Source organism: Anolis sagrei, chromosome 3, assembly GCF_037176765.1.
Source record: "Anolis sagrei isolate rAnoSag1 chromosome 3, rAnoSag1.mat, whole genome shotgun sequence".
NCBI lineage: Eukaryota > Metazoa > Chordata > Lepidosauria > Squamata > Dactyloidae > Anolis > Anolis sagrei.
The window spans coordinates 242971526-243093421 of NC_090023.1; the positions used below are offsets into that span (position 1 = coordinate 242971526).

The window sequence follows — 121896 nt, forward strand, 5'->3', positions numbered from 1 at the left end:
GGGCAGCCACCAAAAAGACCCTTTCCTGTCCCATCAAATTTGCTCTATCGGGTGGTGGGACAAAGAGAAGGCCCTCCCCAGTTGATCATAGATATCTACCAGAATAATAGGAAGACATATAGTCCTTCAGATAACCTGGGCTGCAGCCATAAATGTTTTGAATATGTTTTTTGTTTTTAACTGAATTGTTTTAAATACTAATGATATTTAATTCTATTTTAATATTTTAATATTTTAATATTTTAATATCGTATTGAAATACTTTTAATGTAAGCCACTTTGAGTCTCCTTAAAGAGGGAAAAAGTAGGTAATAATAATAATAATAATAATAATAATAATAATAATACGCTTTGTGGGTCAAACCCAGCACTTTCTTTGGCTTTTGCTTAATTGTGTCTTTTTTTCCATTTTATGTTTCAATTTTGATGCTGATATGATGAACCAGGACAAGACTATTCTTTGTTGGACCATTTTGTTTAAGACTGCACTGATTCTTTTTTTTTTTTTGTGAGTTGCCATAAAGGATTATTTTGTCATAGTATGGAATGTGAATGCAATAAACAAATATTAGCATTATGACAGACTGTTCTGCAACATATTGTTTTCAATTGCATCAAATATTATTTAACAACTGCAGTTTATGGCACCATGAAAAAGCTCCCAATAGTAGGGCTTTGTTTTTGGTTTTTTGTTGTTTTTATTTGCATTATGTTGAAACTACCTTCCTGAAAATGAATAATTTTCTTGTTATGCTACCTTTAGCAAATTTTACATAATAAACATTGCCAGAATGTAAAGAGAAAAAAGTAAAACTTTATCTCTACTTTCTGGTAATGGGAAACAGTCAAATCTTGCAGAAACAGTCAAATCCTGCAAAACTTCTTAAGGTCTGGAACTTCCCATTTCTACCCAAGATCTCTGCCAATGCTGATGTACAAGAGTTGGAACTTTAATAGTGGCAAATATTTATTTACATATAATACAAAAGTGATGCATGCCCCTCAATATAGTTGCCAGCATTGTGTACAACCCATTTCCAATGATGTGGAAGCTGTAGGACACCTGTTGCAGTGCCTCTTCTGTTGATAGTTCGAATGGAGCGGAACAGTTCTGAAGCAAATGCCATGAAGTAGTTCCTTTATCTAAGGAATTAAGTCAAAGTCACAAGGGCTTAAGTCTGGGAAGTATGGTGGATGGTACAGCACTTCCCAGCCCCATCGATCGAGCAAATCAGCCACAGCTTGCGCTGCATGTGGCCGAGCATTGTCATGCAAAATGATAGGGGCCTGCTGCAGAAAGTGTCACCATTTTTTTCTCAAAGCTGGTCTGAGATGGTGTTCCAAAAATAAGCAGTAACACTGTGCATTGACGGTCTGATGTGGGGGAATGGCATGCGTTAGGATGACACCATCCTAACACATACACGAGAATCACCATAACTTTCACATTGCTGGGGTTCTGACCAAATTTCAAACTTTGTGGTGACCCATAATGATGCCATTCATTCGATTGGCATTTCAGTTCTGCCTGATACGATCTGGCCCAAGTCTCATCCAGTGTAATGATATGGAATAAGAAAGCCTCTCCTTCACGCTCAAGTGGGTATGATCAGCATCATATTGTAGCCATTTCTGCATTTCCATCAAATGATGTGGAACCCATCATGAAGCAATTGTTCTCATGCCCAGGCACTCCTTCAGAATGTGGAGCACAGTCATATATGCAAATCCTGTGTTTTGGGCCAGCTCACAAATCGTATGGCGTCGATCACTGTCTAAGAGTGCAGCAACAGCATTCACTTCCACTTCGCGGACACTAGGACAACCTGGCCGATGCATGTCTGCTACATTTTGGTATCCTTTGTTGAAGGCTTTTATCCACCTTGCCAATGTTCTGTAAGGTAATGCAGATTCCCTGCAAGCCTCTTGAAGACCTTGATGGCACATTCAATCTTTATCCAACTCCATTGTTCTTGTTTTGAAAACATTGTGACAACACTTACTTTAGACTACAAACTAATACGAGGCTCAGTTCTTCGTGTCACTCCGCATGTGCATGACATAGGAAGGGTGAGTCTTTTTGCTCAGAGGTAAGTTAGGTATGTAGCTAACGTGTGGTATACACAACATTCTTTGGTTTCATTGCGTGGCATCTTTACAGCAGTGTTGCCACTATTAAAGTTCCAACCCTCATATGTTTCAAATAATTCAAGAACTGGTCTCTACTTTTCCTGTCTGAAAAACATCTTCAGTCAGGAGCACATGCTGGAGCCCCCGGTGGCGCAGTGGGTTAAAGCACTGTGTTGGCAGTACTGAAGACCAACAGGTCGCAGGTTCGAATCCCGGGAGAGGCGGATGAGCTCCCTCTATTGGCTCCAGCTCCTCATGCGGGGACATGAGAGAAGCCTCCCACAAAAGGATGATAAAACATCAGAAATCATCCAGGCGTCCCCTGGGCAACGTCCTTGCAGACGGCCAATTCTCTCACAACAGGAGCGGTTGCTCCTGACACGAAAAAAAAGGAGCACATGCTTCAGTGCCCTTGAACTAAATGATAGAAAAGCTTGACTATCACCCATCCTAGCTAAAAGCAAAGTTGGGATTCTCAGTTTTTCTCTCTCTTTGGTGGGTCAAATAAATTTGGACATGCTGGACTTGTCATCTATTTTTATCTCACAATTTTTTAAAAAATGCCTCAAGTCTTGGAGCTATCTTGCATTTCTCTGTCCACTCTTGCACTGGCTTTTCTTTCTTCTATCTCCTTTTATAAGCCCTGACTCATTTCAATCGCTTTGTGTGTTCTCTCTTGGCATCTCCTCAAGCAAGTGCCTGCCAACTCCTAGCAAATCCCCATGTCTGTTTTTTCCACTCGGTATGCTTTTTTGGCTGCCAGACAATTCTCAGCCTTTAACAATTTCCAGTCCCTCTTTTCAATAAGGATTTCTTTCTTTCTTTCTTTCTTTCTTTCTTTCTTTCTTTCTTGCAGCTGGATGTTTAATACACAATGTTGAGGCAGCCCTATTTATTTCAGTGGAACTCCCTTTCAAGACACTGAACTTTGGGTCCCATCTTATTCTTCACCCACCCACACCAATCTACACTTTTTTAATACCTTGGGAAGCATAAAAAAAGACCAATGAAATGTGAAAGGAAGTTTTAAAGATTTACTCTTAATAATATTCTGGCTATGTCCACACCATTCAGTTCAAGAAATTTGACACCACTTCAGCTATTATGGCATAGAAACCCGGGGTTTGTAAGGTGAGGGACTGCAAATTCTCTCTTAGAAAACTCTAGTGCTGCAGTTCAGAGGAGTTGGACTACAGCCTGGAACAGTGAATTTGAAATATTTCACTGAATTACAAATCCCTGGATTTTGTAGTATTATGAAGTCATGATAGTTTAAATGGTATCAGTGTGATATTGTAGATGCAGACTGAGATTTAAACTATAAAACAAACCACCTTAAAACATATATTATGCTAACTTTTAAAAAGCTAATCGATAGTTAACGCTATAGTGTATAGATCAAAGTCAAGACTCAGTTCTCTTTCTTTCTTTCTTTCTCTTTCTTTCTTTCATTCTTTCTTTCTTGGAAGACATATTTGTATTTGACTTCCTAAAAAGAACCATGTAATAATTTTCTGCTCCTATTTCTTTAGACTAAGTGATTGAGAATCCTTTGTCATTTGTAAACTAATCTACACTCTGCCTGGGATCCTTTTCTCCTCTTCTAGCACCTATGCAATCTAAGCAGCAGAGTTAACATCAGCACTCCACTTTAGTATTCTTAAGTGTTGGAATCTCGGGATATTTATATGGGAAAATGAGTATGCTCTTTGGTAATCCTTTAGGCTATTTATTATGTGCAATCATAGATATCCAAATATATCCCCTTGCAGAAAAATACAGACATGTCATTGTTTGGGTGTTTTGCTTTTGTAAGATTACATTATCTTGCAAGCCCTATGAGGAGCGGCTTAAGGAGCTGGACATGTTTAGCTTGAAGAAGAGAAGGCTGAGAGGAGATATAATAGCCATGTATAAATATGTGAGAGGAAGTCACAGGGAGGAGGGAGCAAGCTTGTTTTCTACTTCCCTAGAGACTAGGATGCGTAACAATGGCTTCAAACTACAAGAAAGGACATTCTATCTGAACATGAGGAAGAACTTCCTGACTGTGAGAGCTGTTCAGCAGTGGAACTCTCTGCGCTGGAGTGTGGTGGAGGCTCCTTCTTTGGAAGCTTTTAAACAGAGGCTGGATGGCCATCTTTCAGGGGTGCTTTGAATGCAATATTCCTGCTTCTTGGCAGGTGGTTGGACTGGATAGCCCATGAGGTCTCTTCCAACTATGATTCTATGATTCTATGAACTATATGTAGGCCATCATATATTCATTACATTACAATATAGAATCATAGAATCATAGAATCAAAGAGTTGGAAGAGACCTCATGGGCCATCCAGTCCAACCTCCTGCCAAGAAGCAGGAATATTGCATTCAAATCACCCCTGACAGATGGCCATCTAGCCTCTATAAATGCCAATATTGCAATGTTATCCGATGTTATCCTTTCATAAGGACGTCATCTCCACCTCCTTATCTCTTTTTGTTCAGTGTTATGGGCACTGCTGACTTGGATGCCTGGTTTTACAAAGATAGCGCTTCCATGCTGCACATGTGGTTTTTCTGCTACTAAGATCATTCCTGGAACTTTTGGTCATTTCTGTTGTTTATTCCTATGTGTTTCTTAGACACACAGCAAGTCACATTTCTTATCTCCGCACATTTCATAGAGCAGTTGTTCTTTGGCATCTGACATGCCTTTGATGTTGGTTCAGTTTATTGTCATAGTTGGTCCTGAAAAGTTTGGTTGGTTGGTTTGGTTTGATTGATTACATGCTGCAAGTCGCTTCTGTTCACTTCTGGAGTAAGAGAATCAGCCGTCTACAAAGATGTTGCCCAGGGGACAACCGGATGTGTTATAATCCTGCAAAGAGGCTTCTCTCATGTACTCGCAGGAACACTCCAGCAAGCGAGAGTCCAAAAGTAGCAGGCTAAAATCCAGCACCTCAATCCATGGCTGATACCAAATGAGAGAGTCCCTCCTGGGCACACAGAAGACTGGGCATCTTGGAAGTTGCTGAACAGTCTGCACTCTGGCACCACGAGATGTAGAACCAACCTTAAGAAATGGTGCCACAAAGTGGAGTCCACATAATGTGAGTGTGGACAAGAACAAACCACAGACTACATACTACAATGCAACCTGAGCCCTGCGACATGCACAATGGAGGACCTCCTTATAGCAACACAAGAGGCACTCCAAGTGGCCATTGACTGGTCAAAGGACATTTAGTATAATACCGTGTCTTTAAACTTTGTATTTTCTCAACTACATCACAACTGTACCCTTGGTTCACTCCTAATACAATTAATTAATAAAATAAATCTCTTTTTAAAAACAGATTTCTTAATAATAATTCTTAATAAGAGAAATGTCACCAGCTTAAATCAAATGTCTCAGCCATTTATCCATTTACCCGTTCTGCTCTGTTGAGAACTATGCAGGCATCTGTGAACATACAGGCATTCAAATATTAACCTCTTCCAGCATTGATTAATCCAATAATATCAGTTATAAACATTGTATAGTCATGGCGGGAGATATATATATATATATATATATATATATATATATATATATATATACACACACACACACACACACACACACACACACACACACACACACATATACATACATACATATATACACACACATGCCATTAGTTTCTCTTACCAGCAGTATTTATCAGCAATATATTAGAAACAGTGTGGATTAAAAGCTATGTTGTAGTCCTACTTTCATATGTTGCAGACTGTAGAGTAGTGTGATTGCTATCTCCTCTTGGTACCTTTTATTCTCTTCTTATCCACTGCCTAGATTGTCAGCTGTTCTATCTGATTCAATCAAAACAAAGGCACTGACAGTGCCCCATTTATGTCAAGAATCCTCTACAATCAGATAATAATATCAATGAACCATACAGAGCTGGATCTTGGCTTTTCACTTCCTTCTATCAGGTTGCATCAGCCATTGTACCTACTACTTAGTAATAGTCCAATTTATATCTCAATGTTGAGAGAAATGTAGTTGGAAAAAATCACACTTGGAAAAAATATTAGTAAAGATTGGAGCTGGTATTTGGAACAATCAACTGCCTTCTATAAAAAGAGAATTCTATTAAATGGCACACTTTAGCGCATTCTCAATCTGTGAGTCCCCAGATGTTTTGGCCTTCAACTCCCAGAAATCCTAACAGCTGATAAACTGGTTAGATTTCTAGGAGTTGTAGGCCAAAACACCTGGAGACCCACAAGTTGAGAACCACTGCTTTAGTGGAAGAAAATTTGGAATTTACCACTTCTTACTATGGGATTAAGAGAGAATAAAGATACAGGAGAAGATGTGGACCAAATCTAAGGGTGTCAGTTTACAAAATGAAAAGAAACAGAGCAGAACGGGTAAAGAGAAAATATAAATGCCAATAATTTCTAATGGTTTCAGCAGAAATGAGACAAAATAGACAGGTTATTGGAGTAGACAGCTATAACAAGAATGTGGAAAAAAAACCCATATGGAGTCTTGAAAAGCACAATCGTGTTGCATATGCAAGGGAGAGGGGGGCACCAGCATTGTTTTATATGAGACACAGTGGAGGGCCTCATCTAAGACAGTGGTGTTTGGTGATTCTAATGTCCTTTAAAAGAACTATCTGAGGTGCTAAATCTACCATATGTGTGGGGTAGGGTTCAATACCTTGGGATTTTTTGTCTAAAAGTAATATTTTGAGAAATAACAGGAACACACACATGCAAGCCAGTATTTATTTATTTATTTATTTATGGCATTTATATGCCACCCTTCTCACTCCAAAGGGGAGTCAGAGTGGCTTACCAGCAATATGTAAATACAATATATTATATTATTACCATAGCACAATATTAGTATTATACATTACTATATTGTACTATACCATTATACTGTAATATTATTAGTAATACTATTTGTAGTATAAAATTATAATTATAATATCATATTATTAGCAGTATTGCACTATAATATCATCAATATTATATTATATACAATATATTATATTGTATTATTATATTATATTTTATTATTATATTATTAGCACAATTCAGGAGACAAGGTGGAACTGTCTTCCTGGCCCCCTCTCTTCACTCTGGTCCCAGAGCAGTAGTTGGTGCTGGGGGGAGGGGCTCCCAACTGATGACACAGGAGACAAGATGGAACTGTCTTCCTGGACCCTCTCTTCATTACTGTTGTATACAGGCCCGTAGCCAGGATTTTGTTACGGGGGGGGGGGCTGAGTGTGGTTCGGGGGGGCTGAGTCTGAGTGAAAGAGGGTCTACCCTAGCAAACCTTTCGTATCGTTACCCCAATACCCCCATGCATATGAGATATATTGAGCATGGTGATCAGATCATGATATGAATAAACATAACAGTTTAAATAATGTACCAGTAAGGCCTTCTCGCGGACCACCATCAGAATTTCGGGGGGGGGGCTGAAGCCCCCCAAGCCCGCCCCCCCCTTCAGCTACATGCCTGGTTGTATACCAATTTTAGCAGCACAGTTTTTATGATACAGCAAAGATAGATCAATATATTTGTTATTGCACCAGAACATATTGAGAAATAAATGTTCTTTAATCAGAGAACTGTTTCCTTTGAAAAAACCATCACTGATAGAGGCCATAAGAACATTTTGTGTTCATCCCACATTTCTTTCTTGCTGGCCAGTGTCTGGCATGACATTTGTGCAGTTGAAAAACCTAGGGGTCAACCAAAATCACATGCCTTGACCTGTGCAAAAGGAAATGTTTTTTTCCTAGCTTGAGGGCACCACTGGGTGGCATAAGAACTCTATACATATAATTATCTCCATAATGGTTTACGTCATACATCATTCCATTGAGAGACTTGTTTAATCATGTAGTTGCAAGTTGGTAATGTATGTGTATGGCATAAGACTGTGCTGTTTTGTTTGTTAAAAATACACAAAACAAAATACCAAAATAATTTGGATAGAGAACATGTGTGTTGGTTCAGAACTATGGCTGGTTCCAAAGAATTTGCTCTGAAATGGGGCAATTCCTTTCGTCTCTGAACAACACCTGAAAATATAGTGAAGAAGAAAATATAGAACTGTCTTGCTTTACTTATTTTTCTGAATTCTGACCAACTTTAGAAGGCTTGTAAACAGATGTCCAGGTGCATTCCCAAAGGCTTCTGTGAATCTAGAGATTTTTCCATTGCGTTTTATCTTCAGCTTCTGCCCTTGATAACCTCAGTGACAGCTATGAAGGCATGTCATTCATACCAGAGTAGAAAGTGTAAGCTGAGAATCTCTGGTAGGTGAAATGATTAGGGATTTGGTCTGCTTTGAAGTTTTGGCAGAAGATAGGTTTCATATTCAGCCCCAGGTAAAAAGTTGACTGGAAAACAAAATTAATAAGATAGAAAAAAGAACAAAGTTTCATTTTTCTGGCACTGAAGTTTGATTTTAGCATAAGCTCAAGGAGTTGTTCTGCAGTCTTGAGCTAATTGCACTCCTCATAGTTGTTGTTGCCTTCAAGTAATTTTCAACTTAACAGTAGCCACAAAAAGAGCCTATTTCCAAGCATTTTTTGCAAGTTTCATTCAGAAAGCAAAAATAAAAGTTTATTTCAAACTTTTTCAGATGTTTTGATTTGTAAATTCCATCATTCTTGAGGACTGCCCACATGGGTTGAGGTCCAAAACACCTGGAAACCTTCAGATTGCATAAAATCTATTTAAAATGTACCAACAGCTTTCCATTCTATTGAGTATTTGTGCCAACTTTGGTCCAGATCTATCATTGTTTTAGTCCACATGCTCTCTGGATGCAGCTGAACTACAACTCCAAAGCTCAAGGGCCCATCAGACCCTTCCAGTATTTTCAGTTGGTCATGGGAGTTCTGTGTGCCAAGTTTGGTTCAATTCCATCGTTGGTGGAGTTCAGAATGCTCTTTGATTTTAGGTGATCTATAAATCCCAGCAACTACAACTCCCAAATGAAAAATCCCCCGCCAACCCCACCAGCATTCAAATTTGAACATATCAAGTATTTGTGCCATGTTTGGTTCAGTGAATGAAAATACATCTTGTATGTCAGGTGTTTACATGACAATTCATAACAGTAGCAAAATTACATTTATGAAGTAGCAATGAAAATAATGTTATGGTTAGGGATCATCACAACATGAGAAACTGGCATGCCCCAACTTTGGCAGTCTTTAGGAGGAGCTTGAAAACGTGGTTGTTCCAGTGTGCCTTCCTAGAATAATAAACCCTTAGCATTATGTCTTCTAAAAGCACTTTATATTGATTTAGGATTGTTTGTACGTTTCCACTAACGCCCTACCTCCTCTATCTTGTTCATGCCGAGCATTATTTTTTAACTTTAATTACTTTTGGTCCAGCCATAGTTTTTAAATGTGTTTTGTGCTATTGTTCAATGTTTATGCTATTTATGTATGAGTTTTATTTTTAATTGCTTTGTATTAGTATTTATATTTTGCTTTGTATTGTGGTTGTTATTGCATGTATTGATGTATTGTGGGCTCCCTTAGGAGATGGTAGCAGGGTATAAATAAAGTTTTATTATTTATTATTATTATTATTATTATTATTAAACTGTATGAAGGGGTCACAGCATTAGGAAGGTTGGGAACCACTGGTGTAGATGCATCCATATTCTGCAGTAAAGTAAAATTCTGACATGGATTAAAATCCTTTTTCCTCTGCAGAAGGCAGACAGGAAGGCAGAAAGTAAGTAAGCAAGCAAGTAAGTCCTGGCATAAACTAAAGAGAAAATGAACTATGAAAGCTCCCTACTTTATACATGATGGTCTTAATACACATCAACAAGTGCATTTACTTCAAACAAAAATTGACACAAGCAAATTATGCCTTTAATATTTATTTATTTATTTACTTTATTTCTATACCGCTTTTCTCAGCCCTTAGGCGACTCAAAGCGGTTTACACAACAATGCAAAATATCACAAAACAGTATAATGCAATTAAAACAGATTATAACATCAACAATTAACAACAGTATAACAATCATAACGCCTCAACAATAAAATCAGAATCCAATGTGTAGTTTGACCCCCATTCTCTGAAATGAACAAAACTATATATTAAATATTCATGAAAATAGTTAGCATTTTCCCCTTTACGCATCAAGTGCATACTCTCTTGCCAGGGGATGGGGGTGGGAATCCAGGCTTAGAAATGTTACCTTTGAAAGATTCTTGTTGTAATCTAGTTATTTTATTACCTGAATCTACTCAAGGGCAGCAGTTAGTCAATGAAGTTTTTGTTAAAGAACTGCTGCTACTCTTCAATGGCAAAGAAAGATACAGATTTACAGAACTCATTTCATATATAACAGTATATTCTCACAGTAAATGTACAGTGATCAGGCATGTAGCCAGGGGGGGGGGGGGCTCGGGGGGCTTCAGCCCCCCCCCCCCCCCCCGAAATTCTCATGGTGGTTCGCGAAAAGGCCTTACTGGTGCATTATTTAAACTGTTATGCTTATTCATATCATGATCTGATCACCCTACTCAATATATCCCATATGCATGGGGGTAGTGAGGTAATGATACAAAAGGTTTGCTTGGCTAGACCCTCTTTCACTCAGACTCAGCCCCCCCCCCCCCCGAAACTCAGCCCCCCCCCCCCGAAACCCCCCCGAAAAATTTTTACCCCCCCCCCCCGAAACGAAATCCTGGCTACGGGCCTGACAGCGATGACTTGTGTCAAGGATTGAACTGAACATTCAGTGGTTTTAGAGGTAAATATTAAATTTTTAGGCAGCTATTTATAAGAACAAACAGGTAATATTGTTTCTACATGAAAACACAATAATCCATTCTATAACTGGTCTGTCTGGTATATGATACAAATCCATGTGCTTGATGTGTTATCTAACGGAATTAATATGAAGATAGTAGCGAGATTTGGACGTGATCCATCAAGTACTTTGGATACCTTTCAAATAAATTCTTTCATTTTTTCTGACTAATTTTCTTTTTTCTTGTCTTTTACATGATATTTAAATCCATATTTATTAGTGTGATTTTATATCCCACCTTTGTCCTGAGGCTCAAAGCTTGGGATTGACATACAACATTGCCATTTTGGAGCCCATTCTGTGGGTCATACAGGATTGTAGGCCCAATTAGTCAAGTTATTTTGAATGCAAACCATATCAGGCTCAATCCAGAAATGCTGTGCAAATTCTTTAATAATCACATAAAGTTGATTGGTTGTAAAAAAATCAGTCATCTACATTTGTGGACTTCATGTGACTATTCAATTAACAGAAATCCCTATGTCTTTTAGTGTGATTCTAAGGCCCGCTTCCACTAGAAGCAGACTATAGAGTCAAACTAGAGGGCCTAAAATTCATAGAGCAGTGTTCTCTCTAGTTAGTAATCACTTGGTCTTTCCATGCAACTTTATGATCAACTGGAAGTCTTCTCTCCCACTGCACCATTGTTGTAAATGCCAAATTTTGTGCTTAGGTTCTCAATAATTATCTGGAGTGGGGTAAAATAAAGGCAGGCTCACATTTAACCCAGAAAGCTCATCTGGATTTAAGCATTATACTGTTCTCGACATGTTTACATTCTCTTTGATGGATCTCTCTACAAGAAGATGGAAGATCTGGAAGGCAAGTTTTTTTTCTCTACGCATCTCCTGCCAGGAAGAGTTTCTCTACAAACGATATTTATATGACACTAATTGTACCCGCCACGTGTTGCTGTGGCCAACCTTCTCACCCTCTTTCTCTGCCAATGTTAGCATTTGTTGTCCACTGAAAACTTATTTCTTGTCCAGGTATTGTCTGAAGTATTAAAGTTTTCTCTAAAGTCCGGATGAGAGGTACAAGTACTTCTTTATGATCTTTCTTTTTCTTCTCCCATTCAAATTTTGGGCCATAATTAACCATCCCATGTGAAGAAGTGTTCTGAAGAATTCAAAAGATTAACATATTTTAGTAATCTTGTTTCTACACTTAGATTGAATGCCCTTTTCTTCTCCTATTTAAAAATTACTACTTGATTTTTAATTGTTTTTAATGAACGTTGTTTTTATTATGCTAAATAAACATAATAATAATAATAATAATAATAATAATACTTTATTTGTACCCCGCTACCATCTCCCCAAGAGACTCGGTGGGGCTTACATGAGGCCAAGCCCACAATACATCAGTAAAAACAATAACAACAGTAATACAAAACAATAAAATAAAACTCATAACAAAAAATAAGCAGTAAACATTAACAATAACAATAACACAACAACATTTAAAAACCTATGGCTGGGCCAAATGTAATAATTAAAATTTTAAAATAATGCTGAACATGACCAGGTTAAATATAACGAAGATAGAATTTTCGGAGAGGAATAGGTACTTCTTCTTACTGCAAACAACTGCACCGATTTCGTCTCTGCTCCCCCCAGTTTTTTTCCTTTGTTCTCAGCTTACATCAATTGCTGCAGAGTTCAAAGTGCAAAAGTGATTTGCACTCAATTGACTCAGCAGGTGGGAGGGAAGAGGAGGTGAAGTCTTTCCCTTCCTTGTAGACTGAGGTGAATGCAATTGCTTAGCTTTGGAACAGAACATTCTGTTCCTATGTAACTCCTAATTGCATCTTGTAGTAAGCAAAAAGAATACAAAACCCTTGTGAAAAGCAGGAGAATGGGAGAACCCTTTTATCTTTGGAGCTATTGAATGATAGCACACCAGGTGGTCACTCAGGGTCCTTCCAGACAGCCCCATATCCCAGAATATCAAGGCAGAAAATCCCACAATATCTGCTTTGAACTGGGTTATTTGAATCCACACTCAGATAACGTGGGGTTTCCTGTCTTGATACTCTGGGATATGGGGCTGTGTGGAAGGGTCCTCAGTCTCCCTTTCTTAGAAACACGTGGATTCTCACTCACACCTCTTTCCTTAAAATAGGATTCATAAACAGAAATCCATTCATATTTGAATATGTGTCTCTTTTGTTCAGTTTTTATTTTTGTTTGGTTTTGAGATCTAAACATATTTTACATTTTAAGGTTTAATTCTACTAATTTTCTTCCCTCTGCTCAGTTTCCTTTTCTAATCCTCTGTATGGGCCAGAGCTGCACCCTGACTTAGATAGGAATGTTCCATTTACATTAAGCTTAACAATGCAATCATATACATATCGATTCTGCAGTATGTCCCAATGGAATTCACTCCTAGATATTTATGTACAGGATTGTAGCCCTAGCCTTGGAATAAATGTACTTCATGATGACAGTCAGGTCTTCTTTATTTATATATTTCTTAACTAACTACATTTATCTCATAAAACTTTACAGATTGTACATTATTTTCCTTGCCCAATTATAATTCTAAGAGCACACACAGAATAAAGCATTGTCTAGTTTGTTTTCATCAAGATTTTTTATAACCAATATACAAAATTATTTTTAGAATAGTAATTTTGTGAGTTCTTTCTGATTAATAACTTTTGCCTGGATACATCATCTCATCTAATATTGCTCTCTACCACATATGTACTGGTTTGCATAAGTGAAAGGTTGGAACTATGCAAACTGAAAAATAATATAAACCCATTATAGATGCAATACTGGGGATAGAGAGAGAGAGCTATTTGGAGCTTGGCCAAAGCTCTCCAGAGTTATTACACGTCCAGTCCACACATCTGACAAGATTTAAAGTCACCATGTTCATTTTTATTGCTTTAGTTTTAGAAACTTGTACCATTGTTTTACTATTTCTTCTCCCTGCTAATAGCTTTTCAATTCTATGCTTTTCCTTTCCTTCTCTTGTCCCTTTCCATTCCTCATCATGGATCTAATTTTAAATATATTTGCTTTCTTTCTGCCAATCCATTCTAAATATCTTTTTTTTTTTTGTGATCTGGTTACACATTGTTATTTTAAAAACAGACTATTCAACTGGGGAAAAAATCAAATGAGCAGAATACAAAGCTTATGTTAGTAACATGATGGCTTACCAGTACTTTGTGGAGAGCAGTGTATTTATGTTTAAAAGAGATTTAAGGTCTTTCCATGTTGCTGTTGATCCGAAAGAGTCTCGCTTGTTTGGCTGGAAATGCAAACCCACAGCATAGCCTTTCTTAGCTTGGAAAAGAGCTTTTCATGACAATTTCATTTTTCATGAATTCAGCACTAAAAGACTACCATGCTGAGTTTTATTTTGCTGGAAATGAAGCTATTATGCGTGTTCAGCAGCTCCTATCTACTCAGTAGTTTACTGTTTAGCCTTTTAAATATGTTCTTTTCCAGAACATGAACAAAACTGGGAAATAAATCTTTACTATGATCTTCTGTTTCCAGATTAATTGATTATTATCAGCTTAATTATGTCATTCTTCCAGTGTAGGCATGCAGGCAGAATGGACTCCCATTGGTGTTTCTGCTCCTACTTTCAAACCCTGCTTTATCCTCAGTTAATTTGATACTCCATTGAGTATGGGTCTTCCTAAAAGACCTGGGTCAAATGGAGTATGGGCCCTGTGGGGACTTGTTGTTGTTGTTCATTCGTTCAGTCGTCTCCGACTCTTCGTGACCTCATGGACCAGCCTACGCCAGAGCTCCCTGTCGGCCGTTACCACCCCCAGCTCCCTCAAGGTCAGTCCAGTCACTTCAAGGATGCCATCCATCCATCTTGCCCTTGGTCGGCCCCTCTTCCTTTTGCCTTCCACTTTCCCCAGCATCATTGTCTTCTCTAGGCTTTCCTGTCTCCTCATAATGTGGCCAAAGTACTTCAGCTTTGTCTCTAGTATCTTTCCCTCCAGTGAGCAGTCGGGCTTTATTTCCTGGAGGATGGACTGGTTGGATCTTCTCGCAGTCCAAGGCACTCTCAGAACTTTCCTCCAACACCACAGATCAAAAGCATCGATCTTCCTTCGCTCAGCCTTCCCTAAGGTCCAGCTCTCACATCCGTAGGTGACTACAGGGAATACCATGGCTTTGACAAGGCGGATCTTTGTTGCAAGTCTGATGTCTCTACTCTTCACTATTTTATCGAGACTGGACATTGCTCTCCTCCCAAGAAGTAAGCGTCTTCTGATTTCCTGGCTACAGTCTGCATCTGCAGTAATCTTTGCACCTAGAAATACAAAGTCTGTCACGGCCTCCACGGTTTCTCCCTCTATTTTCCAGTTGTCAATCATTCTTGTTGCCATAATCTTGGTTTTTTTGACGTTTAGCTGCAACCCGGCTTTTGCGCTTTCTTCTTTCACCTTGATTAGAAGGCTCCTCAGCTCCTCCTCGCTTTCGGCCATCAGAGTGGTGTCATCTGCATATCTGAGGTTGTTAATGTTTCTTCCAGCAATTTTCACCCCAGCTTTGCATTCATCCAGCCCCGCACATCGCATGATGTGTTCTGCATACAAGTTAAAAAGGTTGGGTGAGAGTATGCAGCCTTGCCGTACGCCTTTCCCAATCTTGAACCAGTCTGTTGTTCCGTGGTCAGTTCTGACTGTTGCTACTTGGTCCTTGTACAGATTCCTCAGGAGAGAGACAAGGTGGCTTGGTATGCCCATCCCACCAAGGACTTGCCACAATTTATTATGATCCACACAGTCAAAGGCTTTAGAATAGTCAATGAAGCAGAAGTAGATGTTTTTCTGAAACTCCCTGCCTTTCTCCATTATCCAGCGGATATTGGCAATCTGGTCTCTCGTTCCTCTGCCTTTTCTAAACCCAGCTTGAACATCTGGCAACTCTCGCTCCATGTATTGCTGGAGTCTTCCTTGCAGGATCTTGAGCATTACCTTACTGGCATGAGAAATAAAGGCAACTGTACGGAAGTTTGAGCAGTCTTTCGCATTTCCCTTTTTTGGTATGAGGATATAAGTTGATTTTTTCCAGTCTGATGGCCATTCTTGTGTTTTCCATATTTGCTGGCAAATGGCATGCATCACCTTGACAGCATCATCTTTTAAGATTTTAAACAGTTCAGCTGGGATCCCATCATCTCCTGCTGCCTTGTTGTTAGCAATGCTTCTTAAGGCCCATTCAACCTCACTCCTCAGGATGTCTGGTTCTAATTCATTCACCACACCGTCAAAGCTATCCTCGATATTGTTATCCTTCCTATACAGATCTTCTGTATAGTCTCGCCAGATTCTCTTGATCTCTTCAGCTTCTGTTAGGTCCCTGCCATCTTTGTTTCTTATCATACCAATTTTTGCCTGAAATTTACCTCCAATGTTTCTAATTTTCTGGAAGAGGTCTCTTGTCCTTCCTATTCTGTTGTCTTCTTCCACTTCCATGCATTGCTTATTTAAAAATAGTTCCTTATCTCTTCTGGCTAACCTCTGGAATTGCGCATTTAACTGGGCATATCTCCCCTTTTCACTGTTTCCTTTTGCTTTCCTCCTTTCTTGGGCTACTTCCAGTGTCTCAGCAGACAACCATTTTGCCTTCTTCGTTTTCTTTTTCTTTGGAACGTACTTTGTTGCCGCCTCCTGAACAATGTCGCGGACTTCTGTCCATAGTTCTTCTGGGACTCTGTTTACTAAATCTAGTCCTTCAAATCTGTTCTTCACTTCCACTGTATATTCGCTAGGAATGTTAGTGAGATCATATCTAACTGGTCTGTGTATTTTCCCTGATCTCTTTAGTTTTATTCTAAATTGGGCAATAAGAAGTTCGTGATCTGAGCTACAGTCAGCCCCAGGTCTTGTTTTCACCGACTGGATGGATGTCCGCCACCTTTGGCTGCAAAGGATGTAGTCAATCTGATTTCGGTGTTGACCATCTGGTGAGGTCCATGTATAAAGCCGTCTTTTAGGTTGTTGGAAGAGAGTATTCGTTATACACAGCGAGTTTTCCTGGCAGAATTCTATCAGCCTGCGTCCCGCTTCATTTTGTTCTCCCAGACCATGCTTGCCTGTGATCCCAGCTGTCATTTGACTTCCCACCTTGGCATTCCAGTCTCCTGTAATGAAAATAATGTCTCTTTTTGGTGTATTATCCAGTCAGTCCTGCAGATCCTCATAGAACTGATCTACTTCTGCTTCTTCAGCAGCTGTGGTTGGGGCGTATATTTGGATCACTGTGATGTTGAAAGGCTTTCCTTGCACTCGAATTGAGATCATTCTGTCATTTTTTGGGTTGTATCCAAGCACCGCTTTAGCGAATTTCTTATTAATTATGAAGGCTACTCCATTTCTTCGATGTTCCTCTTGTCCGCAGTAGTAGATCTGGTGGTCATCTGATGTGAAGTGGCCCATTCCAGTCCATTTCAGTTCGCTGACCCCCAGAATGTCTATATTTAGTCTTGACATCTCACCAATAACAACATCCAATTTGCCCTGGCTCATAGATCTTACATTCCAGGTTCCTATGGTGTGTTGATCTTTAGAGCATCGGATTCGTCGTTCGCCTCCAGTACCGTCGGCCGCTAGCCTTCCTTTCGGCTTTGAGCTAGCTGCGTCATCACATCTGGGGCTAGTTGAACTTATCCTCTGCTCCTCCCCAGTAGCATTTTGGCCATCTTCCGACCTGGGAGTCCCATCTTCCAATGGCATACCGACATATCTCTGGTTGTACTGGTCCATTTAGTTTTCTTGGCAAGGATACTGGAGTGGTTTGCCATTGCCTTCCCCAGGGATCACGCTTGGTCTGACCTCTCTGCCACAACCGTCCCGTCTTGGGTGGCCCTTCACGGTTTCGCTCATGACATCATTGAGGTGCTCAAGCTCCAGCGCCCCGACAAGGCGGTGATCCTTTGCTGGAGCCTGTGGGGACTGACCCCTTGGAATTACCAAGGGGTCAGTAAGCACAGCCCAATTTGCTTCTTTGGGCCATGTGAGCCCAGAGAAGTGAAGAGAAAGCCCACCCCCTCTCAATTCCCCCCAAAACCTTTGAAACAAATGAAAAACTTCCTGGGCTGCCATTAGATCTTTTGGCATGCATTTTGGAATGTATCCTCCACTCCTCCCCTCTCTCTTAGTACTATATTGGTGCATTCCAAAAAGCATGCCAAAAGGCCTGGTAATTTCTTTTATTTTCAAGGTTTTTTTGGAGGGGGGGTGGGTTGTCCCCATTGTAGCGCAGTTTTTACCACACTACAATGGGGAGAATGCACAGGAAAGGCAACTTCTTTTGAGTGCTCATGCGGACAGCAATGCAAGAGAAAATGGGATACTTTAACCTGTTTTCTCTTGTCTGGAAGCAGCCTCCATGTAACCTTACAGGGCCTCATCTTCCTCCTAGTTATGTCCTTTCTATGGATGTTTCTAATTTTTGGCAAAATGGCCCCATTGTGTTTTGGTTCAGGGGGATTCTTGCAGATGGGCAATTTTACCAAATTTTTAGTACACCTGATCCAGTTTTTAACCAGAAGAGACCTTTTCTTTAAAAAAACCCCCAAGAGTTAATAATATTAATAATTAATAATATAGCAAATTAATAATATATATAATTTATATAATTATATATAATTATAATAATATATATAATATATATAATAATATATAGAATTAATAATATAGCAAATTTTGTTTCTTTTCTGTAGGTACTTCATGCGTATGTAACATTCTCCCTAAATTTATGAGTTAGTTTTTGATGATCTGACACAGGAATTTGCCAATTGCGTAGCTTATCATCTTTTGACAGCAGGAATGTAGATAAAGTCTCTTTAATTTATTATTTGTATCTTCTATGGATTCATTTATAATGACTTAACATTATAGCTATCAAGTACAACCCTGGAAAAAGCTGACATATTGGTTTGATATAAATATGAACTAATGCAGTAAGTAATATAGTAGTTACTAGAGGCACCTGGGTGTGGCAGTTTGAACATTGGACTAACTCCAGGAGACCAAGATTTGAAACCCATTGCTACCATGAAACCCACCTTGGCAAACTGTATTCTCTCAGCCTCAGATAAAGGCAATGGGAAATCCCCTTTTAATAAATCTTTATAAGAAATCGTCCCATACATTTGAAACAGCTTCAAGACTGACAATAACAACGAAGGACTCTTCTACCTGCCCTTTTGTTCTCCTTAATTGCTGTTGCTCCTTAATTACTGTTATTTCATTGTTCTGGTTTTTTTTCTGGAACAGCTGTTCCAGGAGCTCCAATTTTGTTTGCTTTGACTTAAATGTTGGATTGCAATCCCAGGCTTGGGATTTTGCAGCAGGGTGGCTTCCTGTTATAATTTGCATTCATAGGCCAAGCCACCTGTCAATAACAGTTAGGTTCCCTGGTCCCGCCCCTCTCTGGGTTTTTTGGAGGGAAGGGGCCATTTTTCAGTTAGTCTCAAAAAGGAAGTCAATGCAGAGGATGTACACAAACGTCCTCCTGTGCAAAGGCTTAGTCTCTTAAGACTTCCTGGGGGAGAACAGTTTTAAGAGCCTCTACAGATTCCCAAAAGGTTCCAGGGAAACGGCTTTACAGCCCTGAGGACTTCCGGAAGGAATAACAGCTCTGCTCATCAACCAGCTAAGTGACTACAGGCCTGTTGATATGTCTGCTAGGTTCTGAGATGCAGTTCAGCTGGTAGTAGACTCAAATCAGTCAGGTTTAGGTACACAGCAGCCTGGGAGGAGCTAAAAGGGGGGATTTTCCTTTTAACAAAGTTTTTGAAGATAGTGCCTGTTTCCTGTAAACAAGATTGCAAGAGCTAATAGTCTGTTAAGAAAACTTCATTAATAAAGAACTGTTATATTTAAGCTCAAGCCTCATAAAGACTGCTTAATAAGGGAAATTTTCCTAAAGGCTTCTTTTCGGGGGCCCTGGCTTCCCGCTGGATGCAAGCCTAACATCCTCTCTTCAAAGCACCTCATTTCGGCTCCAGCAGCAACAGAACAGGTTAATTTACTCCTAAGTTTAACATGTTTTCGTTTCTCCAGTTCTTAAGAAGCCTTCCATTGATTCATATTCTCTTTCTAGTAAAGGTAAAAGTTTTCCCCTGACATTAAGTCCAGTCGTGTCAGACTCTAGCGGTTGGTGCTCATCTCCATTTCTAAGCCGAAGAGCCGACATTGTCCGTAGGCACCTCCAAGATCATGTGGCCAGCATGACTGCATGGAGCACCAGTACCTTTCCATCAGAGCGGTACCTATTGATCTACTCACATTTGCATATTGTCAAACTGCTAGGTTGGCAGAAGCTGGAGCTAACAGCGGGAGCTCACATCACTCCCCGGATTCAAACCTGTGACCAGGGACGGCTCAACCATCATGCAAAATAAGCATTCGCAGTATAGTTGATTTAGCCCAGGGGCGCTCTTGAGGCGCTCTTGGGGGGAAATAGACCTTGACATATGCGAGTTGTAGTTACTGGGATGTATAGGTTCACCTAAAATCAAAGAGCATTCTGCACTCCACCAATGATGGAATTGAACCAAATATGGCACACAGGACTCCCACGACGAACAGAAAATATATATCAATGATTGGGGGGGGGGGGGGGGCAAAATACTGTTTGCTTACCATTGAAAATTACCTAGGGCCGCCTCTGACTGTGACCTTTCAGTCAGCAAGTTCAGCAGCTCAGCACTTTAACCATTGCACTATCGGGGGCTCACTGCACCACTGGGGACCCCTTCTCTTTCTAGTTATCACCTTATTTCACAGAGGAGCCCGAGGAGGAGGAGGAGGAGGAAGAGGAGGAGAGCGGCGGAGGGGGCACTGTACTCTCATGCGAGCACTTATGTGGGTGCTCCCTCTGGCACAAGCATGTACGGGTTGCTCGTACATTAAAATGACACTCAGAAGTTAATACGAAACTCAGGCTGAGTGACAGTTCGTAAATCAAAAAGTACACTCATAAGTCAAGATTCCATTGTATAAAGCCATATAGAGCTTTACAGATGACAACTAGCATTTTAAATTTTGCCCGGGGGGCGGGGGGGAACCAGTAGGAGCTGGGAGTTATATGTTACCTATAACTGGCCCCAGTTAACAATTAGTTTTTAAGGGGAGCTCCATGTATATTAAAGTAATGCTATATTCTGTCTGTCTGACTATCCATTTTACTATGTAAACACAGAGAGCATGCTGTGAAATGCAAAGAAAAACAGTGTTTTATAGACCTGCTGTCATTAGGAATATGCTTTCTCATTTCTTCCCACCACCTTTTCTCACTTGCACAGGAACTCTGTGTGCTCTCTGCATACAAAGAGAGACGGCAGCAGTAGGGGTGGGGAGACCAAGCCCAGAAAATGACATCCCTCAATGGCCAAAGAACCCTCAAGTTCACTCATTGTGTTGCCCACTTCCAAGCTTTCTTCAGTTTCCAATGGCAACCACAAACTCTCTCAGACTATGAAGCTGTGTTTCACAATCACCTTTTTACTTTGTTGTTTGTTTGTTCTGTGAACTTAGCAGTAAATTATATTAAACAAGAAGATTAACAGTAGCCTGTAACAAGTGAAAATACTTGTGCTGTTAATTTTTAAATATCCTCCAATCAGGCCCTGCTCTCAAACTACTCAATAACTTTGTGCAGATGGAAAATAGGGAGACATTTGTGCATGGGGTACAGTTTTACTGGGATGCTATGCATATTTACTCAACAGCAATACCCTAGCAACATTTGCCTAGGCCCCTTTCTTCTCAATCCCATGAAAGACCATGTCTGCTTGAAAAAAGAGGATTGATTACCATCCTTTACATTTTTTTTTTGGTCCCTTTGTTTCAGCCTGTTGCATTTCTGCGTGCACAATTTGCCAGACATGGCAACAATATCCATCCATCTGCACACACACATCCACACATATTTGTGGCACATGTTTTGTGGATATTTCTCCTGTTCCTCAATTTTGTTTTGCTTTGCTTTTTAATCTCATAGACACTGCCTGATTTACACAACTTTTAAAGCTTTTTCAGTGCCTTTTTACAGTATGAAATACAGTATGAAATACGCTCCAGCTTAGCACTCCGATGGTATTAAGTTGGATTTTGATCTCAAGGTTTCTTAAAACTAGAGACAGATGGAAACATGTTCCATAGTGTATTATACTATGGAAAATACCAGTAAAATTCTAACGAGCAATAATTGAATTTGTAAAACATGATAGATAGTTGAAGAATTCTGTTAGAAATTAAAGGGAGTCATGCAAAGCAAAACTGCTTTAGTGCTGATACAAAACAGATTTGAGATTGGAATGCTTAAGATTTAGAATCATTTGGCCTATATTTTCTGCAATAAGAATGCATTCTTATTAGGACAATGTGATGAGCTAAAAGGATGGCACAGAATTAAACAAGAAGTAATGCCAGCTAATTTAGAACATGGGACTTACACTTTTTTTTGATAGAAATGGCCAGATCCTAGGGTACAAAAGGGCATCAGAACTGAATGTTAAAGGGGATTCCAAATAGAGTGATGCATAAATACATTAAAAGTGTTGTAAAGTCGGGAGCTCTGGCGTGGGCTGGTCCATGAGGTCATGAAGAGTCAGAAATGACTGAATGAACAAACAACAACAACAACACGACACGAAACGAGAAATAATGCAGCACTCTGGGTTTGAGTCCAGGTGATGTCAGTCCCAGATTTTGTTTGAGGCATGAGTTAGGCAAGATGCCCTTCGAATAGTCATTGCTGCTACTGCCCATCTATACAATGTTGTAAAGGGAGATTGCAAAGTGAGTGATAGATGCCACATCACATCTTTATCCTTGTAATTCCTTGCACATTTTGATGGAGAATATGGAGAATTCAGACAGGAAAGGCACAGGATCAAGAAACTCCAAAGTCTTAGCAGATACCTCCTAAAACCTTATAACTGACCCTGCTGCTTGACCAAGCTAGATGCACTGAGGTACATGAGTTGAATGAGACTAGTTGTGCTTTTGCAAGCAATAATAATCTCAAAGTATTATTGAATCTTCAGATGTTACTATTGTTAGGTGAATTGGCTTCACAATTACAATAACAGAAACAACATGCCATGAACGCTGGAATCTAGATTGTTAATGGAGAAGAAAATGGAATAAATTGAAAGCAGGACAAAAATGCAAGCATATATTAACATACATTAAAAAACACACACACACACAGCCCTACTCTTAATGGTTAGGTTAAAAAAAAGTGGTGCACTCTGACTGTATTCAGTTATCTCCTATCCTTCTTTCCCTGAAAAGAAGTATGCTGCTGAAATAAATGTCAAAACAAAGCCTGATCCATATGTGTCTTTCAGCCCACAGTAGGATAGTGTCCAATCAATCTGGTAACTTGTAAGACTCTGGTTGTTGATTTTAGAGGAGAATGGAGAAAGTAAGTGATGTAATTCCAAGGTTGAAAACCAGCATTTACAAATATAAATGCAGACCTAACTGCCTATTTTGTTTCCAAGGGTTTTTTTGTTGGTAAAATAGCAGTATATGCTAGTACTTCTTTAAAGTAACAGTATATTACCCTAAAACTAAGATGACAAAATACACAAAAAAGCAAAAAGAAAATCTTTCACTTGCAATATTTTTAAAAGCCTTGGATTAACTCCAAGGACATAGCCAATCATTTCTTTTATAAGAGTATTCTAAACACAGCACTTGTGCTCATTAGTTTTTGAATTGGATTCAAAACAACTATTTATTCAATTTACTGTATTTAACATGGGTTCCTAACAAAGGTACTAACAGATTGTTGAGTTATCAACAATTTTCAACTTCTAATTGTGGGTATAGCATACTTGAAATCTCTGAGAATAACTCAGATATGTCCATACAATCTTAGAAAAGGATTGTGAAGGTCAGGACAATAGAGTATATGAGTAAGAGACAAAATGACAAGTGTGAGGGAAATAAAATTGTTAGTGATGAGCAGCCAGCAATAAATCACAAGTATGGGAGTGAATCACAAAGGGATGCGTGTGACCTGTTGAGAAACTGAGGATTCTGAGCATGTAAATTTCGTAAGGTGTATTTCAAGAGGAGGAAAAGCTGAAAGCGATGATGGTAGACATGGAAGAGGAGGTTTCTGTGTATTGAAGTCTATATATTGTTCTAGAGAAGTGGTTTAGGCACCATGCTGTTTTCCGTCTCCTCTGTTTTCTCCCCCTCCTCCTGAGTAATGCAGGGAAATTAAAGTTTGGAGCTTCCTAGACCCCCATCCTGCCCTGGCTCCATTGCTGCCCAGACACTTTTTCTCATCACCCAGAGCCTTCCCCCCATCTTCTTTGCTTCCAAAACCCTATTTCCCTCCCACCGCACAAGAGTTACTTTCATTGTGATTTTATTACACGGCAGAAGGGAGTTGAATTGGATGGCCCCTGGGATTTCTGCTATTTTTGTTGCTGTTGTTGCTGTTGTTGTTATTCTTATTACAAAGGCTGGATGACCATTTGTTGGGGGTGCTTTGATTGTGCTTTTCCTGCATGGCAGGGGTTGAGCTGGATGGCTTCTGGGGTCTTCCACTGAAATACTGATAAGTTTGTTTTGGTTAAATAGAATAATAGATCTGGAAGAAACCATCCAATCCCAAAGCACCACCAACAAATGACCATATGGCCTCTTTTTAAAAACCTCTAGAGGGGGAGGCTTCGCCACACTCCAAGGCATCATATTCCACTGTCCAATAGTTCTTACCATCAGATAGTTTTCTATAATGTTTAGGAGTAATCTCTTTCCCTGTAACTTGAATTCCATCTCCTATGACCTTCATCAGATGAAGGCAGAGAAGTGTCTTCTCCCCACTTCTCTGCATTGAGGAGTCCCCCTGAACCCATCATGTGACATAGGACTACTTCCAGTGGGGCTCCATGGAGCTCCATGCTGGCAGTGTTGTGGCAGCGCCCAAAGGGTTGGGTGTATACCTGACTCTTTATCCAAAAAAGGCAGATGAACCAAAGAGGAAACTGGGTGCAGTAGGGAAACATCATGGGGAGGCAGGGGACAGACCCTGATGGTAGGAAACACTGCCAGACAAGTTCTCTATGCTGCCCCATGATTTCCCCCGCTGTCTCCACTTTACAAAGAGCCATCTGATGAGGGCCCTAGTTTTGCTCCCTCCTCAAGAAGAAAACCTTTCAAATATGTAAACTTGTTTTCTCCAAGGTCCTCAAAGGTCTTAGCTTTCAGACCTTCTACCATTTTGGGCGCCCTTCTTGGGAAATGTTCCAGCTTGTCAATATCTTTCTTGAACTGTGGGACACAGTATTCCAGATAAACAGAATAGAGTGGCACTATTACTTTCTTGATCTAGAAACTATACTCCTATTGATGTAAACCTTGTTCAGCCCCAGCTATCAATGGAAATCAAGGACTCTTAACAATGGAAACTAGGTATTTCATGTTTTAATTAACAGATGTGAACTAAATTGACAGCTGAGTCTCACTTTGACAATAGTGATAGGACAAATTTCCTTAACTGCACCAGAGAAAGCAGCCTAAGGTGCAGTGAAAGGTACTTATCCTGTCATCATTCTCAAAATCATAAAGAACAGCCTAATTGTCAAAGTAATTGTCAAAGTACAGGATGTTTCAAAGTGAAGGACCCAGTTTCAAAGCAGTATATTTCATGATGGCAACATGTTATAATTACACAGAAAGTTACAGTTTAATGAGTTATCAGGTTATCAAGTTTTAATAATCATATTGAGCCAGGAAAAAAAATCTTTACAATAACTCCACAAGTGGAGACTATCTCATTAGGCCTTATATTACAAAGTTGCCATCTTGCGTATGACTGAGGCTGGGAGCTGTTTGTGCACCAGGAGAGGCATCAAGTGGAAATTATTTGAAACTCCATGTGCATTTCATATATACCCAAAATATTATATATATATATATATATATATATATATATATGCGCAAATACATGTTTTTCAAAATCCGGGGGGAAAGTCTGAAAGTCGAAGCATTTCTGGTCCCAAACATTTTGGATAAACGATACTCAATCTGTACCATTTATCATTTATATACTGAAATATGGGCAACCTCTGTGGTATATGATCTTTTGGGAGTTGATAGAAATATGAAATGAACATTACCAATAAGCTTGGCAGAATATCTATAAAAAAACCACTGCAACTTTGTAGATGAAAAGTGAATAGCTGAAGTTACTTCAAGTTGCATCTTCTTTCAGGTTCTTATAGGGCAGTGGTTCTCAACCTGTGGGTCCCCAGATATTTTGCCCTTCAACTCCCAGAAATCTTAACAGCTGGTAAACTGGCTGGGATTTCTGGGAGATGTAAGCCAAAACAACCTGGGGACCCAGGGATTGAGAACCACTGTTTTAGGGTGAAATGACCTAGAGCTAGAATTACCTGAACATCCAGTTTTCAGGGCTTCAGGAGAGGGCAGTGTGGCTGGTAACTACCATCTTCTTGCTCTGGTATTCAGATTCCCACCCACATGATTTTAATGGCTTCTGAAAAGTTAGCCAACTAACCAAGCTGGTGAGTGAAGTGGGGTGTGGAGAAGATTTTCTTCCAGAAAGAAGTGAAATTGTAATTCAACCCAGAGAGGATAAAGACAACCTCTTGACATTCATTTTCTTGGCAAGATTTCTTCAGAGTAGGTTTGCCTTTGTCTTCCTTTGAAGCTGAGAGCATGTGGCTTGCCCATGGTCACCCAGCAGGTTCCTATTGTTAATCAGGAATCCATGCCCTGGCCTCCAGATTCAGGGTCCAACATTCAAACCACTACACAGGGGTGGCTCAACCCATTACGCAAAGTAAGCATTTTCAGTATATTTGATTTTGCCCAGGGGCGCTCTTGAGGCGCTCTTGGGGGAAAATAGACCTTAACATATGTGAGTTGTAGTTACTGGGATGTATAGTTCACCTACAACCAAAGAGCATTCTGAACTCCACCAATGATGGAATTGAACCAAATATGGTACACAGAACTCCCACGACGAACAGAAAATATATATCAGTGATTGGTGTGTGTGTGTGTGTGTGTGTGTGTGTGTGTGTGCCTCTGCCACTAATCACACTATAGTAATTCCCATCTTAACACAATGTAGAACAATTTAACTTTGGTTTAACATGCATAAGATTTGGCAGTACATCTCTTATACAAATGTGAATTTGGTAAATTCTCATTCTGATAATCTTTCAATGCTAGTTTTAAATATTTCATTGTGACACTGGTACCAGACAAGACATTTCTGAGAAAAACAAATCTCAGATGTGTACACTTACGGCCAAAGATTGGTTCCTGACCAGAAAGTTCTTCATAGATCACTTCCCCGACCTGGTACTTTCTAGATATGCTGAACAACAACTCCTATTGCTCTCAGTCATTATGCTAATCAAGGATGATGGGAACTGTAGCCAAATACATTTTGAGGATAGTATTCTATGTATCTCTCTGTGTGGACTAAATTCAGAGTAAAAGAAAGGTTACCTCTTCACCCATTTACTTGAAAGCAAAGTGATCATTGCCTAGAAAACAGGAAATTGGCAGTAAGGATTGGGTAGCTTGAACTCTTTAGCTATTTCCTTTTAAGTTCAGTTTAAGAAACAATGACCTAAATATTTTAGAATGAATTTAGGTGGCAGGAAAGTTGAAGTGGCAAGCCAAGATTAAAAGCAATAAACAGAAGGCATGTACTACGCATTCCGAAGGAATGTTCCTTGCATGAAAGCTGAGAATGAGAATATAAATCAAATGCAAAGAAGATATAGTCTAGCATAATATAAACTGAGCACTTCTGGAGTTCAATAAAGGATCTGATAACAATTCTAACTTATTGGCTTCTGGATTTATTTTTTGTTTCCATTACAGTGGAACTTAACACATTACATTTCTTTAATGCTCTTAATGTAATATATTCATGTTACATAAGCATGTTTTCCAAGATATATATGATCTGCTAGAAAACTGCTAGAAGTGACAAGTGTTCTTTTCAGGCAAATGTTTACTCAGTGGCAAAACCACATTTGTCATTTCATAATGGTACCTGTTCAAGTCCAAAGACTGGTAGCTATAGGTGGCAAGAAGTTGCACACTTACTTGAGTGGCATTTGGAAGATGGAGCCTATTTTTCTCATCTTTTTATAATAAGCAAACTGCAGCAGGAGAAAAGAAATGCAGCAGAGGACCAGGTTAAGAGTCAAAGGTTGTCTGCTGTTCTGACAGTAACTTTTATGGAGTTATGTACAAGCATTGAACACTATGTCAATCACTCAAGTAAATAGCTGCTTGCGGGAACTGGTGCTTCCATGAGGATTTACTGTAGAGTCAGAATAGAGGACTTAGGAAAATGCTAGACAGGAATTCATTTTCTAGTTTCTCCAGGGTAACTCTATGGTTATTAATTTCTGTAGGGTTTAATATTATCAATTTCCATGGTTCGGGAATATACCTCCAACAGATATGGAGGTCGTACCGTATACATGGCTATTTGTAAGGAATCCAATTCCTGTCACTGGACAAAGCATGCTCTCTCAATTGTTATTGCTTTGTTTTTAATTGTATTCTGCCTTAGGCAGAATACAATTAAAAATACTACCAAATTTGGCAACGCCGAAGTAAGATTCCTATTTTCTTTACTAGGTCTTATGCTACTAGCAATTTCAAATTCAGACATTACGGATGGTAGTACTTATGCTTTCTACAGATCAAGGTTCCATTAAACGGGCAAGATGAAGCCAAGTCTGATAAACTGCCAACCCCAAGGACTTGACTGCTCATTTTAGTAACTGAAAGGACTTCTTGTTGTAAAACATCAGCTAACATGCTTCCTATTGCATAATGGACACATTTGTAGATGTCCACGTCTAACTGTATTACCATTTCTGTCATCTTTTGTAATTAGTTATGATAACTGAAGCTAGCATAAATCAAACTCCTACAACTTCTGGAAACTGCATGTCCTCCATCTCTTCTAACATTTTAACACCCTAAAATTAACCTATCACAGAGTCTTCTACCCCACCTACATCGTCCCAAGTCCCTTTGGGGAGATGGAGGTGGGGTAGAAAAATAAAGTTCTTCTTCTTCAGCCTCAGAGTGAGGAAATGCAAATTGATTTGAGCAAATCATCTCAAGAAAACCCCGTGATAGGTTAATTTTAGGGTCATCATCAGAAATGAGTTGAAGGCATATAATATGTGAGTACCATCATTCAGAAGAGATGGAGGACATGCAGTTTCCAGAAGTTGTAGGGATTTGATTTAGGTTAGCTTCAGTTATCATAACTAATTACAAAAGATGACAGAAATGGTAATCCAGTTAGACGTGGACATCTACGAATGTGTCCATTATGCAATAGGAAGCATGTTAGCTGGTGTTTTACAACAAGGAGTCCTTTCAGTTACTAAAATGAGCAGTCAAGTCCTTAGGGTTGGCAGTTTATCAGACTTGGCTTCATCTTGCCCGTTTAATGGAACCTTGATCTGTAGAAATCATAAGTACTACCATCTGTAATGTCTGAATTTGAAATTGCTAGAAGCATAGAAAGCATAAAGAAAATAGCAATCCTACTTTGGCGTTGCCAAATTTGGTAGTATTTTAATCACTTTAACATAGGTGTTATCTGCAGATATGCTACACTTATTTTTTTTTTTTAGCACAGAAATGCCCTTATGAGAGAAACAATCATCCCAATGGATTCTGGAAAGTACAAGAGAAAGCAGCTGGCAAATCTTATGCATGTGTTAATGACTACAATTGGCAAGTGAAAGGCTTTTGGGGAACATGTGTGGAACAGAAGGCTTGATCGTTGTTGTGTTTGTTACTTAGAATATGTTTTTCTTTTCATTGAAGTTACATTCTGTCCCAAAGATTATTAAAAATTGTGACATCCTTCAAGCTACAGTCTTATGTGCTTATATAATGGATAAAGTATTGCCAGTATTTTTTCTTGTTTATATCCTTTTGGCTTATGATTTAAGGCACATTCCTTCTTCAGCACGTGCCTTAAAGTTCATTTGGAATGCAGAGAAGCCAGAAGCAGCCAGACACGGAATAAGAGTGAGGACAATGGATTAAAATTATCACTGTGTACAGAAATATCATGGAAAGGTGAACAAATTCTTATTTTCCAGTTTCCCTGATGAACTCTTAGAGGAAAGGTATGTGTGAGAAGAATTATATATGACACCTTCCACACCTGAAAGTGGTTTCCTGCTTATCTCCTCTCAGGTGTTCTTGTTTCAATCACTCGATTTAAATTGCTACAGATAATACTGCATATGCATGTTTATTAGGTGGCCTCATGTACAAATTGAGGGCAAAATTATGAAGTTTTGGATAAGTTGAGGGTTAAACTTAGGGGCATATAACAAAGGATGTAAAGGATGAAGCAAAGGAAAACAATGCCAAAGATGTGTTGTGGAAAGCTTTCATGGCTGGAATCACTGAGTTGCTGTACGGCCATGTTCCAGAAGCATTCTCTCCTGACGTTTCATCCATATCTATGGCAACCATCCCCAGGGGTTGTGAGGTCTGTAGGAAACTAGGCAAGTGAGGTTTATATATCTGTGGAATGTCCAAGGTGGGAAAAAGAACTCTTGTCTGTTTGAGGCAAGTGTGAATGTTGGAATTGGCCACCTTAATTAGCATTGAATGATTTTGCAGCTCCAAAGACTAGCTACTTCCTGACTGGGGAAATCCTTTGTTGGGAGGTGTTAGCTGGCCTTGATTGTATTACAAAAACTCTAAAATCAGGACAGTAAATAAAGAGCAACACTCAAAAAAACAAGGGAACAATTAAGGCCAGCCAGCACCTCCCAACAAATGCTGCTACAATTTTCCCACCCAAGCATTCAAAAAGGGTAGAGAGTCTTGGTACTTCTTTTAGTTTTCCTGGGAATAATTAATCTCTTGTCTTTCACTACTTTAATCAGAGAACGGGATCGTTGCTTTTTAAATTAGAGCTAACATAAAAAAGTATAATGACCCAATCAAGTAGATTTTTTACTAGTTGTATACATTATATACAGTAGTACTCCCCATCCCTCTTGTATGAAAACTATTTGATCACACCTTATTGTGAGAAGCAAACAGTGCCAGTTTTAGCTGTAATTCCACTGGCAGCAACAATGGCTTCAGTAACACCAATGTCCTGTTGTGTGTTAGACATCTAAAGACCAGGCTGAAAAACAGCCAAATAAATGAAGACTTGCTTGGCATTTGTCCCTTTTTTTTTCAAAGACAGTGCCCTTCTGTCAGTCTGTTTTGTTGATTTTTGCTGATAATCAATACCAATTTAAATGTAAGACTGAACTGAATAGCATCTGCCAAAAAGCACATACTTCACATCTTGTAAAGTTTGTTTTTTGAACTATAGTTCCAAAAATCATTGTTAGGGGACTTACTTTAGAGGGGATGGAAGTGGACCTTTTTTCTTTTTTTCTTTTTTTGTGGAGGTCGACTAAACCAGCATTTAGCTTTGGAGGAAATGTTTGCTGCTTTTTGAATTTCACTTTCACAAAGTTAAAATGTATTATTTATTTATTTATTTTCCATATTTGTATCCTGCCCTTCTCACCCCTAAAGGACAGGTGAATTATTGGTGGATTTTTAATTTTTAAAAAGTAGTACAGATTTTAAGCATCAAGAGGGTTAACCCTATTCTATTATTTAAATCTCCAGTAGTAGTAGTTGTTGCATCATTTGGAAATATCATTTCTCTGTATCTAGCACTGATATCTCACCTGTAAAGCCATTCTGAACATGGCTTACCATGGAAAAGCAGCTGACAAATAAGCATGATGAAAAAATGATGGCTATTGCACAGTTAGCTAATTTTAGATGTGACAAAGAATTACAAATATTGTAGGCATTTATTTATTTACTTACCGTACTTTATTTTGATCTCACCTTTCTTCTACTACAGGATCTCAAGGTGGCTAACAGCAACATGGCACAAGCCAATTAAAAATAAGGCAAATGCATTCAAAACAAACATTAAAATTAATCAAACCTTCTGTGTTGTAAAGCACAAAAACAATGGCATACAATTAAAATACAATAAAAAATACCATTCCGAATGCCTGAATCTCTTGTAGCTGTTGAAGGCACAAGATTTGTGTGAAAAGCTAAAAGGGGTGATGACTGAGGAATTTCTTTCGCAAAACAAGGGTTGCAGTTTGTCCACTCTCTACATCTATCTATCTATCTATCTATCTATCTATCTATCTATCATAAAAGTTAAAATGTGTTTGTATGTTTTATCTGTGTTTTCATGTATGTACTATGCATCTATTTATGTTTGTATTAACCATGATGATCAACAGAAAATATTGGAGAGATTTGGGAAAAACTGACTCTGGGTGTTGGGAACTGTAGTTCATACACAATCAAAGAGCTTTCTGAACCCACTGACAATGGATCTGGACCAAACTTGGCACACATACAGCTATGACCAAATTTAAATACTGGCAGGGTTGCAGGAAATTGACCCAGGATGTTGGGAGTTGTAGTTCACCCACAATCAAGAGCACTCTGAACTCAACTGAGAATGGATTTTGACCAGACTTGGCACACATTTTAGTGCTTTAAATGCTGGTAGGGTTTCGGGGGAAAGGAATGGACCTGAAATGATGGGAGATGTAGTTCAACCATATCCAGAGAGCACTGTGAACTACACCAGTGGGAGATCTGGACCTAACTTGACACACATACCCATCATGATCTATTGGTGCAGTTTGGAGAAATGACAGATAGTGATGCGAGTTATATAGTTTACCCACATCCTTATGCATTCTCTACTGTGACCATTCATAAAATCCAAAACCAAATGATGACTAATTCTAACATTTATCATTACAAAAGACCTAACCTGAGCATTGCCAGGTGCCTAAGCAAGCTACCTATTAAATACCTATTCAATGTCTGAAAACATGAAATCTTTTATCTGTAAAGCAAATTAGAAAGAACTGCTTCTGAGTAGGAGAGTGGCAGAATGTATATGTGGTCAGTTTGTCTATGACCTAAATATTTGCATAATGAGCAAATAATTTGCATACTATGCAAACCCAGCTGCCTGGATGTGGAGACCTAGACTGTGAGAACCCCTGAGAGACAAAGACTAGCATGGAGGGAAAGATTAAATGAACACCTAGTGGATAACTTCAAAAGTTGTTGGATAAAAGGAATAACAATTAGACTGTTGGCAACATGAGCACCTGGCTGGAGGAGAACGCAGCTTGAAAAAAACGTTGGAGTGTAAGAAAGAACAAAAACGATTGGTCTAATGGACTAAAAGTAGATAACGTTGTCTGGACCAAATTAAAAGCAAATCAACTCATTAAGAATTCTTCATCTGAAGGGAAAATGTTGGTTGATTGTTGAAACTAGGCTTCATGGTTATAAACCTATCATGGATGTTTACACAGTAATTAAATCCTACTGAGTCAAGTAGAATGTACAAGAGCAAAGTTATTGATTACATTTAAATGATGATACCGCTTCTCCAGTAAGTTCAAGGCAATACATGGCTCTACTTCCACAGTTACATTTTATCCTTTTAACCAGTCTGTGCAAATGGTGAGGCTGAAGGAACATTCCAAGGTTACTCAGTGAGTGTTATGATTGAGGGAGAACTTGAACCTACATCTGCAAAGTCCCACTCCAGGTATGTGTGAGATGGCATTGCCCAAGCCTCAAGTCCCATTCATCTAGTTTTTAGGGACATTTCAGCTCAAGATCTCCTGATGCTTCAGGATCAGAGGCGGCCCTAGGTTATTTTAAATGGTAAGCAAACAGTATTTTGCCCCCCCCCCCCATCACTGATATATATTTTCTGTTCGTAGAGGGAGTTCCATCACTGGTGGAGTTCAGAATGCTCTTTGATTGAAGGTGAACTATACATCCCAGTAACTACAACTCACATATGTCAAGGTCTATTTTCCCCCAAGAGTACCTCAAGAGTGCCCCTGGACAAAATCAACTATACTGCAAATGCTTACTTTGCGTAATGGGTTGCACCACCCCTGTTCAGGATGCACTGTTGTCAAGTCCTGAGGCCTGTGAAGGAGGGAAGAGCATGAACTATTAGTCCTGGCCCCCACAAAGTAAAGATCCCCTTTTTAAGCTTCCCCTTTCATATTTTATTCTCTTTCCAGAGCCTTGGTTCCAAGTACGAGGCAGCAGCAGGTCCCTTCCCTGCTAAATTACATCTGCCAAAAACTCAGATTAGGAGGTGTACAGGGTTCAAACTACACTGCATGGTGCCCTGGGAGTGACACCAAATGACATAACATTTGTGTGTGATATCTCAGTAGAAATTTATTTGTTTATATAAAAATATGCTGGCAGTTAAATTTAAGCACAAAAAAACAGGTTTCATAAGTCCACCTTACCTGTACTGCATACTATATAAGTATATGTGAATACTTCATGCTAATTAACTTTTTGAACTCTTTAATCTAATGGGCACGTGCTCCAGACAGACTTGTTATTATCATCCTGTGACAACAAAACTTCAAATCATATGGTTTCATCTGCAAGCACCACAGGCATATTGTTGTTTTTGTTGCTGCTGTTTATTTTTTTTAACATATAATAATAATTACTTTATTCTGATATCCCACCACCAAACATTAAAATGAAGCACAATACAAAATACAATAAAATAAAACACATGCGCATATAAAAACATTAACTCACTGATTTTGCTAAATGTCCTATTATTTTAGCTACAATATTCTGGTTTGGTACAGTACCCTAAAGACACAAGATCCCATGCAAACTCGGAAGCTAAGTAGAGCCAGCCTGGTTAGTACTTGAATGGGAGATACCCAATGAAGGCCAGTTGCTGTATTTCAGACCACCTCTGAGTATCTGTTGACTATGACAACCTCATGAAATTCATGTGATCACCATAACTCAACAGATGACTTGCGACCTAATCACACTAGAGAATGAATCCACTTTAAATCCGGATATTGCCTCCTGAGAATTCTGGGGTTTGTAGTTTAGGGGGGAGCCTTTAACAGCCTCACTAAACTACAAACTTCAGAATTCTGCAGGAGGCAGAAACCGGATTTAAAGTGGATTCCTCCTCTAATCATGCAGTGGTTCTCAGCCTGGGGTCCCCAGATGTTTTTGGCCTACAATTCCTAGAAATCCCAGCCATTTTACCAGCTGTTAGGATTTCTGGGAGTTGAAGGCCAAAAACATCTGGGGCCCCCAGGTTGAGAACCACTAAGTGATGAAGTATTTGAAGGAACACATGAAATGATTCAGGAGATGGTTCAGGAGGATGACAACTTGCATTACTACACTGTGTGGCACCATTCCTGGTGGCGTCACAGTTAAGAACCATAAAACAAGGGTAGGGGGGAAATCAATGTGTTTCTCAATTTTCCTAATATTTTAGGTACAATGTTATAGGTACAAAAATATTTTAGGTACAATGTTAGGTACAAAGTACTCTAAAGGCACTACATTCTATCTAATCTTCAAAACTAAGTTGGTACTTGGACGGGAGGCCACCAACAAATACCAGGTGTTGTTGGTATAATTCAGAGGAAAAAAAGTGGCAAAGCCACCGCTTGAATATCCCTTGCTAAAGAAAATCCCATTAAATCAATGGGATTGCCATGACTTGAAGCCAGCAGAGGTCTATGTTGCTGACACCATGCGTAACAACGTAGAGTGGCACCAACCCTGTCAAGACCGATAAACCCAGGGAAGGGGGCCATCCTGTGTGTTCTATACAGGAAGTCCCCAAGTTACAAACATCCATCTTAAAAACAACACAGGGCTCTTCCACAGCCATATAACCCAGAATATAAAGGCAGACAATCCACAATATCTGCTTTGAACTGGATTATTTAAGTCCACACTGCCATATAATCCAGTTCAATGTGAATTTTATACAGCTGTGTGGAAGGGGCCACATTGGTGAGATACCAGGAAGTGAGAGAAATTTACTCCTCAGAAAGGGAAATTCACTCTTGAAATTTCCTGATATTTTAGGTACAATGTTATAATATGGTATAGAAATGCCAAAGTAACCAGATCCCATCTGATCTTCAAAACTAAGTTAGTACTTGGATGAGAGACCTCCAAAAAATACCAGGCACTGTGGGTATATTTCAGAGGGGAAAAAGTGGCAAGGCCACCTCTTGAAGATCCCTTGCCTAAGGAAAAGACTCCTGAGAGAGTTATCATGGAGAAAAGGTGCCCCAGTTGAAGCTTTCTTGCCAATCCTTGCTTCCACACATCATTTTTTTCAATATCCAATTCTTATAGGGGCAGAAAGTGAGGTGAAATCTTCTGAACAGGGGTACAGATCGCAAGAAAAACACCACAGGGGTGTTAATCCTTCCCTGTGCAATCCAAAGCTAGTTACACTTTAAAAATGTACCTGTTCTGGCTTACATACAAATCCAACTTAAGAACCTATATTGGGGACTGCCTGTACTTTTTGGCATCTATACCAGGCATGAGCCCCTGGTGGCACAATGGGTTAAACCGCTGAACTGCTGAATAATAATAATAATAACAACAACAACAACAATAAAACTTTATTTATACCTGCCACCATCCCCCCAAGGGGACTTGGGACGGTTTACATGAGGCCAAGCCCAACAACACATCAATAAAACAACAAAGCAGTAAGCAAATAAAACAATTCAATTAATATAACTCGAGTCACCTTTGGGCTGAGAGGGGCAGTATACAAATATAGTAAATAAATAAATAAATAAATAGGCAATAACACACAAAAATTTAAAACCTATGGCTGGGCCAGATTGAATAGATTAAAATTTTAAAATATACACTGGGTGTGAACAGAGGTTGGATGTATCTAAGCAGGAGGGTTTTAAAGGATAGTGTAGGGAGAGCAATCCAACGAGGAGTTAAAGTGCTTCTGAGGACTTGTTGATTGAAAGGTTACAGGTTCGAATCTGAGGAGTTGAATTTATGGACTTGGATAGACTTTCTTACCTACTGAAGGAACAGAGTAAGGAAAAGCAAATAAACTGGAACCAACTAAGAGAATACCTAGGAGAAAAAATCAAACTCAATATATAACATTTGGTACTATGAGTTAAATTGAACATAGAACGAAGGAGACCATAAGAAGACTTATACAATTTAATGATCGTACCTCTGTGGACTAAACTGGAAGTCATTAATATATACCCTTTTTGCTTTCTTTTTTCTCTCTCTCCTTAATTTTCTTTTTTACACTGGTGCTTTGATCCTCTCGATTTTGACTCCCCCAACCAAACCCCTTCCCCTTCCTCCATTACCCTATCTCTCTTCCAATTTCCTACTTTCCTGTCACCCTGACTGTTCCCCCTCTTTCATTGTTAAAGGAAAAACTCACAATAAATATTATGCAAAAAAAAAAAAAAAGAATCTGTGGAGTGGGCTGAGCTCCCACTGTTAGCCCCAGCTTCTGCCAACCTAGCAGTTTGAAACACGCAAATGTGAGTAGATCAGTGGGAAGGTAAGGGTGCTCCATGCAGTCGTGCAGGCCACATGACCTTGGAGGCGTCTATGGACAACGCCGGCTCTTCGGCATAGAAATGGAGATGAGCACCAAAACCCAGAGTTAACTTTATGTCAGGGGGAAACTCTTTTACCTTTAGCAGACCAGGCATGGGCCAACTTCGGCCCTCCCTCCAGGTGTTTTGGACTTCCAACTCCAACAATTCCTAACAGCCTGTAGGCTGTTAGGAATTGTGGGAGTTGGAAGTCCAAAACACCTGGAGGGAGGGCCGAAGTTGGCCCATGCCTGGTCTGCTAAAGCATGCCATTGCCTCACCAAACTACGACCCTGGAGCAGTGGAAGTGTTGTCAAGCTGCCTAAATTCCATAACCTGGGCATTGAAAGGGTCCAGGCCTGGCCCCTTCTCTTCGTCCGATGGGCAGGACTTCGAGGGAGGGGCTTGGCCTGCCTGGCTGGGAAGGCGGGGCTGGGGCACCAGGAGGGAGGCTGGCCCAGAGGAAGCGGGAGCGGCCGGCCGGTGCGTCCCGGAGCAGAAGCCGCCTTGGGAAAGACGGAAGGCCACTGCGACGCCCTCCTCGCCCGAAAGACCAAAGCTTGGCGAGGAGGGCGAGTGGGAGCTTTGGGCAAAGGGGAGGGGGTTCCTTCCGACTCCTTCCGACGCCTCCCGATTCCTCCCGGAGTGAAGCGGGCGCGCGCTTGAAATGAGGTGAGTTCGAGCTCTCTCTGCCAAAGACGGGAGAGAAGAAAGGTTGCCCGGGACAAAGTTCCCCTCTCTCTGGATGCTGCCCTCTCTTGCCCTCTCTGTTGGAAAGTTTTGTTACAAGTAGCAACAGTTCATCAAAGGGAGAAGGCGATGCAACGCAAGCCCTTTCTTTCCCACCCCAAACACCTTCTCCGCGGGAGGAGCCCTCAAGGTCTGAGGAGGGAGGCCGTGGTGTGGAAATGCTCAATAGGCAGGCGCAGGGAAAAGGCTTTGGATGCCGTTGGGAAAGAGCATGGGAATTGAGTCGTTGTAGAAGCATTCTCTCCAATTTTCCTAGTTTCCAACAGACCTAATATCCTCTGAGGATGGCTGCCATAGATGTAGGCAAAACGTCAGGAGACAATGCTTCTAGAACATGGCCATACAACCCGAAAACCTACAACAACCCAGTGACTCCTGCCATGAAGACCTTCGATAATACATTGAGCATGGGAATTGCTATGCAGCCAAGAGGCTATGTTGTTGTTACGTGATCCCTCGTAGCTCGAGGTTGGTGGTCCTCCAAGTGTAGTATCTTGGCGGTGGGTTCGTAGGTGGCTGTGGAGTCCTATTCTTGATGCGCATGTTCTTCTGCAGTAAGGACATCGGTTTCCACATGGAAGGTGGTCCTGGTCAGGGTTGGCTTGACGTCCCTTCCTCATGGCACGTTTCTCTCTTTCGCCCTCCATTCGTCCCTCTTTGAATTCTGCAGGACTGCTGGTCACAGCTGACCTCCAGTTAGAATGCTCAAGGGCCAGGGCTTCCCAGTTCTCAGTGTCTATGCCACAGTTTTTAAGGTTGGTTTTAAGCCCATCTTTAAATCTCCTTTAAAGGGGTGGCTAACATGAGGCCAAGCCCCAAAAATAATACAGCAAAGTTAGACACAAAACAACAGAAAAATTACATCACAACAAAATACATGAAATAACATAATAAAATCAAACACAAAGGCCGGGCCAAATGCACGAGATAAAATGTTAAAATCCTGGGTGAGATAGGAATAAAAAAGTGTATTAAAAAGTGTATTTGTGAGGGAAGAGCCCAAGAAGGAGGAGCAGTGGGGTTTGGCCTTTATTAAGGACAGGGGAAAGTGCATCATGAGGACAACTGTAGATGGAAACAAACAAAATGGGTTGTATGGTCACTCTCCGAAGGCACATTGGAAGAGCCAAGTTTTTAGATCTTTCTTAAAGGCTGCTAGGGTGGGGACTTGCCTAATTTCACAAGGCAGCGAGTTCTAGATCTGGGGGGGGGGGGGGGAGAGGGCACTGCGGAGATGGCTCTCTCCCTCGTTCCCACAAGTCGTGCATGTGATAGAGGAAGGGGTGAAAGGAGGGCCTCTCCAGAAGATCGAAGAGATCCTTTTCCTTCTTGAGTTCAGAGTTGCTTTGGGAGATGGTGATCAGGCATTCGGACAATGCGGCCAGTCCAGCGGAGTTGATGATGGAGAAGCATCACTTCAGTGCTGGTGGTCTTTGTTTCTTCCAGCATGCTGACATTTGTCCACCTGTCTTCCCAAGAGATTTGCAGGATTTTTCGGAGGCAGCGCTGATGGAAACATTCCAGGAGTTGCATATGATGTCTGTAGACAGTCCACATTTTGCAGGCATATAGCAGGGTTGGGAGGACAATGGCTTCATAAACAAGCACCTTGGTCGCCCATATGGATGTCCTGGTCCTCAAACACACTCTCCTTCATTCAGAAAAATGCTGCACTTGCAGAGCTCAGGTGGTGTTGTATTTCAGTGTCAATGTTGACTTTGGTGGAGAGGTGGCTGCCAAGATAGTGGAAATGGTAAACATTTTCTAATGTTACACCATTAAGCTGTATTTTTGGCATTGGAGAGGGATCGGCTGGTGACTGCTGGAAGAGCACTTTGGTTTTCTTGATGTTCAACAAGAGAGCCAAGAGGAGGATGGGCGCAGAAGGTAGCATTTTCCCCCTTTTAAAAAAATTGAGGTTGCCTGTTTCTTCTCCAAGGCTTCAGATCATAAACCCAGAGTGGAAAAGGACTCTGGTGTAAAATAAGCAATCACAATCCAATGTATTGTCAAAGGCTTTCATGGCCAGAATCACTGGGTTGCTGTGAGTTTTCCTGGCTTCATGACCATGTTCCAGAAGCATTCTCACTTGACGTTTTGCCCGCAACTATGGCAGGCATCCAGTGAGGTCTGGTGAAAAGGAAAGGGCATGAAGCTGTTAGGAATTGTGGGAGTTGAAGTCTGAAACACCTGGAGGGCCAAAGGTTTCCCATGCCTGGCATAGAGAATTGCTCATTGGATCCTCAGCAAGATCATCCAATATACCTTACAATACAAAGTCTATACAGCAGAGTTTTGAATTACGTAAAAGACTACCAAGATTTATTACAGTGTGTGCTCATGCACTGCAATAAAGCAAGGGTGTTTATATATCTGTGTAATGTCCATAATGGGAAAAAGAACTCTTGTCTGCCTGAGTCAAGTTTGAATGTTGCAATTGGCCACCTTGATTAGCATTGAATAGCCTCGTAGCTTCAAAAACTGGCTGCTCCCTGCCTGGGCAAATCCTTTTTTGGGAGGCGTAAGCTGACCCTGATTGATTCTTGCCTGGAATTTCCCTGCTTTTTGAGTGTTGCTGTCTATTTACTGTCCTGATTTTAGAGGTTTTTTTAAATACTGGTAGCCATATTTTGTTCATTTTCATGATTTCTTCCTTCCTGTTGAAATTGTCTACATGCTTGTGGATTTCAGTGGCTTACTTGTGTAATATGACATGGTGGTTATTAGACTGGTCCAGCATTTCTGTGTTCTCAAATAATATACTGTGTCCAGGTTGGTTCGTCAAGTGCTTTGTTATGGCTGGCTTCTCTGGCTGACGTAGTCTGCAGTGCCTTTCGGTACTAGGTTCAGTAAAGGGCAAGAGGGATCCTCCCACCTCTGCTGAAGTCTACCATATACTTTGCAGTTGTGGATAAGTCTACGCAGGGACAACGAAATGCAGCATTGCCCAAACATGAGTCAGGGAACATGAAAGGCACTGCAGACTAAATCAACCAGAAAAGTCAGCCATAGCAGGACACTTGATGAACCAACCTGGACACAGCATATTATTTGAGAACACAGAAATGCTGGACCACTCAAACAACTACAATGTCAGGCTATACAGAGAAGCCATTGAAATCCACAAGCATGTGTACAATTTCAACAGAAAGGAGGAAACCATGAAAATGAACACAATCTGGCTACCAGTATTTTAAAAACCCTTTAAAATCAAAACATAAAATAAAGAATCATAGAATCATAGAGTTGGAAGAGACCTCGTGGGCCTTCTAATCCAACCCCTTGCCAAGAAGCAGGAAAATCGTATTCAAAGCAACCCCAACAGATGGCCATCCAGCCTCTGCTTAAAACACTCAAAAACGGGAATTCCAGACAAGAAACAATCAGGGCTAGCTAATCACCTCACAACAAAAGTTTACCTCGCAGCACCCAGCCAGACCTTGAAACTACAAGGCAATTCAATGCTAATCAAGGTGACCAATTGCAACGTTCATACTTGCCTCAGGCAGACAAGACTTCTTTCTTTCTCCCACCCTGGACATTCCACAGATATATAAACCTCACTTTCCTAGTTTCCAAGAGACCTCACAACCTCTGAGGATGCCTGCCATAGATGTAGGCAAGTCATCAGGAGAGAATGCTTGTGGAACATGGAAATACAGCCCAGTCAACTCACAATAACCCAATCATTATCTGGTTAAAGGACTTAAAAATCAACAAGGGACTAAAACACGCTCTCCTCAAAGGGGCTTAAGGCCTTATTTGGGATAGCCTAGTAACACTGAGATTCTGCACATGCTTCTCACCTTGAAAAGAGCTTATTCTTGGACATAGGGGTTCAACATTAGAATTAATAGGACCCCTCCCCCAAGTAAGGCAAAAAGCAGTAATCCAAGTGCAGGTTGTTGTGGTCACATCATTTGAAGGAAGAGCTTACTTAAGAAGAAAACCTTGGCCTAAGTATGAAGGTGTCATTAAATAAAGTGGGATATAACCTGCTTTATTGCAGCACATGAGCACATGCTGTAATAAATTTTGTAGTCTTTTATGCAGTGCAAAACTTTACTGCATAGACTTTGTACTGTAGGGTATATTGGATGACCTTGCTGAGGATCCAATGAGCAATTCTCTACACCAGGAATGGGCAAACTTTAGCCCTCCAGGTGTTTTGGGCTTCAACTCCCGCAATTCCTAACAGCCTCAGGCCTTTTCATTTTCTCCCCCAGACGCTTAAGCAGCTGAGGGGGAAAAGGAAGGGGCCTGAGGCTGTTAGGAATTGTGGGAGTTGAAGTCCAAAACACCTGGAGGGCCGAAGTTTGCCCATGCCTGCTCTTTACAGTGTACCTTCAAGCCACACTTCAACTTATGGCAACCCAATGCATTTCATTGGGTCTTCTTAAGGAAAGAATATTCAAGAATCAAGAGGGGTTTGGGGCAGTTCTTTCCTCCTAAATATAGCCCGCAGCTCTTGGTATTCATTGGTAGTCTCTCATTGGTGACTTGCTCATAGGCTGATACCATTGACCTCTGGGGCTTCGACTTCTACTTCATTTGTGTTTCCTCATAGGGAAGTTGATAGAAAATGGTTGAAGCTCATTTTCTGCTCAAGACTGAGGTTGCTGATCTTGTGCTATCTTAACACTGCTTTTTGTAACATGTGGAAGTTCATTTGCGTTGAAATAGAGAGGAGTTTGGAAAAGATTTATGGTATATGTGATAAGGCACAGTTTTCATTTTTCTTAAAAAAAGTCGCATTGGCCACAAACTTCACTTGAGAGTAATGTCCCATTTTCTAATGTTATGTCCACATTTAATGTTCCCAATATCATCACAGCGCATCATATTGGATTCGCAATGAGGAAAGCTGATTTTTAAAATGTTGGAAGTGTGGTTGGTGGCAGGGATACTGAGTGCTGGAACCACTTTGGTTTCTTTTCATTTTTTATTAGGTGTCCCCCTTTCCAATGGTGCATTAAAGAGGATGGTAAGAAAGGGGGTGTAGTAGATTGTATCATTAGTGTAATTTCACTATGGTTTCTGGAACTCACTCATTTATATATATATATATATATATATATATATATATATATATGGTGAATTTATTGTTGTAGGAAAGCTAAAGCAATCTTTCTATACTAGTTAAAGCATCATTGTGCATGATACGCTTTGTCACACATAGAACTTGATCCAATGAAAACTACTGCTTTACCTGCTTTATTTCTTTACTGAAAACCACCATGACAGCAACCATTTATGCACCATTATTCTTGGCAAGCATTCTTGGTCTGTAAGTTAGTAGCCCGTTTTCTTAAACAATACCTTTTCATCTGCTTTGTTGTTCAACTATTAATTTGTGCGGGGTGGGGGGTTGTACAAAAAATCCACATTCTTCCAGATATATTGGCTTTCTATAATGTGTCCAGAGAAGGGCGACTAAAATGATCAAGGATCTGGAGATCAAGCCCTATGAGGAGTGGCTTAAAGAGCTGGGCATGTTTAATTTGCGGAAGAGAGGGCTGAGAGAAGACATGATGGCCATGTATCAAGATATGAAGGGAAGTCATAGGGAGAAGGGAACAAGCTTGTTTTCTGTTGCCCTGGAGACTAGGGCCCCTTCCACACAGCTGGTGTATATAGCAGTGTGGACTCAGATAACCCAGTTCAAAGCAGATATTGTGGGATTTTCTGCCTTGATATTCTGGGTTATATGTCTGTGTGGAAGGACCCTAGGACACAGAACAATGGCTTCAAACTACAGGAAAGGAGATTGGACCTGATCATTAGGAAGAACTTCCTGACTGTGGGAGGTGTTCAGCAGTGGAACTCTCTGCCCTGGAGTGTGGTGGAGACTCCTTCTTTGGAGGTTTTTAAACAGAGTCTGGATGGTCATCTGTTGGGGGTGCTTTTAATGCAATTTTCCTGCTTCTTGGCAGGGGGTTGGACTGGATGGCCCATAAGGTCTCTTCCAATTCTATGATTCTATAGATATAGTAATGTAACCGTCATTCCCCAGATCTGCTGACTACAGGGAATTAGCACTACAGGGAATCAACTCTATGATGCTATGATTCTATCTTTGGACTCCTCGGATGATGGTGATGGTGATGATGATGATGATGATTGCATTTCTTACTTGCCTCTCCTCTTGGCTCGAAGCAGGTCACAGAATAATTTAAGCACATAAACATTGTAAAAATACTATAAGTACACACATTAAAATGTATTTCTATAAAAGCAATATATTAAAACATATTTCTGTAAAACACATGTTAAAAGTATTTTAACATGTATGGTCCAGGATTAAGCCTGTCCCTAACCTTAGCCTACTTAATCCCTTGATTTTAGTGCAAGGCAGAAAATTTAGAAAAGAAAGGCTCTGTTGGTTTGTGTTTTACTTGTTCTTTTCTTGCTTAAAAGGACAGATTGCACTCCTGATGTCCAGTTGACTTTATCTATTGGAATGGATGGACAAAATGAAGTGGATTTTTCCAATAATAACATTGCACCACTGTGGAGGAGAAGATCTGCACACCAACTCCATTTGCATGCAAAGAACAAGCCTAGGCCCCAATCCTACCAGAGTTCCACCGGGGTCCTCTTCACTGATTTTCCTGTAGAAGACAGAGAGACATTCACTTTAACTCAGCGTGCAGAAACAATTACTTCTCCAGACAGCAAATCCATTCAAAGAAATCCTCAACGTTTTGGCTGCAGTTTTGATTCTTTGCCAAATGGCAAGGTTCAATTTTCAGAGTGTAAAACTGTCTCCCCAAGGCTTTCTGAACAGTCTCCTCAGGCGTTGAAAATAGGTCCAAACAAGTCTATAAATTTTACAGCTAATGGTTCAGCAGGCAGTAATCTGGTTAACCGAGGAAGGGTTTCCAATCAGACTGCACAGATTCCTGAGCTGGGTCAAACTGCTTGCATATCAGGTCTTGGATTATCACTTACAGAAGTCATGCATTCACCAAATAACAACACAACTGCTGCCTTTGTGTTACAACCCAGCCAACTTTCTAAAAACTCAGAGCAGACATCTGCCAGCCTATCTGCTTCCTTGGAGCAACAGCATCTGCCTCTCCAAAGAATACCATCAAATCAGAATGAAATTACAGAAACATCACCTGTGGTGCTGAGCACAAATAGTCCCGTTGCTTTAAAAGTGGGAAAGCAGCAGATCATCCCTAAGAGTTTAGCTTCTGAAATAAAAGTAACCAACAAAGCCAACAGTCAAAATGTGGAACCAAACAGAAGAGTTCTGAAGGTTCGTAGTATGGTGGAGACCCCTGGCATGCCTTTAGTAGCTGGTGGAGATGAAGCAACAGATGGTGACAAGGAAAGCCCAGGAATACTGAGACGTAGTTTGCGGTCTACTTCATATCGCCGTGCTGTTGTGAGTGGCGTTGATTTTGACAGCTCTGCCAACTTTAAGATAAAAAACAGGATGTCTCAACCAGTGCTGAAGGCAGTCCTGGAGGACAAGGAGAAATTTTCCAGCTTAGGAAGAATAAAGGTATGTAAATCCATTCAATTTTTATTGAAGATTTGCAGCGTGGCTTTTTATTTTAAAAACCATTATTTTTATGCTGCATGTGTAATCCATTCACCTTACAAGAAGTACAGAATAGTTCCGAACATCTCTCTTACATGGTTACTGATCGTGCTTTGCCATAAACCAGCTACTAAGCTTGTTCATCTGTGTTATGCCTGTTGTAGTAAATGCTATCTGATATAATGAAAATATGTATGACTGAAAACAGCTAATGATAGGGCAGTGATGCTTTGAACAAATGTACGGACAAGCCTCATCCTGAATTACACTAGGTCATCGGTGCAGTGGAAGAAAACCAGTACAGTTAACACCAGAGAAGTGAAGGAGTGAGAAGCCAAGTTGGCCCTCTGGATGAGAAAATTCTTCTCTCCACACATGAATAATGAATGGCTTAGGGCTATGTTGCAGTGGGTAATGCACATTTCATAGGTGGCATTATGGCATGTAGAAAAGAAGATGCCAACCACAGATACAGGTGAAATGTAAGGAGAAAATGCTGCAAGAACACGACCATACAATGCTCCCAATATAAAATAAAATTGGTAGTTTATAGGGCTGAAGAGAGAGAGATATGTTCTGCCTGAAGAGGACTCTGTTGTGTTGTGTGCCCATCTTCACAATACCAATAGAAAATAAGAGAGTGCTCATTTCCCTCTCTACAATAGACTTTCCTATCCATCACTTACATGATGTGCTGAAGGGTTGACTAAATGATCTCCTGAGATGTTGGATTACAGTGTCTGTTTTAACATGCTGGGCAGGGATGATACCAATTGTAGTCCAACCAGTCATGCATATCATTCCCAGGCTGAGAAAGACTTATCTAAGTACAGGTTGCTTAAAGGTGAAATGTCCTCATTATTGTTCACTGTTGAACCAAGGAGCTTGTACTGAAAGGATCTCCAAAAAGGGATTTTTGCTGCTATGTGACAAAAGTCTATTTGAAAGCTTTATTAAAAAGCAATATGTTATACTTTTCATTTGAAAAAATATATAGACATCTCAGATTCAAATTAAGAAGCAGTGCAGATGGCCCTATTCAAATTCTCCTAGGGAGTTGTTGAACACACAGATACGCACTCAATTTTTTATCTGATTTTAGTGGCCAACTTCCTTTTCCATTTCTTTTCCTCCCTGAAATCTGTCTTTGAAACTTGTAAGGCCAAGAAACATTAGTAAAACTCTTTTCGTCTCTGTGTTCAAAGCTGAGAAGGGAAAGGGAAGTTCTGCCCAGTAGAAAACTAGGGATGGGGCAGGAACAGAAGCTTGTTTTGGCTTTGTGTTTGTAGGTGCTCAAAACTCTTGTTGAGTGCAGTGTCAAGCCGTGTGTTTCCTCTTGTCTCTACCTTGCACCTGGAGAGGAGATACAGTATGTGTTGGCTTGTATCTGTTGGAGAGCAGAGTCAAGACAAATTCCAAACATATTTGATTCTGTTCAATATTGAGGCTGGAGAAGATATGGGATCCTTCTTTTCTGTTCCAGGGTCTTATGTACCGAGACCTGTATGACGTCTTGTCATGATGAATGAGTCAAACAAGATAATCAGCCCTTTATTTCTTTCGCATATTTATCTTCTTTATACTGCAAACAGTTTCCCTGTGAACACTCATGAACTTGAAATGCACATCTCCTTTTTGCACATTATATGTTCTATGACAAACAGTACTTTACATGGAAAACATGACTACTGCATAAAGTGTGAATATGTCCTGGCTGGAAGACAAGAACCTGGTTTTCTTGTGTCTTTGATCAAGTTTTTTAGATGTTGGAATATAGTGGCTTTTTGTTTGAAGGAAAGCTTTCTAGAACTTTGTGAAATTATTATCGGTATAACATTTGTTGAGTTATTGCTTACTGTGAACCATCAGCTTTGAGCCAGATCTATAACTACATGGGCATATAGTACACTCTAGACCCAAGGGACTGTGGCTTCATTTATCCATGGACTGAGGTTTCATGGGAGTTATGCTGAACACTGGAGAATCTTTCTAGAATCAACACAATTTCAGTGGGTTGTGTGTTGTGTACTGCAAGCATGAGAAGTGGGATGAGTTACCTTCTGTTTTTATAGTAATTAGAAAGATTACCTTTGCATGAACCTTTTGTGAATAATATAACAAGTGCCGATCCCAGAATGTGTACTGATAAGGATGTTTGGAATTGCTAATTTCGGAGTATAGATATGCACAGATAAACTTCCCTGGTCTTTCAGTTCCATATAGACGTGTACAAAAGTGTCACATAAGAAACTGCTTCTTGTTCCTTAAATGTTTCTTAACATCATTGTATTTACAGAATTATTAGCATGGTCCTATTTATTATATCTCTCATTGCATTTGGCTGTTTCCAAAAATGTTTCAAACCTACAAACCAAGCAGTGAAGGAAACATCTCTACCAAACCTAAACATTCCTTCTGCATCTAGCTGCATTCTGGATAAACATAACAAGGAAAGTCCAAGTAAGCACATTTGTATGGTTGAGATGCAGAAACATATTTTTGGTATTGTCTCTATTAAAAGTAGGTTTTTTATATTTAAGTTTTGAGTGATTGGGTCCACACTAATTGTCAGTGTAGAAGGGCACTGAAAGATTGTGACTTCCCAAAGTCACCCAGTGGGTTTCCATGACTGATTGGGAATTTGAACCCTGGTCTTCAGAGTCATTGTGCTATAGTGGTTTGAGTGTTGGGTTACAACTTTGGAGACTGATATTTGAATACCCAAACAGTCAGGAAAATCCATTGAGTGACCTTAGGCAACCCACACTCTCTCAACTTCTGAGGAAGGAATGGCAAATGCAGTCTGAACTCCTTAGCAAGAAAATACTGTGAAAGTGTCATCACATGTCGTAAATGCCCTGAGGTCATACAGCAATGTCAGAGTCATAGTTCAGTGCTCAAACTTCTGCACCACAGTAGCTCTCACTCTCTAGCTAGGTATACTTTTAACAACATATTTAATTTAAAATCTAAATAGTGAATGTCTTAAAATTGTATAGCGAAGCACTCCAGAACTCACCAGGACTAACCATAATTAGTATGGCTGTACTCAAATACATGTTGATGTAGTGAAGTTAATTCTTGTGTGGTTTTTTTCCATGGCATGTTTGTTATACTACTGTACATCCATTTAAATAAAATGTCCTTCGTGAAAGAGTTCTCGGTACACAGTTTTAAAACAAATGGTGTTTTATACAAAAGCTGTGGACTTTTCAAAATAATTACGGATTAATGAAACCACTTGCATATTTATTAAAGTCTACAAAAATGAACCACTTGTCTACTTCCTTCAAAATAATTTGTTCTATTCAGAAGGAAAAATTATTCACAACCCAAATGTACCATGTGATGCAACCTGATATGCATGTGGAACTCCTCTATTTGTTAGTTAGTTGATTATTTTGATGGAGACAGCAAGTCCATATGTGTATCTTTTTGTGGTGGTTTTGGTGGGCTCTGAAATGATTTCAACTTTTCCAGAGTTATAAATACTTTGTGGGAGAGACTGCAAGTATGTCTTACTAATGAGAAAATATTTTTTCACGTTTGTTTGTGGCATTTCTTTTTCTTACATATACTTATATCCACCATCCTTTTTCTTCATCTTAGAAGAAAATGCTGAAAGGACAAGGGACCTTTGATGGAGAAGGTAAGAATGTTTTCAGGTTGTTTGTTTAGTGCTTTTGAACAATTTGATGCAGAAGGCACAGAAGGAAACAAATAAGGTGTATTTTGCAAAGAAAGTTTTGTACTAAGGCATAACTAAATGGATTTCTTTGTGTATATTTACTGAGATGCAAACGGTCTTCTGTTCTGTTGGGGATGGACTTCTAAAAATTATAAAATATATGGGATTTTAGAAAATGAAATTTTTGGGGTTTTCTTAATATTTAGGCAGAGATTAGGGAACCAATTTGGGAGAGCTATAGCTTCCAAAATTTACCGACCTACCAGTTGTAATTATCATAGCCAGTGATGAAGCATACTGAGTTTAGTTCAGCAACAATGGAAGGATTATAGATTCCCTGTGCTTTTGTTTAAGAAGACTATGATTGTAAAAATACTGTTTGCAAAATAAATGATTTCACCAATGCAGAATGATTTGTTGTTTCTTTGCCTCTTGCTGCCATTTCTCTTGACAGGTAGTGTAGCTGTTCGGTTCTCCATGACTGTTGGAGTTATCAGTCTTGGCTATAATGGGTTATCTCTGGATTTACTCCCCTTGCCCTTTCCCAATTTGCATCTGCTTTGTTTTGTATCGGCTCTCAAGTCCATCAAAAAGGCATGTTTGTCATCACAATATTTCAAGCTTTTCCCTACTCCTTTGATGATAAATTTTCCAAGCAATAGTTTACTTATTGTTTACCAACTAGACTTCCCCACTCAAACATTTTATGAGTCCTTTTGTTTCTTTTTCAGTAGCATTAAAATACTTCCTTGAACTTTGCAGCATTTGCTTCACTGCACTTATAAATTTATCAAGCTTTATCTTCTTTGGCTCTTAATGCCAGTTTTTATTTAATTTCCGTCTTAAAAGCTTCATTTCTCTAACTCTGAAACTTACACCATATTCTTGTAGCTATGATGTACATACTGAGCTGGCATAGTGCATATACTTGTTAGTTTCTTATTCGTTTGCCAGAAAGTTAGTTGTCTGGCAGAGTCGTCAAACCACGTGCTGTTATAGCATTACATATTTACATATGACACATATTTTCCTACAGTTTATAGACTCTTTCAATCCAGGCTGTAAAGGGTATTAACAGCTGAGCTCTGACACAAGAATCTTAAAAGGAATGACTGAGTGCCTAGTGAGCAGATAGTGTTTGGATTTTGTTCCCACTTGGCAAAGAAAATCAATAAAGCAGAAGCAAAGAATTCCATACAACATGTACATAATGATCATATGCAAATAACTTGGAATCAATTCCTGCAAAACTTGATATATCATTCTTACAACTAGATGCATGCATGATTGCAAGATGGAAAACACAGTTCAATCTACTTACAGTAGGGGTTTTATTTTAACATTTTACGGCTGATTTGTGTTCATGCTTAAGGTAAAAGCAGCCCCCCCCCCCACCTTTTTAAAAATTTCCCTATAACATTTTAGCTCAGATGTCATATATCAACTTTCTCTCTGTGGTATCTTCTGAATGTCTCTCTGTTGTAGGTATGCATCAGCAAGGGTTATACAACATGATAAGCCAAGGATTCATGTAAAACCTGGCTTGTCAATTAGGAGCAGCATATTAGTGCTTGCAGAAGGAGAAACTAATGAAACCACAAATATTTGCTCCATTGTTTTTGGATTCCTCCCTCTCCCCCAAACACAAATACAGCTGCGGTGTTTCCCTTACCACGAACCAGACAAAGAAACCTGAAATTCTGAATTTTTGTCTGAATTGTTGCAGGGAAATGTCAGAGCACCGCTTGCATTCTGGTGACACAGTAAACGAGTTGAAACTCAAGTGACAAAAATGTACTTGCTCCTTGTATCTTATAAGTGAGTGATGGCATCGCAAAGCATGATGGGAATGTATTTTGCCACACTGAGTCATTTTGCAGGCAGAATCTGAAATAAAATCATCTCCATTTTCTTTTTTTAAATTGGGAGTAAACTAAGGCATTCTTGGTTAGTTCTTCTTAATGCTTGTTTCACCATGACTGTTACAAAGGGTTATTTCCATGAGGGGAGCAGTACATTTGTGGTCGGGATCTAAAACCACAACAGGCATTTGCCATAAGAGTTCCTTTTAAGCCTTGCTGACTTCTGTAATATAAGAAACTATCATTACGTTCTTGATTTGGGGAAGTATATACAAAATTAACACAGAATTGTTATGTACTGAAATCTTAATACCCCGGTAGATCAGTGAGCTTTCTGCAGTGATATTTTTAAAGTTTGTTTCAGTGCTTCAAAGTATCGTTTTCTTGAATATTTCTTATTATAGTTTATGTTTAGGGTTCAATCCAAATTTTGCTGATTAATTCATTCCAGTGCCAGAACATGGAGTTCTATGGCTGCCAAAGTTGGGGTACTATGTCTTCTGAAGTTGGCTTTTCTGGTGGAGAATTTAAGATACTTGGGACTTAAACCTGCAGTTGCTTGCCTTTGCAGTCATTTTAATCTTTAGAACTGATGTGGCTTTGCAGCTTGTCACTAAGAGATTATCTAGCTTTTGGATCACTTTTTTTAAAAAATAAGACTGTTTGTACTCATTATATTTTAAATGGCAAGGAAAGCTGGATATAGTAGTGCAAATTATGCAACCCAAGGAAAGACATTTTGTATTCCCTTACCTTGTATAATATAACACATGTCATGTATCCATTGGGGTTCATTGTGTAGTATTAAATTCTGTGTTCTCAGAGTTCTCCTGAGAGTTACCAGGCACTGCCCACAGATAGTCAACCCTAATTTTGCAAGCATAAGGTTTAGAAACTTGTCATAGTCAAAATGAAAACTGAACATATGAAGAAGTTTAATTCATTGGTTGCCGGGACACCACGTAACCTTTCATATTAACTAGTCAAATCAAATGTTCACCCAAATCTCTGTATTCATTATTCATTCAAGCAGAAGCTGAGAGAGAATACAACTGATTTTGGTTCTCTCTTAACAAAGAACACTAGCTATTATTGAATTCAGATGGAAGGCATCTCTCTTTTTTTTGGTGGTGGTACAGTGATCTATTGTTGCTGTAATGTGTAGTATGCTAGCCCATTGTCTGTCTTGAACAAAACTCTGTCTTTGTCTTCAGCGTTTGAGATGCATAATTATGTTATTTAGAAACTCTTCTCAAACCGATTTTCTTTTGTGTTTCCCCCCCCCCCCCAGAAAATGCTGTGTTATATCAGAACTACAAAGAAAAAGCTCTTGATATAGATTCTGATGAAGAGTTGGAATCAAAAGAACACAAGTCAAATGAAAAAATAGTTATTCAATATAAACCTTTGAGATCAACATGGAGTCAGTTGTCTGCGGTAAGTGTCATGGTGTTACAAAGCCCAAATCCAATTTGGAATGCAGCCTTGCCTGTAAGCAAGCCTCTTTATCTGTCAGTGTCCTTTTCAGCTTGAGGTTTTATAGCCAACCCCTTGCCCTCAAACTACCTCCCAAAGTGAAGCGTTAGGTACATGTGGTTAGTACTCAGTAGTTGTAATTGACAAAGGTACAGCTGCCGGATCTGCATTCCTAACTTCGTTTGAGTCATAGTTTCTAGGCAAACAATTCATATAAGTTAACTGTGCTGGGAGTTATAAAAGCATTTGCTTTCAGGGTTTTATTGGAGTGAAGGGGAGACCTTGAAGCATTTTAAATAAAATAGCCATATGGAGAGAGTTAATGAAAATATGTACTGTGAAAATGGGGAGGATAAGCATAACGTTTATTTTTATTAACACTATGCTACTTCATGTTGTCTTAGCCTGCATTAATGGAAGCATAGCTTTCAAATCAAGGAAAGTAATAGTCCCACTATATTCTGTACTTGTACTGGTCGGGCCTCATCTAGAGAACTGTGTTCAGTTGTGGGTGTCTTATTTTAAACAGAAAATTGACAAGTTGGAGCAAGTTCAGAGGATGATAAGAGGTATAGAAAACTAAATATATGCGGAGAGATTGAAGGAACTGGACATTTTCAGCTTGGTGAAGAGAAGATTGAAGGGTACATGATCATAGTCTTTAAATACCTCAAGGGCTGCCACATAGAGGAGGGGACAGGCCTGTTCTCTGCTATCCTAGAAGTTAGAACTACCTGTTTTGTTTTAACTTGATGTATTTATACACTGAATTGGCCAAACTGTAAGCCTCTCTGAGCCTCTGTAAGCCTCTCTTCTCACCATTTGGGGTGAGAAGAGCGATGTAACAACAACAACTACTACTACTACTACTACTTTACTTTTATACCCCGCCTCCATCTTCCCAAGGGGACTCGGGGCGGCTTACAAAGGGACAAGCCCAGAGAGCACACGATAAAATAAAAGTGCTGAGTTCAGAGGGCTCTGAGTTTGTGCAAAATTCCTAGATAAAGCTAAGGAAAAGTGCAAAATTCAGTGGCATTTATTTATTTACAATATTTATAGCCCGCCTTTCTCAGCCATACGGCGACTCAAGGCAAGTTACAGATTGGCACAATTTGATGCCAGACATTCATAAAAGTGCAATTAAAAACAATCAACATGACAATATAAAATATATATAAAAACCATTAAAACATATAATATAAACATATAAATAAATTTTTCATATCCTTCTTTCATATACATAAGAATTGTTGTTTCCATATTTATTTAGTTCATTGTGTAAAAGATAGTGTACTAGATTAGCATTTTAAGCATGAAATCTCCCCATGTTGGAATTTCCTTTTTTTCTAGGAAGTTTTCTCAATCTTTCTGGAATATTGAAGGGTATTTTATCTGAAGATATCTTGTCATATATTTTATATTATAAATCACACAGAAAAAAAATCATTTGAAAGTTGTTCTATATTTTTTTCAATAAATAACTAAAATTGTAATATGGGTTTTGGCTACAACAAACTCTTTTTTGCCTCATTTTCACAGATGCTTCTATTAATCTCACAGTAAGATTTCTTCTAAAACCTTCTTCTGACATTGTTCAAGCTTGGATTTAATGCTTATTTATGTTTTGATCCAATATGGAAGAACTTGTTTGAGCCCCATTTTGTCTGTTCTGTATTCTCCCTTGCCCTCCAATCTAAACTAGAAAAGACAGCTGGGAGACCCAGTCCCATCTAAGAAACTGCTTAATTTTAACTGTGACTTAATGGATTGTGTGTGCGTGTCAGGAGCAACTTGAGAAACTGTAGGTTGCTTCTGGTGTGAGAGAATTGGCTGTCTGCAAGGATGTTGCCCAGGGGATGCCCAAATGTTTTGATGTTTTACCATCTTTGTTGGAGGCTTCTCTCACGTCTCCACATGGGGAGCTGGAGCTGACAGAAGGAATTCGACCTGCTCTCCCCAGATTCGAACCTCTGACCTATTTGTCAGCAGTCCTTCTGGCACAAGGATTTAATCTATTGCACCACCAGGGGCTCCATGGAATGAAATAGAATGAGAAACCAAAAGTCAAGAAAGAGGTTGTTGCTGTTGTTGATGCTGTTGCTTGGTGTTGTTGTCTACCTCCCAGAAAAACTAGTCCTGGTAATGAAAATGATTAGGGGATTCTTAAAGTTGTGATCTGATAAAGAACATTTTCCAGGGTCTATCTGAAACTATGATTTGCTCTTTGGTTGTTTCAATTAAAAAATTGCCCACATTTTGTTTAGTTCAGGTATTTGGTTCCGGGCCATGGTTGTTGTTATCTCCTCTTGAGCTGTGTGTTGGAGTGGGAGAGGGCTGGGCAGCATTGTTCAAGCTCAAAGAGGGTGATAAGCAGGGTGTTAGAAATCATGTGCATGGCTTTGAAGCACTAGCATTTAATCTGATTTGCAATCTTAGCAGTATCAATGCCAGTTTCATGTAGATGGTTCCCACACTGTTACATTGGGTAGAATTGTCAGAGAGATCTATATATTAGCTGCTTCCTATATAACCAGTAGTTTCAGGATTTCTGGAGCTGTGGTTGAATCAAATACATGCACGATCTAGCATTTGATACAGATATGAGTTTCCCTGTAGTTTCATAGGTACAGAAATAGTTGAGCAAATAATACACTAAGCTCTAAGGGGTCAAAGTCCTCTTTCTTGTTTGTGTATTGTAGTCAGCTGTGGTTACCAGAGTAATTTGATTAAGCACTTCCGAGTTTTGTGGTTATATATGATTTAAACTCTTGGCTGTAATTCCGTATTATCCTTTAAAAAATAAATGCTTCCATTCTCGTGGGTGAAAGAAAATTTAAATATTAGAATATATGACTAGATTGTAGTGTGTAATACTTGAATGTGTGGATATAACAGTGGCTGGAAAAATTGGACATGAAAGATGTACTTCTTCGGATATAGTTTTGTGAATCATTATGAACTTATTCAGTGGAAAATACATTACATCATATCATTGGAACTGGGTATGCAGTTGTGACCTACAAAGCCATGTAATTTGCTAATTTAAAAGGCAATTATGCAGTGCAAGGCAAATATCAAAGCCACGAGATTTGCTGAACACCATATATGGCTTGTGGATTGAATTTTGCTTGCTAAGTGAAGTAGTTTTGCTTGCTAAGTGAAGTAGTAGTAATGGCATTTCAATTGCCACTAGAATCCGATGTATTCCTGAAGTCTGGAAGAATGGTATGCACACAGCCAATGTTTGGAGTGGTAGTTAGTCATGGGCCTGAAATTTGTCCCATTCATATAAGTCGTGTTTCCATTTCATTCCGTCCATTCGGATGGCACGAAATGGAAAGGCCCTTCCTGAAACAAAAATGCAATTGATACAAAAGGCAGGAGGGTCCAGTATTGGGCCGAAAGAAAACAGATTTTTTGACCCCCAAAATGAAAAACAAATATCTGACCTCCCAATTTTGGGAGACTCAGAGGAAAACGGGTGGGGGTCCCCACCAAAAGCCAGGACATGAAACTGATCAAGTCCCAAATGCAAATGTCTAGTAGTTATGACCTATAAACACTTTCAGATCGAATTAGATCGTTTGAAGGACTGGATTCTACCATGTCAGCCTTTTCCAAGATATTTTCTTTATCTGTCCAATATTTTAGGTACATCTTCTATAGCAGGGGTCTTTTAGCTTTTTAAACAGAGGGCCAGGTCACAGTCCCTCAAACAGTTGGAGGGCCAGGTTATAATTTGAAAGAAAAAAAATGAATGAATTCCTGTGCGCATATCTTATTTGTAGTGCAAAAACACTTAAAAACAATATAATAATTAAAATGAAGAACAATTTTAACAAATATAAACTTATTAGTATTTCAATGGGAAGTGTGGGCCTGCTTTTGGCTGATGAGATAGGATTGTTGTTGTTGTTGTGGTGTGCTTACAAATCATTTCAGACTTTGGTTGACCCTAAGCAAGGGCTGGGTAAATGACCTTGGAGGGCTGTATCTGGTCCTTGGGCCTTAGTTTGAGGATCCCTGTTCTATAGAGGTCAGAAAGGGTCTTCTTATTGGCTGCTTCCAGACTCTGTTTCTGCCAAATGAAACTAATTCGGTCTACTACTGTTGTCCTTAAACCAGGATGCTTTGGCATTAGACTAGTCTGCTGTTGAAGAAGGTCTAGCTGGCTGTTGATGTTGTCTTTTATTGGTGTATATTTAATTGTATTTTGTTTGCGTTAACGTTTTAAATTATATATATAAATAAAAATGTAATGTTTGTTTGTGGGATTAACATAACTCAAAAACCACTGGACGAATTGACACCATACACCTAATAGGCCAACAAGTGACCATCACTCATAAAAACATTGAAAAACACAGTGGACTTAAACAAGCCAAAAAAGCAAAAAGACGCTACAGTGCATGTGCAAAAATGACTACCCCTGGTAAATAAAACACACAATAGCATATCCACACTCTCTTCTGGACTACAGCTCCCAGCATTACCTAGACCAGCTCCCAGCATTACCTAGATCATCCTCCTCTCCTTAGGAGAGGAGGATGATCACTGCTTCCAAGCTCCAAGCTTTCTTCTCCTTGGATTTCTTTAAGAGCATCCCAATCCCTGCATATTTCCAATTTCCTATTCTTGGACTGCAACTCCCAGCAATCCTCCAGAGAAATAGATTAGATGGAGATAGGTAATTGGTAGATGGATCAGGAGGACTGCTGGGAGTTGCAGTCCAACAATAGGTAGAGGAAGAAGATAGAAGAGAAAGAGGAAGGGAAAGAAAAGGTGGGGGGGGGGGAGGAAGGGAAGAGAAAGAGAAGGAAGGAGAGAAAGAAAGAAAGGAATAGGAAGGAAAGGGAGGGAAGATTGGTTACAGCAATACGTGGCGGGTACAGCTAGTATTCTATATAGTTGTATCTTTAAAGTATATGCAGGATATATACAGTCTTGATACAATGTGTGTGGGGTAGTTATGTTCCTTGTAATACATTTTTATGTTTTTCAACATTGCTGCTGCTTTTGTGTAAGATTTTTTTATCTTGCTGTTTGCTTATCCCTACTTAATTGACTCCATAAAAAAGAACCATTGGATGGGAACAGAAAGTCTTTTGATAACAATTCCGAGTCCCTCTGAGATGTGATACAATTAGTAGGGGCTTAAAAAAAAAAAAGCTCTCATTGTTTACAGTTCTGTGGCTTTTATTAAAGACCTAAGTGCTGTGCTTTCCCGTTCGATGTGCAGGAATGGGAGGATAATATGCAAGTGACAGATTACTTGAGCTATAAGCACACAAGGAAATGAAGGGGAAATTATTTTCGCTATAATGATGAGACAAACCTAGATCGAGCACGAAGGCCCTCATTAGACCAGCTGGGCTAGTGAAAACTGTGTATGAAATTAAAATTAGTTTTTTCCCACAATTTAGATTGAAATGATTCGGGCAAGTGTGATAATAGAATTCAAATTCACATTTCTATGATTTAAGCTGCAATCGTGTTCTCATATATCATAACGTTAACTCAGTTTAAATGCTGTGTAACTTTTTGTGTATACTCATTAATATGTCTAGAAAATTTAGTCAAAATTGACTCACAAAAAACTGGATTGATTTATTCACAGGTCAATATAAATACTTTTTTTTAAAAATGAATCATCCCCTTCTCTCTGAGTAGGGTGGGGAAAGACAGGAGCTGAGTCCATCCTGGAAGAACCTAGAAGAACCACCAACTCCCTCTACTCTGAGGATGCTTGCCATAGATGCAGGCGAAACGTCAGGAGAAATGCCTCTAGAACATGGCCATATAGCCCGAAAAAACCCACAAGAACTTTCCCTCTATTCTGTCTGCAGTGATGCCACTTCTGGCCTTTTAAAACCCTAACAGTCTTAAGCAAGGCTCAATACTGTCCCCAATGTTGTTTAACATCTACATGAAGCTGCTGGGAGAGATCATCCAGAATTTTGGAGTTCGATGTCATCTGTACACAGATGACGTTCAACTCTATCTATCACTCCTTTCCACCTGCTGCTAAGGAAGCTGTTCAGGTCCTAAACCAGTGCTTGGCAGCTGTGATGGTCTGGATGAGGGCAAACAAATTGAAACAAATTGAAATTGAATCCAGACAAGACAGAAGTACTCCTGGTCAGTCAAAAGGCCAAACAAGGTATAGAGTTACAGCCTGTGTTGGACGGGGGTTACACTCCCCCTGAAGACACAGGTTCTCAGCTTGGGAGTTCTCCTGAACTCATCGCTGAGCCTGGAACCTCAGGTGTCGGTGGTGGCTAGGGGAACCTTTGCACAATTAAAACTTTTGCACCGGTTGCACCAATAACTTCGGAAGTCAGACTTGGCCACATTGGTCCACTCTCTGGTTACATCGAGAATAGACTACTGCAACGCGCTCTACGTGGGGTTGAAGACTGTTTGGAAGCTTCAAGTAGTCCAGCAGATAGCAGCCAGATTTCTCACTGGGGCTGGGGAAAAGGGAGCATACAATTCCTCTGTTATGTCGGCTCCATTGGCTGCCAGTCTGCACCAAGCACAATTTAAAGTGCTATAAATCCTTAAATGGTTCTAGCCCAGCTTACCTGTCTGAATATATCTCCCTCTAGCAGCCCTCTAGGAGGTTAAGATCATCTGGGGAGGCCCTGTTCTTACTGTGGAAATGTACTTGGAAGCTTGGCTCCTCCCAGTTTGATTCTTTGTGGTCTCTTAGCCAGGATAAGATGATAGACAAAAGTGTGTGTGTGTGTGTTTAAGGCAATATCCATATCTGAGAACAGTATTGTTGGGAGGACTGTCCAAACATATTTCAATAAAAGGTATTGTGTTTTTTTTCTGTAGTAATACTTCATTCTAATAATATAGCATTTTCCTTTAAAGTGACAACATAGTTGTGTTTATGTTCTGAAATTGCCTAGCAGGGCAATATTGCTCCTATAGAAAAGAAGTGTAGTCAACAAATTAGTGACTTTTGACTGCATAATAAAGGGTAAACTTAAGCATTTGTAAGCTTTTCATATCTTTGAGCTTGCATTAACTCACAATTTAAGCATGTGATGGCTTATGCTTTGGACAGAACTTTTGTTTTGGGATTGTTTTCGCACTGACAGGTAGCAATTTTGTTTTTGAGCCTAGATAGAAAAGGAGAATCTGCTGACCGAATGCTCCTCTTGGCACAGAGTCAAGAATACTTTGGCATTTGCTTACCAGTCCTAAGTAAATATTTTATCTCAGAATATAATAGGAAAATAGAAGAGACTTTAGAACATGTTTTCCTAGTAGAGAAACATTGTGAGAGTGCAAAATTCTTTTTTATTGTAAAAGTGATGAAGATAGACAGGTCAAGAGTAGAAAAATGGAAAGTAGATATACAGAATTGAGTATCTTACATGTGCAGCTTTTGTTTAAAGTGAACAATCTTTAACAGTGAAATACAGTTTGTACAAATTTAGGCCTAAATCCAATTGCAAATCCCAACTTGTGAAAACCCATTGAATCACTTGAATGTCAAGTCAGAACTAGCAAATTCTATACCTTTGGTGGATCTACTATTACTTGGAACTAGCAAATAGATTTAGAGCACTCTCAGCACTACACACCCTGTTCTAAGAATTGTAATGGAACTTGTAGAGGACATGCGTCATGAATAAGCAGGTAAATTTTGTAAATCTCTTTGTCTTCTTCTAAAGCTGTGATAAATCTGTGAATATCTTGAATAGTTGTTTGGAGTGGGCTGAATAATATGAGAATAGTGTGGAGCATGTTTACATATTGTAAATTACATATTCTCGATAAAGTAGAGGTAGTATTGGTAGGAGCTGTATGAGACCAAAAAGTTAGACTTTTACCTATGTTGGGGGAATTGTATTCTTCACTTTGCCCAGCCTTTTAAGTGATGATTCTTTGGTAAATTTTGGTAACCAATGTATAAAAGTGGAGCAATTTTTAACAACTTTGGTTAGAACAGCAACTCTGCTACTTCTGGGGAAAAGATCATGGCAGTCTATATGATGCCAATCAGACTTAGCTATATTAGATCACCATTGAAACTCAGCAGAGAGTTGTAACAGTAAAAAGCACTCCTCTAGTAGACCTTCAGTTGTAATTAAACATTATATATATGTGTGTATACACACACACACACACAAACATACAGGATCCAGCCTAGCTAAAGGACAGCATTTTCTGATGTGATCCTGCCAGGGTTTCAAGATCTTCAGAGGATACCTGGTTTTTTGTTTGTTTGTTTGTTTTTTGGTTGAGCCACCCTCTTGGGCACATTTGGAGAGGACAAGATGGTTATTTCCATGTTGTGGAATTTCCTTTCAAAGGAACAAAACTGGCCTGCTTTCTATTATTCTTTTTCCGACTGACACATTTTTAAAAATACAGGCTGTCTTTTGTCACTTGAAGTAAGGGATTTTCAGTGGGAGGGACTTGTCTTTCCCACCTCCTGCATCTGTTATCTGTTTTTATTTCAGTTATCTTCATATTATTTTTTAAATCGTGTTTTTAGTTGTATCTGGTTTATAACCAGATGTTGGGAGTTGATTTGAGTCCAAATCATAGGAGAATGGAAGGATCCAAAACAAATACATATATGTTAATGTCACTGTAAACATGCATCAGTATTTGGGACCAGACTTTGTACCAGATCGTCTTCTCACATGAGAGCCAGTGTACTGTAATTGCTGGAGTGGCCCAAGATTTTGCATCATAGGCTGCACTACAATCCATCTTGCCTGGTGTCCTGTTATGTGGCGGAGTCTCCATTCAAGATGCACAATGGGACATCTTGAATGGGGCCCTGTTGTGCATCTATTCAGTTCTCAGTGCTGTAGCTCCAGCATCATAACATTATATATTGAAGCTCATGTTTTAGAATCTTGGCCATAGATTTTAAGATAATATACACGGATTTATGGGAGATATACACACACATGCATACATACATATTGTAGATCAAGTTGTTTGAACTTACTATTGAATGTTATTACATTTTGTTGTATTGTAATATTTTTGATGTTTGCCATGGATCTATGCTAAAGGTAGAAAAAATTGCTGTCATTGATTTCAACCAAGTCAATGAAAATCTTAATTATGGGTTACAAAAAAGAGTTAACAAAAAGAAACTCACCATTAGCAATTTGTTTCAGGTGAAGAGAAATGGCTTATCCCAGACCATCAGCCAAGAAGAAAGAAAAAGACAAGAGGTAAACAAACCTATTCTTAGCTCATTTATTAGAATAAGCTTTTTATACACTTGCTTTCAGGAATGCCAGGCTCAATAATTCTGGTTTTCCTCTTTTCTCTTTAATATCTCTGAACCAAATTATAATAGAGATCTGTCTTTTTATTGAGATTTCCAGGGGTTATGAGGCTAGTTTAGATGAAAGGTTGATTATCCTCAGAGAGGAGGTATATGAAGACACATATACAGCATTCTTGGTAAATAGAGAAGTGCCTAATGAGACAGCCAGATAAAAAGGATCTGTTGGCTCCTTTGAGGCTTTTCCCTACCTCATATAAATGCATGAAATGCCTGGTATCAGAAATAACAAGGTATGAAGAAGTAACCACCTCCAATTTCTGCAATTTCCAGTTTTCCTTTGGAGCCAGTTGCATTTATGTTACATGTGTTCAGGTATGAAAGTGACTGTAAGACAGCAACAGTGGACTGGATCCATAGTAACCCCTCTATGAAAAGAAAAGAGTTGCAAATGAATTGACTACCCAGTGGAGGGCAGCTGTTCATAACAGTGATAGGGAAGGTAATTGTTTGCTGATTTTCCCTCTAGCCTCTTCACATGTTATTATTATGCAGGGACATGAGAGAAACTTCCCACAAGGATGGTTAAACATCAAAACATGTGGGCATCCCTTGGGCAACATCTTTGCAGATGGCCAGTCCTCTCACACCTGAAGTGACTTGCAGTTTCTCAAGTTGCTCCTGACACGAGAAAAAAAATTGAAGATCCTTTGATAATTCAGAGTAAACATTCCGTGCACTATATTAATATGAGCATCTGTATGGAGTAGAAGAAATGCTGAAAATCACCTCTTCCCTTTGTTGAAAGTTCCACTTATGAGAATTCTGGATACAACTTCATATTTTTATAACATGAGGAGTGACCCTAAAAGTCTCCTGTTTTCTCCTCCTCAGTCCTCTAGGGGCTTCTGCTGTACTCTTGATGAATGTGGATAATCTCTTCCAGCTCATTTGGGTTTGAACAGCACCTGAGGAGAGCTCTCCCTCAGATCAGTCCTTCCAATTCAGTGAAAGACCATAAAGAAGGATCAAGTCAGGCTTTTGAGTGTAAGTCAAGTCATATACAGCATGCTTGGTAAATAGAGAAGTACCTAATGATAAAAAGTGCCCAGATAAAAAGGATCTGCTGACTCCTTTGAGGCTATTCCCTAGCTCACAGAAGGAGGAGATACAAGTTGACTAGTCAGTATAGGAAATTCCATGAGGAAAATTCACATTACAACACATGCTAGGAGAGACTGTGACCCATCAACTATATGGTTGCACTTTAGTAATCTATGTAGCTGTCAAGGGAAGAGCTGGAGGTTGTGTGAGACAAAGTAGAATGAGGTCATATAAAGCTGGACTCCAGCTTAACTGGGAAGGAATGTTGGATGGAATAAATACAAGATTTGCAAAATGTATCCTGGGATAAAAATGGGCAAGGAAACTCTCTTGAAAAGTGTTTGGATGAGTAATGATGGGAACAATTTGGCATTTGAAAGAAACTGAGAAAAGGCTAGAATGTGAGATATTGTTTGCCAGTAGCACAAATAGGTTTTAGTGGATGAATACTATAAAACTGGTTTCTCCCAAGATAGAACACATTCCAGTGAGAAACCAAGGCACTCTCACGCTAAACCTGTAAAATTCCTTTAATGCTCAGTTCTCTAAATAATGAAAAGAAGACATGGCTAGCAGTGAGATGAGTGATTTGTTTAAAGAACAGAAACCGCCTTAAAATTCATTTTAAAAACAAACAGATTTCAATTTCTGTCAGTTCTAATACAAGAAATTGGGAGGAAAAGACATAATGGCCCACCTCTGGCAATATCTGTTATTTCACAATTTATTAATTTCATGCGCTAAATAATATATTGCTGAGGGAAAAATAAACTAGCTAGTGTAAACATAAAAGTTTTTAATAATCTTCTTAAAATTATCTTTTAAAACCATTATCAAATTCTGTTTTTAATGTGTCTGCTTTTCCCAGGGCCATATGCAAATCTTCAGTAACATTGCATCTCTAAAGAGTTTCACCAAGTATTTGTAAGCTATCTAAGCTTCAGACATCTGTTTGCATTTATGCCATGCAAATGAACTGCATTTCACACTGTCACTCATGGGACTATCACTTGTCTTGAGTGAGAAAAAGTAATTGACAAATATGTTACCATTCTTCATCTCCAGTTAGTATCATTGGATTATATATGAGCTCAAATATCTCTTATTTTGTTGTTGGGAATCAAACATTTTAAATCTCTTTGAAAACTAGTTTTCATTTTATGTTGATCTCCTTGCAGATTTATGCAGCCAATCTGCATTACATTTTTATTTTTAGAATGTGTTTGCCTGCCTTGGACTTTCTTGGTTTGGAAGGAATCAATGAGCACTATCATAAAAACTGGGAACAAAGAGTCCTTAATAAATAGTATTGAAGACCAGGACTCCAATGTCCTTTAGCTGAACAAAAATGCATAGATTGGGACAAACAAGTCAGAGAACACTACTCTTCTCTTCAGTTAAATTGTTTTCTCATGCAGCTACTAGGGCAAAAAGAAAAAGAAAAAGCACTGTTTGCAGAAATGTGGGATCAAGACACATGAATTAGTAGAATTTTTCCTGCCCCTTCCAGTCATTTCGTGCAAAACATATATCGTTGTATGTATTCCCTCATGGCTTGAGGACATCTTAAGCAAACAAACCAAAACTGTTTATCCAGTTCAGCATTACAGTATAACATGATGCAAACTCCTGCCTAACACAATTTGAAAGATAGTGGCAATAAAAAAGACCACAGGATCCTAACTGGTATGTCAAAACATCCTTCTGTTTCAAACAACAACAAATACAGTGCATGTGTGAGAATTAGATACATTTTAACATTAATGTTATGGAGCTACTTAAAAAGTCTGTAACCAAATATACGTTTGTGTAACTGAGGATTTATCTGCATTGCAGAAGCAATACAGTTTGACATAACTTTAGCTGCCATGGTTCAATTCTATGGAATCCTTAGAGTTATAGTTTGGTAAGTCATCAGAGAAACACTAAGTAGATAGAACTCAATTACAGTGATTCTGTAGCACTGAAGTATGACTGATAAAGTGTTGTCAAACTGCACTAATTCTACAGTGTAGATTCACCTTGAGACAGTCACACATTCTCCTACTCTTAATCTCTTCTCTTATCCTTGGTTCCTCTGTGGTGAATTTTGGATTGTTATAATACTTGGGGCAGGAATCTGTCACCTTTCATTCTGCCTGAATCAGGCTCTACTTTGGTTATTAAACAAACAGACAGAAGAAGGAACTCATAGTTGGAAAGGATTTGCTAGAGTGAAAAATAAAAAATAGGTTGGGTTGGAAGGCATGTGTGGGAGGCTCTATGTACATTTTAGAGATCTATGCTATTCCTTTTCAGCCATCTGACCTTTTGCAAAAGCATCTGGCACAGCTGCTTCTCAGTTTCCACTGCTTTAAGAAGCTGAATCTTTAAACTACCCAGAATCTTTCATTCCCTGAAAGACCCTTCTTTGGGGACAGTGGAGGGAGAACTGGGATTGGGTTTATGAGACTTATGGAGTTATTAAACCATAGCTTGCTGTTATATTCCAAACAATGAAACTTGGTTTTAGCACAGCTTGCACGCTAGATTTAAGACCAGGATTTGGTTACACAAGTGCAGTCCTCATTTCCAGACCCATAAACTAGTGCTTCTCATGCTGTCTGATGTGGCAGAATGGCCATTACTTTTCCCAGTGTGCCAAACATTGGCTGACAATGACTCAGTGACTGGCGCTTACTCAGAGACCACCACTTTGAGTAGCAATACTGTAAATAATTGTTTATTCAAGATATAAATGTGCATCTAAACGAATGCCCTACCTATGACTATTTGGTGAGCTTTTGAGATATATAAGGCTTTGAAACTAATATTTTGCATCAAGATCTACATTTTTAACTACTGGAATGGTGTAGATCTATATCCCATGTTGCAGATCTTTTTTTCTTATCAGGAGCAACTTGCTTCTGGTCTGAGAGAATTGACCATTGGCAAGGATGTTGCCCAGGGGACACTTGGGTGTTTTACCATCTTGTGGGAGTCTTCTCCTAAGTTGTAAACCCTTACAAAGGCAGAATAAAAGTATGGGTGTATTTTATTACATTTCATGCACCTGCATGTTCATTGATCTTGACTCAATACCATATTATTTAAAAACTTGCATGTGTTGATTATTAGATTTTGACTGGGATACCTGCTAATTTTGAAATATATTGAATGGTCCTCAAACATGCATTTATGTATCCATTGAATGTGTTTTGAAAACATTAAACCTGAAGTTTTGTAATATGATTTATTGAAAAATGCCCAAAGATGTCTTTTAAGATGGTGATATTTGTGTAGGTTCAAAATGTCTGATGTGAAGAGATGCTGCTATGTCATACCTTGTCACCTAAAGTCCAAGTAATTCTGCTCTTTCTTCTCCACTTTCCTCATGCAGGCTATATTTGAAGTAATATCTTCAGAACATTCATACTTACTTAGCCTGGAGATTTTGATTCGGATGTTTAAAAACTCAAAAGAACTAGCTGCTACAATGACAAAGACTGAAAGCCATCACCTCTTTTCCAATATTGCTGATGTGTGTGAAGCAAGTAAGAAGTAAGTTTTAAAGAGAGATCTATTCCAACCTTTTAGTTAGTTTCATGAAACTTTTATATGGTTTAATGTTTGAGTCATTGGCGAATCATCATTGCTACACTTCCTTAGGTGACATGTGTCATTAGGTTGAAGTTAATGAAACTGGAGTATACAAATGTACTGTGAAAGCAAGTAATCCATGCATGACAAAGTTTACTGTTTTGTATTTTCCTTATGAAAGAACTTTTTTACAGTTTCAATGTTTGCACTTTTGCTTATTCTAAAGATACACTGTTTTGTGGTCCTAACAAGATAAATGAAATATGTTCCATGTGGCTATGAACTAAAGAAATGCTGTGTTTCGGAGAAAAGTCATAGATCTGATCCATCTTTGTAATCCAGATTTGTGTGTGTGTGTGTGTGTGTGTTTGTCAGGAGCGACTTGAGAAACTGCAAGTCGCTTCTGGTGTGAGAGTATTGGCTGTCTGCAAGGACCATCCTTATGGAAGGCTTCTCTCATGTTCCTGCATGGGAGCTGGAGTTGACAGTGGGAACTCAACCCACTCTTTCCGGATTTGAATCCAGATGATTCTCCAGAACACTCAACAGTGTGTGGGGACCTGGAAAGTGTCACACACTTCCAGATTCCACTGGCTATGCTTGTGGCTTGGGCTAGGGGAGGGCTGCATATTGTTGGAATTCCCACATTTCTTGTATAACATGATGGAAGATAATTGATAATGGATTTGTATATGTAGTTGGAGGTTTTGTGGGATTTTTCTTTTGCTTGGTTAAAACACTATTTATTTGTTGAATTTATCATATATACTAATAGTTACCATACATACATTGACTTCATGCTTTTATAGAGGGCAGGTTTGGGACCAGATTTATGGATTTTGATTTGGATAACACAAGGAGAGAGGAAAGGGTCAGTGCCTCCTCAGAGGGACCCTTGGCCACCACCACAGTTTTCATACCCAGGCATTCAAAAAGACCAAAAGCAGTTTTGCGATGGAGAAAGTTGAGGGGATAGGATACTTTTGGGTTCTCCAGGGATACAGTAAGGGCTCTCCACATACTATTAAGTGTTCTGGAGAATCATCAAAAACGGCCTCCTTTTTGATGAAAGTTAAGTTACATCAATCCAAGGATAAGACAACCCAGCTTTTGGGTGGTAAAGTTGTAACTAAAATTTCTTGACTTATACATATAAAGGCAATCCCCAAGTTACAAACAAGATTTATTCTTAAGTTGAATTTATTTGTAACAGGTACATTTTTAAGTGTAACTCCAGCCATATTTACATACATATACATACACACACACACATGAATGCTTTGGGTAGCATAGGGAAGGGTTAACACCCTTGTGGTGTTTGTTTTCAAAATATGTTACCTCATTTTATGTCCCTGTGATTTTTGGATTTTGAAAAAAAACTTAGCTTGTTGTGGAAACAAGGATTGGTGATAAAGCTTCAGTGGAAGCACCTTTTCCCCATGATAACTTTTTCAGGAGTGAATTTCCCTTCCGAGGGGTAGACTTCTCACACTTTCTGTTGTTTCAACCTGTTCTTAACTATGAGTAATTCATAAGTCAAATGTTTGTAACTTGGGGACTACCTATACAATATAGCCTATCTTTTTCTCAAACAGAAATCTAAGGTGTTTTGAAATATAGCTTTCCTCTTCTGCAGTGAGAAGAAAGGACAAGACTGCAGATGAATTTCTGCTTTTATGTTGTATGCACATACTGTGTTTCTGGGATGACAGCCTTTAATAACTAATGCCTGCTATTAAATCTCTTTTCAGTCTTATTGATTTCAACAGGACATGTATGATTGGCTGCAGGATTGCTGTTTAAAGCTTTTTTTAAAAAAATGTTTTCCTTTCTTAAGTGGTTACTCCTTGGACTCATATTGTGATTGATATCTTTGCCCCAAGAGATACTTTATGAGATTGCTTTCACAGGGAACATTGTTTATTTGTGACATAGGTCAATTAATAATGGATTTACTGATGCAGAGTTGTAAGTGTTGACAGATAAGTGTTGGCAGACAATGTACAGTAAAATATGAACAGTGTTACAAGATTTGACAGATTTCTTTAATTAAGGCATTTCTGCTTTGGAGTCTGCATTTCTCTTTTGGTTTCTAACCAAGGAAATAGCTTTTTCCAAAATTAGAGATGTGTGGGAACAAGATGCATCCAAGTTGAATGTGTGACATTCAGTGATTTAGTTGTTCATCACAGCTTAACTGGTGGTTGTGAAATGTTCGTATTTGTGGATACTTTTCTTTCAACACAAGTTTGGAGGATAATCTGTAATTCCTTAGATTATGAGCTGTGTCTGTGTTAGTCCCATGAACTTCTAATCTTCCTTGGTCCTCTCTTTCATAGGCAGAAATATACTGGTGAATAATCTTGTTTAAGCATCACTCACTCTCTAAGGCAGTGGTTCTCAACCTGTGGGTCCCCAGATGTTTTGGCCTTCAACTCCCAGAAATCCTAACAGCTGGTTAATGGATTTCTGGGAGTTATAGGCCAAAACACCTAGGGACCCACAGGTTGAGAACCACTGCTCTAGGGAGAAAGTTCTACTGATATCAGTGTGGTTTACATTGAAGTAAACTTGCATAGGAGCCCCTGGTGGAGCAGTGGGTTAAACTGCTGAGCTGCTGAACTTGCTGACCAAAAGATCACAGGTTCATATCCGGGGATTGGCATGAGCTCCCGCTGTTAGGCCCAGCTTCTACCAACCTAGTAGTTTGAAAACATGCAAATGTGAGTAGATCCATAGGTACCACTCCGGTTGAAAGGTAATGGCATTCCCTGCAGTCATGCCGGCCACATGACCTTGGAGGTGTCTACAGACAATGCCAGCTCTTTGGCTTAGAAATAGAGAGGAGCACCAACCCCCAGAGTCGGACACGACTGGATTTAATGTCAGAGGAAAACTTTTACTAAACTTGCATAGGATGGCTTTATTAGTGTATTTGAAAGATAACTTCTTACATCTAGTACTCATGTTTCTTCATCCTATATAATCTGTTTGGGTTTTGTTTGTTTGTTTGTTTGTTTGTTTAAGTGGTATGTTATGAAATGAAATGAAAATGTATTTATAGCCCGCCTTATCTTCCCGAAGGGAATTAGGGCGGCTCACAACAAAGAGCAAACATTCAATGCCAACAGTAATATATAAGCAAATCAATAAACAAATCAAGAACTACTCAATAAATTACAAACCAACATAAATGAACAAGACGTAATGTAATCTACATAATTACTTTAATGGTATGTACTAATGGTTTATTGTAATTTATGATCCAAATTCAGTTGGCAGATCCATTGAATCAATAAACCTAACTTGAATTTACCAGTTTCTCACTGATTTAGTACATCTGCTCTATTTTTAACTAGCAAGTGGATAAACCCAAATAAGAATATAGTTGGGTTGTTGTAGGTTTTTCGGGCTATATGGCCATGTTTATATAGCCCAAAAAACCTAAAACAACCCAGTGATTCCAGCCGTGAAAGCCTTCGACAATACAAAGAATATAGTTGATGGGAATATTTATTTCCTGCTCTTCTATTGAGGAGGGGTAGTAATATGTTAATGTAGAAATGGCAGTCCTCCACCTCCAAACTCCTCCAATTTCCATCATTTTACTTTAACATCAGAAGGTCTGCATGATTCCTATACTATGTTTGGGGTACGATATTGTCAGGTCTGGTGTCTGAAATGTACTTTATGTCTAAAGCTCATGAATACATTATAGGCTTGTCCCCTTAATTGTCCATAATTTTAACTGTAACAGGATGCCACAAATAGAGAGGCAGTTAGATTTTTTCCCCCTAACATTGAGCAGTCTCGGTGCTTGAAATACCAGCAAAGAAACTGGAAGGATGTTTTCCTTTGGTCTTCAAATATTCTTTTAAATGACTCTCCCCTGTCCCTGTTCTCAGTTTAGATGAAAACACTGTGAGAGAAAATGAAAAGAGAGCAAACAAGAAAGCAAAGAAAAGAAAGCAAAGACAAAGACTGTTAAGCCATTTCTTTCAGAGTAAATAGTATAAATGAAATAAAGAACAATTCCTCTAACAATTCCATACCTAACTCTTGCGGCGCAGAAAAAATATATTTTGAACTTCCCTTTAAAAGTATAGTGGTGTAATTTAAAGTTCCATTTAAATGTTTAAATCTGTCCAATGTGCTTGACATGCTTTTTGTTCTCACTGCACATTTAACTTCCCATTCCTCTCCCCTTCTAAACCAGCTCTTGGTATTGGATATTAACCTCTATTGAGTTTTGAGTAGAAATTGAGTAGATTCATGCCTTTCTTTTCTGGAATTTCTAAATTGATAACCAAAGAGGGCATTTTGCTAAAACACTAGGAAAAGGATTACTGGGTTTCTGTGAGTTTTCCAGGCTGTATGGCCATGTTCCAGAAGCATCCTTTTCTGACATTTCGCCCACATCTGTGGCTGGCATCGTCGCAGGTTAAGAGGTCTGTCGGAAACTAGGCAAGTGAGGTTTATATATCGGTGGAATGTCCAGGGTGGGAGAAAGAACTCTTATCTGCTTCAGGCAAGTGTGAGTGTTGGAACTGGCCACCTTGATTAGTATTTAATGGCCTTGCAGCTTCAAAGTCTGGCCGGTTGCTGGATTGCTGTTTTGTATATATTTCAAACTTTCAATGAACCCAAGAAAGCATGTTCATGAGTTGTCATTCCATGAATGATGTTTGGAACTAGTTCCTGAATCATTTGGTGTAGACTGAGACAGTAGTTTCTGCTGGTCCTTTGAAGCCTTCTGTGCAAACCCTCACAAAGTTCTGGCCAATATTTGAGCACAGGTTTGTGTTGCATAAGAGGCTCCAGGGTAAAGGGGAATTTGGCAAAAAGCAGTCTTGAGAGCAGAGGATTTCACGCATGGTAACTAGGATGCAGATCCTGTTATTGCTTTTGTTGGTGTGTGCCTTGAAGTCATTTCTAACTAATGGCACCCCTAAGGCCAACTGATTATTCAGTTTTCTTGGCAAGATTTCCTCTGAGGGGGTTTGCCATTGTCTTCCTCTTATAATGAGAGTGTGTGGCTTGCCCGGGGTTACCCAGCGGATTTGCAACTATTTGAAGGGTGGTCTCCTAGAGGCCTAGTCTGGAACACAGAAATTGGCCCCATTCTGGGACCAGTTTTTATTTTACAAATTGCATGTGTTTCTGTTTTTTCTTTTTTGACATACTATTATACACACCCACATCAATCTTTCTCTCTGTCACTCTCTCTGCTTCTCCATCCCCATGGATCTGAGCTGATTTATCTGCCAAAACTTCGCCCATTCCATGCCTCCTACTGCTCTGTCCATTTTTGGTTCTTGCCCCATCTGCAACTCCCGCCCCCTGGCAAGGAATCTGACTTACTTGTCTGCAGATGGCTTTCCTGCTTTCCATGACTCCATCACTCCTGCTGTCCACCTTCTATTTTTCCATTCTCTCTGACTTACAAGCATGAAACGTGATGGAGGGCTGTATGTAATTAGTCTAAGATCATGTGGTTCATGGCTTGTGGTATTCTACTCGTGCAGCTGGAAAGAATGTATTGGAATTCTGCCAGTGTACCAGTTTCCTTCATGTTCAACTCAAACTATTGCTTTCCCCCACCCCAAAGCATTTGACAGAGTTAGACTTCCCACCCACTTTCTCTGATGGTGCAGCATCCTTTGTGAAATGGTTTGTAGTGATATCAAGAGGAAAGGGCTAATATATGCCGATCCAATTCCGAGCACAATTCAAAGTGCTGGTTTTGACCTACAAAACCCTATACGGTTCCGGCCCAGTGTATCTGTCCGAACGGATCTCCCTTTATGTCCCACCTCGAAGTTTAAGATCTTCTGGGGAGGTCCTGCTCTCGACCCCGCCACTCTCACAAGTGAGGTTGGCGGGGACGAGGAGCAGGGCCTTCTCGGTGGTGGCCCCTCACCTGTGGAACTCACTCCCCGGGGAGATTAGATCGGCATCCTCCCTCTTATCATTCAGGAAAAAACTGAAGACCTGGATGTGGGACCAAGCCTTCGGGCATTCTGGCAGCTAAAGGAAAAAACCCGACGATGAGCAGGAATTGATGAAACGGAATGGATACTCGGAACTCTAAATACTGAGCATGAGATTGTTTATGTTTTGATATTGTATTGATGTTTTAACCTGTTAAATTGCTTAAATTGTTTTGTATGTTTTGTATAATGTGACAAAGGCATCGAATTGTGCCTTCGCTTGTAAAGCCGCCCTGAGTCCCCCCTCAGGGGTGAGAAGGGCGGGGTAGAAGTAATTGAAATAATAATTGAAATAATATGCAATCTATTGTAGCAGAATAAAATAATTTTAAAATTCCAGGTTTTCTGATAACTTTATGCTTATAAGGAACTTAAGAGGACTTCTCTAAGGCATGCTTAGAAAGACCCTGTGTTTTACTTCCTTAATTAATTTTGTGAAAAAGTTCACTAGAGAAACAACAGTATAATATTTGCTCTTGAGTGTGGAATAATGTTAGAATTCTTAAAGCAGTTGAGTTAGTGTTTGCTTCTTTTAGACGAAACTTGTATGGGATTGCATTTCATTCAGTATTATGCTGCCATCTCTGTACTGGTCAAGCACTTAACTACAGAAGGGAGATACTGGTTCTATGTAAAACAGATGTTTGTTAAAGTATCTAAGAACAGTTGACTCATTCATACATAGCTGAGCAGTTGTTAAGAAATAAATGTGGTTGTCGGGGCAAGTAAATCTAAAATTGTGGGGGCTTTTACCAATTTTGCTTTATTTCTTTCTGTAGATAATCATTTCCTCCATTTTCAAGAAAGAAAAGTTACATATAGATGCTCAACAAAAGGGGCTGAATGGTATTCACTTAGAATCAGAAGGTGCTTTTATTGCCAAGGGTTTGGTCAATGCAGAAACATCAAAGCTAAAGTAGCCCTAACACAGTGGTTCATAATCTGTAGGTCACCAGATGTTTTGGCCTTCAATTCCCATAAGTCTTAACAGCTGGTAAACTGGCTGGGATTTCTGGAAGTTGTAGGCCAAAACACCTGGGGATGTACAGGTTGAGAACCACTGCCCTATCACATAGGGAAATGTAACTGAAATACAACACTGCCTGAGCTCTACAAGTGCAGCATTTTTTTTAATGAAGCCACTGAGTGGTTGAGGACCGGGACATCCGTAGGGATGCCAAGGTGCTTGTTTACAAAGCTATTGTCCTCCTAACCCTGCTATATGGCTGCGAAACATGGACTAACTACTGGCGTCACATGCAACTCTTGGAACGATTCCATCAGCGTTGCCTCTGAAAAATTCTGCAAATCTCTTGAGAAGACAGGCGGACAAATGTCAGTGTGCTGAAAGAAGCAAAGACCACGAGCATTTAAGCAATGCTCCTCCGCCATCAGCTCCACTGGACCAGTCACATTGTCCAAATGCCTGATCACTGTCTCCCAAAACAGTTGCTCTACTCCGAACTCAATGGAAAACGAAATGTTGGAAGACAGAAAAAGAGATTTAAAGATGGGCTCAAAGCCATCCTTAAAAACTGTGGCATAGACACCGAGAGAGAACTGGGAAGCCCTGCCCCTTGAGTGCTCTAGCTGGAGATCTAGCTGGAGATCAGCTGTGACCAGCAGTGCTGCAGAATTCGAAGAGGAATGAATGGAGGACGAAAGAGAGAAATATGCCAAAAGGAAGGCGCCAAGAGAAAATATCAGGCCAACCCCAACCAGGACCGCCTTCCACCTGGAAATTGATGTCCTCACAGTGGGAGAACATGCAGATCAAGAATAGGGCTCCACAGTCACCTACTTACCCACCGCCAGGACACCAAACTTGGAGGACAGTCTTACTCGGACAATGAGGGAGCTCCTAAGTAAGTAAGTAAGTAAGTACATAGGGATCCATCTTCCAGAGAATTTTTCAATCATTTGATCAATTGTTGAATTTCTCTATTAAAATTGCCACGGGTATTTAATTGCCATTGATCCCTTGTAACTTTGGAAAATTTGATCTAGTTTTGTCATTTGGGATGTGGAGAACAATACTTCAAATATCAGAATAGGTTTCTTAAAAACACCAGGGAATTTTTGAAAAGTATGTGTGTATGCTTCAATGACTATTTGCATACTCATACTATGCAGTATCTGCGTGCTTTCTTGGTGCTGTTTTGTAATATTGGCAGTAGAAAGTAATGTAAATCTTGGCAATAGAAAGTAATGTAACTCTTGGTAATAGAAAGTAATGTAACTCTTCAACCATTAGAGTTGGGTAATAAATTGAAGGAAAGGAAACTGCCTGCTGTTTGCTTTGATTTAGCCTAAGACTGAAGGGCAGGATTGAGTTGGATTATACATAAGTTTAGCAGTACACGCTGTAAACTTTATTTCTTTTTTTCCTGGATCTTTCAATTAGGAGACAAAATGCCCTGCACAGTTGAAGGAGGGGTAGGAAATTTATGGAGGCTGGGACCAGAGAAGTGGGTCATATTAGCACATACCACAAAAAACCCACAAAAATTCCCTCTCAAAGGCCTCAAACCTTTTAAACAGAGGGCCAGGTCACAGTCCTTCAAACTGTTGGAGGGCCGGATTATAATTTGAAAAAAAAAGAATGAATTCCTGTGCACACTGCATATATCTTATTTGTAGTGCAAAAAACACATAAAAACAATACAATAATTAAAATGAAGAACAATTTTAACAAATATAAAATTATTAGTATTTTAATGGGAAGTGTGGGGCTGCTTTTGGCTGATGAGTAGGATTGCTGTTGTTGTTGTGTGCTTTCAAGTAGTTTCAGACTTAGGCTGATCCTGAGCAAGGGCCGGGTAAAAGACCTTGGAGGGCTGTATCTGGCCCCCGGGCCTTAGTTTGAGGACCCCTGCCTTATATGATTGGCAGGTGTACATTTTTCTAAAAAAAATCTCCCTTATTTGGGGGCTGGAAAGATTTTCCTTTTATATAGACTGAAAAAGATGCAAAACAAGCCCATTTTGTGGATGTAGTTCTGCATGAAGACAGAAATGTGTGTAAATCATGCAGTTTATGAATGATGTTAATTGGAGAGAAATGCAATTCTTGGTTAATTGATTGTTAACCTACCTGCATCTGACAAAATATGTCCCTTCTAGGAATGTTCTACTTCCTCCAGGTGATTCTATTTTCTCTTGGTATTTAAATAGAATACAGACTTTTAATGGCTACTTCCTGGTTATCAACCCTGCATGTCATTCATTTCAACTCTCCCTTATTATTGTTTTGAAAACCTGGCAACACTGATACAAAATCACAAAGTTGAGGCAGTTTTAAAACTGTCAGCTCCTTGGACCCAGTTCAGATTTTTATCTGTTTTGCTGTTTCCTAGGGAAGCAACCATTTCAGTGAGAACTAATAGGTTACTTATTCTTGGTAAGTATTAGCCGTACTTTTGAACAGACATTAGAATGCACATATATTTTAATATAAAATTTAGGGAATGAAGGTAGAGAAGCAACATGAGATATATGTGTGTTTTTGCATATGATTTACTGCATATGGAATAAAGTTTTCAGTTGCCTTAGGAAAAAGTTTGGAGAAAGCAATGCACTTTTATGTCAGTTGTTTCTTCCTTTTTTCTAAATTTGTTAATATGAAGCTCCCCACCACCACCACCAAATGTGTTGAGGAGTGTGTAGTCGTATGGAGGTGGGGAAAGGTCATTCTGTCTTATCAAGGTGCTTTCAGTGAGAATAAGGCTTCAAATATGAACATAAGACAAGAAATTAAATCTTTTATCACATGGAAGTGGAAAGGTTGTTATGGAAACCAACTCCACCTCCAGTGCTTGGCTATTGGGAACAAAGTTCAGAAAACCTCTTGCTGCTTTAATGTGTAAAATATGTAGAGACGAGTGAAGGAAGTCTCAAGCCATGTGTGTTCATGCAACAGATATTAATGCCACTTTGGTAGACAGCATTTTAATGTAGGGACATAAAACATGTGGTGTGCCAGATGTTTTATGAATAGTAGCTATTCTCAAGTTAATATTTATATATTTAAAGGGGACTCAGGGTGGAACATAACATACATATGGCAAACATTCAATGCTGGAACATAAAATAAACTATAAATATACATAAACACAAAAATCAAATTATCTCCACCTTAAAATCAATTGTTTTAAACCATCTCAGATCAGCCATACTGGATCTGGTCATCAGGGTAAAATTTCCTATTGTTGCCTTATTGCACTGGTCCAAAGGCTTGGTCCCACAGCTAAGTTTTTATCTTTCTGAAGGACAGGAGGGAGGGAGCCGATCTAATCTCATCAGGGAGGAAGTTCCATAGCCATGGGGCCACCACTGAGAAGGCCCTCTCTCTCATCCCTGCCAATCGTGCCTGTGATGGTGCCGGGACTGAGAGCAGGGCCTCCCTGGAAGATCTTAATCTCCATGGTGGTTCATACAGGGAGATGTGTTCAGACAGGTAAACTGGGCCGGGCCATTTAGAGCTTTATAGCCAGCACTTTGAATTGTTCTTCATAGCAAACCAGTGGAGCTGACGCAACATGGGAGTTGGGTGCTCCCTGTATGCCGCCCCAGTTATTAGCCTGGCTGTCTCTCGTTAGACTCTTTGAAGTTTCCAAACAGTCTTCAAAGGCAATCCCATATAGAGCGTGTTATAGTAGTCTATCCTATATGTAATGAGAGCATGGACCACTGTGGCCAGGTCTGACTTCCCAAGATATGGGCACAGCTGGCGCACAAGTTTTAATTGTGTGAAAGCCCCCTAGTCATCGCCGAAACCAGAGGTTCCAGGCTCAGTGATGAGTCCAGGAAGACTCCTAAGCTGCGAATCTGCATCTATAACCCCATCCAGCACAGGCTGTAACCTTGTTTATAGCCTGTCTGGTCTCGTGACTGACCAGGAGTATCTCTGTCCTGTCTGGATTCAACTTTAATTTGTTCTCCCTCATCCAGACCATCACTGCGGCCAGGCACCAGTTCATGACCTGGACAGCCTCCTTAGTATTTGGTGAAAAAGAGTAATAGAGTTGGACATCATTTGCATATAGATGGCATTAGACTCCAAATAGAGATCCAAAGATGATCTCACCCAAAGGCTTCATGTAGATATTAAATAACCTGGGGGACAATACTGAACCCTACGGGACACTACAAGATAATGTCTGCGGGTCAAGCAGGAGTCCCCCGACAACATCTTCCAGGGAGAACTGGAGCCACTGCAAAATAGTACCTCCAAGATTCATCCTTGCAACACAACCTGGAAGGATACCATATTCATGAATGATGGAGTTGAAGTTGAACAACATTCAATGCATGGTGGATTTCTCCCTACCTTTTTATATCCATGTATTTCTGAAATATTACAAGAGATAGTTTCCTACTCTAAGCTACATTAAAATAGTAATAGTTTGTGGATTTCATGCCAGTGGGCAGATGAACCCATTTTGGGTTTTAGTTTAAACTTGAAAGGAGCTATGCAAAGAGTTGAAACCACGTCTCCAGAGAGGTGCACCATTAAGAGTAGTTCATTTAAAATTTGAAATGAAACCTTCAGTAGATGTACACCTACTGACTTAGGAGGCACCAACTGTCATTTCATTCAAATATATCTTGGGGTATGAATGTGTACTGAGAAGAATGCCTTATGTGTCATTATGGAAGATGTGACTTATATCATGGGACATTTTTCATGCCAGAGAAGAAGTAGTTGAAATTGTTAATGCATTATTATTGGCCAAAACAAAAAATATCCAGTTTGCAGATTTCCTATTGGATGTAATTTAATAGAATTCAATGTTTGCCTTTTTGAAAGCCACACATTCATCTTGATCCAGTTTCCATGAGTGTATATTGCCCCAATCTATGGCCCTTGATTTGCATTTGTAAATGGGAAAACAACTTGCAGTTGTTCAACTTTGATTGTCATTGTTTCATGGGGAAGTGTTATTGGGGGGTAGGGATGATCTGAGTGTTTCAACAACAAAATCATTCTGAAAGAGGAGAAAGCACTTTAAAGGGGGAATGGCTTTTTGTCAAAGGTCTTGAAAGTTAGTTTTATGATTTAATCAGTTAATCCAATATATGGAGTTATAAAACATATGCAGTTACAAAGAATGTGAATCCATTTTAAATCCTGCTGTGCCAAAAAAAAAAATCCTTAATACAGTGAGCACTTCAAACTTGCTTTCTTGTTACTTAATGTATGCTGCTTCATTTTGTCAAACATTTATCCCTAAGAGATGCAGGCAATTTTCTCATTTGGGAAGAAATACAGAATTTCATTAAGTAAAAGCTTCTGGGCATTTTCATGAGTTGACTGTTCATTCTCCTGTGAACCATAAAAGAACATTTCCCGCATGTAAGAAATAAAGAAGGAAATACGTGATAAAATTCAACTTGATCTTGACTCCAGAAATGTAGTTGTAGAACAGCCCACAGGGGCACAAGTGTTTTTTCAACCATCTTCTCCTGGTCCTTTAAGTTTTCCCCCTCTTATTTCTTTATGTCTACCAGAGAAGTCTGAATTCCTGGGAATTCCATGTTCTTGGGCAAGGCTGGAACCATCTCTCATTTCATAGTGAATTGGGGAATCTCAGAAATAAGGATGTTAAGAAATCTCACTAACATCTTGATGATCATGTTGAAAGTTCACCAGCATTGATGGCATTTTCCATTTCGAGTCTTAGACTGATAAAGAAAATACTTTTAAAAGTGATATTTCTACTTTTGTGGAAAATAAGTCAACAATGAACTAGTGTCTTTTCCTAAGCCCTGCAGCCATCAAACACTTCACATCATTATGGACAAAAGGTGTTGACAGCAGATCATCTTCTCTTGAACATATTTAGTTGAGCCTTTTCATTTTCTGCAGAGTTCTTGTTGGATCTTTCACAGCCCATTAGTAAACTTAATCAGAAAACCAAGGGTGCAAAAAATAAGAGGATGTAATGGCATCGCCTCCTCCCCTTCCTTCTTTTTACCCAAGAGAATTCCAATAGGAAGGGGAGAATACGTGCTTTATTTGATGTGGATTGTCTCTACTCCAGTTCAAATTCCTGGCAGCTGGTATCTGCTTCCCTTTTCTGGCACCTCAGTGAGGATGAAAGGGCCAGACCAGATCAAGAGGTGTGAGTTCTTTCCTGAACTCCTATACCTTTACACAATCATGTTGTGAATAATAACATTTCAGCTATCTAGACAACAAGCAATGAGTAATCTCAGTTTGCAGTTTTGTTCTTTTTGGACTGATGTCTTCTTTGCTTTTGCAATCACCTTAAAGACTTCAAGTCTCTAATTCAGGCAGTCTTTGTGGTAACTGAACAAATCTTCATGAAAACAGCTTGATTAAAATATATACATATTTTAATATATTCTTAAATTTTGAGATGAGGGAAAACAAGAAGTTATAAATCTCGATGTGTGGCGAGACAGTGTGAAGGGAGTATTTATTATAATTTGTCCTAGCTTCTAAGAAACCTGTAGAACCTTCATGAAAACACTGTGAGATAAATAAGGCTCTAGAGATTAGTCTGAGCTTACCAGCAAGCTTTATAACTGAGTGGTGGTCTGAATCCTAATTTTCCTGGTATGATCTAAATTCTATCTACTACTCTACTACCAGAGCCCCTGGTGGCACAGTGGGTTAAACCACTGAGCTGCTGAACTTGCTGACCAAAAGATTGGTTTTTCAAATCCGGGGAGCGGGGTGAGCTCCCACTGTTAGCCCCAGCTTCTGCCAACCTAGCAGTTTGAGAACATGCAAATGTGAGTAGATCAACAGGTACAGCTTCAGCAGGAAGGTAACGGCACTCCATGCAGCCATGCCGGCCACATGACCTTGGACACCAACTCTTCGGCTTAGAAATGGAGATGAGCACCACCCCCCGGTTCAGACACTATTAGACTTAATGTCAAAGGGAAACCTTTACTACTCTATATTGTTCTTAAAAATGAATAGCATTTTGTACTCTGTTGTCAGAAGGAAGCCAAGCACTAGCTTGGAATAAAGTAAAATGAATATGTGTGCATCAGAGAAGTGTAAGAGGAATCTTGCAAAGTTACAAAAGAAAAGAAGACTAGATTAGCATTTTCATTTGGTCATCTGAAGGAGTGCTGAATGCAGAATCCCTAATTGATTTGCTGGCACAGCTGTCTTTATTACCAGTACACAAAAAGACAGCTACCTGAAATTTAACTACCTACCTATCCACGTGACATACTGCTATGCACTGATGAAGGCATTAATTGTAACTAACTGCTACAACTGCTGTACAAGAACCATGAACTTCTGGTTAGGCAGTGTCAGGAAAGCTACAGTTTTTAGTACTGTAGCAAATAGTTTGTGGCTGTGACAACATCTTATACCCATCCATCCTTTACTTCCTAAAGCAATTGGTAATGTGCTTAAATTGCTGTTAGATTTTTCCTTTAAATTTTGTTGGAGTCAATGAGTCAGCAATGCCCTTGTTTCATTCTTAATTGTAAAGAATTTGCAGACCAGCATATTGATTATGGAAAGGCCCTTCAGCAAGAGAAACCAAATTAAATCAGAGAACATTTTCAGAGAGGCCTCATTTTGTCAGTGGGTAAAAGGGATTGATTAAGAGTTAGCTATTTTCTCTAAGTAGCTGTAGTGAAGGCGATATGAGTACATTTTAGATAGTTTAATGGAGTCTCTTGGGAATGGGCAGAATGAGATATGTTTGATTATTACAGTTCAGATGTTTATTTTAACAAGGAGATAAAGATGAAAATAAACTCTCAAGAAGTCTAACTTATACTGAAATTTGACATAAAGCATTATCTCATAGCCACTTTAGTTTCAAGTGAAACACATTTAAAGGGACTATTTTTGTATCATAACAAAACTTGAGACTAAATTAACAGTCAGTGACCTGTAGTATATTTTACAGACAGTTAGCTCCCGCATGAACATGTGGGAAAAGCACATTCAATGGAAGTGAGAACAAGGCTCCTCAAAGGGCTCCTAAGGCACTTGTTGGAGGTAGAGAAAACATGAAAATGGTACCAGAGTCTGCAGCTCCTTCTGAATTCACTGCATGCACATTCACATAGCAACCTCATGCTCCGGCAGGAGGGAATTGGATGATCACTGTGACAGTTAACCAACTCCCAAATCCTTTGGTTGCTGGGTGAATGGACTTGCATCAAACCTGTATTTTAGTAGCAGCAGAGGATGTGTGATCACTGTGGCCACCAAATAACTCTTGAACTTAGGGGCTGCTGTGTGAACGTGCAAGGAAGAACCCCATGCTTCAGCAAAAGTGGTGGGATGAGCAATCATGGTGTCCACTAACAATTCCTGAAGCCTGGATATGAGCTTCCTCTTCTTGATGAAGAATAACTGCCTATAACAATTAAAAAGTCATTTTGTTTTGGAAGTCTATTCCTGACAGACAAATCTAGAATGGTATGATTCCTATCAGTAAAAGCATGCACATTTTTTTGTTTAAATGTATGGTTTCAAAGAAAAGCAAACCAAAAAGTAAGAGAAGGGGAAGAAAAGAAGAGGGAAACTTGTGTAAGGTATTAATATGAGCTGGCAGCAAAGCAGTATAAGCTAACCATATTTCCCAGTTGGCTTCTATAAAATACATGTTCAGGGATATATAAGTGGTAAGATCTTCTAGCCATTGAACAATAAATAGCGCAAGTTTATTTTCCCAACATTGAAGTTCAAGGGGGTTTTTTTTTGCAACAGTAACAGTATAGGATCCAAATGCATTGACTTTCCATTAGATTACACACTGCAGAGATATAATTTTGAAAGGTAGGTATATCTGGAAATGCCAACAGTTTTTCTCATACAAAATCAATTTGTTGTACTATATTCAATCATTTTTGGAATAAAAGCATGTGCACAAACCTCTGGCAAAGACACAAGCTGAAACTTTTCTCTGATACGATCCTTCCAAGTGGAGTCCCTGGTAGCACAATGGGTTAAACCCTTGTCCCGGCAGGACTGAAGACCAACAAGTTGCAGGTTTGAATCCGGGGAGAGCATGGATGAGCTCCCTTTGTCAGCTCTGGCTCCCCATGCAAGGACATGAGAGAAACCTCCCACAAGGATGGTAAAACATCAAAAAATCTGGGCAACGTCCCTGCAGATGGCCAATTCTCTCACATCAGAAGCGACTTGCAGTTTCCCAAGTCACTCCTAACACACACACACACACACACAAATCCTTCCAAGTTACCTCTACATATTTGTATGGTTCTACAGCCGGTTAAGATCCATAAGCTTTTCACATACCAGAGCACAATGAAATGTGACTTCTAATTTGTTAACTTCTAGGTTCTTTAAGGAGCTTGAAGCAAGACATCAGAACAACATAGTCATAGATGACATAAGTGATATTGTAGAAAAACATACTACCTCAACTTTTGATCCTTATGTGAAATATTGCACAAATGAAGTCTACCAGCAGAGAACGCTCCAGAAATTACTGTAAGTGATGGAAACTACCATTTATTTTTGTAAATGGCCAATTTAATGCTATTCTATACTATACAACAAATTAGTTGAGTTCTGATTTTATATATAATTGTATTCCTGTTTATTAAGATTATCCTGAATTCAGTCAAAGTAACCAAGACATTTTGGCTACACCAACATCAGACTGATTCTGTCTGAATAGCCCTAAGTGCTATTATTTATTTAAAATATGTCTGGGTGTAGTTTGCTGTTCAATCTCAACTGGGGAAAATGTGGAGTAAGTTTCCTCTTTGAGGCTTCCTAGTTTGTTTGCTTTAAATGACTGTGCTTGTGAGCCAAATACTTATATTTTAGCTTATTTGTGCTGTGATGTTGTTCATATTTCCCCTTTTTGGTTTTGTGAACTTAAAATATAGGCACTGTTTGTAGGAAAGTACCAGTTTATATGAAAGTATTAGCTATTTTATACAAACATGTTATAAAATTTACATTTAAGACTGTCTTTAACATTGTATTGTTATTATTTTGCACAGAGCTACTAATCCAGCCTTCAAGGAAGTGCTGTCACGGATTGAGTCCCAAGAAGAATGTAGGAATCTACCTATGATTTCTTTCCTTATTCTCCCAATGCAGAGGGTCACACGGCTTCCACTGCTGATGGATGTAAGCACTTATGGCTCTCTGTTTGCTGTAATTGTCCTTATATATACAAGTGGTTTTAGAAATCAACATTTAATTCCACTCCATTACGACTTCAGCTCTGTTTTCCTTTGAGTTGTCCAGTTCAGGTGAAATACATCCTTAAGAAAAAAATGCTTAAATTTTTTACAACAGTATTAAGGCATTATGTCCGTCCCTATATCTGGTGCTGCTTTCCTGTTGGATCCTAATTAATTCTGAATTTTCGTAAGATTCTTACATTTGCCCAGAAAAAAATTCTTATAACAGTTGACATTCAGAATGCAACATATGGAAGGAGAATTGATATCAGTTTTTTAGTAAGCTGCTGAAAACAGGAGAAACACTAATTTAGCTTTATGAAGATGTCAGTTTGAAAAGTGTAATTATAACATCTCCTTCTTCTTAGTTATCCAAGATCAGGTTAAGTTCTGCCATTCTCAAAACATTTCTTGAAAGTCACTCTTTAAGAGAAATTGTCAGCATGACATTTTAAACTCCAGATTACATTCAAACTGATGGCATTGAAGAAGCAGAAAAAAACTGAAAAAAATAAGAGTATGCCCCAGCTGATACTAAGCATAGTAAAATCCTATTGGTTACAGAAATCCTTTGCTTTGGCTGTTTGTGCCAAATATCTTACACTTAGGATCAACCATGTTACAGAGCTAGAAGATATGTTCACCTATGGCAGTATGGAAGGAGTGGGAGTTTTGTGATCCTCCAAATGTTGAACTGCAGCTTCAGCCTTCCCCAATAGTTTCTATGCTAGCTAAAGCTGCTTAGAACTTCAATCCAACAACATCTGGAAGGCTGAACAATTCCCACACTCCAACATAATATGGGGGTGATGAATTAGAGCCGCTCCCTATCAAAAGGCCTTCTGTTGCTCTGAACAGAAGGAGATCTGCTTATTCCTTCCCATCTGCTGGAAGACAGCAGAATCATCCCTTCAGAGCGCAGCTTTGGCTTGCTCTGAAGAGAGCTGCCAGATGTTCTCCTGCTCTGATGGTTCTGCAGCAGAGATATGGACAGTACGTGGCTTTCCAGAGCCTGTCAAGCTCTAAATGCAATACTTCAGAGGTTTTCCATAGTAGTATAGCATTGGATGCAGAATGAGAGTAGAAGTTGCCTGTATTTTGATAGCACATAGAGAATCTTCCTAATCATTACATTCCTCATATTGGAAATATCTGGAAGGAGGGAAGTAGTGGAGGGAAGAAGCTGAGGGAACATGGGCAGAGACTGATGCACTATTACCTTTTAATCAGAGAAAAATTCTTATGTCATGATTGTATTGTTGTTTATACAATCAGCCCTTTACAACTGCTGAAGTTAGAGGTGCGAGAAAGTGGAAATACTGTGGATAAAAACACTATTTTATTTAAACTACAAAAACGCCACACCGGGGATTTTTAGGTCATCCAGTATGATTCTGTGGTTGACCAGAGTTACACTGAAGAACCTGAAGATTCCTAGAGATACCACATTAATAAAATATGCATATAATAAAATTTGAAAAAGTTAAACATGCAAATACAGAGAGCTGACTGTAATTATTAACTCATATTGGGGAAAGAGAGAGGAAAGGAGAGTCAAAACAGGAAGGGGATGCTAGAAGACAAAGAAAGGGAGGGAGAGAGGTGTCAGAAAGAGGGAGAGAGAGGAGGCATTAGAAAAATGTGAAAAGATTATTATTATTATTATTATTATTATTATTATTATTATTTGCAACAGGATATGTTTTACTTAACTTACCTCTATAGAATGTAATCAAGTTTTATCAAGCCTTTTTGTTTGGTTTGGTATTGTGATATGGCCTAAGGGCTAATCAGTAAAATTTACTACTACTACTGCAACAGGGTATGCTAATAGCAACATCTAGTTAAACCCTAGTTTTGGTAGATTATTATTAGCATTTCTGTTTAATATTTAATAGGTAATGAAAACTTAATAAAATAATGCAGTAAGAATCATGGCAGGATCTATGAAGTACTCTGGGTTGCTTGGGACCACCCAGTGAGTTTCTTGCAAGATGTGCTTGGATCTTCTGCCTCTTAACCACCCTAGCTCTGTTATTCATTAAGTACAATTTTATTGCAATTAATTTTGATCATGTTTTCTTGCCAACAATTTGGGAATAATGATTACATTCGGACTGCAAAAACAACATATTACCATAGAACAATTTTATGGTGTTTTGGCTTCTTTCACTAAAAAAGCATAATATATTGCCCTTGTCATTAGAAACCTATCAGTGCAGGATGTTTGCTTTGGTACTGCTTTGTTTTCATAGTTTCCTTATGAAAGCAAGTCTAGAAAATGTTGATTTAAAAATCAAACTCCTTTTACTTTTATGGAGTTCCTCCAAAACTTTGAATTTCATCTTCTGTTTGATCTAAATAGCTAAAAAAAAGTCCTCAGAATAGTTCACTAACTAAAATCATGAAGGTCAGTTTTGCTTTATTAAAATGAAGAGAGGAAAGGAGTATTTCCACTTGGAATTAGAAAAGAGGGAAAATAAATGTTAACGTATAGCTGAAAATTGATTTGAATGATGCCTCTTTAGAGATGGTACATCTAATGTTAATTGTTCTTCCTTTCCATCTGGAACAGTGCTTTCAGTGTCAGATCCTCCAGATGTTTTGAACTTTAACTCCTAGAAGGCTCAACCAACATAGTTTTTGGTAGGAGATTCTGTGAATGAAGTCCAAAAGAGCTGGGTGGTAAAAAATGTGATCTTCTATTCATCATTCAAATTGTTGCCATTCCTGGAAAAAAATCAGCATTTACACTTTGGAGGAACCAAAATATATTGCTTTCCTAGAGCACAAATGTAGAAATTTAAAGCTGTGTGCTATATTTTAAATTGGTTTACCTAAAGTTTCTGCATAGTTATAAATGGTTTCACCCTTTGTTTCAGACTATTTGCCAGAAAACACATAAAGACTCACCAAAATACGAAGTTTGCAAGCGAGCTTTAAAAGAAGTTAGCAAGGTATGTTTAGCAAAGGATTATTGCTGTTATTGTGATGACTGGTCTACAATTTAATCATGTCCACTTAGTTGAAATCCACTCATGTTTACATCAGGATTAGATAAGACTATTCTGTGCTTCTTTAGTTATTACAAAAACAGAAAATGGTTAACAAAATATTCTTGGTGTAAAGATGTTATTTACAATGTTTACTCTGAAATGCTTAATATACCATTGTCGTAGCCTCTAGTCTTTAGTGTTCAGAATTGTGCTTAATCTGGTACTTGACATTTTAGTATGTGCTAAAATAACATGTACTCCTAAAAAGTAAAATCAATTTTGATTAATTGTTATATCTAGTCTGGTGCATTTGGTGTATCTATCCTTAAACTTTCAATACTTTGAATAGGTGGACCATAACTCCCTGAACCCTTCATAATAATAACAATAGTAGTAACAAAAACAACCAAAACAACAACAACAACATAACACTTTATTGCTGTTCTGCACTAACTCCCCGGAGGGACTCAGGGTGGATTCCAAACATATAAGGTAAACATTCAATGTACAAATACAACAACAATACATCCATAGTAAAGAAATTACCGGCTGGAAGATCATGGAAGCTAAAATCCTATAACATCAGAAGAACTCTGTTGTTAAATTTGAATCTCTGTATTTGGACAAAGTAATGATTGTATGAAGGAAACTGCAACTAATAATAAGGAAGGATGACTTCATGTCATTTTCAAACTTGCAGTTACTACTAGTTGGCCTTTCTGCCACTCCACAAAGAACACTGACTTTTTGAACAAGCTCAAGAAATTATGGCCCTTGAAATGTCACCAGATACATAGTCTCTGTACAAACTTGGTGTTCATAAACCGCGTAAACCTCGTTGAGTCGCCTACAAGGCTGAGAAATTGCAGGATACAAGCAAAGCAAATAAATAAATAAATAAATAAATTCATAATACCGAGTCTTAACACTAACGTCCTGTAATCTGGATGTAACTTACTACATGGGGCAAAATTGCAGTGTACTCTGTTGAAATGTGCCTTACTTTGTTGATTTGACTCTGAAGACTTGTGAAATATATGTTGATACTAGCTTTCTTTTTTGTGTATGATTAGTTGATAACCATTCTTTCCCCTGTAGGGAGAATGGTTGTAGATGTAGATTCTGCGATCACTTTTATCCTAATTCTTATTGTGAAATGATTCTTTATTCTTGTAAATAATTGTCATTGAGTTAATTATTGATTATCAAAATAAGTACCTTGAGAACAGGTTAATAACAAAAACATATTGATTTGATCCTTTGAACAATTATCCTTTTAGAAATTGAAGAGTTATTCTTTTAGAAGTGGTCATCTCATTTTAAGGAACAACACTAGCTTTCTGATGCCCTAAATCAGTGGTTCTCAACCTGTGGGTTGCCAGGTGTTTGGCCTCCAACTCCCAGAAATCCCAGCCAGTTTGCCAGCTGTTAGGATTTCTGGGAGTTGAAAGCCAAAACATCTGGGGACCCACAGGTTGAGAACCACTGCCCTAAGTTATTCATATGTGCATCATACTTGTTTTTTGCTCAAAAACATCTGAGAATAAGAGGGTGTAAAATAAAATGGATTAATTCAAAGCACTGGCTTTGTTTGCTAATATCACAATGTTAAATTATTCAGTCAATATTGTTAGTGGTTCCCCTGGGAATGGTAGAATGAAGCATACAGTGTTCAGACAGTAGAAGGAAGAAGAAATGCAGTTTTCCTGATTTGTAGAGTTTTGCCTTGTGTGGGCGCCACTAAATTATCAGTGATAAGTATGACTTTTATCTTTAGCTTATAAAATGCTTCTGATGCCTTGCTAACAGTTTGCCAAATAGTTTCCAGGCAAAAGATACCCCTTGGGCCTTTTTAAAAAGCCTTTATCTTCATCTTCTCCAAATTACTCATTACTTGCACTGAATTCATTGCTACTGAAGGGAGAAAATAGCTTAATATGCCTCCTACACACAACATCACTAGAAATAGAAATTGCTCGTATATAAGTATTTTCTCTCTCAGTAACTCCAGGTGAATTTTCCCCCTACAGAACTGACAGGGAAATTGAGCTGGGTTGTGTTTTACTATGCCTTCTTTTCTCTCCATACAAGGTTTAGATGGGACATGTCTAGAAAATATTTGTTATCTGTCTCCATTTTCTCAGCCATTTACAAAGCTGTTCCCATTAACGTCTTTGAAATGTTTTTATTTGAACTATTTTGCCACATGATATGGCTGGGAAATAGATAGAATCAATAGAATATGCCATTAAGGTTCTTGTATTTTGATCTTTGCTGCTGGAAAAGGACTTTTGCATTTCTTTTGGTGAAAATGGAAATAAAGTCTTAATATGTTAACTTTTCACAGGAATATTAGGAAGGGTTGCATTGCATTCTAATTGTTTTGTTGCTTTGCATTCAGAAATATTTTTGTCTTAGTGCTTTTAAAATATAAACACGAAGATTTATGCATAAATTACGTTGAAGTCCAGAGCACAACTATTCAGTTACTGCTGCCTCAAACCTTTAGTCATGAAAAATGGGCCACTTTCTGTATTTTATTTATAAGATATCAGTACATTACAGAAACATTGCATATTAAGATGCATGAAGAGATAGTGTGAATCAAATTATGATGAAATCATATTAGAATAACAGCATACTAATTCTGAAACTTTGTGAAAATCTACTATAACATCATCAAACTTTATATTTAAATTCTTATATACTCATAGCATATCAGGATTTAATTTTTATACATTTTAATGATGTTTTATACCTTGCTGTTTTTAATTGTTTAATTGGATTTTGATATGTTATTATGTTTTTAATTATGTTTTAGTTGGTAAACTTTGTTGTTGTCTCTGGGCTTGGTCCCGCATGTAAGCCACCCCAAGTCCCTTCAGGGAGATGGTGGCGGGATATAAAATAATAATAATAATAATAATAATAATAATAATAATAATAATATCTAATTTGATTGATCAGTGCCTCAAACAGAACAACAAGTAAAGGCAATATGCAGAAAATTTTCAGAAATAGACTTTTTGGAGAGAAAATCCTAAAGTGAATACATTCAAAAGGTCATGAAAATTCTCAAAAGCAAGCCCAATGGAGGCAATACCATCAAGGCCATAAACACCTGGGTCATACCTATCATAAGATATACTGCTGGCATCATAAACTGGACGCAGGCAGAACTGGACAAATTAGACAGGAAAACAAGAAAACTCATGACCATTCATAATTCACTGCATCCTCGCACTGATGTTGACCAGCTCTATCTGCCTAGAAGGTCTGGTGGCAGAGGACTCTTACAAGTAAAAAAAGGAGTTGAAGAAGAAAAACATGCCCTGGCAGAATATGCAAAGGAAAGCCAAGAACCTGCTTTAATTGAAGTCAGTAATCGGAAACTTCTCAAAGCACAGCAGACAAAGAATCAGCACAAGAAAACTGCACTACAAACCAGAGCTGACAGCTGCCACAACAAAACATTGCATGGGCAGTTCCTTGACAAAATTGAAGGGAAAATTGACAGGGAGAAGACCTGGTTATGGCTCATGAATGGAACACTGAAGAAGGAGACAGAGCGCCTGATTCTTGCAGCTTAGGAGCAAACCATCAGAACCATTTCAATTAAGGCCAGGATCGAAAAATCAGCGGATGAATCAAAATGCAGACTGTGCAAGGAAGTTGATGAAACCATGGACCATCTCCTCAGCTGTTGCAAGAAAATCGCACAGACGGACTACAAACAAAGGAACGACTCTGTGGCCCAAATGATTCACTGGAACTTATGTCTCAAGTACCACCTGCCAGCAGTAAAGAATTGGTGGGATCATAAACCTGCAAAGGTAGCGGAGAATGAACATGCAAAAATACTGTGGGACTTTCGAATCCAGACTGACAAAGTTTTGGAACACAATACACATCATGATTGTGGAAGAAAAAAAAGTTTGGATCATTGATGTCACCATACCAGGTGACAGGCGAACTGGCGAAAAACAACAGGAAAAACTCAGCCGTTATCAAGACCTCAAAATTGAATTGCAAAGGATCTGGTGGTCCCAGTGGTCATCAGTACACTGGGTGGCATGCCAAAACACCTCAGCCAGCATTTGGAAACAATAAACATTGACAAAATCACGATCTGTCAACTGCAAAAGGCCACCTTACTTGGATTGGTGCACATCATTAAAAAAAATACATCACACAGTCCTAGACGCTTGGGAAGTGTTGGACTTATGATTTTGTGATACGAAATCCAACATATAGATCTCATTTGCTGTGACATACTGTGTTCTAGTGTTAGTAAAATGATGATGATGATGATGATGATGATGATGATGATGTGACTGGAAGTTTTGAACAATATTATAGAAAGAGCTGATCATGATAAGTTACTTGTACAATAGAAATCTCTTCAGCCCCCTTCCTCTTCATGATTAATTCCTGAAAAATATCATGTTGTAAAGAGTAGTAAGAATGCTTTCAATCCTGAATACATGACAATGATTTTTTTTCTTTCCCAGTTGGTTCGCCTCTGCAATGAAGGTGCTCGAAAAATGGAAAGGACTGAAATGATGTATACAATCAACTCCCAGCTGGAATTCAAAATCAAGGTTTGATATTTTCCATCACACTTTTATTGTGCAAACTTTAACCTTTGCTTGGTTTCAATAATATGTTGTCATAGCTAGAGTAAATACAATTATTTGGGGAATGAAGGGTTATTGGGCTGATGTTTTAGGAGAAGGCAAACAAGTTCATATCTTGAAAACAACTATGGTGCTTGAAGCACACACCATTGACATAATAGGACTCTAGTCCTTGTTCAAGCGAAGTAGAAAAAAAATATGTGTTTTTTTTTCTAAAAAATACTAACATTCAGTTGACATACATTACCTAGACATATACCCTAGATAATCATAGCATACTTCCTCTGCAGTGTGTTTCTACATGCAGTTAAAAAATAATTCAGTGTTGTCTCACTGCGTTTATCCCCCTTGACTTCTCACATTTTCAGTGTTTGTCATGTAATCTACTTTTTCTCTCTCAATTTGAAAGGTGGGGTTGTTTTTCCCTTTTGCACATATTTCAAATACCAGCTGAATTTACTGTTCCAAACAAGCACATTTTGAATTACGTTCTACTACATATACTCATTTTCTTAGGCCATTTAAATTCCAATCGTAATTTTCTTTAACAATATAGAAACAGAGGAGACAAAGCTAAAGTTGTTGTGTCTTCTGCACTCGTATGCTATCATTCCTTAAACTTTACTTGTTTTGGCAGCTTATGGTATTAAAAATACAGGAGAATTACAAAATTCTATTTTGTAATAAAGGAACCCATATTGTGGAGAAAACAATTAACAAACTGGAAGAGAAGCATCAAGAAGTAAACTTTTCACTGAACGATCACTTATTGAATCCTAACCCCCTTGATGCTGTGTCTGAGAGCTTAGGATACAGCATTGACTCTCCTCCATTTTTGGAGAAGAATCCTTCCACCTAATGCAGTAGTTCTCAACCTATGGGTCCCCAGGTGTTTTGGCCTACAACTCCCAGAAAGCTCAGTTTACCAGCTGTTAGGATTTCAAGGAGTTGAATGCCAAAACATCTGGGGACCCACAAGTCGAGAACCACTGACCTAAAGGGATGCCCCCATTTCTGCCCCAATAAAGCTGTTAACATCCATGGAACCCTCCATTGGCATAAAACTACCTCTGGCACTCAGGCCTGAAATGTTACAATGTCTCTTTTTATTGTCTCATTAGAAACAGGTTTTCTTCTCCTAACTTAATTTTACCCATGGGACAAATATTTTCAAATGAGTTGGTAAGATTAAAAAATATTCTTGGCTCAGTTTTCAGGTCAGTTTATTAAAAGGGAATTTAAAAGTTATTCGGGAATTATTGGAAAATTGTGGGAGGAGTTTTTTTAAAAAATCCAAATAAAATCTAGAAAAATAGAGTTTGGAATGTAAGCAGGTATATGTTTTAAGATAATTTTATTTCATATGGAAGGTGTGTTTGCTTATTATAGGCAAAGGCAAAAATAGGTTTTAAAGACGTTGACATATTTTTCATTTTTTTGCAATAGTAATAACACAAGACCTTCATGGCTGCTTGTTATTATGTTATTGTCTTTTATTCTTAACATAAACCAGATAGTTTATGGATTAGAAGAAAATTATTGCAAGAATATTAGAGAGCATCTTTTCTCCTTTGTTGCTAAGATTGTAGGCTTTGAAAGAACCCATAGTTTATTGGGTTGTTGTAAGTTTTCTGGGTTGTATGGCCATGTTAAAAAAGCATTCTCTCCTGACTTTTCACCTGCATCTATGGAAGGCATCCTCAGCGGTTGTGAGGTCTCACAGCCTCTGAGGATGCCTGCCATAGATGCAGGTGAAACGTCAGGAGAGAATGCTTCTGAAACATGGCCATACAGCCCAGAAAACTCACAACAACCCAGTGATTCTGACCATGAAAGTCTTTGACAATCCATAGTTTATTGTTTGCATATCTGTGTTTCTCTGGAGAAATCCTACAGATTTTTTTTGTAAGAATTAAATATCAATATTCTTCCTTTGTAGCCATTTCCGCTGGTTTCCTCTTCCCGGTGGCTAGTGAAACGGGGTGAATTAATGGCCTTTGTGGAAGACACAGGACTTTTCTCTAAAAGAACCTCTAAGCAACAAGTTTACTTCTTCCTCTTTAATGATGTCCTCATCATCACAAAAAAGAAAAGGTAAGTAAATAACACTGTTTTGTGCCAGAGAATTACAGTAACAAAATAGCTGCCTTACCTCCCTCTTTGGATATTGATTGAGCACAGAATTGTGCAGAGCATTTGTGGCTGCATATGCAAATTCTAGAATACCTGAGGCAACTCATGCCAAGTCCCCAGACAGATCATTTAGAGAAAAGAATAGTATGGAGACAAGAATAGTAATAAGTACTGGGTTCCTCCAGACTAATGAATAATTCTAAGATATCTCAGGGTGTTCTCTTATGGAGTTTCATAATGTTTAATGGTTGCATCCTACTCTCACTATATTTTGAACCTGGTTTGTTGCTGGTTGCAGCATTACCCCTGACCTTTGCAATTCTCTTCAATAACTTTTTTTCTCTTACTTGAGATTGGATGTGGATGTGGCTTCCTGCCATCACACCCATCCCTGTGATGCACCTAATACTGCCCCATATTTTCTTCTCTGTCTTCCTGTTTAAAAATAAGGTGCAGGAAAAAGAAACATTTAGTTTAAAATGTCATGAGTTGGACTCGCTCCTCCCCAAATAAACATACAGTGGGAAGAACTAAGAAAGTAGATACAGATTCATTATGGTCACTTCTCCCCTGATGATAACTCTCCTCTGAAGAAAGCTAGGGGACTAATGATTGAATATGGCTTTGATTTGAACATGTCTAAAAATAGCTCTCTCCAATATATGTAGAAGAGAACACTGCTCTTTTCTAAAATATTTTATCTGCTTAATCAGGACAAGCATTTATCTGACCTTCCCAATGTACATTTGCACAGTGGTTAAATTTAAAATTAACCAATCATAGATGTTTAGTACATGGCAGATTTGTCTTGGGAACTACTTATGCACTGGTTTAACATATCATGTGCATTTTAAAGAAAGCTTTTGCAAATACTTTACATACCAGAGGTATCATTAAAAGAATTACATATGACTCGTATATTGTGCAAGAAAGCTTAAAGGCATCTGAGCAATGAGACAAAACTTAGGTATAGTTATAAAAAGTAGTAAGAAGATAAAAATGCAACCAGTCAGTGGAATTTGTAATCCATCTTTAAGGGCTTTGTCCATATATATAGTTAGAGAGGAGGGGGGGGGGGTAGTTTGAAGAACTAATTCAGGAGTTTCATATTGGATTATATATGTGCACAATAAAATAATTTGAATATGATTGATCTGTAGAAGTAATTAAAGAAATTTGACTTTATACATGTAATAAAGCATGAGTCTTAAATCAGGGGCGGGCTTCCTTTGTCAATTGTAGATGAAGTACCCCATCCCACCCTGTAAGGTGTCTGGGACATTTGGTAACTAGAGTCCTGTATCAAAGCCAGAGGCTGACTACTCCTGGCTTAAATGTTACTTCCATTCCCTCGTGTATATTATGGTTATATGCTCCTAGTCATACTATACTAGATAACTATACTTTGACATTAGGAAAGTAAGACTAAGTTCCAAACTTTAGGAAAATTCTCCCATTTGATTTAACTATGGAGTGTCTCCATTTGAGATCTCAATTGGATGTAGAGGCCAAGGAGAATGCATGTTACTGTATACTAGTCACCTCTGTTCTCTTCCTAGGGATAATCTGAAAGATGAAAGTAACACTCAGAGTTAGCTTTAAAGGAAAGAGGAATTTGTCCTTAAAAAAAAAAAGCTGCTCACTTCATCTATTATTTTGTAATTTGGACTGGTTCTGGTTTCAGTAGATGGTGCTGCTAAGTGTCTTAAAGTTGTTACTGTCTCATGACAACTCCTTAGAACACGTGCTGTTAAGATGACCACAGATTGGCATTTAATGCAGTGCCCTGATAATCTCCTGAGTTCTTTCATTGGTTTGTACCCTCAAGTTTTCTGGCATATGGCACCCTTAAGGCAAACTGTCACAAAGTTTTCTTGGGAAGATTTGTTAACAGCTTGTAAACTGGCTGGGATTTCTGGGAGTTATAGGCCAAAAACATCTGGGGGCCCCAGGTTGAGAACCACTGTGATAGAGGGCTTGTCTTTGCCTTCCTCAGAGTGTAACTTGCCCAAGATTACCAAGTAGATTTCCATGGCCGAGCAGGGTTTCCGATCCTGGTCTCCTGGAGTGCTAGTACAATACATTGGTTCACATCTGCTTTGTATTACCAGTTATTAAATCACAATATTTGTTTTTGAGCTTGGTACAGGACCAAATCTGAAAGTGCTTCCCTTTGCACAGGGCAGATTTGCCAAGGTGTTTTTTTTCTGATTTCCCCATTCCCCTGCAATGTCCATTATTCATCCCAAATTGTTCTAGAGGGTCCCCTGAGTAGTATGGCAATAGGAAAGGGAGAGGAAAGGGATGAAAGTCCTGTTGCCAAGGGAAAATCAGCTCACTCTCTTCTGGGTCCAAATCATACAGTGATTTCATATTTTTGGAGACCTGTAGCCATTATGTGCAATTAAGTACTTGCCTGGAGTTAGTAGCAATTAGTCATGTCATGAAAGTGAGCACTAACATTTCTCAGCCATCATATCAATCTTACAAGAGCAGTGCATCATTGTATGTTTTGGCTCTGGCACTGAAGTACAGATTTCCAACTGAAAAAAGTGCCAGGACTTTATTGTGTTAGCCTTACTTTGCCTTCAGAACAGGAGAAGCAACAGAAATGATGGAGTCTTCTCCTCTTGACCCAGAGAAAGGAAGCTGTGAAGCTATGAAAGCAAACTTTCCCATCTTAGAAAGGCATACAAAAGCATTTACTGCTTCTCATTTATTCTTTCTGGGGATATGGCACTTAATTTGGTGCATTTTTAAAAATTGTGTCAGAAGTGACACAATTCTGACACATTTGAGAAACTGAGAAACTGCAAATCACTTCTGGTGTGAGAGAATTGGCTGTCTGCAGGGACATTGCCCAGGGGACGCCCAGATGTTTTACCATCCTGTGGGAAGCTTCTCTCCTGTCCCTGCATGGGAAGTTGGAGTTGACAGACAGGAGGTCACCCCATCTTGTGGATTTGAACTGCCGACCTTCGGGTCAGCAGTTCAGCTGGCACAAGGGTTTAAGGTTTTAACACAGCTCCACTGGTGGTAGTGGAATATAAAATGTGCTTGGTGGAAGCACTCCGAGGTTCTTACATTCATAGTTTTGGATAGAAATAATGGCACCTTTCGCTTATTCGCGTTATTTTTCTTATATTTCTCAGTATGTTTTTTTTTTAAAAAAAAAAATAGAATTCAAGAGAAATATCCTTAAAAGGATTCTTATGAAAGGGATAGCTTAGCTCACTTGGGAGGCTTTGTTGGATGAAGAACTATACACATGTACAGTGATTTCCCTCAGAGATACTGAAGAATGAGTGAAATTTTGTCCTGAAAATTCAACATATTTACTTTGACCTGGTCTCCCATGTGTATGATAATTACATTATTATCACTATTTTTTTATTTCATACTGCTCTGAACACTCATTAACAGAAATACAGATACCTGTCAAAGTGGGTTGCACATGTTTCAAGAAATTCTATATTTTTTTGACATTTGGGTTATTAAATATTTTTACTTCATGATTTACAATCCCCTCAGGATATCGCTAAAATTTTCTCGTTCTCTTCCTCTCTCTTTCTCTCTTGTGGCTTGTCAGCTCCTGAGATAATCCCTGGCTGTGGAATGCAGCTGGACTTCTTAAATATGAAGCCAGCCAAAGGTCAAGTCATACTTTGGAATGCTACCTGTCCACAGCTGCTGGCTAAAACATGGCTTGTGCTACATTCACCAGAAAGAAATGTCAAAATAATTGTTAAAGCCCTTTCCCAATTAAACCAATACTAAAATTCTTTAATTGATCTATAAGGCTTACAGAGCTCCAATATAGAGAATTAAAACAAGGCAAAACTGTAAGCCAAAACGTGTTGCAGCCTTTGCTGATCTGTGCGTTTTAATAAAAGAACTTCTCGGCTCGCAAGAAAAGAAAAATAAGAGGAGAGGTGTACATGAGAAGAAACTGCACTTGTGTTCTTTGGCATCAAATTTGGAATATAGGGAGTACATGAAAAAGAGGCCTCTGCTTATGGCCAGATGGGGTATTATTCTTCTCCAGTGCTTTCAGATTGTACTTGGTTTTTGATACAGAATCTGCTAGCCATGTTCTCTCGAGGGACATCAGTTTTGTTTCTGGTATTTCTAGACTTCCAGAAAGGGCTTCTGAGACAGTGAACAAACAAAAACTAATACAATAATACAGAACTAAAAGCATTTAAAAACACATTAAAATTGAAAGTTTTTTTTTTAAAAAAAATAGTCTTCAATGAATCTTAAAATACAGCTTAAAACAACAGTTTCAAGCATTAAAAGCCATGTTTTGGATCCATGCTGGCAACTAAAAACAAATGGAATGGTTTTGCTGATGGTAGCAGGAGAGAGCCAAAATTGTGTATTATTTTTTTTTTATTTAAAACATTTATAGTCCACCCTTCTCACCCTGAAGGGGGAGCCCCCAGTGGCGCAGTGGGTTAAACCCCTGTGCCGGCAGGACTGAAGACCGACAGGTCGCAGGTTCAAATCCGGGGAGAGGCGGATGAGCTCCCTCTATCAACTCCAGCTCCTCATGCGGGGACATGAGAGAAGCCTCCCACAAGGATGATAAAAACATCAAATCATCCAGGCGTCCCCTGGGCAACATCCTTGCAGATGGCCAATTCTCTCACACCAGAAGTGACTTGCAGTTACTCAAGTCACTCCTGACACGACCAAACAAACCCTGAAGGGAACTCAGGGCAGAGCACAACATACAAATGGCAAACATTCAATTCCGGGACATGAATTCATTATATGAATACATAAACATTAAAAACATGTCTCAGCATTAAAATATGCTGTTTAAAACTGTCTTGATCATCTGCGTCTAATCTAATTGGCCTGGTAAGGTTTCCTATTGCTGCTTTATTGCACTGTCCCAAAAGCTTGGTCCTACAGCCAAGTTTTTACCATCCTTTTGAAGGACAGGAGGAAGGGGCTGATCTGATCCATAACTGAGGGCAATCACCAAGAAGGCCCTCTCTCTCGTCTCCACCAATCGCGCCTGTGACAATGGCGGGACAGAGAGCAGGGCCTCTTCAGAGGATCTTAATCTCCATGATGGTTCATAGGGGGGGATGCTTCGGACAGGTAAATTGGGCTAGGGCCGTTTAAGGCTTTATAAGCCAAAGGCAACACTTTGAATTGTACCCGGTAGCAAACTGGCAGCCTGTGGAGCTGGCATAATATGGGAGTTGTATGTCCCCTGAATGCCGCCCCAGTTAGTAACCTAGCTGCCTCTTGTTGGACTATTTGAAGCTTCCGAACAGTCTTCAAAGGCAACTCCACATAGAGTGCACTGCAGTAGTCTATCCTGATAGAGTGTGTGGACCACTGTGGCCAAGTCTGGCTTCCCAAGGTAAGAGTGCAGCTGGTGAACAAGGTTTAATTGTGCAAAAGCTCCCCTGGCCATCGCCGTAACCTGGGATTCCAGGCTCAGCGATGAGTATTATGTTAAGCTTGGGACTGGAGAATAGAGTTCAAATCCCCATTCAGCTATGAAAACCCACTGAGTAATTGTGAAGAAGTCACACTCTCTCAGCCTCAGGCAAAGGCCATCTCCCCTATGAAAGAATATTGCCAAGAGAAACTCCACAATAGGTTTGTCTTGTGTTCATCGTAAGTTGGAAACTGCTTGAAGGCATACAACAAAAACAAGAGGATGAGAACTTGGAACTAATTATATAGATTGTGTGTACATAATAAACAAGTTTTTTTTACATATACTCACTAAAGTTAGACTTACTTGCAAAATCTAGGAAACTGATTATTTATGCATATTTTTCCTGTATCATTTTTCTTGGAATAAATATTCCACAAAGCCTCATAGACTGTACTGGAACTGGTGGAGCGTGATTTCCAGTCATTTGTGGTAGAGGCTATGGTTTGCAATTCATTCTGTGAATGTCTCTAACAACCCCGAAATGGCTGAACTGGAGGGGTTTGCATAGCTTACAAGATGGGCATTAAGAGATGTAACTATGGCAATGTAGCAATGTGAAACATATACATCTCCTAATGCATGATGTTGGCTACATATACACACACACAAACACATCTCTATATCTGAATCTGTATATGAGATTCTGATCTGTGTATACAAGCTTGTGTGTGTGTTATGTAATTATTTTCTAATGGTTGATTTAAAGTGAGTATTCTGTGACAATGGAGAACTAACCTGATTGATGGGGCAATAGGATTGGAAATGGCAACTTGCTGAAAGAAAAGTCTTTATTGATCAGGTGGCTTTGACTTTCCTGGCTGTATGTTGTATGGAAGCATTTTTGTTCAGTAATCATTCTCGGTAATCAGAAAACATGTGTTTTCCTTTAGAAAGTATGTGCTTTAGGACAAGAATAGGTAACATGCTGCTCATGGCAACATATGACCCATGGCCATTGCAACACGTTTGTTTTAAAATAAAGCACTGCATTTGCGTAAAAATGTCGATTTCCTTTTTATGCTGGCAGTCCAAAAAATTTTGGTTGTTGCCTTTATCTAGTAAACAATTTATTCTGTTCAGTTACTTAACAGTTCAACTCTTTGACCTGCTTTTTAAGCAGGAAACAATGAAAGCAGGAGTGGTAGAGGAAAGGCAGTCACCACCATGGCAGCATATTGTCAAAATGTGATATGACTCATGCTGTTAACTGACCATGGAATGTGGTTTAACCCAGTGCCCTGATTTTTCCCCTAGTCCTTTCATTGGTGTGTGTCTTCAAGTCATTTGTGATGTGTGGTGTCCTTAAAGCAAACTGCCACTGCTGGCAAGATTTGTTCAGAGAGTTCTGCTTTTGCCTTTTTCTGAACTTAAAAAGTCATCCAGTGCTCGCATAGTATTCAGAGGAGCTCCCAGTGGCACAGTGAGTTACAGCTATGAGCTGCTGAACTTGCTGACCAAAAGGTTGGCAGCTCGAATCTGAGGAGCAGGGTGTTAGCCCCAGCTTCTGCAAACCTAGCAGTTTGAAACATGCAAATGTGAGTAGATCAATAGGTACCGTTCCGGTGGGGAAGGTAACGGTGCTCCATGCAGTCAGGCTGGCCACATGACCTTGGAGGCGTCTACAGACAGTGCCGGCTCTTCGGCTTAGAAATGGAGATGAGCACCAACCCCCAGAGATGGACATGACTGGACTTAATGTTAGGGAAAACCTTTACCTTTACCTTTTTCTCTTTAGACATTTCTATATGTTCTAGGTGTTTCCAATTGTTGTTAAAGTATTGGTGAGTATTAGGCAGGTAGTGTTGGTATTTAGTGTTGTGCAGCATGCAAATTCTATTCAATGTCCCAAGCCCAAATGCAAAAGACTCACAGACGAGAGGAAAAATGAACAGAAAAATCTTTACTCTTAATAGTAGAGATGGAACATAAACTTGCAATGTTGCATACAAAAAACCAAACAGTGTAAGAAACTTACATAGTCCTTGTAAGTAACACAAAATAAGGCATCTTCATCTTAATTCAAATGAGAGAGCAAAACATAAACCTTGAAGAAACAGCTATTCCACCATATCTTCCTCTAGAGCAGCATAACAGCTTCTCTCCAAACTGCTCCCCAGAGCAGGGCCTTTGAGCATAGATCTCCTCAGAGAAAAAAAACTCTTCACCACCCCAACTGTATTAAAAAAAAAAAACCTCATACAGTTATACCCCATCGAGTGTGGTCTAAACTTGCTGGTTGACCTACATTACCAGCTGCATATAATAATTCTCATCATAAGGTTTTTCTTCAACGCACACACACTTGGTCCTGCTACAACTTACTGTAACATTTAGCTCTATGAGTGATTTTTAACAGAAGTTATTTCTTCTATCTGAGATTTTAAGGATACTTCGTTTGTTGATTTGGTGCATTGATTTTACTTTAATATTTGTTTGCTTTTTTGTTAAAATCTTTGGGATGCCTTGTGTGGGCCACATAGCGAATGTAAATATTTTTAAGATTGATAAATATAAAGAAGTCCTAGTTTTTGTGCAATCAGAATTTGAATCTCCAGTTTATTATGAAAAGATATGTAGTCATAGAATGTGTGTGTGTGTGTGTGTGTATTCTGAAGTAAATAATATACCGCTAAGCTTCCAAGTAAAAGATTAAGTATCATAGCATTCTGGCAATGGATATGTAAGTGTCAGTTCCCCAAGGCTTAAAAATTTATGATACAAGTAACAGGCCATGTGAATGGCTGAGAGAATTGTGTGTGGGAATTATCAGTCAATGTCTGTAATGAAGCCAGAGCAATTGACAGTCTGTATATGAACTTGGCAAGATCTGTGCACCCTTTAATTCAATAAAAACTTCATTCTTTTGACATCTTCTCACAGTGTTCTAGCCATTTTGCTTCGTCTTTTCATCCATCAGTTTCTTCTCCAGTAAGAACTAAATAAGGATGCTACTGTTGGGTCACTGAAAGCAGCAAGTCCTGCATTTTTGTATAAAAGAGCAGATTAAGAAAGACTTCTTGTCTATGCTCTTCAAAAAGAAGCATCTTCACAAATAATTTCTTTCACTGCTTGTAGTGGAACTTCATAACACTACACAGTCTGTTGTAAATGTGTGAGTTTGTGGGTTCTCCAATGAAGTCTGTGAACCTTTGCCCGGGACTTCCAGGTTCCTTCAAGTGGAGAAAATAAAACAAAATGCTCCAGTTTTAAGAGCTCTTAAGCTCCGGAATAGACCCACATAGTTTATGGACCAGGTATGGAGGCCCAGCAAGAGCTAAATAGGCACCTCCCCATTGAGAGTTTGTCTTACTTAGAATATGAGGAAGATTTATAGCAGCTGAGTCCTCCTCAAAAGACAAAGAAGGTTTATAACATCCAAGACCTTCTCCCCTTCAGAAGAAGAAGAGTTATGGTAGCCTGGCTCTCCTCTAGCAATTGTGCCTGATGAACAGTTGAGTCCTCCAGTTTAACAAGGGGAGTTGGCAGAGAAAACTTCAAGCCCTTGTGAAAGAAGATGACTTTGATATGTGGCACAGACCCTCCAACACAGGAAAAGACTAGCTGCCCATAGCTATGAGAGATGTTCTTTAAATACCATCAGGCACCTGGGCACTGTGAAGGGTCTTTGACATATACCAGTGGTTCTCAACCTGGGGTCCCCAGATGTTTTTGGCCTTCAACTCCCAGAAATCCTAACAGCTAGTAAACTGGCTGTGTATGTCAGTGGTTCTCAACCTGGGGTCCCCAGATGTTTTTGGCCTTCAACTCCCAGAAATCCTAACAGCTAGTAAACTGGCTGGGATTTCTGGGAGTTGTAGGCCAAAAACATCTGGGGGACCCCAGGTTGAGAACCACTGACATACACCAAAGTTGTCTTCTCTTTCGAAGGGTTAGAACAGTGGTTCTCAACCTGTGGGTCCCCAGATGTTTTGGCCTTCAACTCTCAGAAATCCTAACAGCTGGTAAACTGGCTGGGATTTCTGGGAGTTGTAGGCCAAAACACCTGGGGACCCACAGGTTGAGAACCACTGGGTTAGAAGAAGAACAATAAAAATGGAACCTATTTAAAGCAAAAAAAAATCCCAGAAAGCATTTGGAAGATGCTTTCAGATGGTCTCTAGAAAATTCAAAATGTTTTTGTTTATATATGCAAGGCATGCCTGACCTGGTTGTTTCATTTTACCTATGCATCATGCTAGCTTTAAATAAAATGTTTGCTCAAACAGGTCAAACTGTTGTTCCCTTTTGTGATATTGAATCTATCCCCATTCTTTCCATGTTATTTCTGTCTCTAGGACCAAAAAAATATGTTATAGAAATAAAGCCCAGGAACACATTTATTTCATAATCTGAGGTATACTTGTAATAATTTTTTATGCAGGGGTTGCTGCAGGGTAAAAAAAAGTTGAGAAATGCTAGTATAAACAATAAAAATGTTCTAATGGCATGTGATGGGAATTCCTTCTGAAGACATCTGTATAGGATTGCATTATAAGGCCTGTTGCTATCACTTTTAGTATTTCAGCTATAAGAGCTCATGATTGCACCTTTTCCTAATAAAAACTGGGATTTTTAGGAATTTGATACAGATGTACCAGATATTTTGAAGATGTATGCATATATTTGTCTTAACATTGCCTGTTGACTTATGAACATGATTAATTCCACAGGGCTTTCTTAGGCAAGGAATTATCAGAAGTGGTTTGTCCAGTTCTTTCCTTTGAAATATAGTCCGCAGCAGCAAAATGCAAAAATGAGAGGGTGAAAGTAGTAGATAAGGTCTTAAGAAATTCAAGGAACTTCTTTGTCATTCAAAACTAACCAAAATGTCAGTAAATTAAAAAGGTGTTTACATTGCATGGTTCTTAAAAGATAGCATTTTTGGAATCATTAGGTGGGCCATTCCATTATGTTCCTTTTTGGTGAACATCTCATCTGAAAAATGAACTTGGCTTGGGGTGTTAGAAATTTGTTCAACAGGAAGCACTGGAGGAGCCCATGGACTACTTTTATTGCATCATATAAATGCAACTAAGTACAAAAAAAAACCCATTTGGATCACCAAAAGAACATTTAAGACATGCAGACTTTATTACTGAACAGAATTCCTTGGGGCTGAAAGATTAACTTCATTTGTCTCCTTGACAAGCAGTTGATTTGTAAATATCCTATCCCCCCCCCCCCCCTTTGCTGAAAGGCTAAAAATGTCCAAATAATTATGTGCAATGGGCTGTTCTCAAAACACTGGCTGTACTGCTAAACGTGACTCCTGATGCATTTAGTAATGATTTGACTCTAAGCAATTGTCTCTCTCCTCTCTGTCTGGCTTTTGTGTTTGCAGTGAAGAGAGCTACAATGTCACAGACTATTCCTTAAGGGATCAGCTGTTAGTTGAACAGTGTGACAGTGAAGAGCTGCATTCCTCTCCTGTAAAAAACAGCACACCTATTCTTTACTCTCGGCAGAGTTCTCCAAATCACCTCTTCAGATTAAATGTCCTAAGTAACCATGCAGGAGAGAAGATTGAACTGCTGCTGGGAACTGAAACTCAGTAAGTAAATAACACATTTTTCTCAATTTGCCTGTTGCATTCAAGCTTCTGAAGCTCTATTCATCTTTTCATCTATTCATTGGGCTGGACTAGACTGCATACTTTCCAGAATCTGCTGGGTTTTTTTTCCAGCGAATGTAAAACAATGAAATGGGCCTGACTATTCAGTGACCCAAGTAACAAATGTCATAGCAACAAACTCTTTCTTTCGCATAAGGCACTCAAATGTTGGGAGACAGTTTCCTTCCTGGAACAACATATACAAATATGGTAGAGGCTCTACATCAAGCAGACAAGTGTGTAATGCTGTGTCCGCACTGTTCTGTGTCCTCTGCCACTTCATCATCTCTCAAGCCTCCCAAGGAACCACCTCTGCCTCTGCTTGCTCCCAAGGAACTACCTCTGCCTCTGCTTCCAAATTGCTTTTCATCTCAAGTCAAACTATTCAGTGGTTAGTGAGACCAATTATTATTTTTCATATCTATTTTTAGTCACTTAGGGTTGCATTTTTGGGGCCAGACAAAATGAAACATCTGGAATCCATGTTATGGAACTGTTTACATAGACTAGTACCCAGCTATCAGGAGGCCAAGAAAATGGAGATAAATGCACATGGTTGGGATTTGTTTTTCTTTTACTTTGTGGTCTTGTTCCACATCCTCTCTATATGTGAGGTATGTGCATGGTTTATAGCAGTATCAAAAAGGGGTAGCAGAAGAGAGGAGTCTCCCATTGGACTACATTTCTTGTAAAAGTTAATAAATCCAAGACTTCTAAAAATTCTAGACTTTTAACACTTTATATACTAGTTAGTTAAATATAGATTTAAGCTTATAAAGTGATAATAGAAAACTTAAGACAGGTTATTGCAGTAGGTCACATTCACATTAAACAAGTGGAATTCACAGGGACCATGCTTTATGTATTGAGCTTGATTTTAATAAGTTTACTCTAATCATGAACAATTTCATATGTGCATTAGAAATGTATTTCTAATTCTTTGAAAAAAAAGAGGAAAAATGCTTTCATGGACACGTCCACTTCATCAGATTGATCAATGAACTGGAATCTATAAACGTTTATGCTGCAAATGTTTTGAAGGCTCTGCAGAATTCCTGTATGTCTTTTGTATGCTGAAGTGGAGTAACACAGCTATGGCTTTTCACATATTGATGTTAATCATGTGGTTTGAAGCTATGTAGCAGTAGAGTTCTAAGATTAGTTTGGTGAATCTAATATGTAGAACATAGATATGCTGTAATCTTTGAAGCTGCTGTTACCTGGGAGAAGATAGCTGTGTTATGAAGCATGCATTGGTCATGCATATAAAATAAGGAGTTTGTGTACCTGCTGTTCAAGAATGCTCCCCTCCCTAGACTACACAACGGAAGGAGAGAGAATAGAGATTGAGAAGCAAGGTGGTGGCGATCAGAGCTTATAAAAATGTAGCTCATGGAAGAGAAACTATCTTTCTTTGCCACTTTGTGGATGACAGGGAAAAAAGCCTGGTTTCTGTCAAGAAACTGGTACATATATACACATGTGGTGTATATGTCTTGTAAATATGTTCAAAAATTTTGGGAAAATGTATTTCAAGAAATAAGAAGAATCACCCAAACAGAAATAACAGGAACACTGGCGATAGCACTGCTGTCATTTATTGATAATGTTAAAATACCAAAAGAATTAAAAGAATTAATTGCCAGTCTGGTAACAGCAGCAAGATAGTCAATAGCTAAAAAATGGAAAGAAGGAGGGGAGTGCCAATTGGAAGAGTGGTATAGGGAGATCTGGGACATTGCAATAAACGATAAACTGACAGGAAACATAAAGGTTAAAAGAGGATTATAAAAAAAGATGATTTGGGGAAGATTTGGGGAAAATTGATAGAATTTGTATATATAGAAGGTAAGGGGAACAAAACTGTAATAGAAACAACTGATTTTTGAAAATAAGTATTATAATTGGCTGGCCTGGGGTGAAGGGTCAGCACTAGGGGATTGGACAATATGTAATGAAGCGGGAGGATGAAATACTATAGGCATTAAGACATATATGACTTTTTAAAAAAAGTTTTTTAAAAGCCTGGTTTTTTTTTTGTCCCATTGGAATTTACTAGGACTTAGCAGCTTCAGTGAATTGCTGTCAGGAAAACCACTGCAGTTCTCTTCCATTGAAAACCTGAGAAGAATGAGGAGATTTTCATACACTTTGCATTTACAAAAGGCACCAGCTGCAATATGCTAGTGGCATTTGCTTCAAAATCCCAAAACAAAAGCAAATACCCACCTTTTCTTTAGTTATCTCAACATGTCACAGACCCTATGGGAAAAGATGACTTGATAGTGCCCCTGACTGATTGATTGACTGGTTGATTGATTATATGTCCCACCTTTCTCCCAGCAGTGTGTTTAATCATTCAGAGCAAAATGTGTGGACCTCTCAGTTTTTTTACTTTATAGATTTGTACCTGTAAAATATCTCTGTTAGTAAAGGATAAAAAGGGGTTGTTTGCTAATCCGATCACTTCAAAGTGGCAGGTGGTTTCATAATAAGTAAGGAAGAATATTAGCTTCTAACTAGGACTGGAACAAAATCTAATTATTATATTAAGACTGGAAAGGAAGTGAGAATGAGTTGTTGTTCTGTCGATGTTTAACGTTAGATACTATACATTTGTGAGGGGGGAAATGTCAGAAAATACCTTGTTTGACAGCATAGCCAACATATGGATTTGTTGCTGACTACTTTGAAAGTGCTTTTCATGACTTCAAGATCTCACAATCCAGTTTTTAGGTAGAGATAGCAGAGTGTTAGTTAAACATGTCTGAAAAATCTCAGATTGAGCATGGTATCAAACAACTCACATAGTTATGTTTTGGCACAGATCTGATGCATCTTTTTCTTTCACACCTCCCCCCCCCCCCCCATGGCAACATGCATGCCCTTAAAATAATTTTTAAAATAACATGCATAGTTCCAAAAGGAATAGCACAAAACATAAATGTGTTAAGACATCATAGAAGCAATTGGATTATGTCTGTTGTTATACAAGAACAAATAATATCCCTTCCACTGTTTATACTACTTTTGAAATGTAACTCATGCTCTCACAATAAACAAACATTATTTTGGGTAATAATTGTGCATTCATAACATTGAAAAAGAATATTGTAGTATGGTGTTTAGCAGATTAATACATTGAGGATATTCTGTGGGAATGTAGATTCTGAATGCTCTAAAATTGACAAGTACTGGATGCTGTTCAAAATGAAGCATAAAAAAATCTAGTTCAGAAGATGGAAAATAGTCTGAAGAATTGTAAATGAGTATTTTCCAAGGATACAGGGAGGAGAACTTGAGTGCTGTGAAAATGATACGGCTTGAGCACACGAAACCTGTCTCTGTGTCGAATAAGGGTTATTCCATCTAACTCCTCTCACAAGTTATATGTATGAACTTGTCCCACCCTTACTGAAGATATTTCTGCTCTCTCCATGAGTGATTCTGTAAGAGAAGGCAAAGGAAAGTGCTGTTGGCTTCTATGTGAGAGGGATAGTGAATGTCCTGCAGGTTCGGTTCCCTGAATAGCTCTTCCAAAGTTTGCACATCGAAGCAATCTTTTAGAAACCATGGAAATAGTTTTGAGTAGTAGGTATCTTTTATATACGAACACTGCAATATGATCTACAGAGAGCAGCATTGATTGTATCTTGTTACTTGTTGTTCTTTTTATTACTTGTATGCATTATCTGTTTAGTGAACACAAGCTTTTAAAATAAATTGGAATGAAGCCAAGAATGGATTCAGTGGCCCAGTGACGTAGAAGCATCACCTGTTACTGGAAAATATCATACCCTTTGGATGAAAATGTCAAAATCGTAACACATACAGGTCATTGCTGTAGGAAATATAGAAATGAAAGCAAAATAATAACACAAACATTAATAAAACAGCAAAATGAAGAAAATGTGACTATCAGGAAAAAAATGACAAATTGAACTCATAAAAAGCCTCCATTGGCATGACAACAGTAATACGTTATGTTTTTGCCATGGATTAATGCCAATTGCATGGCACTCTAGTCGCTGCAATCCTTGCTTTCATTCCCCTTGCCTATGTTGGCTAGGACTGCTGGGAGTTGTATGATTATTTATTGACAGATGGCCATCCAGCCTCTGCTTAAAAGCCTCCAAAGAAGGGGCCTCCACCACTTATTCATATATTCCATCATTACATATATTCACTTATTCGGTGTGTCTGTTGTATTTGATTAAATAATTATATCCCTCCTTCTATCTAAAGCTATCAAGATAGTGTACAATAAAATCAATCAATTTAAACAAAGTAAATTATTTCAAAGGTCCCATTAGTTAGACCTTGTAAATTGATAATTGGCCCATGTTTTAGTCCTCCTCCCCACACAGCTCATATTTGACAGCCTATTGGTAGATTGAAGGGCCGGAAAATGATCAATAAACCATCCATAATCATCCACTCTTGATCTACTGTAGTTACTTTGCTTGATGGAATATTGTTATATGAAGCCTTGTGGTGGAAAATTATATAACTCCTTGTAGGTATTCTTCATGATGCTCAACACAGACTCATTTTAAGCAAAAATATTCACTACTTCCATGAGAAAATTGCAAAAAATATATAAGATTGTGTTGTCTCTGTTCTGGGACTATCTGGTGAACAGGAGATTTACTGTTTACCAAGCAATTTACTTATACAGTTCTTCTTTCAATGAAGCCCTGGGAATTTTCTAGTACATTTCAGTGTAGGGCAGGAGACTGTGATGTTCTGAGTGGGTAGGATCAGCTGTCATGCTGGACCAGTGTCAGGGAGTGTTTCAAGAACAAGTGTTTTGTTATCACTGGTTCAGATTCCAGTGAGAGAAAAAGGGATGCCTTTAGCATGCAAGTAGTTTTCTATAAACCTCAAAAGATGTTGTGTTTCCATGGAAATGGAGGGCTAAAGGGGGCTATCTATAGCTCATAAGTATCACCCCCATACACATCATATCCAGAATTTTAAAAAAATCCTGAAATGTCATATTGTGTTATTTTTAAAAAACATTTCCCTCTGAACAGAATATCTTACTATCCAAACACAACTATAAGTGATTTTAAATTAATTAATAGCTCTGAAGGATGTAGTCAGTTCCCAAACACATGAATAATAATTGCAACAAATCTCTCCTTATAGCTACTTGCCTTGTTATCTCCTTTTCAGCAGAACCTCAGCGGATAAAGGGGAAAAAAAATTCAGGGCTGGCCCTTCCATTAGATAGAATGAGATTGTATTAGGCAGTAGATACTTGAATGTTGCAGCAAAGTATTGGAAGAAAGACTTATGTGCCCCTTCATACAACATAATTATAACAGTATGATTCCACTTCAGCTGCCAACATCCAATGGATAACATCCTGTAGAATCATGAGATTTGTAGTTTGGTGTAGTACTAGAGATTTCTGGCTGTGGATTCTAAGTTGTGAGAGTGTTTCTTCAAATTGCTTGTCAACTTAAGATAACCTTGAATTTCATAGGGTTTTCTTACACAAGGAATACAGTTCCTTGGTTTGGCCAGTTCCATCCCCTGAAATAACCATAGCACCTGGTATAGATTGGTAGTTTCCCACCCAGATGCTAACCAGGACTGACCCTTCTTAGCTTCCAAGATCAAAAAGCAGCTAATGCCTTTACAGTATTTAGGACTGAATTCTACCCCACCCTAAAGTCCCATATTTAAATGGCTTGGAACCATAGCAATTAAAGTCAAATTATTTTACTACAATTGTGTGGTATGAAAGGGCTTGTAGTGTCATGTCTTTCTCTCAGTCAGCTGTCTCCATGAGTGGCAGAATTAAAAGGCATAGCCATTTTAATCTGGATTGCTTTTCAAAGGATATTACAGCACCTTTGAGACTGAGAGAAGGATGTTTGTGCCATAAGCTTTCACATACTGCACCCAATGAAGTAGACTCAGTCTACAACAGCTTATATTGCAAACCTCCTTCTCTCAGTGTCAAAAGTGCTACAGTGTTGCTTTAGCATCCATGATGGTGGACAGTGTTCTCCTATTGTTGAAATTGAGGGAAAGCTGAACTGCCACTACAATTTGCTCTTTGCACATGTAATGGCAGGAGTGCGATCTGATTCTTCCCTCCAGGCAGAATATCTTTGGTTGGCACCTTTTTCTCTCAGAATCTTGCTTCCATTTCTTAACTTGGTACCAAACTGATTTGATTTGTTTAGTGTTTCTCAGAGCTAGCAAGCCAGGCATGTGTCTGGAAGCTTTGAGAAAAGTGTCCATTTATTTTTACAATCTCTTTGGTATCGTTCTCAAAATCTGATGGGCTAAAACTCCAGAATGTTTCAAATGAGTTCATTACAGCTAAAGCACCACCACCCCACCCCCCCACCCCCTCCGGTAATAATTGTTCATAGATTATATTTTAAAAATTAAAAATGTGCACATAGCCTATTCTTAAAAGTACTGTAGAAAAACCTCAAATAATTATTTTTGGGCCCCGCTTCCATCTCCCCAAAGGGACTGGGGAGGCCTACATGGGACCAAGCCCAAACAACACAGTTAAAATATAGCACACTACAATACATTACAGTTTAAAACATAATAAAACTAACAACAACATTATAAAACAGGCATCGAACCAACAAACACTAACAGTAAATTGAATTTCTCTCACAGGTGGGTAAACTGGTGCAAAAACGATTTAGGGATAGGGCTAGTGGATAAAGTACATTCCTCAAAACCCACAGGAGAGCATAAAACACATGAGCCAGGACTTCAGCCGTGTGATATTCCTCCTCCTTGTAATACCAAAAAGACAAAAAGTCACTCAAAAATACGTTGCAGTTGTAATAATATAATTATTTTTATTATTATATTATTTGGTGAAAACAATCATCATCATCATCATCATCATTATTATTAAAGCACAAATAGCAAGCAACTAGTCATTTTAAGCTAGTTATCACTAAGCTGTGCATTTATGAAGATTTTCATGGTAGTCATTTTAGGATACACTAACTCAGTTTCTTTTTATCAGTGGGCTTTTCATTATATATGGAAACTTTGTAAGAAATGTCATTTTTTAAGCTAGCCTCATGCATACTCTTTGTGATGTGGGAAATAAACTCTCAACTGTCTAAAAATGTCATAAATCACTTTTGATCTACAGTGATATCTCAACTCATGAACGACCCAACATACATATTTTGCAACATATGAGCTGTTGCTCTGCCCATTTCTTGCTTTGAGTTGCAAGCATCGATCTGAGCCACGGGTTGGAGGCCTTCCTGTGGCGCCTAGCAGAGGAAGCCCCACGGAGCTTGGGGTGGCTGTTCTCCACCTGCCATTCTGCCAAAGACCGCTAGCAGGCCCTGCGCTGGGCCTGGCAGATGGAGAAGGGCTGCCCCAAGCCCCGTGGGGCCTCCTCCACAAGGTGCCACAGGGAGGCCTCCAATGAGGCTTCCAACAGGTGTTGTTGTTGATGAGGCCTCCAACAGAGAGTGAGCAGGGGAAAACTACAATTGTTGATTTTACTGTAATTTGTTATGTGACCAAGCTTTTAAAGGGGGAAATTGTGGTGGTTTGGGGGTGGAATGAATTAATCCTATGCATTTCAATTGAAAAAATTGTTTTGACATATGAGCAAATTTAGTTACAAGCTTGGTCATGGAATGAATTAAACTTGTATGTTAAGGCATCACTTTAAGACTTTAAAAAGCAAGTATAACTTTTCCCTGAAATGTTTTCCTTCTTTACAAGGCCCAAGTGAATTGAAGAGAACCTGAAAAAGGTCACATAGAAAGATCATGTTGAACTGAAATGCTTTGTACAGAACTAGAGTCTAATGACATGCTGAAGTCTCGAAGTCTGTTCATTTCTAAATGATTGTAGCTTAGCCATTTGTATGAATGATTTTTGGAAGGAGATTATTCCTGGCTATTTCATTACTTATCAAAATTTTGCCCAGGGCAATTTTAGTTAATTTGGCAGGGTGAAAATGTATTAAATTAAATTAATATAATGATTTCACCTCTGACTTTCCCAAGCCATTGTTCTTTTAACAATGTGCTCTTTCCACTGGTTTGGGTGCAGTAGGAACATTTTAGAGCTCTAATAATCTACACATGTTATTCTGTGTAGGCAGAGGCTGCCATCTTCTGTGTGAGAAAAAACTGTCATCTTAAATAATGATTAATATTTTGCCTGCATGGAGATCTCCTGCCAGGGATATTATGGGGGGGGGGGGGGGGGATCTTCTGTTTGCATAGAGAACTGTATGTGAATGCAGTTTAGGAAGTTCTAGTTGTTTATTTAACTTCTGTAACTGATGTATTTCCCAAAATTTGCAGCATTTTAATACTACATATTAAATGCAGTATTCAAAGGTTTGAGCATGAAAAAGTTTGTGAACTGCTCCAATTCAAAAAGCCATTTTTTCCATGTTCTGAATTTACCCTCATGTGTTTGTCATCTAAGTAGTACAGATTTACTATACTGTATTTAAAGAATTGGCAACCTAAGTTGAATATCTTTTTGTGTGGGGAGATCAAGTAATCCAGAGGCATACTCCCAGTGGCATTTGCTTCAGGGATCAGTGCAGCCATATGCATGGGACTGGCTTATTAGATTACTCAGAGAGTGAACACATCAAAGCTATACATTCAGCACAGTGCAATGGAAAAAACCTGAGTGCTTCACTTTACCTTGCAACTGGAGAACTTCCTTTTATAATACAGGGAATGACATTTTACTCCTTGATGTGCTTCATCCCAAACTCACATCACCTCTGAGATCTTCTGGGGAAGCCCTTCTCTTGCTCCCACCTCCATCACAAGCATAATTGGTGTGGACGAGGGAGAAGGCCTTCTCAATGGTGGCCCCCTGATTTTGGAACTCTCTCCCCCGGAAGATTAGATTAGCGCCCACCCTGTCCACTTTCCATAAATCAGTTCACTAGATAACTTTTGCCCCTCCAGTCATAACTAAATATCTGTCTCCTGCACTTTACCATTGTCCCTGCCCTATAGTTGTATTGCACTAATTGACTTGGCTCTTCTAGCCCATACTTTTCATCTGGCTCCTACACTTTGTTATCAGTCCTACCCTTGCAGCTGTTTTGCACAAGCCCCTGCCTCATCCGTTAGCTTAGTATATGACCACTATGTTAGGCTATTGGTTATTGTTGATGGTTAGGTTTTTATGATGTTTTGCATTTGTAATTTTTACTGTATTATCTTTTAATCTGTTTGACTGGGCTTGATCCCCATGTAAGCCACCCTAAGTCCTGTCGGCAAGACATTTATTTTACTGCTACTACTTCTACTGCTACTACTACTACTACTACTACTACTAATAATAATAATAATAACAACAACAACTTTATTTTTGTTTTGGCGGGATACAAAATACAGTTATTATTATTAGTGAAATTAAAAATAAGATAGAATCAAAATACAAATAATGTGACATTAAGTTATATTTTTCAGTTCTTTTAGTTTGCTACACACATTTTGCTTTCTGTCCCTTGCACAGAACGTGGGTGGAAGCGGTGGTTGTCATGTACCTTCAAGTCATTTCTGACTTATAGCGACCCATAGGTAAAATTCTTGAAAAGGATGTTTGTCTTTGCTTTCTTGCACAAGGTCGCCTACTGTGTTTCCATAGCTGAGCAGGAATTTGAGCCCTGGTCTCCAGAGTGACAGTCCAGTGTTCAAACCACTACACCATGCTTGTTTCTAACAGGAATTGTAACTGATCATAAAAAGTTAAAGAAGGGTAAATGGGTCTATTGAACTCCCAAGCTGCAAAGTTAATTTGCATTGTAGATCAGTCATAGACATACAGGGTGGCCTGAGGAAAATTGGTTGCCTTGAAATGTAATAATCCAGAATTGTGAAAGAATCCTGTCTTCATCTTTAATTTAGAAGCATACTTATGCATGCTCACAGGTTGTTCCCATTTGGTGCAAATCACAGGTACTTCATGTTGGGTTCATTGTCCAAACTGGGAACTCTGGATTTTGTTTCGCCAAGTAAGCCACAGTCACAAGACAACAGGAAAATTTAGGATTTGTCTCTGGCTTATTAGAGAGATTTCTCAATTGAAATACTGTAATCTATGGGTGGAGAGTCTGTGGTTCATTTAGCCACTCCTGCTTTCAGGTGGAGTAAGAATGATTGGGCAGCAAGCACCAACACACCATTCAGTCCTGATAAATTTTCCCCATATTTCAGGTGTATTTTGACATGTGAACTGAGTTACTAATTGTTCAGTTTTGTCATTTTTTATCAGTGTATCAGGAATATGTCAACAAAGAAGTTACCTTGATTTCTGATTGCATGTATCCAACATTGGGACTTGGTTTCTGGTCATATAGTTTGATAGCCCACTAAAAAGAATATTTTATTTGTTTTCATAAAAGTGATTGGAGATTTTGATTAATTAAAAACAATATCAATTAACTATTTTTTTCCTCTTTTTCCAGAAATGAACGGGCTCGCTGGATAACTGCACTTGGCCAGAGCAATGATAGACGGAGTATGGATAGGACAAGTAAGAGAAATGAAAAATTTTCAAGGGTTTGACGTTCCTGCTGTACTCTATAGTGACCTCCTGTGGAATATACGTGAATAAAAGTTGAATATCTAGATTTCTTGCTTTCCTCTTTTAATGTTTGCTTATTGAAGGCAGGTTAGGAAAGATCATAAATATAATTATCTGTGTTCTTTGAAATTCCTTTATCATATTAACAAAAAATGAAAGCATGCCAGGCTTCTGGCTGTTTTGAGAGATTTGGAGAGATATTGTATATCATGCAACATTTAAGAACAATTAAATTGTTCCTTGTATTTGTGCTATAATTGAGAACGTAGTAGAAATAATCATCTTACAAAGTGCTTACATGCATGTTTTGATCTTATCGCTTTTAGAATAATTGCTTGAATTTTCTTCCTATATATTCTGAAATAAAAAAAGAAACTAGATGTGGCAATTCTATTTTGAATGACATTTTAAAGCTCTGTAACCAGAGATAGGTCCATGTCTGCACTTTATTGTTTTGTTTACATTCTATTTTGTTTATAACAAATGCAGATACAGTATCACTTTATCAGTTGTCAGATTAAGATGAGAAGCAATATGGTTGTCATATGTTGGCAGATGTATACTGCACACATGAGCTTTCTGTTGGATTGTCCATGTAAGCATTTTCTCCTCTGTTTTAGCCCTGACCCAAGTGGAAGTCATCAGGTCCTATACTGCCAAGCAGTCAGATGAACTCTCCCTCCAAGTTGCTGATGTAGTTCTCGTCTATCAGAAAGTGAATGATGGTTAGTTGGCTTTCATATTGTTTAGTGGACACAGCTGCTTTGAAACCTATTGCAGGGCTCGTATTTAGCATCTGCCTCAAACATGTACCACAGAAGACCATAATCCAAAAGCAATGCTTATTTATTTCATTTATTTCTAAAGAGTAAGATGACTTCATTCAAGATGTTAATATACGAGAGCTATATATTAAATATATGGGCTTGCATACTGTTTGCTACTTACAATGTTATTGTAAGTAGCTTATGACCTTGTAACTTTTTCCTATTTGCATCTGGATTCATAGTACCATAGCCACAATCATGAATGCACTCAGAACCACCCTTAATATCCACTGTTCTGTCATATGGGTAAGTGGGGTGTTAATCCTCTGATTTTCATAACCGTAATGCTAACACTTTAGCCACACAACAAACAATTATCCAATCACCAGTCTACCCATAACATTAAGTCAGTTGAAGACCTTAGGACAGTAACCTCCAGCTTTTGGGATTTCACTGAAGGCAACTTGCTACAGAGGAATACCAAGGGAAGCTTAGTGACTTCATTATATGTTGTGGGCATCTCAAAAGCATTTCATTGGGCATCAAGAAACTCAGTACGCTAGACTTAGTTTAGCAGGATTTTTCTTTCAGTCTTGAGATGAGTTTTTGTTACATTTTTAATATGTATGATTTGCAGGTTGGTATGAAGGAGAGCGATTGCGTGATGGGGAAAGAGGCTGGTTCCCAATGGAATGTGCCAAGGAAATCACCTGTCAAGCCACCATTGAGAAAAACATGGAAAGAATGGGTCGCTTGCTAGGCCTGGAAACAAATGTATAGATTCGAGTTCTAATAACCACACTCCAGGATTTGCACTCAGTGAGATCCATGGCATCTTGGTCTCCACCAGATGGTCAGTTTGCAGCAATAGCATATGAAGAAGGTATCACAGATATCTGCACCAATTAAACGTCAAAACATCTATTAAGCAATTGCATGGAAATAAGAGCATCTTAATAAAAGTCAGTAGCATTTTAAAGCAATAAACTATTTTTAATTAAATTGTAAATCTCCATTTGTAAAGTGTGTAACAGAATAATCTTTTGGATTTCCACATTGCCCAAACCACTGTTAAATTTTAATTCAGATGTACCTGTGTACTAGAGCTTTCTTATTTTTTCCTTTCATTTTAGTTTACTGGACTAGTTCTGTTTCTGTGTAAGTGCCTTAACTTAGCAAGCAGCGATGATATGCAAAGCCTGCTTCCTTACATGCGTTATTCTGGTGCACAACCAGTGATGTCTGTGCCTCTTTTGATCTGAACTAGAGCTGCAGTGTGGCTGTAGAGTAGAATCTGTGGAGCATTAATTAGAAGTATATCCCACTAAAGTCCCACACAATATCTATTGATAGCTTTCCACTGTATGGTTCAGGCACCTCTATATTAACACCTTCCATAGACAGAAAAAGAAGACATCCAACAGGGAAGTAAATAAATGCAGTCCATAACTTCATAAAGTTGACAAAATTTCAGTTTGTTTGAAAGTATGTAAGTGGACCCTTCTTTTCTGCTGGTATCTATAGGTTTCCAGAACCTCCTGTAGATAAAATCCATAGGTGCTCAAGTCTCATTATATATAAAGTGGCACAATAAAAAAAATATCTCTTTATAAAGTGGCAAAATCCAGGTTTACCTTTTGGATTTTTGTTTGTAGGTTTGTTTTGGAATGTTTTAAAGGCATGAATTGTAAAGTCTGTGGATGGAGGGGAGGCTGACTATACAAAGTTCTGATCAATTGGCAGCTGGTAGTGGAATAGTTTTGTTTTAATCTTATTAGCAAACAATGGGTTATTCAGAAGTAAAGACTTCCTCTTCCATTTAGTAAGCAAAAGAAACCTTGCTGAGTCAGTAAGGGTGTGGCAGGAGACACCCAACTCTTCTAGATCTCAAGACACAAGTAGAAGATATTAACACAACAATCCAGCAAAGTAGAAGTGCCTACTATTGCTAATCTTGGGCAATCAGTATGCACATTTTACATTGGCCATTTTTGCTTGGGTTTAGATTATATACACTAGGTTGCATCAATAGAAAGATAGTGTCTAGATCGAGGAAAATGATAGTTCCACTGTTTTCTGCTTTGGTCGGATCTTAGACCTAGAATATTGTGTTTAGCTCTGGGCGCCACAATTCAAGAAGGATGTTGACATACTGGAACATGTCCAGAGAAGGGTGTCAAGGCTCTAAAAGCTTGGCCCTGTGAGAAGTGTTCGAAGGAGCTAGGTATGTTTAGTTTGGAGAAAAGAAGACAGAGGAGACATGATAGCTAGCTATGTTTAAATATTTGAAAGGATGCCACATTGAGGAGGAGGCAAGCTTATTTTTTGCTACTGTAGAGAATGGGGCAATGGATTCAAACTGCAGGAAAATAAATTTTACCTATACATTTGGAAGACCTTCCTGATATTAAGAGATGTTTGGCAGTAGAATATGCTGCTTTAGGGTGTGGTGGAGTCTCCTTTTCCGGAGGTTTTTAAGCAGAGGCTGGGTTGTCATCTGGTTTGATTGTTTTGCTGCATGGCAGAGTTTTGGACTGGATGGCCCTTGTGGTCTCTTCCGCCTCATGCCTTTAAGTTATTTATGTTTTAGAGAGACCCTAAGGTCAACTATCACAGGACTTCCTTGGCCATTTTTTTTTGGATTACATTTGTCATTGCTTTGCTTTAAGTCTGAGAAAGTATGGCTTCCATAAGATGGCTACATGGGGATTGGACTCGATTTCCCAGCACTCAAATCACTACATCACGCTGGTACTTAGGCATAGATGAATATCTTTTGAGTGAATTCATTAGATTTCTACTGGTCATCCCAGCTTTCTAAAAATTGTCTTACCTTGTTTTTTCTCTTTCGGTTTGTTACTGAAGAATCATTGCAAATGGTGTGAACTAATAATTGGTGGTAATATTATGTTCTGCTGCAAATGCAGCTAACCTGGTTTCAGGTTTATCTCATGTTTCTCAGCTGCAGTGAGCCTACCTTCTACGAACTCACATTCAACAAGATTGGTTGCTTGATCATTTGATCAGTTGTTTTTCTCCATTTGCATATGCTTTTTGTTGTTAACTGTACCAGCTGATTTGGTTGTCAAGTCATGGTCACAAACTCTGCAATCAGAAAAGTGTGTGCCCATTTCTTATTCTGTGTTTATTTGCTTTCTCGTCACCTTGCATCACACTAAAAACTCACAGAAAACATAAGAGAAGAAATATCTAAACAGTATCTGAGAGTCTGAAAACTGCTTCCCCCTTACCTTCCTTTTTGGGGCCAAATCACCTCCACATTTAGACCCCTCAGTCATTGGTTTGGCAGTGACAGTAGATCACCAGAGACATTTTAAAGCACATAGAAAAACTTAGAACTTATAGTTGTCATATATGTGGAGATTTTTCAGATCAGTACTGAAGCTAGTAAAACTGGAAAAAGCTAGTAGCTGTGTTGAGCATAAAATAAATTCCAACACATATATTGTGGTGATAACTTTATTAGGCCCAGTAAAAGTTCCAAAAATCACCACATGACCTTTCCATGCTCATAGACATTCTTAGTAAATATGATTTTTTTAAAAGCATGCAGAGAAGGAAAGTGATAAATGTTAAGATTACAGTCCTGAACTCTGCCATGCAAGGGGAGTAAACACAGTTCAGTCCTTGATTCATTTACACAATATACCTCATAATACCTTATGATATCATGAGTATACAACGTTAATGCTTCATATGTTTAAAAGAATAGGAGAAAGTGCCTTGTTTCTCATTTTCATTATGCTAAATTAAATAAGGAATTGACACCTTTTTGGTGCAGTGGTGGGTCATAACAAGGGCTATCAGTCTTTGGACTAGCTGTTAGAAGGGGATAGCAGTGCATTGTCTATCTAAACTACATATTATGGTAATTACATGTTTTACAAGTTTTTTTCTGACCCTAAGGTTTCCTTGGCAAGATTTGTTCGTGGGGGTAGAGCTTACTTTTTCTTCTTCTGAGACTATGAGAGTATGACCTCATAGTTGGTTTCCATGGCAGAGGGGTAATTTGAACCCTGGTCTCCAGAGTCATAGTCCAATGCTCAAATGCACCATGCTGGCTGTCATGAAAAGTATATTTTCAACACTTTAAGTCATTAAATTCAATAAGGATCAGTATGTACGATATGCCAAGACCAAAAAAAGGAAGATACTGTTCTCATCACTGCTTTGGAACTTTTTGCTTGGTTCCCTTGGAAACAAAAAGCTAACACACGAAGGCTGTTTTGAAGCACTGTGAGATTAACAGCATTTGCCAAGTCTGGATTTGAGAATTCATAAGCATGCTGTTATCACATTGATACTTGTACACTTAACATTGTTCGAAGATCTTGAAAAACTTAACAGTTCAGGAATGTGTTTTTAAGAATGTCAGATGAACCTTTTCCAATATTGTCCCGTTGTCAGCAGAGAGAAAATGATTTTCCTCAATTTGTTACAAAGCAGATCTGTTAGGCCTTGCTCCATGAATTGGGCATTTATGATAACTAGCTGCCTATCAACTGAGGCTCTTGGTCTGTGGCCAAAGTGCGCTTTCTTCTCTTTCCTCAGGAGGGGGAGACCTGTCATGATTGCATTGCCTGCTGAAGGACTCATTATAAATATCTACTTCGGAGTCTGACAGCAATTTATGTTGTCAGGCGAAGATGTAAATAGGAATTAATTTGTAATTGCATTTGTAATTAATTTATAAATAGCAATTAATTTGCATTGCATTTTCTTTTTATGTAAATAGGCATGACATTTTCTACACCATGTATTATAAGGAACTTTGTCCTTTCTTTGCACTGCTTGTCACTCAATAGAAATTGCAAAAATAGCAAAATGTGATAAAACTTTTTCAAAGTGGATGAAAATCTGTGTACTGTAATGTTTATATAATGTAACAGACGGTGAATATTTGTGTAGTTCCATGTATACATTCCTCTTGCACATAGTAGTCACAATGCAGGTGCTGAAATCTCTGCATAAGGCAACGGAAGTATCCAAATGTACAGGAAGTATGTATGTTTTTTTTAAAAAAAGCTCTACAATTAAAACTGTTCCACATGGCTTGTGTTGCTATTTGTTTTTGAGCAGTGCTTTGGATGGCTGCCAGTGAAACATTGCATCACTCTGCACGTAAATAAATCTGCTTCCATGCTCATGCAACAGATCATGCAAATATGTTCTTTAATACTTTAGACATTATAACCTGTATATCTATTCCAAGAGACGTGATAAAAATGCAAGTTTTTTGCTGTCCGGAAATTGTATCAGTATGATCACTGGAGGATGGGAAGTGACGTAACAACCATGAGCATATGACTTCTTCAGCCAGGCCAGGCCATGGGCAGTGTTACTACCATTTTGGCAGTGCTTGCAACAGTCAGCTTCTTGTACTAAAGGTGGCATGTCTCATTCTGCGTATGAACCCCTATAAACCATCTCAGAGATTAAGATAGTGGGGAGGCCCTCCTCTCAGTCCCACCCCCTTCACAGGTGTGACTGGTGGGGGCGGCAGACAGGGCCTTCTCAGTGGTGGCCCCTCAGCTGTGGCACTCCCTCCCCAGTGACATTAGATCGGCCCTTTCCCTCCTGGTCTTCAGAAGGAAAGGGAAAACATGTCTTAGGGATCAAGCCTTCAGAGAATAATTGCAGTGCAATAATAGATATGGATTATGTGAAATGACTACTAGAAAGGTCCCAGATTATGATTGTGGATGGCATAGTTTTCAA

At 38.9% G+C, this 121896-nt stretch overlaps 1 protein-coding gene across 3 annotated transcripts; it reads left to right on the forward strand.

Annotated features, from left to right (window-relative positions):
• The first annotated feature begins 37965 nt into the window (after positions 1-37965).
• On the forward strand, positions 37966-121230 carry ARHGEF26 (Rho guanine nucleotide exchange factor 26). 3 transcript variants are annotated; one of them, XM_060767676.2, is made up of 15 exons: positions 37966-38197; positions 44693-45788; positions 49437-49476; positions 52669-52814; positions 62012-62068; positions 66608-66768; positions 83109-83261; positions 83783-83912; positions 86851-86925; positions 91476-91565; positions 93541-93695; positions 104540-104749; positions 115272-115339; positions 116011-116115; positions 116795-121230. In XM_060767676.2, exons 1-15 carry the CDS (start codon positions 38193-38195, stop codon positions 116935-116937), a joined length of 2634 nt encoding a protein of 877 aa, XP_060623659.2. In that variant the 5' UTR covers positions 37966-38192; the 3' UTR covers positions 116938-121230. The 3 variants fall into 3 exon arrangements, 2 of the variants coding, with proteins under 2 accessions (XP_060623659.2, XP_060623660.2); XM_060767677.2 differs by having other exon boundaries at positions 44698-45788; XR_009631010.2 differs by lacking the exons at positions 116011-116115; positions 116795-121230 and having other exon boundaries at positions 104664-104749.
• The last annotated feature ends 666 nt before the right edge of the window (positions 121231-121896 follow it).

Excerpts from the sequence above, each read along its gene's own strand:
- ARHGEF26 (XM_060767676.2), top strand. Across the intron at positions 91,566-93,540 it reads AGCTGGAATTCAAAATCAAG|CCATTTCCGCTGGTTTCCTC; the intron begins GTTTGATATTTT and ends CTTCCTTTGTAG. Across the intron at positions 104,750-115,271 it reads CTGCTGGGAACTGAAACTCA|AAATGAACGGGCTCGCTGGA; the intron begins GTAAGTAAATAA and ends CTCTTTTTCCAG.